Source organism: Pinus tabuliformis, chromosome 3_2, assembly GCF_031772625.1.
Source record: "Pinus tabuliformis cultivar Carrire ecotype Pingquan chromosome 3_2, CPIR1, whole genome shotgun sequence".
In the NCBI taxonomy this organism is placed as follows: Eukaryota; Viridiplantae; Streptophyta; class Pinopsida; order Pinales; family Pinaceae; genus Pinus; species Pinus tabuliformis.
In genome coordinates this window covers 1,031,761,264-1,031,905,442 of record NC_142302.1, presented here as the reverse complement: position 1 = coordinate 1,031,905,442, position 144,179 = coordinate 1,031,761,264, and the positions used below count along the sequence as shown (strand labels likewise).

The 144,179-nt window shown below is 39.7% G+C and overlaps 1 pseudogene; it reads right to left on the bottom strand.

Moving 5' to 3' along the window:
- Positions 1–45,610: 45,610 nt before the first annotated feature.
- Positions 45,611–133,456, bottom strand: LOC149184112 (uncharacterized; annotated as a pseudogene).
- Positions 133,457–144,179: the final 10,723 nt, after the last annotated feature.

Genomic DNA, 144,179 nt, shown 5'->3' with positions numbered 1-144,179 from the left:
CCAATCCCAAATCCGATCCCCAATGCCATTAATGACATCTTTTCATCTAGATGCTCGAGCCATCCCACTTTAATAGGGGCACTACTATTATTATTGTTAACTTCTCCCACTGGGTTTTCTTTTTCATTGCATGAATCTAAAGGACACCCATATAAGCACTTATTCCTTTTAAATGATGTTGCACTATATGTGGAAAATTGTGTTCCTCCTGGGATTGGCCCACAAAGGCTATTAGATGAAACATCAAAAACAACCAAATTGTATAGTTTAGAGAGCTCTTCAGGAATCTATCCATGCAAATTATTCTTGCTCAAGTCTAATTGCTCCAAAGTAGATATGTTACTAAGAGATGTAGGTATTAGCCCTTCAAACTGGTTGCCAGATAAATTTAGGAATCGCATGGCTGTCAAAGTTCCTATGCTTGTAGGTATTTGTCATACAAGATTATTGTTGGACAAATCAAGTATTGTGTTTGTAGGTGAGAGGCATGTCAGAGTATACTCACATCTTTTCATGTGAAGTGTGATTTCTTCTTCAAAGGAAATATAGTTTGAAGACTTTACAAATCCTTGAAGCCTTTCAAAATGTAATGGCATTCTTTCACTAAATTTATTGTTGGATAAATCCAATGCATACAAATAGGTGAAATTTGTTACCCATTCAGAGATGCCACCATGAAAATTATTATAACCAAAGTTTAAAATTTTCAATAATGAAAAAGATTCCAAGTAGTGAGGAAGTTGCCCTCTCAAATTGTTTTTCCTTAAATCTAAATAATGAATACTAGTACAATTAGCCAAAAACATTGGCAAAGTACCATAAATTTTATTAGTGTGAGCAGAGAAAATATTTAAAGAGGCACAACTGCCATTAAGTTTAGGTATTGATCCTTCTAATTTGTTCTTTGATAAATCTAAAATTATAAGGGAATCAGGACTAATAATATTGGGTATAGTGCCAAAAATATTATTATTATATAAATCTAGTAGTTGTAAATCCTTTATGTGGCTTATACTAGGCAAGAGAGATCCAGTCAAATTGTTATTTGATAAAGCAAGAGAGTGAAGATTTCTTAATTGACCTATGTTACGTGGGAGAGATCCAGTCAAATTGTTATTTGATAAAACAAGATCTTGAAGATTGCTTAATTGACCTATGTTACGCGGGAGAGATCCAATTAACTGGTTGTTTGATAAGTCGAGATAGTTCAATTCCATATTGGTAATACTAGGGGGATTAATGCTACCTCTAAGGTTTTTAGTGGCTAGGCTAAAACAATATAGGTGAGTACAATTGAATAGGGTGGGAGGAATGTGGCCACTGAGAGAGTTGTTGGATAAATCAATAAATGATATGCTTTTCATCAAACCCAAAACTGAAGGGATTGGACCACTCAATTTGTTTCCTCTACCCCTCAAGTCATAAAGTGAAGTGCAGTTGCCAATTGAAGCTGGAATTCTTCCACTTATACTATTGTCAGAAAACCAGAGTGTTTCCAACCTGACCAGGTGAAAAATCTTTGATGGTATTGGACCACTCAAATTGTTGGCGTGAATATACAATTCTTTAAGTGAAGTGCAGTTGCCCAAAGAAGTTGGGATGCTTCCACTCAGAGCATTGGAGTACATATCGAGATGTTTTGGTGGCATTGGACCCCTCAAATGGTTGAATCCAATATTCAACGTTTGTAGCAAACACGCTCCACACACTCAAAAAGACTAAAATGCCTGCAGTGAAAACTAACTTAATGCAAACTATAATGATGGTGCAATATTCTATGGATGCTCATGTAAGAAAATGTGTTCCTTCACAAGATCAATAGGCCAACTTGGCTATAAGGAGGGCACAAATTCAATGACAAAAATCCCTTGAAACCAATCGAAAAAGTTCACAATTGCTCAAAAAAAATGAAGAAACCAAAAACAAAAATTGAAAAGAAAAAAAGGCAAGAACAATGTTTTTGTCTTTTTGTTTTTTAAAGAACCCAAATAATTTTTTGAGAACACAAAGACTACTAAAATTCCAAGACAAAAACCAAGCATAAAGAGTCCCAAAATTCACAAGTTATGCACATCATTAATATAATAAAACTTGAAATCACAAAGGACTACATACTTGCATAGATTTATCTGAACAACAGTACAAAGGACTTTAGAAAACCAAAAGAACATCAAGAAATAATTTCAAGATTGCCAAAGAGGCACTCAAAAACCATGAAAAACAAAATGGGTCAACCACAAAAAGGAAAGAAAAGCAAAACAATCCGAAAGTTCGGTTATAAATAAAACTGCAAACAATTGCTTGTTCCGCAAAGTCAGAAAAACCAAGAACTTCTACAAGAAGCCTTGAACCCAAACCCCAAACTGAAACTTTACTAAAAAATAAAGCCCTAGGTTGACTAGGTTTTCAACAGGGAGAAGATTAGAAACTGAAAACTTGCATGAAAGCAGAGCTTTATTGACAGTGAATGACCAGAAAATAGAAAAAAACACCAAGCAACAATCTTAACTGGGTCCAATATTTTGAAAAATTTATTCAAAATAAGGTATACGCAACTGTGCAAAGACAAAGCAGCATGTATATGCAGCTGAAACAAAGGAAAATCGCGTATACGTGAGTTTATTTGAAGAAATTGGTGTGTATACACTATTGTATCCTCTGAAATGCATGAATATAAAGCTCAATAAAGAAAAAAAAAATCCAGGCCTGATCCAAAAGATTAGACTTGATGCCTAGGAATCAAACAGGTCACAGACACTATAAAAGCAAGAAATCAATCAAACAGGCCTTGATCAAGAAGAAACAACCCAATCTAGGAAAAACAAGAATGCTTTCCCCAGCAAAGTCACGAATTATGTTTCGGGTAGAATCACCTTAGGGTCTTGGGTTGAGAACCCCAACGTAGTGGAGGGCATACAACATAAAGAGACACACAAACAAGTAGTCCTAATACTTAAACAATTAAGGTTGGTACAAAAGGTCTTCCCATAAGTCCTATATTTGAGGTCGTTCCCGTAGGGTTCAAACCCTCTGCTTCTTCCTTGTGCTTTAAGATCTGCAATTCATTCAAGGCAAAGCATATACACCAAAAATAAATGAAATCATGTTCATGATATCAAGGTTAGATCATATAAGCATGTAAGAAAATGAGCATTAACGTGAGATTTTATAAGCAAATCATGATATAAATTAATGCATAAAGACCATAATAATCACAAATGGGACAATGCCTCTTTATTATTGTAAGCTAAAGAAAATATGGAAGAACTATAACTTGAGTCGTCCGTTGGCTCCAAGAGAAACTGTCCTCCATATCCGTCCTGCCTAGGCCTCAACAATCCTCCTCAATAAGTATACACAAGGATGTCATGAAGGGATGATGAACATCTCAAGAAGGAAACATGGGTTTCCTATGACTTGGGAGTGCAAAAGGCACAGGGATATCTTCAGACTTGATTAGGGATGTAATAAACTATACTATCAATATCTAATCCTTTCTCCTCCTTTAGGCCTTCCCATGGAAATGTATTTATACTTCTCAAAATTAGTTTTTTCAGTTGGGAAATAGTTTGCCCACGGGCTATAGTAGGTGGGTATCTAATCAAACCCGTAAACCCCACTTGAATTAAGGGAGATTATATATATTTTTAATGTTTTAACACATATACGCAGGTTGGGTATAGGCTGACCCACGTGTACATGTGCTTTCGATAGGGAATAATCGCGTATGGGATTTAAAACATTGTTTTTTAGAAAATGGACCAAGTCTGGTAGTGAAGGGTTGCCCTAGGCCATATCATAGAGCATCAAATCTACCAGGGGTGGTAAATGGTGCTATAAAACTAGTTGGGACTTCTTATCGGGGAGATTCCCTAACATGTTGGTAGGTCCAACACCATTAATATAGTGATAAACCCTGACTCAATAAACCAATCCAACACATACACGAGAAATCTGAAACTTTGGAAACATCTAAACATCGATAGCAATATATGAATATTACATGGATTTATGAAACCATTACGTTTCAACAACACCTCATCCTCTCTCACTCTCAAAAATACATGTCTTTAGAATTATAACAGATACAAGAAATCATGTGCACATGATAATCACATATCCTCACACTCTTGACCCTCGCAACAACCCAACAAGACAATATTATCAAGCTCTCACACCAAGAAACTCACCACACAGAAGCATACTATTCTCATTCAGCAACACATACTCTCCTTATGACAACAACAACATACATACTCTCAATACAAAACTGCCTGCTTTACTTTTCCTATGTAATTTTGATGCCATTATATGAAACCGACTTAATATTCATAGAGGCCATTGCTAGAGATGATGCAAAACCCTAGAAAAATGTTCATGAAAAAACACAAACATGAACCTTCCCTGAGTATGTTGGGACTTCCCGTGTGGAAGCTATGTCAAGTAGACAACATGATTTGCTATTTTACCCTAACAAAACTTCAGAGATTTATTAAAACTCTAATACAATCTCCAGCCCATGCTGATATACGCAGAACCCGAGACTCATTAATTAGAAGGTTTTTCTACTTGTGTATACAGTAAGAGTGTTGGCTTTGACGACGTAGACGTATCGAGTGACTGATCTAGGCCAACACAATTCTTTGTCATGTGTGCTCTAACCTCTACCATACACTCTCCAAACACACTTTACATGTGCATAACCTCTAGCAAAGATCTCACTACCATCACACCATCTTTAGTCACTCATTCTACAACATCAAAAAACACATTCTCTATCCATGTGCATTCTACAGGTAATGTTTTTAATTTCCAACCCTCTAATCAATACATAACACCATTATTTAAAATTGATTTTCCCAAAGGATCAATTTGGACCCCATCAACGACTAATTAACACACCAGATCCACCATTACCAAATAGTTAATGCATTCATGCCATCCATAATGATTTGGTGACCAGATCTAGTCAATGCGTGACTAAATCAACATAACCAAATCGATCCACTATATGAAGGACTAAATCAAACATTGAAAGTGTTTCACTCTTTAACTAGATCCATGCACATCCAACAACCAACACTCTCATGAATAGATCGATATTAAGGAAATCCACTCTCTTTTGGTGACAACTCAACCATAACACCCAGATTAAATCAAATATTCATGGCATAACAACTAGATAATTAACATGTTCACATTCTGATTAGATTAGATAGATAATGTGCTCCACTACATTGTTGCACCAACTTGAAACCATATCTAGTCAAGATAACAAGAACTAATCGCCATTCTGAACAAGATCGAGTGGCGAAAATACCAAATCAAACTTTTATTATTTTCCATCATGCCCTTGAAGATCAGATTGATTCATTGGATGATTTTCACAACATGAAAATAATATATCAAACATGAATCCCTCCCAATTTCCTTTGATCACTCTAGTTCATATAAGAAATGAAAGACATCACAAATTTCAAGTTAAATGCCCATCACATATTCCTCTTTTTTGTATGACCAAATTGTTCCTCAATAGAAATCAACCCACAGGTGAATTCTTTATGCACTGAAAAAATGTTCGTTGGATATGAATAAGACAAACTATGCACATATTTGAACTAATTCAATGCATTCAAGCATCCAACCTGAGTGCCCACTCCCTCCAAACCTTGGCATAGTAAATTTTTAAACCAATTTCTCAACAATAACATTCAAAACCAATCCATGGACTTGTTCAATGCATATACATTCTATGTTTTTTTTGTCTTCAAATCTCTAACCATTCCTTACACTGATTGCATTGCAAGTACAACATACTAGCATGGCAATATACATATCTTTTATCCCACAAGTGCTCAAAATGCATAGACTAAATCAACAACATATTAATCTAGTTTCATTACACCTAGTTGGAGGATTTGGACCATATCCATTTATTGAAACACTTTTAAATTAGATCATGGATTTGCACACTTGCTCACAGGGTCATAAAGGAGCATTCAAATAGAGATTGGGGATTCACTTCAAGTATCAATTTTAGCCACATAAAAAATAATGATTACATCAATAATAGAGCCATCAGAGCACCCTTTGAGGACATGATAAAATGACATATTAAAACCAAGACAAAAAATTTACATTGAGACAATAAAATGATAAGAAAAACTTCCTTTTCTTTGAGGAGCCCCCTGAACTCATGCACTTTATTTTACATGCTCCCCCTAAGACCTAATTTGGTTCAAATATTCATTAAGGTCTCTTGGTGCTCCTTCCTCTCTCAAACCCTAATATGTTGATTTTTGTTCTAAGGATTAGGCTTCTAGACTTTCTTTTTAATCTTCTTTGATTAAGATTCTCTTTTTTACTGGATCACACAACTAAATTAGGCATCTTGCAATATTTGGTTAGATGGCCAATATTATCTCATGTAAAACATTTTATGTGACCAAGGAATGGTGGAAAAGGATCAGGTCTTTTGTTGAGCTGCATTGTATTCTTTTTCTTCTTTGCATTAGTCCTGCATTCAACAGCCTTGTGCCTAAAAACATTTCATAAGTAATAAGTGACCATAAAAGGAATTTTTATACTTGATGGTTGATGATGATCTTCCTTAATTGCTAGGTTGAGAAGGCTTCCTTTTTCTGCTCCAACTTCAATTGCCTATTCGACTGATATAAATTGATCATTCTTTGTTTATGATCAACTACTATATGTCAAAAACTATGGCAAGTGAGGCACTTTATATCCTCCGATGATAAAGTGAAAGATCTTCTAATTGATAATTATTTTCTTAACTCTCTTCTTGGCTATTGATGTAATTGTTGGCCCCCTTTCTTGCTAGAATCATTTTATTTGAAAGTCCTTTTGGATTTCGCCTTAGATCTAGATTCTCCTTCCTCCTGATTGCTCTTCTTCTCTAAATTGTTTCTCATAGCGACAACCTCAACTTCTAATCTTTCACAATCATTTTCCTTTTATTTAAAATACTTTCTCATTCCTTCTTCAATCCTCCTTCCTTGTTCTATTCGAGTTTTCAAACTAATAATTTCTTCTTTAAAATCTTACTCTCTTTCTTCAAGTATTTGAAGAAGCTTTTTTAGATCTCTATTTTTGTAGAGAGCTTTTCTATTTCAGCTAATGCAGAGCTAAGTTGAGTTTGATATCTAGCCTCTCTCTCTTCTTGAAAATATACCACTTTGATGCTGGGAGAGAAAATGTCATTTGGTTGATCACTTTCCTTTTAAGGGGCCTTTTTCTTCTTCTTCCTTTTCTCCACCATTAGTACTGGTTTCTCCTTCATGCAGGGCCTGCAACCTTTCCCAATTCTCCTTTGCAGACTTGAGATCCACGACTTTCTCAAGATCCAGATTATGAAGATTGTCATAAATTGTAAACTTAGCTTGGGCATTTCATTGTTGGACTTGTTTATAGGGGGTTCTTCATCATAACCATTCATCACATCATTCTATACTTTAGATCCAAGTGCAGATAATTGGGATTTCACCTTCTCTCTCCATTATTGAAAATTAGCAGGACTAAGCAACAGGGCACTTTGATAACCCATGATTTTCCCATATCCACCTTCCAGTGATTAAGCCACAATAGAAGGCACCTGCTCTGATATTGATTGTTAGAATCAAATCACCACTGAGAGTGGCGGCGGAGGTCGGGGGATAAATCGGTAGTGATAACAAATATAATAATTTAAAATATTTTTTTCAAATAATTAGTCAAACATTACACAAGATATCATCAATAGTTTTTATCATGTAAACCACACTAAACAATCAACATAAACATCATATCAAACATACACATAGGACACAAAGATATGGAAAGAGAAGAAATTCAAACTTGGAAAAACTTGTCGAAATCTTCCAGTCTGCTATTTTTTCCACAAATCTTTTCTGACCACTTTAAAAAAAGATATACCGCGCACCTCGATAGGATTCCATAAAATAATAATGTAATTGTTCTCCATTATCAATCACCTGCTCCAAATACACGGCAAAAAGGCCCTCTCGACTTATGAGTATTTGGTGCGTGACTTTTGGAGGGATGCAGACGTGACTAGTATTTCAAGATGATCCTTTCTCACGGCGTGATTTGCGCGGAAAACAACTGGACGTTTGTTTCATAGTAATAGCCGTCTTCCTAATAAAGTTCGGCGTATCAACAAAAATGAAGAATATAGAAATCATTTAAATTGGAAAATTGTAATGGAATCAGAAATTTCAGGGAAAGCAAAAATTGCGGTGTATTGACTTCATGCAGTGTGGGCCACTACCTGAGGACATGGCGAAAAATCTTTGTAAAAGTTAATTGAAAATTTCTATAAAAAATGAAAGAAAGTGGTCGAAAATCTTTCAAATTCAAATTCAATATTTTTTCCAATGATAATACCCTACAACTCTAGGAGATAACCTTCATTAATTATTGCATGTATGGTTTGCCCCTTTCTAAGGGGCAAAATCTCCTCCTTTTCTAGTGTTCCTCTAGCCTTTGAGTTTTGGATCTAGAATCCCGTTTTAGCGGCTACAACCACCATCCAAAATTTTGCCTTAGATTCATTTTGGAGCCTCCCTACCAACCATATTTAGTAGCATATATTGCACTATCAAGTACATAGGATTCAACTGAGTTTCAGTGGCCTGTGAGCTTGTGCATGTCAACTTGTTTGTCTCCCACCTGCAAGCTGCCATTCCGGACTTAGGCAGTTTTCTAGATGAGATGCTCCCCATGAAAATTGAAAAATTTTGGAGGGGAACTGTTAGGATATTCCGACACATAGGAAATAGTAAAGTATAACTTGGTCGAGTGTAGAGTTAGGTAAAGTGTGTTTCTTTACTATGTACTTTTGTAACTTACAATCTGACGGTCACGATGTGTAGTGATCTGACAGTTAATTCTCTCCTCGGTATTATCGACACTTGATCCGTGGCTTAACACCCGATTGGTCCATGATCTCTATTTAAAGAGCATGGAGGGTCATTTGTAGGGTGACCGTTCATGAGAGAAGCTTATGTAAATTTTTCATTCTTTTATTAATAAATTGCCTGAAGTGGCCGCGTTGGCTCAGGTCATGGACTGTTTTCCTCTTTGAGGGTTTTAACCACGTGAACAATACTGGTGTATTGATCTGTGATCTATTTGTGAGTGGTGTCCTTTCGTGTTCTGTCTGAAGAACTTACCCTATAAATTCCTACATGGTATCAGAGTTATTTGAGGGCCGCATCCGTTGGTGATCCAAATCTGAAGCCAATGGAACTGCATCTGACTGCCATTTCCTAGATCTACTTTTTCTGACTGCTTTCGGGCTAAGAGGACTGCTCTATTGTGTTAGGAGCATCTGTTCCAGTGAGGAACCCCTTTCATTTCATGCAAAAAGGTTTCTAGTAGTCCTAGCTACACCAATTTTAAGATCTGGAGGTATACAATGTTTATTTCCAGTTTCTAGTTATTTTCTCTCTGTTTATTTCAGTTTATTTAGCTTTTTGTTTTTTTTATTTATTACCGGATCTATACATTTCATTTCTACATATGCTCTTTTCCCTGAAACTCTGTGCAATCTGGGCAAATCAGAAATAGAGAGGGAGGATTTTTCTCATGCATATGCTCTTTTCCGCCACGCCTTAGTGTGATCTCGGAAAATCAGAAACATTGAGGAAAATATTTAGTTTTTGGGTAAAGCTAACTTCAAGCCGTAAGGCTTTTTTTTTGTATGTCTGTGTTGGGTTTTGTGTTTTTTGTTTTGTAGGGAAAAAGAGCTTTCTCAAGTAAGCACGCAACCCAAAGCTTCAGTGACTAAAAAAAAAAAAAAACCTTCCTCTTTTCCAAAAATTACTAACCTTTTAATCTAGCTCACTTGGTCCAAAGCTACTCTATGAGAATAGAGGTCTTGAGTTCAAATCCTTCTTGGTCCAAAACTGCTTTATTAGATTAAGTTTGGAAAGGAGCGATTTTTGTTAATACAACATTATCATTCATTTCAGCACATTCCTGCACTTTGTCGGCATCTTCAACAACTTTTCTTCAAAAAGCCATATCTTCTTCATCTGGAAGCCATTTTCAGAGCTCTTTTTTTTTAATCAGCCTAACTTTTCGAGATATTTCCATTGGAACACTTAGTTTCAGCATCTATAGCTTTAGTTTTTGTTAAAATGGAAAGTCCATGCCAAGTTATTATTGACAGCACAAACTACTTCCAATGGTGGTCCTACATTGTGGATTTACCTAGAAGTAAAGGTCTTTATAGAATAGCCTCAGGCCAAGAAACCAAACTAAAAGATGAAGATAAGGCAGCTAAATGGGAAAATAGGCAATATCAAGCACGTGGGTTAATAGGGATGTCTATTTCTCCAGATCTTAGATTCCATATTGTAGAACTTGATACTCCTAATGAAGCAATGAAACATATCACTAAAGTTTTTGGAATTAAAAATGAACTTAGAGCCCATCAACTCGAAAATGAGTTTCTTACATTGGACCCCAATAATTTTTTTTTCCATTGAAGATTTTTTGTCCAAGTTCAAGACCCTTAGACTTCTCTAGGAAGGTGTTAAGGTTAAGAAAGAAGATAGTAACCTTATCTATTCCATTCTTACTAAGTTGGGACCAGCCTACTCTGTGTTTGTTTCCACCTTCCATTCTACAAGAGAAGCCTTCATTTCTCAAGGACAAGCCTACAAGTCCCCTTCCTTTGATTCCTTTTGTGATTCTTTAATAAGAGAACAATAAAAACTCTTACATCTTGGTCTTCTTAATCTTGGAAACTCTTCTAAGAAAGCCTTAGCCACTCAACAACAACCAAATTCAAAGAATCCTAAGAAGTCGTATCCTAAAAGGAATGGTCCTAAACCAAACAAGGGTCCTAAGCAATTCCAGTCTCAACATGAAAAATCATTTCAACAAAATGATAAGGCAAACAAAAACAAAGGGAAGAAGACTGATAGATATTGCCACTTTTGTAATCGAGATGGCCACTTAGAATCCAAATGCTTTAAGAAGATGGAAGCCTTGGAAGCAGAATGAAGAAGCATAACATCCATTTGGAGCACTCTTCAACTTCAACTTCATCTTCAAGAATAACACTTTTTCCATGTGGTTTTCAAGCATCTTGGTCTGGCTATGCACTAAATGTATCTTTTTCTTCTCATTCTCATGAGTGGCTCATTGATTGTGGAGCTTCTTATCACATGGCCAAAAATAAAGCCATGTTTTCTTCTTTAAATGATTGTAACACCAAAAATATATATGTTGGTGATGATAGATCTCCTAGTGTTGTAGCGACTGGAACTATTCATATAGACAATGGTCAATTTAATGATGTATTATGTGTTCCAACCTTATCCTGCAACCTTCCATCTGTATATCAGATAACTCATTTAGGTGAAGGTAAAATCGTTGAATTTTCACCTCATGATGTTGTAATTAAGGACCTAAGAGATCCTAGACATATTTTAGCTACTGGCACTTCTGAGTATTCTACAAGGTTGTATAAGTTTAACAAATTTGGGTCATCAAATCTTCCCTCGGTATTTGTTGCTCATAACGATGAAGTGAGCAAACTTTTGCATGAGCGATTTGGTCACTTAAACTATTGCTCCCTTCAGAATCTATGTAAAGAAAATATGGTGACAACTCTTCCAATGGTATCTTGCAGAGATGGTGTTTATTCCGGAAGTGTACTCAGAAAACATCATCGGTATGGTTTCGAAAAACATGCCTCTTGGCATGCCTCAACCCCTTTATAGCTTGTGCAAAGTGATTTATGTGGTCCACTTCCAGTTGTTTCATTCTCTGGCTACAAGTACTTCTTAACTTCCATTGATTATTTCTCCAGACGCACTAGGGTATTGTGGAGCACCTGGAAGGTATGCTTTTTGATAAGTAATCTAGTGGTTTTTCAATACTATTTCTAATCTTTTCTTCATATTGAGCCTAAAAACATAAGGGTTTTGGTAAATTGTGTGAAAATGGGCAAACGAAGCTCAATTACTAATAATCGATGTTTTCTATGCAGAAGGACGCGGAAATAGGGGATTATCGAGTAAAAACGAGAAGCGCAAGGAAAGTAACTGCTGCCCCGTCGACAGGGAACCGGATGCGGACAAGATCAAGCAAAATTGGAGCCGAATAATCCAGGAAAAGGATGCAGGATATCGTGACGGAGAACGCAAGAAGGAAAGAGGAGACCCGAACGAATAGCGAATCCCTCAGGATCTTCGATCCTGAGGGATCGCTGCTTTAAGTTTATCTTTTGTATCTAGACATCTCCGTCATTTCTGTTATATAAAGGTACCACGCCACCGAGCGTGGGGGACGACTGTTATTATAATCAAAAAAACTCAGAACGATTTTGATCACTGAGCTTTTGTAAGATCTGATTTTGTACACTTTTGTTAATGCAATCAATATAAAGGATTTGGTGTTCACTTCGTTTCTACATCTGAAGTAACTCTAAGCAGTGTACCATCGTAGCCAAGGGCCCAGCTCCGACGGTCACTCACTGTTGTATCATACGGTGATTTGTGTGGTTTGCATATTTCTTTCATTACAGTAATCCGATATCTCTTTGCTCTGATAGGCTATGTTTCTTAATTAATATTTGAATCTGAATAAGTTCTTTAATTCACGTCTCTGTATTACACAAACTGAATCTATTAGAATTGCATCCATTTCTACCGCAAGTTATTGGTATGAATGTTATCATTATTGGATTCATATGAAATAAGTATTTGTGAGGCTTGAAGATAATATTATCTTGTTCAGAAACACAGTCACATCACACATTACTCTCGGATCGCTGCAGTAGTATAGACCGTGTACATACTTCGGGGTTTGCTGTTCTATTTGGATTTGCTGTTCCATTTGGAGTTGTTGTTCCATTTGGATTTGCTGTTCCTTTTGGGTTTGCTGTTCCATTTGGATTTTCTGTTCCATTTGGGTTGCTGTTCCATTTGGGTTTGTTGTTCCATTTTATATGATTGACGTTTCCTGTTTATGATAGTTTGTTGTTCCATTTCATTACTGCTGTTCCATTTCTTTACTGCTGTTCCATTTTAAGAATTGCTGTTCCAGTTTACTTTTGCCAATCTGCCTTTATTGCTTTTGCGTGATAACAGGCCTAAGGTTGTCGTGAGCCCAGCAAGATGCTGCCTAGCTCCCTGACCTATAAGCCCATGCTTTGGTTTTCTTTCTTTATCAGTTTCTAAAGGGAAGGGTTATTGGTTCCGTACCCTTGACTGATCATTTGCCTTGTGTGATTTCATTTCCTGAATTGGTTTAGTTACAACTTAGTGTTTGTTTCCTTTCAAGTTATTAGAACGTTATACTACCGAGCACTACTTGGACAGAACAACCTTGGATTGAGTTACTCCTTGCAAGAACAAAATGATCCCGGATTGACTTAATAATGTGGAATAATTGGTGGTGTGAGAGACCGTAGTTATAGCTCTACATTTTGGCGCCGTTGCCGGGGAAGGGGTAATAGCCATTTGTCCTTTATAGAGTAGTGCGCAAATCTGCTAGGAGGGAGTTGGATTTTAAAAACGGAAGGTAAGAACCTGCGTACGGAGCATGTAAAAGCCCTGCTCCACCGTCTGCTCTCTTAGTAGAATTTCCAGTTAAATAGGATTTAGCAGTTTAATTGGAGTGCATGACTAAGCAGAAAAAGTTAGAAAAAGATCAAAAGCCTCCATCCAAAGCCAAGGGGCCGGTGACCCTTGGACGAACGACCTTTATAGACGAAATCTACAAGAAAGCCGACTCTCAGCCATCAGTAGGATATAAGAAAGCTAATTCTAAACAGCCTACTACTTCCCTTCAGGCCTCGGGATCACCATCCGAAGCTTTTGCTGAGGTGCATAGTCGAACAGAGGAGCAAGATTTTCAAGAAATTGAAAATTTGACTCTTGGACCATTGCAGAAATGGACCCAAAGTAACCTTTGTGAAGGAGAAGGAGAAACAGGGGAAATTGAGGAACCTAGATCTCCTATTGAATTAAACCAACCTTTGAATAGCCCGGACAAGGGAAGCGCTGCGAAAATCCTTGTTGAAGGAATTCATTCACCGCAGACAGTTGGGGCCATTATCATCCCTGATCAAGGGAGTGGTGTCAAGACAATCCCTGTTAAGACTACCCCTCCTCAACCAAGGAACACTCTCTTGGAAATTCCTGAAGATTACTGGCATATATTTGATCCCATGGCGCAGAATCAGCCAAACACCCAGACCTCCACATTGCAATATCCGATAGTAGATTCTGCAGCAAATGCACCCATGAAAGCCATCCCTCTCCAGCATATTCCCACATTTCATGGCCTCACATCAGAAGATCCGGACGCATTCTTGTTCGAATTTGATGTATTATGTAGAGGATACGACTACACCACCGATCCCCAGAAACTGAAACTGTTCCCCTCTACATTAAAAGGGGCTGCATTGAGATGGTTTATGGGCTTAGGTGGTGGGGTTATTAACAATTGGGACCAAATGAAAGAAGCCTTTTTAAAGAAATACCAAGATTACTGTAGGTCAAGGGAACTAAAAGATGAAATCTTTCAAATGTCAGCCAGACCAAACAAAACCTTAGAGGAATATGTGGAACGTTTCCAATATAACTTGCAAAGATCCCCTTATGCATCACTACCTCTGCCTGACAACGTGTTGAAAACTGCATTAATTAGAGGTATGAGAGAGCAATGGATCGAAACGTTAAACATCATGGGGAAAGGAGACATTTATTAGGAAAATTTTGCTGATATCATTGATCTGTGTATCAGGAGCTCAAGAGGCAGCATGAGGATAAAACGAGCGGAATATGATCGCTTCCCCAGAGATAACAGAACATTAACAGAGGGAGTAACACGGGTGGAACTTGGAAATTTGCTAGAAAATTTTAAAACTGATATCCTGGGAACACTAACTACACAACTTGACATTGTGCAGGCCAAACAGAAGCAAGCCGAGGCAGAGCAGAATCTAGCCATCTTTTGCCCACGATGCAGGAAGAAGCACAGCCACAAAGAATGCCTGCTGGAGACAGTCCAAATATGTGCTCACCAAGGAACACCTGACCGAAAGTTTCCCTTCACTTCCTGGTTTGAAGGCAGTATACAAAGAAGCAGAAGAGGAGTCAGAACTAGCATATTTTGTTAACCAGCGTCGTCAATGGCAGCCTAGGCAACCAGGTATGTTTTCAGACCCCTCCTCTTCTTTTCAATCCCCGCAGTTCAACACTCAGCAACAGAACATGTGGCAAAATCAGTCCCAACCCCCATTTTCAAATTGGTCACCTCAAATGTTTCCTACTCCGAATCCTTGGATGTCCCAATTTGGTTGGCCAAACTGCCCTTATCCTCCACCATATTGGCAGAATAGTTCCTATCCTCCACAGTGGACCCCTTCCACTTCGCAAGGCTCATCCTGGCAGACAAGCTGGCCAAGACCGACATATCAGCCAGCAGGATCAATCCCACTCCCTCAACCAACTCTGCCAGCCTTACCACAAAATTCCCAGTCTAATCTGAGACCGCAACTCCCAGCCCAACCCAACCCCAATCCTAATAATAGGCCAGTCCAATCCATTCAAATCATAGACACATCAGAGATTGAGTCTGACCTAAGGGAGTGCAATGATCTTCAGTTAAGATCGGGACGAATAGTAGAAATAGAGGGAGACAAAATGGTTCATATTGAAAATCAGTTACCTGTAGAACAACCCCCACAACGGGAGGATGAAAACAAAGAGCAAAACAATAAACAAGCAAGCACATCCTCTCCTCTTTCCCAGAACGATTAGTCATATCTCGACCTATACAACCTCCAGACTTTGACATTCTGGGAGAATTACAAAATTTGTATATAAAGATTCCATTCCTCCAAGCTATACAAGATATTCCTATATATGCGAAAACCATAAAGGAATTATGCATCAAAAAATCAAGGAGGAATACAAATACTAACCCTAGAGTCCAAGTAGTTGGTACTTTATCCGACCTATTATCAGGAAAGGAAACACCTATCAAATATGAAGATCCCGGGAACCCAATTGTAACCATTCAAATCTATGGCCAAACCCTGACTAACGGTCTAGTCGACCTGGGAGCTACAATCAACATTTTGACAACCTCCACCTGCCAAAAGCTTGGCATTACGTCAGTAGAACCTACCTCTACTCTGTTAGAATTGGCAGATCGATCTGTGGTTTGAACAGAAGGTACTCTGAATGATGTCATGGTTTCCGTAGATCCATGGGAGTATCCCACAGATTTCCTGGTAATTAATCCTAAAACCCGACTAGATGGACATCCGTTAATCCTAGGCAGACCCTGGCTTGCTACTGCCGATGCCTACATTGGCTGCCGGCAGGGAAACATGACTATAGCTAAAGGACCTGATGTCAAAAATTTAATTCTGTACCCTCCAGCTCAGCCAAGCCTGCCAATGATTAAAACTAACCCTTATCCTGTATCATATCTCGCTAACAACATCAGATCTCCATTAACCATACAGAAGGCGTTAGACTTCAAGGATCAAACAGAAGACGACGCCATTAACAATTTTATTAGTCAAATTGAAGCTAGAAAACATATGCAGTGTCTTATGATAGAGGCAGCATTTGACAACGAGCTAGAAGAAGATCCCTTAAAAGATCCGCATGATCAGACAATACCAGTAACTGCTGTTGCTAATACTAAAGTAGTCGAAATTGAACCTGGTAAAACTCTGAATATTAACGCCAATCTTACACCAGATCAAGAGATAAAACTTGTTAATCTGTTACAAAAATACAAAGATGCATTTGCGTGGGATTACCCCGACATGAAGGGGATTGATCCTCAATTATGCACCCATCACATTTATATAGAGAAAGACACAATACCTGTCCGTCAGCCACAAAGGAGACTCAACCCGCACCTAAAAGAGATAGTGAAAGATGAACTTCAAAAGCTCTTAGACGTTAACTTTATTTACCCTATCTCTGATAGTAAATGGGTCTCTCCCCTTGTGGTGGTACCAAAGAAAAACGGAAAATGGAGGATCTGCGTCGATTACAGGGAGTTAAACAAGGCTACACAAAAGGATCACTTTCCCCTCCCATTTATAGATCAAGTATTGGACACGTTAGCAGGGAAGAAATTTTTCTCCTTTTTGGATGGCTTCAGTGGATATAACCAAATCCAAATTGCCCCTGAAGACCAGGATAAAACTACCTTTACGTGCCCTTGGGAAACGTTTTCCTATCGTGTATTACCCTTCGGCCTATGTAACGCCCCTGCTACATTTCAAAGGGCTATTCTCAGTATTTTTACAGATCTAATAAACGATGGACTTGAGGTGTATATGGACGACTTCACACCGTATGGGGATGAATTTGATCCAGCTCTGGATACCCTGGAAAAAGTTTTACAACGCTGCATTGCTACCAGACTCTGCCTGAGCCACGAGAAGTGCTACATGATGATGACGGAAGGAATCATACTAGGGCACTACATTTCAGCAGTTGGCATTCAGATAGACCCTGCTAAAATTCAGATTCTTTTGCTCATCCCTACCCCCACTACTCAAATAGAGGTACGTAGTTTCCTTGGATTTTCCGGATATTACAGACGTTTTATAGAACATTATTCACGAATTGCAGCACCTCTGTATGCTCTGACAGGTAATGTCGATTTTTTGTGGACAGATAAATGCGACCAGGCTTTTAGAGAATTGAAAAAGTTGCTGTCAATTGCTCCAGTCCTTCGAGGACCAAACTGGAATCTACCATTCCAGATCTCATCGGACGCCTCAGATACAACAATCGGTGCAGTCCTAGGACAAGAAGAGGATAAGAAGCCATACGCTATTTACTATATTAGCAAGAATTTATCCTCTGCCGAACTCAATTATACTGTTACTGAAAAGGAATTTTTGGCCGTAATCCATGCTGTTAATAAATTTAGGCATTATATTACAGGTTACCCTGTTGTGTTATATACAGATCACTCTGCTATTAAATATCTAGCAAACAAACCTGTCACGAATGCTAGAGTAACTCGATGGTTGATCCTGTTGCAGGAGTTTGACATCACAATTAAGGATCGACCCGGCAAGGAGAACCCTGTAGCCGACTTCCTCTCAAGAATACCCAAATCAAGCGAAGCAGCAGCCGTGGAAGATCAATTCCCTGACGAACATCTGTTTGCCATTGCCGTTCGCACACCCTAGTATGCTGATGTCGCCAATTACCTTGCAGTGGGTAAGTTACCCAAACACCTAACCCCTCAGGAAGGAAAACAAATTGTTCAAAAAAGGACACGATTTTCGTGGATTGGAGACCATTTATTCCATACAGGGGCAAACATGCAAATCAGAAGGTGTATTCGAGAGGATGAGATCCTAGACATCTTAAAGGCTTGTCACAATGGACCATGCGGGGGGCACTTTGCCGACAAGAGAACAACACATAAGATACTGCAGGCAGGGTACTATTGGCCCACAATCTTTAAGGATGCGAAAAAATTTGTGCAGGCCTGTGATAGCTGCCAACGAGCAGGAAAACCTGGTCAAGCTGATGAAATGCCTCTGAGACCACAACTGGTTATTGAGCCATTTGAACGATGGGCTCTCGATTTCGTTGGACCCATTAATCCACCCTCAAACCAAAGGACATACATATTGGTAGCAACAGACTATGTTACTAAATGGGTTGAGGCTGAATCATTAGCTAGGGTTACAGAAGATTCGGTAATACAATTTTTGTTCCATTTGTTTGTACGTTATGGACTTCCAAGAGAAGTGATTACAGATGGTGGACCACAATTTGTTGGAAACAAACTAGCTGCAACACTTAACAATTATCATATCCAACATAAGATTACTACCCCCTACCATCCACAGGCAAATGGACAAGTAGAAAACAGTAACAAGATAATTGAGTCAATCTTAACAAAGACCATCGCATCACACAGGCGTGATTGGGCTGCTCGGCTACCTAAAGCTCTGTGGGCTTATAGAACCACATGGAGAAGTATGACAGGATATTCACCTTATCAATTGGTGTTTGGGAAACAACCAATTTTTCCTATCGAATTTGAGATCCAAACACTACGAACTGCACAAGAGGCCGGCCTAGATCTGAATGAGGCACAGATCAATTGACTACGACAAATCAACGAATTGGATGAGGTTAGGCTCTCTGCATTACAAAACACAGCATTAATCCAACAGCAGCGAGCTAAGTGGCACGATGCACTTATAAAGAATAAAGTCTTCTATGAAGGAGACTGGGCTCTGTTATACGATTCTCGGTTCCAGGACTTCCCGGGGAAACTCCAGACTTGCTGGCTAGGACCATATGAGATCCAGAAGGTGCACGACAATGGGACCCTCACTCTGACCATGATTGACGGTTCTGGACATACGTTCAAAGTAAATGGCCACCGAGTTCGTCTCTATCGAAGACCCCTTACTCGGGAATCCTTTTGTCAACAGCTTCAGCAAGATACTGATTTGGAGATCCTAGGAGAGGAAGTGAAATCTTCCTCACCCATAACTTAAGCAATTTGTTTTTCGTAATTTGTACATAACATCCTGTACATATGTTCTTTTCACCTTTTGTTTGTAGTATTTTGGTTACCTTATTTCGCACAACACTGGTTTGATTTTGCTGTTCCTTTTTAAAGGAACAGCACCCGTTTGATTTTTCTGTTCCTTTTTAAAAGGAACAACACTTTTGGTGTTTTGCTGTTTCTTTTTACAAAGGAACAACACTTGTTGTTTTTGCTGTTCCTTTGCGAAAAGGAACAACACTTTTTGCTTTGCTGTTCCTTTGCGAAAAGGAACAACACTTTTTATTTTGCCGTTCCTTTGCGAAAAGGAACAACACGTTTGTCTTTTGGAATTTTTGCTGTTCCTTTGCGAAAAGGAACAACACGTTTGTGTTTTGGGATTTTTGCTGTTCCTTTGCAAAAAGGAACAACACTTTGGCATTTTGGAATTTTTGTTGTTCCTTTGCGAAAAGGAACAACACTTTTGGTTCTGCTGTTCCTTTGCAAAAAGGAACAACACTTTTTGTTCTGCTGTTCCTTTGTGAAAAGGAACATCACTTTTGGTTTTTGATGTTCCTTTGCGAAAAGGAACAACACTTTTTGGGCTTTGCTGTTCCTTTGCAAGAAGGAAAAACCCATGTGGATTTTTGCTGTTCCTTTGCAAAAAGGAACAGCCCGTGTGGATTTTTGCTGTTCCTTTGCGAAAAGGAACAACCCGTGTGGATTTTTGCTGTTCCTTTGCGAAAAGGAACAGCCCGTGTGGATTTTTGCTGTTCCTTTGCAAGAAGGAACAGCCCGTGTGGATTTTTGCTGTTCCTTTGCGAAAAGGAACAACACTCTTTGTGCTTTGCTGTTCCTTTGCAAAAAGGAACAACACTCGCATATTCCTTTTTTTCAAGATGCAGAATGTTGTTAATTCCGCTATTTTCCGCAAGACGAATCATCCACATGCTCAGTATAGAGAAGACACCATCTATTTGGATGTCTTGCGATTATGCTCTCCTAAATCCTTTAGATATAGCAATGACATTATGCAATGAACATAAAAGCATGTTATACCGAAACCTGCATATCATAAATTGCTATTGTTTTAACAGTCAGCAGATATAAGAAGATAAGAGGAGCGACACTAACTTTCGTCTTTACTGTCATTATCTTGTTCCTGAACCATGGTTTGGCAATTTTTATCATGTCGATTTCCCTAAAAACTTCCTTGATCATCATTGGGATTGTAAGACTTCTTCCACCATTCCCCGCTCTTAAGGAGTGCGGAGCCACCCTTATGTGTAATTGAACAAAGAAAAAGAAGTGTGCTGCAAAAGAAGAACAAAAGAAAAAATAAAAAAAAAGATATGAAATCGTCAAATGCAGGATAGGGGGTCTCATTCAGAGCCAGCCTACCATGATCATAAGGATGGAAGCGAAGTGGCATTCCCATTACGGCCACCACACCAGGGATATGGTCCAAAGGAAAAATAACAAGCAAACCTTGGAACAGGAGGTCTCATCACGAGCCGGCCTGACCACGTTTCGTGCCTACCTTGTGAATGGCATTATGGTTATCTGGTCACCAAGCCAGCATAATGGCCTGCATTTTGACGAAGCACTCTTCAGTCCATACACAAAGGATAATGGTTCCGGAGGGTGAGATAAACAACTTTGCCAAGGTTATGAACACCTGTTGGCAGCAGAGCTCTGTTAATGGCATTGGAGTCGTAATATTTACACCAACAGGTATGATATTAAGTCTGTTTGTCTTTTATTTCCTTTGCATGTATCATATGTCACACCCTGATATAATTATCGCATGAGTATTATCACCAATCATGGCAACGGAATTGACAATGACTACTGGAGACTTCGTACGGTTGACAGACGTCCAACCCTCGGTTCCTCATTATATCACACTGGCTTATCTTAAAAGTGATCCATTTTTCTGCCTCGATTTCGGTACTTCACTGTCTTTTTACAACATGGCATAATTTCCACCTGCTGTACTTTATGATTTGACTCCCGACTGGCTGCTGCTCCTCTCTTTGACGGCTGGGGGCAGCCTATCAGATCGCGGGGGGGGGAGGTGACCTCATTACTCCAATGGTTACGTGGCTACACATCATTCGGGAAAAATAACAACACGATTTAACGGTATGATGATCTCATTCTACGGACTGCCACCCACGATCTTTCTCTTTGATACATGCTCTACGAAAATCCTTCCTAAAATAGCATCGAGTATCCTCTCTGTTCGGTAAATACTGTGGACAGTTGTTGTTCCATTCCCGAGTTCATTTCTGAGAGTAAGCTATGGGCGGGAAAACAATCCGAAGTGAACCGCACAAGCTGATCGCGTCTGATGCTGCCCGCGAAATTCTGGAAAATGCAGGATGGTTGAATTACTTCAACCGCCTGCAAGAATCGAACGAGGCTGTAGCGTTGGAATTCCTGCAAAATCTGCAGGAAAACCACTCTATAGTCGGAGGAAAGCGGATAGAAGTCACGGAGGACATCATTGCAGAAACCTCAGGATTACTAGCTGTTGGACCCAGATGGGAGCTGAAGAAGGAAAGACTGCAGAAAGCAATGGAAATTTTCCAAAGCGAAGGCCAAAGTCTGACAGTCAAAGGGAAAGGAGTTCTACCGATGACACTGGGGGAACCCTGGACCGAGCTGGCGAAAATAGTGCAGAGCTATATCACCTGCGAGGGGAAGAAAGATGTGGTAAGGGCTCGTCACTTAAAACTTCTAGCTGTTTTGAAGGGAAAATGCTCTGTAAATATCCCTGCCTTTTTAAATTCATTATTACATGATGCGGCCCGAAGTTTGAAAAAAGCTCAGCACACAGAGACGGTTGTTAGCCACCACGGACTGATTCGGTTAATAATAAGCCACAGTCTTGCCCAACAACAAGACACTTGGGAGGAATTGGTTGAAACATTCAAAATGGGACTAGCTTTACCTCGAACCTCCAGCACACTGGAACGTTCAGAAGAACACAAGGAGCCAGCAGCAGAAAAGCAGGCTGTTTCAAAACGAAAGCAGTCCTCTAGCACGCAGGAACAATCAGAGAAACGTAAGAAGTCGGCAGCAAAAAAACATGCTGTGTCGAAACGGAAGCGATCCTCCGATACGCCGGAACGACCAGAGGAACCTAGAGAACCTGTTGGCACTCCCAACCTGCCTGAAAGACCCAGGAAGTCAGCTCAATTGGTTCGAATAAGGGGAAGATTGGAAAAGATTCAGAAAAATGCGACCCAACCAATCGAAATCGAGGAAGAACCTTCGGAAGAGGAAGGTGAATTACCTGAAGGAAATGCTGAGCAATTAGAGGCTGGAACTAACCAGCCAGGAGAAGGAATTGAGGAAGAAAATGCACAATCTATGGGTAGCCCGTTGCAAGACCATCCAGGAGAAGAGGAATTGGCAGCAGTTCTGGCCAACATGGGAGAATACAGCCAAGCCTCCAATCCAGGAGGCATCCCTGATGGTCCCGCAGAAGAAGAGTTACCTGAAGAAGGGCATGCAGAAGAAGCAGGGGAAGAAAACCTGCCCGGTAATGAAGCAGAAGACATCAATTCGGGACAATCTGTCCCCAGGGCACCGGAAGATGTTCCGGGAGAGGAAGAAGGAGTAAAATTAAAGGCCAAACCCTCTGCCGAGGCTAGGGAAATTGCAAAATTGAAGAAGAAGCACCAGAGGATGTTGGGCACGATAGCCAGACTTCGGCAACAAATCAGAATGTTGAAAGCCAGTCTGAGAATACAAAAAACTGCAAGGCAAAAGAAAAGGACCACGGCAGCAAGAACCCCGAGGGTTAGGGTTCGTTTTGAAGGACGAAACCCCATCAGGAGAGTTACTGTTGAGGAACAGTCCGCTGTTCCGAATGTTAATGAGGAACAGGGTGCTGTTCCAATGGAAACTGCTGTTCCATCTGGCCCGGAGGAACGAATGGACATTCCAATGGAACAGCAAGAGGCCCCGGTGGTAGGAAGACCACACCAACCCTTTGTTCGCATCAAAAAGGAGATGGATAGCAAAGAGGTTCAAACGGAAACACCCCCCTCGGGTGTAATTCGGGTCCTAAATTCGAAACAACGCATTAGGAAGGTCCAGGTTAAACTTCCAGCTTCTACGGCTGCCTGGAAGAAAGACCCGAAAACTAGGACCTTGCATAAAATGATGAAGGAAGCCCAGCAGGAGGCCGAGCAGTTGCGAGAACAGATGGTCCCCAAGGAAAGATATGAGGAGCTCCAACAGCAACTTCGAAACATCAGTCAGTCTGAAAGCCAGGCCTTTGAAGGATGGCAGAAGGAGCAGGAAAAGGTTGCTAAGGTAACTCGTCGACTAGATATTGTTGTTAAGCAGATGGACACCTTGTGTTCCTTGTATACTGATGTTTTGACTTGTAGAGCCCCTGCTAAAAATTATGCTTTGTTTTTGCTTGAACGTTATTTGAGATTAAAAATAAAAGCTGTTAGGGCAGGAGCACCCATCCATATCAACACTGTTAATGATTTTATAGATTGCTGCAAGCACTATGGAGTTAAAGTTCAAAGATTGTTATGTGAATTCTACTTCCACAACCTTGTCTTAGACCAGGAAACTGATTTGAATCCTGGCCCTTTCGTTGCCGATATACAATTTCAAGCCTTTATCTCATTTGGGGTGAATCAGTTAAAATGGTTTAAAGCTTACAACATCTTTCAGAGGCAAGAAAATAGTTTAGACCTTTGGGTACGAGCTGAACCTAGGGACCCAGCAGCATTATGGAGAGAGCATAGGGGTATGATGAGGATCCCAGGTGTCATGAAGATATTAGGTCCCATGCATGAAGACTTGATCCGAAATGGTCTGGAGTATTTCCTGACTATTAAAGACCAGGCCTTCCATGCTGCAAAGTTTCGATACCGAACCTCTAACCCAAACATCCAGCTCAGGGAACCCTTTAACTTTGAGAATTTTGAATTGGCTGCCAGTCGATTGAGTCTCTATGGGGAATGGATTCTGCGAGCAGGCCCATTTTGGTTGGGGTATCGGTTTCGCAGCCCAATTGTTTGGCATCCTGCACCTGGATATCAGGCTCTATATGAGATGCCTGCAGATCAGTTAGACCAGTTCTTTGACCATCTAGTTGCTAATCATGGTTGTCGGCCTCTTCGAGAGATCCCTTCTCTGGCCTACTCTCTCACAGCCCTGCATGTCAATTACAACATTTTCATGAGGACATGAAACAGGGTAAGCAGGGGGGTGTGTGGAGCACCTGGAAGGTATTCTTTTTGATAAGTAATCTAGTGGTTTTTCAATACTATTTCTAATCTTTTCTGCATATTGAGCCTAAAAACATAAGGGTTTTCGTAAATTGTGTGAAAATGGGCAAACGAAGCTCAATTACTAATAATCGATGTTTTCTATGCAGAAGGACGCGGAAATAGGGGATTATCGAGTAAAAACAAGAAGCGCAAGGAAAGTAACTGCTGCCCCGTCGACAGGGAACCGGATGCGGACAAGATCAAACAAAATTGGAGCCGAATAATCCAGGAAAAGGACGCAGGATATCGTGACAGAGAACGCAAGAAGGAAAGAGGAGACCCGAACGAATAGCGAATCCCTCAGGATCTTCGATCCTGAGGGATCGCTGCTTTAAGTTTATATTTTGTATCTAGACATCTCCGTCATTTCTGTTATATAAAGGTACCACGCCACCGAGCGTGGGGGACGACTGTTATTATAATCAAAAAAACTCAGAACGATTTTGATAACTGAGATTTTGTAAGATCTGATTTTGTACACTTTTGTTAATGCAATCAATATAAAGGATTTGGTGTTCACTTCGTTTCTACATCTGAAGTAACTCTAAGCAGTGTACCATCGTAGCCAAGGGCCCAGCTCCGACGGTCACTCGCTGTTGTATCATACGGTGATTTGTGTGGTTTGCATATTTCTTTCATTACAGTAATCCGATATCTCTTTGCTTTGATAGGCTATGTTTCTTAATTAATATTTGAATCTGAATAAGTTCTTTAATTCACGTCTCTGTATTACACAAACTGAATCTATTAGAATTGAATCCATTTCTACCGCAAGTTATTGGTATGAATGTTATCATTATTGGATTCATATGAAATAAGTATTTGTGAGGCTTGAAGATAATATTATCTTGTTCAGAAACACAGTCACATCACACATTACTCTCAGATCGCTGCAGTAGTATAGACCGTGTACATACTTCGGGGTTTGCTGTTCTATTTGGATTTGCTGTTCCATTTGGAGTTGTTGTTCCATTTGGATTTGCTGTTCCTTTTGGGTTTGCTGTTCCATTTGGATTTGCTGTTCCATTTGGGTTGCTGTTCCATTTGGGTTTGCTGTTCCATTTTATATGATTGACGTTTCCTGTTTATGATAGTTTGCTGTTCCATTTCATTACTGCTGTTCCATTTCTTTACTGTTGTTCCATTTTAAGAATTGCTGTTCTAGTTTACTTTCGCGAATCTGCCTTTATTGCTTTTGCGTGATAGCAGGCCTAAGGCTGTCGTGAGCCCAACAAGACGCTACCTAGCTCCCTGACCTATAAGCCCATGCTTTGGTTTTCTTTCTTTATCAGTTTCTAAAGGGAAGGGTTATTGGTTCCGTACCCTTGACTGATCATTTTCCTTGTGTGATTTCATTTCCTGAATTGGTTTAGTTACAACTTAGTGTTTGTTTCCTTTCAAGTTATTAGAATGTTATACTACCGAGCACTACTTAGACAGAACAGCCTCGGATTGAGTTACTCCTTGCAAGAACAAAACGATCCCGGATTGACTTAATAATGTGGAATAATTGGTGGTGTGAGAGACCCTAGTTATAGCTCTACAGGTATACTTCTTAAAGCTCAAGAGTGAAGTATTTAACATGTTCTTGGACTTTAAGGCCTTTGTTGAAAAACAATCTGGACATCAAATTCTTAAGCTAAGATCTGATAATGGTAGAGAATATGTTAACAACAAACTCATCAACTTTTGCACTAATAATGGAATTCAAATGAAACATATTGTTCCATATACTCCACAACAAAATGGTGTGGCTAAAAGGAAGAATCGCACCTTAAAGGAAATGGCTAATTGTATGCTTCAATCTAAAGGACCTAGTCTTAATTTTTGGGTAGAAGCAATTAACTGTGAAAATTACATAATAAATCACACTCCTACTAAGGTTTTAAAGAATATCACTCCAGAAGAAGCATGTAGTTCAATTAAACCAGATGTAAGCCACTTTCATGTTTTTGGGAGTGAAGCATGGGCCCATATTCCAGATGAGAAACATAAAGCTTTAGAACCTAAGAGTGAAAAATGTATTTTTGTTGGATATTCTGAAGATGTCAAAGGATATAGACTTATTCCACTTAAGTCCAAAAATGTTATCATTAGAAGAGATGTAAAGTTTTCTGAAAATATATCGTCCTACGAGCCTAGTTCGGCAGATGTGCCACCTATCTTTATCTCTTCTACTTTTGAAAACATTTCTTTTTCAATTGATGAAAGCGAGGATGAAAATCCTCCCCCACCTTCTCAGGATCATCCTTCAGCTCCTCAGCTTCCAAAATGGGTTCGTGCTACTCGGGATGCAGCAGGTGATCTTGCTTGTCATCCTATAGATCAGTGACATACACATTCTCAGTTCTATAGAGTCTCTTCTTTATTGGCTCAAGCTTTAGCGAATTATGATCCTGACACCTTTGCAGAAGCTTCAGGCCATCCAGATTGGGACACAGCTATGAATGAAGAATATTGTTCATTATTGGCAAATGATACATGGGATCTTGTTCCTCTACCAAAGGGATGAAAACTTGTTAGATGCAAATGGGTTTATAGAACCAATTATGAACCAGATGGGAAAGTTGATAAACATAAAGCTCGTCTTGTTGCTAAGGGTTTTTCACAAGTTGAAGGCATTTACTATACTGAAACCTTCTCCCCTGTTGCCAAAATGAACTCTATCCGCCTTGTTCTTTCCCTTGCTGCCTCTTTCAAATGGGAAGTCCATCAGATGGATGTTAAATCTGCCTTCTTGCATGGGGAATTGCATGAAATAATCTATATGGAACAACCTATTGGATTTATACAAACATACTCTAGCCTTGTATGTCAGCTTAAGAAATCCCTTTATGGTCTCAAGCAAGCTCCTCGGGCTTGGAATGCCAAAATGGATGGCTTTCTTTTAGAATCTGGCTTTTCTAGGTGTCATTCTGACAATACTGTCTACACCAAGAAAGTGGGCAAGTCTCTTATCATTCTTGTTCTTTATGTTGATGATCTTATCCTCACTGGTAGTGATCCCAACCTTATCAACGATGTGAAGTCCATCCTTAAAAAGAAGTTTGAAATGACATACTTAGGACACTTGCATTATTTTCTTGGTCTTCAAGTCTTGCAATCCAAGGAAGGTATTTCCCTTTCCGAGTCCAAGTATGCCTGTGATCTTCTATGCCATTTTCACATGGAAGACTATAAGCCAGCCCCTTCTCCCTTTCAGTCTGGAGCCAAACTTTCAGTCACTTGTACTTCCCTTGAAGTTGATGCTACCTTATACCGTCAACTTGTAGGAAAACTTTTGTATCTGACCCATACTCGTCCTAACCTTTTCTTTGTTGTTGGCCTTATTGCTTGGTTTATGCAAAACCCACATGAAAGTCATTGGAAAGCAGCTAAAAGAATACTTCGTTATGTTCGAGGTATAGTCTAGTTTGGGATTCATTACAGTGCAGAAGCATCTCCTCTATTGGTTGGTTTCACTGATTCTGATTGGGCTGGTGACCCTGATGATCGGAAATCTACTAAAGGTTATGTGTTCACTCTTGGTTTAGGACCTATTACATGGTATTGCAAGAAACAAAGTGCCATTTCTCTTTCTTGAGCAGAAGTAGAGTATCGTGGTGCCGTAGAAGCTACTAAGGAAGCCTTGTGGCTTCGTCAGATCCTGTCAGAGTTTAGCTTTCAGCAGCAGCATCCGACTACACTTTGGTGTGATAATCAAAGTGCCATTCAACTATGCAAATATCCAGTCCAACATCAGCACAACAAACACATTGAACTACACATGCACTTCATCAGAAAGCTCATTCACGACCATGTTCTTGAAGTGCAATATTGTTCAACAGATGATCAAGTTGCAGAGATCTTTACAAAGGCTCTCATAGAGGCGAAGTTTACTAAACTTCAATTTATGGTTGGAGTTCAGGAAGTTGTCACTAAGGGGGGATAGGCTCTAGTGCCTCCTTCCTTCTCCTATTGTGTCATATTTGTACATCCTTCAATCCTATCCCAAGTTGTTCTTAAGGGGGGATGTTAGGATATTCTGACACATAGGAAATAGTTAAGTATAACTTGGTCTAGTGTAGAGTTAGGTAAAGTATGTTTCTTTACTATGTACTTTTGTAACTTACAATTCAATGGTCACGATATGTAGTGATCCAATGGTTAATTCTCTCCTTGATATTACCGAAACTTAATCCATGGTTTAACACCCGATTGGTCCATGATCTCTATTTAAAGAGCATGGAGGGTCATTTGTAGGGTAACCGTTCATGAGAGAAGCTTATGTAAACTTTTCATTCTTTTATTAATAAATTGCCTGAAGTGGCCGCGTTGGCTCAGGCCATGGATTGTTTCCCTCTTTGAGGGTTTTAACCATGTGAACAATACTGGTGTATTGATCTGTGATCAGTTTGTGAGCAGTGTCCTTTGGCATTCTGTCTGAGGAACTTACCCTGTAAATTCCTACAGGAACCAACCTTCCCTCCAGAAATTTTACAATCCTATTGGGCTACCTGCTGGGCTCCATAAATGCGCAATCCAGCTACGCAAGTCCCCCTCCAGAAATTGCGCAATCCATCCCAACACTTGACTTCAGCTTAGAAATTGCGCAATTCTGGGAGGCCACTCCCTGATGACCCTAGAAATTGCACAATGCATGAAGGAACCAGTCTTGCTCAACCCAAAAATTGTGCAAATTTCATCCCCAGGCTTGCAGACTGTTGCATGTGCGGTTAGGTTGACCGGTTCCCTCGAGGGCTGAGAAATACTTATTTGCATGCATGGCCTTTTTTTCCCGAGAAAGAAAAAAATAAAAGCATCCCTAGAATTTAGGGATCTATTTTTAACAACTGGAGGTTACATGCAAAGATCATTTTAGAAACCTCGCACCAAGTGTTGCTTTTTCCTAGATTTGTGGCATGCACATCATAACCTTGATCTTATAAAAACTCATTTTCCGGATGTTGCAGAGCTCATTCCTCATATCAATCTTGCAGCTCTAACATCCCACATCGCATCTAGAAGTCTTCGTCACATTCAGATCAGCTACATTACATGTCTTTTGCTATGTTTCTATCGCTTTTTGCATTTCACTTTGTGTAAGTGTTGTATGTTTGGTTTCACTAAATGCTTGCTATTGTTTTGATGAATGTTAGCTTGTAGAAGCACTATTTCAGTTTTTCATTGCATCTCATTGTTGTCGCATGCATGAGACTATTTCTACACTCATGGTTGTCGTTGCTATGACTCGTTTCACACACATGCTTTTTTTCCCGTTTTTCGAATCCTGCACTCACTATTTGCATGCATGATCATTCGCTCTTGTTTGCATTCAGCTTCGCCATGCATTCAGACTTCTCATGTTTCAGACGCCCATTTGCAGGTCCAGGCTGCCTTGGCCCATACCCTGCCTTGCCCGATGTTATCACCAAAAAATTGATCATCTAGCCTAATTTACTAGATGGATCGAAGTACACCATGTAAATCCAATTTTACCATAGTAAAATTTCTTTCACTGTGAGAAATTACTTAATAAACCACCTTTGTTAAGTAATTTATAGTTAAACCCATGAAGAATAATTAAATAAATCACTATTTATTTTATTTTCTTCTAGGAATAATTAATTAAACCATTGTTCAATTATTATTCCTTGTCATATTTGACCCAATCATGAAAAATAAGCAGATGAATTATTAATTATCTTATTTTTCTCTAAGAATAATTAATAAATCACTAATGGATTATTATTCTTTGTCAAATTTGACTAAATCTCTTAGGAATAATTAAATAAATCCTTATTTATTTATTATTCCTTAACCAATTCCTTCAGATGATAAATAAATAAATCATTTATTTATTATTTCTAGATAAAAGTTTAAACACTTTTTCCTTCCTAACCAAATATAATAAAATATTCCAAGTGGTTATTCCAAGAATGGGTTAATAATATTTTATTAATACTCATTATTCGAGGATAACTCAATATTTTGTTATAAATAGAAGGGTTTTCCATTCATTATTCAGTTTTGATTATTTTCATTGGTGCACTCACTGTTGTAACTCTGATTATTTTCATTTTCGTACACCATTTTTTTCGGGTTTACACATTACGGAGGAGAGAGACTCTACACAAGTTGAAGACATTTGAGGATAGCCAAGAACCCATCCCATAGAGGGGGACTAGTAACATCTATTTGTTCCCTTCAAAGGTGTTATAATAAAATCTATTCTTTGTATATTTGGTTTCCATTGGATGATTGGAGTTATTACACATTCTTTTCGTTGTTTAACTATGACTGTAGCATAGATCAGGATGTTGGCAGGTTTTGTTTCTATCAGTTTCTACATATCTACAATGTTTAGCAGCCATTTATATTGTTCAGACTGTTTGTCATCCATAGCCTTAAGTGGGTTCTTTCCGTACATCTTTGAGAAGAAAACACTACAACAAAATTGGTGACTCCACTGGTTTTATACTTCAGATCCAGAAACCTATGTGACCTTCGGTTTTCAGCTTAGGGTTTCTTCTTTTTTCAGTATCTTAATTTTCCTAGATTTTTAACCCTAGATTTGTTAAATTTCTAATTTTCGTAAGTTTTTTGGTCTTTTCCACAAGTCACAGGAACTAGTTGTGACAGAGACGACAATTTTTTCCGAAATTTTCTGATCCAAAATCAAGGAGTAGAAATCACATATTTTAGCCCAAAAAAGTGCGATCTGGAGTCCAAAGCGCACCTTTTAGCCCAAAAAGTATGTTCTCACCTGAAAAAGGTCAGTACTTGTGATTTTAGGGTTTCCGGGTTTTTATCAGATCTGTTTCTGGGTTTTTCTGAGAGTTTTCTGTTGGGTTGTTTAACCTTTGTCTCATCTCTCTTAGGCCTTGATCTACTCTGATTTACTCGTCGAAGTGAAATTTAGCCCCCTAGGGCTTGTAGTACACTTCCACCTTTATAGAAGGAGTTTAGTTGAGTGAGCAGTCTGAGTTTTTGCAGCACTTTCAGCCATATTTTCCAGATCTGTACCCTTCTGTTTCAGATCTATAAAGGTAAGTTTTCACCATCCATAGTTTCATATAAAACTTGTTTGGTCATTGGCCTTAGGGTCCCATCAATTGTCTTAGGTTTTTCACCCATCTCCCTATCTTTTTGCAGCGATCTTCCTCTCTGGTTTTTTGTTGTTGTTGCACCACGTTCTAGCAGCCTAGTGTCACTTGATCTCAGTCACACCATCCACTAGATCTGTTGACATTTTTAGTGTGTTTTCCATCGATTTAGCCACCAACAAACACAGTGTTTGCAAACCCAGTTTGGGTGGGGTTTAGTTAATTGTTTTGCTGTTCATTTTCTTTTGTTATTTTCAGTTTATTTTCAGCAAATTTTTTTCTTTTTTACAAACACGATCTGGGCTTAATCAATAAATACACTCTCACACACAAGCACACCTTAAGTGAAGGACGCTTGTTTTACACCAGCAAGCTAAGACTTAACATAATAAATTTATCTCGCCTTATCGAGACAAAGGCATATTTTTGATCTCCCGTCACCATTTATGTGTCACGTGTGCCATACCACCATTGCGCCACAAAGGTCTTTGTCACGGAGACTATTAGGCCTTCACCCTCAATTTTTGCTTGGGCATATTTCCCCTCCACGTCGGGGTCGAGTTCATAGACTTCTGAGTCCCCATAACAACTCTTCTCCTTGTTCATCCGATTCCTCATCTGATCCTCAGCCTCCTTCACCGCTTATCGTCACCATGTCTGGACCCACAGCTGGTGCAGGAACCCAACTTGGTGTTGGCTCCGATTCTATCCCAATAGTCACATCAAGTGTAACAGTCTCAGGAACCATTCCGGTAGCCCCCATGCTCCCTTTTATGGCTGGGTTAAGTCTACTAGATTTTAGCTAGTTGATAAACAACCCATACACCACGATGCTAGTTGGCCTTCTATGCCAACTAAGCTTCTCTCAGATTTCCCAAAGTTTGAGGGTAATGATGGAGAGGACCCTACCAATCACATCCACTCCTTCCACATGTGGTGTTTGTCCAACTCCATTACCGATGAATCCATTCGTCTTCAGCTGCTCCAATGCACACTCACTGGAGACGCTACTAAATGGTATGTAGACCAGCCTGCCGCATCTCATTCCATTTTTGGGACGCTTGCTAAGGCGTTCCTCTCATATTTCCAGTTACCTCTCTAGTACGACACTGATATGGAGTTATTGACCTCATTCTGCCAGTCCTCCACCACCCGCCTTTTCGACCATGTTCAAGAGTGGCGTAGAAGGAGGAGCACATGTCATGCCCCACCTTTTGAAGACTGTGTCTATCTAGATTGGTTTCTTAGGAGTCTTTTAGCACCCTTGGAAAAGATGTTGCATCCCATTTTCCTCAGACTAAGGAAGAAGCTCTCCAAACCACTCTAAGATACACTAGTACAAAATGGATAATTAATTACTAAACAAATGACTAAAATTTGCATATAAACAACCATTTTTTAGTCGATGACCAATAGTGGTTAATTTACAGTATCTTATAACGCGACCAAATTTTAGTCATATTTATCTTAGTCATTAATGGATCTTCTAAATTTTATCATCTAGTAGTATATTTAGATATAAATTGCGTCACTAATTTAGTCATTGATTTAGTCATTAATTGTCACAATTAATGATCAAATACATAACAAAATATACTACTAGATGATCACCCAAGAAAACAAATTAATGACCAAAGAAATATGACCAAAATATTGGTCATGTTATAAGATACTGTAAATTAACTACTAATAGTCACATATATGCAAATTTTAGTCATTGTTTGAAACCAATTAATGACCAAAAACATATGACTAAATTTCGGTTGTGTTATAAGACACTGTAAACTAGCTACTAATAGTCGTATGTATGCAAAATTTAGTTGTCATTTGTAATCACAAATTTATCATTTACAATAGACATTTATCTTTTTTCGGTCGTTTCATATTCATTGTATAAACGATTGATTTAGTAATTTATATTTATTTCATTTACTTTCATTAATAATCATTATAAATGACTAATTTAGTCATTGTATATTTATTTTATTTGTGTTCATCATTAATCAATATAAACTACTAATTTAGTAGTTTTAGGTTTATTTTATGTGTTCACTATTAATCAAAATAAATTAATTAGTATAATTTTGCTACTAAATTAAAAAAATGTCATATAATGTGCATGTTCATCTGATATGAAAACACAAAGTTACATATGTTAATTACAATGCTAAACATATACTAAGATGCACATTGATGTCTCGCTTTTACAAGAGGTTGGAGCTTGGCGCCCATGGATGAACAGGGGATTTTTGAACTGAGTTTCTGCGCGGCAGAACTTGGCGCCCATGGATGAGGCTCGGGAGCTGGGTGCTGTGGGTCAGAAGCCTCTGGGGTGTGTAGTTTCTTTTTTCTGTTATCATAACGCCATGAATGGATTTTGGTCGGTGTGAAGAGCGGGAGAGGCTTCACGAAAGCGAGTCGGTGGATATAGAACCAACGTTTGAAGACCTTCTCGCCTGCTGGGGACATGATGTGTATGAGGAAAACCTGCTCTATTTATTTCCAAATAGTGTAGTGAAGTTAGGTTTCCTTGACAAGGCGGTGGAAGAAGGAGTATTGAAAAAAGGCACCCAGGAAAGGATACCTGTAAAAAATCTGATGTTGAAAGGAATGCTTCCCAGCCTGACAAGGGCCATGTCCAATGAAGAGGCAGGAGGGGAGCTAAACGGATCCAGAGAAGAGGGATAAAATCGAAGTCTGGTCTCAGTCTCTGCTGTTGGGGCAAATAGGATGGTAGTGGAGTCGGATGAAGACATCATTTTTCCTGTTGGAAGGCGAACTGAGCTGTTTGAGGCAGCAGAGGGAGAAGCCAAGACAAAGGTAGTGGGTGGGAAGAGGAAGAAGTCCAAACTCTGCAGAAAAAAGGAGGAGAGGCCTAGCTGCGTTTTTGGAGTGGATATTCATATAGACCAGGCATTGGAAGCCTCGGAAACCTTCCTAGTTGGCAGAGTCCGTGGAAGAAAGTTCTCGACTGCCTTCTTTAAGGATTGGACTCAGTCAGAATGGAAAGATGCTCCGGGTCAGCCAGAAGAGATCAAGATTCTTGACAGAGGTTGGTTTTGCATTTGGTTTGGGCAAAAGGAGCATGTCGAATGGGTGTTGGAAAAGCACTGGAGTTTAGGGAAGAGGCCCATCTTATTCAGGAAATGGACGCCCATTTTCGATGCCCAGAAAGAAAAAACGGTGGAGTCTCCAGTCTGGGTCAAATTACCAGGTCTCCCTATTCAATTCTAGACCGACTCGACTTTCTCTTCAATTGGAAACATGCTGGGTAAGTTTCTCGACACAGACAGAACATATTTACACACTCATGAATGGAGCGCTGCCCGTCTTCTGGTAAGTTTAAATCCCAGAGAAAGTTTGGCGGATGTTATGCTCCTGAAGTATCATGGTCAAGAGTTTATTCAGACCTTGGACTATGAAAACCTCCCTTTCAGATGTCATCGCTGCCATAATTATGGACATCTGGCTCGGGAGTGTCCTCTTGGACATTGCCATCGTCGGAGGCAAAGGAAAAATGGGAAAAAACTGGAGGAAAAGAAAAATCAGAAGGTATTCACTCAGAAAGAAGGGGCTCAGATCAATGAGACTGATTTTCAGGCAACCGCTCAGGAGTTGGGTCCGGAGCATGCAGAGGAAGTTGAAAATGAACAGCTTGGGGTTGCAACAAGTGAATCTATATCCCTTGGTATCTCAGCAGTCACTGTAATGGCTAGAATGAACCAGTCTAGTTCACTTCTTCCCCCCTCCTCCTCCTTTCGCTCTTCTAATGATTTTCCTCATTCTTATTGTGATGAGACGGGTCCTGTCACGCATCTATCGAATGATTTGCCGGATCTGAAGAAGGGACTAGCCCCATTAGATAGTGTTATAATCACCATCCCATCTTCTCCTATTCAGTCCTCTGTTCCCATGGCTTCTGCCTCTTCTTTTCCTCCTGGAGTTGGGGGCCCTGAACCCCACTACAATCTTAGACCTTTAGCCATCAGGAAAGGGAAAGGCCTGGTTGTAGGAGGTCTGGAGCTGGATGTGGGGTCAGTAGGTCCGAGAAAGCTAAGAGGAAGGAAAACAAATCTGTCGAAGGCACAGTTGAAGGCTGTCATTGATATTGTTGGAGGGAAACAGATGTCTCTACCAGGGGTGCTTAGAGCAAAGCAGTCACCCCCTGAGAGTTCTAGATGATCATTTTATCCTACAACTGCAGGGGTCTAGCTAGTTTACCCAAAAAACTAGCCCTGAAGGATCTGAGCAGGACCAACAAACCTGATATTATACTTCTCCAAGAAACTCTGGGGAAGGGGGAAGAAATTTCAGGTTGTCTCTTCAAGCTTCTTCCGGGTTGGAGATTCCATGAAATCGATGCGAATGGACATTCGGGAGGGGTGGTTCTGGGTTTTAACGTGAAGGTGTTACGAGAGATCTCCTCTTGGGGATCATAAAATGTTTTGGCTGTGGACCTTTTTTCCAATGAACTATGCATTCCTTTACTCTTTCTCAATGTCTATGGTCCTATCTTGGACCGGGAGAGGTTCTAGAACTCCTTCTTCGCTAAGTATTTCCTGTCGCACCCAAGCCTTATTATCGGCGGACACCTTAATTTTTCTTTGGGGTTGACAGAATCTTGGGGGTTCAGAGCCAGAGCAGATCCCCTTTCTGAGTTCTTTCAAAATAAACTGGCCTCTTCTCTCCTAGTGGATGTATCCCCAATAAAGTTGCACCCAACGTGGAGGAATCAAAGATTAGGAGAAGATTGGATCATGAAGAAACTTGATCGATTCCTGATCTGTGAATCACTGGCAGAAAATTTACAGGTGTTTAGAAATTGGGTTGGGGATGGTGGTCTTTCAGATCATTTCTCTGTCTTCCTGGAAGTGAAGGGAGACTTCACTAAACCAGGTACTCCCTTTAAATTTAATTCTTCTTGGCTTTCGGATGCTTCTTATACTAGCCTCTTCCATAACACTTGGAAGAAAGATGTTCTTAATGAAGGTGAGAGTTGAAGTTAGGTTTTTATGGAAAATTTAATAAGGATGAAGGCTGCCTCAAAACATTGGGCCCTCCAAAAGAAACTGAAGGAAGAAGAAACCCTAAAACTTGTTAACTCTGAACTTGCCCTCCTTGAAGACCCAGATGGAAATGGCTATGGTACAGTAGAGTCTCGGGCTAGAATTCAAGAGTTGGAGATGGAAAAAAGGAGAATTATTCAACTCAGAGAGCAAAGCTAGCGCTTAAAAAGTAGAGCGATCTGGTTGCAGGTAGGAGACGAAAACACCAAGTTTTTTCAGAATTATGCCAAAGGGAGAAAAAACTCTAATACAATCTGGGAAATGAAGAAAGACAACGGTGAAATGGCTTGTTCTTTTGAAGATTTGGCCTCATTGGGGGTCAATTATTTCAAGAATATTTTCAAAGCTCCAGAGGAAGTTTCTATTGCAGAAGTTATTAGAGTTGCCCAGATCTTTCCAAGATTCATAGAGGAGGAAGGTAATGATTCCCTCATGGCACCTATTTCCAAGGAGGAGGTTGAAAGCGTCCTCAAATCTATGCAAAGGGACAAAAGCCCCGGCCCAGATGGCTGGACTGCCGAATTCTTCCAGCATTTCTTTGAATTCATTGGAGATGAGTTAGTGGCTGTTGTGGAAGATTCCAGGCATTCAGGTTCTATCTATCATCCTTTCAATGCCACTTTTCTAGCACTCATACCCAAATCTGATCTTCCAGGTTCTTTCGGCAATTTCAAGCCCATTTCTCTGTGTACTTGTGTTTACAAAATTATTGCTAAAATTATTGTCGTCAGGCTAAAACCCTTCCTCTCTAGAAACATTTCCCCTGAGCAATTTGGCTTTCTAGATGGCAGACAAATTCATGAAGCTATTGGAGTTGCTCAAGAAACGCTTCACAGTCTAAAAATTGGGAGAAAAAAAGGAGTCGTTGTGAAAATTGATTTGTCTAAGGCTTATGACAGAATCAGCTAGTTGTACCTTAGGCTTCTGTTAACTCATCTATGGTTCAGATATGATTTTGTAAGATGGATTATGAGCTGTGTTTCTTATTCATCCATAGCTGTCCTGATCAACAGTGTAGCCTCCAGTTTTTTTAGCCCTGAACGCGGCCTTCGCCAAGGCTGTCCGCTATCTCCCCTTTTGTTTTTGCTGGCAACAGATGGTATCAGTCTCTTGATCCATGAAGCAAAAAGACAGGGGACTCTCAAAGGAATTGAAGTAGCACAAAATTTTTGGGTTACTCACCTCCTCTTCGTGGATGACATAATCCTTTTCAGCAATGGTAGTCTCGAGGATTGTACGATGCTCAAGAGGATCTTGGACCTTTTCTTGAAGGCTACTGGTCTCTGCATAAATTAGAGAAAATCTACACTAACATGCACAGGTCTGGCTAGGGAGCTGATGCGTAGAGTGGAATCGGTCCTGAACTTTGAAGTCAAAATGCTGGAGGATTCTTTTAAATATCTAGGGTTCTTTCTGAAGCCCGACAATTATAGGATAAAGGATTGGAATTGGATCCTTTCAAAACTAGAATCCAAACTTAAACATTGGAGTTACAAGTGGCTTTCCAGGGCTGGTAGGCTCGTTTTAATTAAATTTGTTCTGATGGCAGTCCTAGTATACTGGGCTAGTCTGACATGGGTTCCCAAAGGAATTTTATACTCAATTAATAAATTATGCACCCGATTTCTATGGGCAGGGTCCAAGTCTGAGAAAGTTACCCCATGGATCGCGTGGGGTAAAATTGCTTGTCCTAAAGAGTGGGGAGGCTGGGGTATTAAAAACCTTGCTTACTTCTCCCAATATTTAGCAGTAAAGCTAGCCTGGAGGCTCATTTCCACTGAGAACCTGTGGACCTCTGAAAGGAAATATATTGATCCTCTATCAATGCTTGATTGGATCAGATTGCCACAAAAGTCTTCCAAAAACTCCTCGGTGGTCTGGAAAGCTGTGGTTGCATCTATTAAAGTCATAGAGAAGGGATTGGCTTGGAGTGTGGGGGACAAAACTTAGATCAGGTTGGGTAGAGACCCCTGGATAGGCTGTTTAGACAGATTTTCTCTATCTCAGGGGTTGGTTTCGGCCTTAAAAGATAGGGGTCTATACACATTAAATCAGGTGGCTGATCCTGAGGCTTCCACCATCTGGAGTCAAGGGTGGTTTCAGGGAAGAGATTTAAATTTGAATGATGAATGGTTGGAGGAATGGGACTTGTATAAAAGGGACCTTCTCAATTCCTCAGTCAGACTCTCCGATTCTCCGGATGAGCTTAAATGGGTCTTTGCCCAGAATGGTTTTTATTCTCCAAAGTAAGGGTACAAATGGATGATGTCTCAAAATGGATGGGAGAATCCGACTTGGTGGGCTAAATTGCTATGGAAGTTAAAAGGGCTAGCTAAATCAAGACTGTTCTTCTGGTGTGTCCTGTTTCAGAAAGTTCCTACCTGGGATTTTCTTCAAAGAAGAGGAAGGATTGGTCCTGGCAGGTGCCCCCTTTGTAAAGACAACGTCAAAACAGTTCAACATCTGTTTCTTTTTTGTCCCTTTAATTCCAGCCTATGGGCCGAAATGTTAAGATGATAAAAGTTCCTTTTAGGTGGGAAGGGTAGGGGCTCGTAGATGCTTGGCAGAGGTGGTGGAATGAAAATTCAAATGACAGAGAAAGAACCATTCCGTTACTCATTACCTGGGGGACATGGTTTGCTAGGAATCAAGTTATCTTTAAGGATTCTATCTTCCCTATTGGAAGACTTGCCGCAGAAGGAGTTTCTATTTATGAAATTATTCCTGTTCCTCAAGCTCTTTCTACTTCCAGAGCTGTTCGTCAAGAATCTATCAAATATTCTATGCTGTGGGCTTACTTTGACGGGGCCTCGGACATCAATGGTCAATGCGGGGCAGGCTTGATTATTCACTTATCGAAGGAAAAGGTTGTTAAGGCTTCAATTGGTCTGGGATAGGGCTCCAATAACTTCGAAGAATTGAAAGCCTTACATCTCCTTCTCTGTTGGCTTATACTTAGAAATGTGAGAGAAGTCCAGATATTCAGGGATTCAATGAATGATGTGAATTGGTTTAATGGGACTCAACGCTGCAGCAATCTCATTCTGATTCCCCTGCTTAAAGAAGCTTCTCGCCTCAGAAGTTAGTTCATGGAGATCTCTCTCAGTCATATCTTCCGGGAAAGGAATTTCGATGCGGACTGCCTTTCCAAAGCAGGTGTTGAGCTTGATATGGGGTCGTGGACTGTCTCGGAGGATGAAAATGGGGTGGTTCGATCTGTCGAACAACCCATTTTCGATTAAATTTTGTTACATCAGAAATCTTTTCTTTGTTTTTGTACATAATTTGTTTTGGTTCATCTTGTTTTTCACTTCCATTCCTTTCTGTAGAACTACTTCAGGGTTCCTGGAAAGTTTTCCTTAATTGTGGAGGCCCGGGAAGCTGAGTTTTTCTCTTCGTTTCTTTTCTGACGATCGAGAATCCTTCTAGTGATCACTGTGGATTCTTGAGGTCTCTGTTTAGCCTCTTTTTTATATTGATCTCTCTGCACTTTTTTCCGTGCGTGATTCTGATCAAGGGAGGCGCACGTGTTCTGGAGGAGTCGCCATTCTTGGTTTGGCTTGCTGAGCGTTTTTACACAGCGAGCAGGTTTTGACAGCCGGCTGAGATTTTTTCCCCTTTTATGGTGGATTTGAGTCTCTTTGTAATGCTTGCATTTACTATGTAACCCTATTTTTAATAGATGGTTTGATTTTTTCTGTTGGAAAAAAAAATTTACAATGCTAAATAATATCAAGTACAACAATAAATAATTTCAACCACAATTTATATTATATGAAATGTCAAGTATTACAATATCAATTTCCAACTTAAAACTGGTTGGACTACAATTTACACATGAAATATTGTTTCATCACTTCAAAACATTATCATTGTGTTTCCAAGGCATTGCAGGTGAATTCACCAAATCTAAAGACCTGACCACCAGTTTGTATGTGTGTGTCTCATTAAAGATATTAGCTTCAAGGGTATCACTAGAATAGTTCTCTTCTATCTCTCTCTCTTTCTGCATTTGTCTCTCCAGTGTTATTGTTCTCCTCTTTCTTGACTTCCTGCTTCTTACCATCAATACTGAGTTCTTCTTGTGAAAATGAAAGAAGATACAATGCATAGTATAAGACATGAAAGATGATGAACACTAGAATATAAACTAAAGTAGACATAAAAAATTATGTAACATATACCTCAACATCAGCTATATCAATGTCATTTTTCCCCAGAAAAGCAAGAAACTCGAACAAGTTTTCTTTAGTTGGGCAATAATGGTCATTATGTGGCTAGATGACCTGTATAAACAAAACAATTAAAACATCACCATAAAAATGAACACCTTAAGAACTTAGTATTCAAACTTCAGGAAAAGCTTAGGCACAATCATGCCAACTAAGTTACATACTAAAAAGTTCAAACTATTGATAACTTGTGAAAACAAATGGAAAGAAAAAGACAACATATAATAAACTAGAGCAACGTGGTGGCAATGTCACTACTTTTTTTTTGCACATTTCCACCATTTGGATCTTGTTATAATAGGTTTAATAAAAAGATAAAAACAATTAATATAATATCTTAGAAGAATAGCCCACAGGGCTTTGGATGGACGGTGAATGGGTGTACTTTTAAGGCACTCCTTGCGATAGGTTACCGGTTCAAATCCCCCGTGGGTACTTAGGTAGTATTATATAGAAAAAAAAATATCTTAGAAGAATAAAATATGAAGTAAGCAATTTAATTAATTAAATAAAAAGATAAGTAACTTGAAAATCAATTGGTTCTACAAAAATAATTTTGATAAAAATATTATTTAAAAGTTGTATAACAATATATTTTTATTAATATATTGAAAAATATATATAAATACAAATAGAGATTAAAGTGGAACCTGTTGCAATGATCAAAGTAGTGTATTTGAAAGTTGTAGGTTTTAGTGGAAATTTCGATTTTCACCACCTCAATGCTAAGAATCATCTCTATACCTATAATGTCAAAATCCATAGGCAAACTATGTAGTCAATAATCTATTAATTAGACCAACTACAATGATGACTTAAAATGTACAAATACATTAAATTCATTTGCAAATATAATTGATTATAGGAGGACCCCGAACTACTACAAACTTAAAACATCCAATCCTTTCCATTTTCATAAGGTAAGAATAACATTGAAACTGATATGGCACAAAAATAATAGAAATGGATTGAGATGCACACCTTTCTCATAATACCACTCTAGGAGTTACCTCTCTCCTCCACTCCCAACATAGACATGGAAGCCCGATAGTCGTGCAGCTCCTGAAAGCAACAAATACCAAGGTTCACATCTCCATCTCTCTCTCTCTCTCTCTCTCTCTCTCTCTCTCTCTCATGCAATCAAACGTACATAAGTCTCTCTCTCTCTCTCTCTCTCTCTCTCTCTCTCTCTCTCTCTCTCACATGCAATCAAACGTACATAAGCATGCATGAATGCATCATAAATCCTATAACAAAACTATCATGGAGGAGAAAGTTGATGATCACATGGGATCAATGCTTGTTTGCATCAGGTGAAAATAGAGAGAGTCTCTCTCTCTCTCTCTCTCTCTCATGCAATCAAACGTACATAAGCATGCTCTCTCTCTCATGCAATCAAACGTACATAAGCATGCTCTCTCTCTCATGCAATCAAACGTACATAAGCATGCATGAATGGAAATTTCAATTTTCACCACCTCAATGCTAAGAATCATCTCTATACCTATAATGTCAAAATCCATAGGCAAACTATGTAGTCAATAATCTATTAATTAGACCAACTACAATGATGACTTCAAATGTACAAATACATTAAATTCATTTGCAAATATAATTGATTATAGGAGGACCCCGAACTACTACAAACTTAAAACATCCAATCCTTTCCATTTTCATAAGGTAAGCATAACATTGAAACTGATATGGCACAAAAATAATAGAAATGGATTGAGATGCACACCTTTCTCATAATACCACTCTAGGAGTTACCTCTCTCCTCCACTCCCAACATAGACATGGAAGCCCGATAGTCGTGTAGTTCCTGAAAGCAACAAATACCAAGGTTCACATCTCCATCTCTCTCTCTCTCTCTCTCTCTCTCTCTCATGCAATCAAACGTACATAAGTCTCTCTCTCTCTCTCTCTCTCTCTCTCTCTCTCTCTCTCTCTCTCATGCAATCAAACATACATAAGCATGCATGAATGCATCATAAATCCTATAACAAAACTATCATGGAGGAGAAAGTTGATGATCACATGGGATCAATGCTTGTTTGCATCAGGTGAAAATAGAGAGTCTCTCTCTCTCTCTCTCTCTCTCTCTCTCTCTCTCTCTCTCTCTCTCTCTCTCTCTCTCTCTCTCTCACGCAATCAAACGTACATAAGCATGCTCTCTCTCTCATGAATCCTATAACAAAACTATCATGGAGGAGAAAGTTGATGATCACATGGGATCAATGCTTGTTTGCATCAGGTGAAAATAGAGAGTCTCTCTCTCTCTCTCTCTCTCTCTCTCTCTCTCTCTCTCTCTCTCTCTCTCTCTCTCTCTCATGCAATCAAACGTACATAAGCATGCTCTCTCTCTCATGAATCCTATAACAAAACTATCATGGAGGAGAAAGTTGATGATCACATGGGATCAATGCTTGTTTGCATCAGGTGAAAATAGAGAGTCTCTCTCTCTCTCTCTCTCTCTCTCTCTCTCTCTCTCTCTCTCTCTCTCTCTCTCTCTCTCTCTCTCTCTCTCACTCTCTCTCTCTCTCACTCATGCAATCAAACGTACATAAGCATGCTCTCTCTCTCATGCAATCAAACGTACATCATGCAATCAAACGTACATAAGCATGCTCTCTCTCTCATGCAATCAAACGTACATAAGCATGCTCTCTCTCTCATGCAATCAAACGTACATAAGCATGCATGAATGCATCATAAATCCTATAACAAAACTATCATGGAGGAGAAAGTTGATGATCACATGGGATCAATGCTTGTTTGCATCAAAGGTGAAAATAGAAAAAATCAATATAGGGTTGGAGAATGGAGAATGCCTCATATATTTTACATCTATAAGATACACATATACTGATAAGATGCAAATCATATGAGTCCATAAGGGATAAACATAATTTATACAAAGGAAGGTAATGGAGATATGATGTAGTAGACTCTTAAAAAAGGGTATGTTAGGATCACTTCCAAGCATAGGCACTAGATTCTAAGTAAATTCAACAATGAATGTAACCCTTGAGACATTAGAGTCTACTTGTGACTTCGCATGGTAGTGACAAACCATATACATCTCCTTAGTACAACAAACCATTGTCACGTTGACATAAGAAGAAAATCCAGATAGTGACATCTTTTTGTTATTTGTAATCATTTGTATAGTTAATTTACATCCATCGATCCTAAGAAAATGGGTGACTATCTATCTCTCCATTTTATGGATAGAAAGGAAAGGACTTGTATGAGAAATATGTCACTAACTAGATTTCATATCCACATCTGAAATATTTGCTACAAGAAGTAGAGCATACATTCCCTCTAGTCTTTGTTCAATCTTAGAAGTGCCTATTTTACCAAGTTGTATCAATGGCTCCACCAAAGGTATTATCTGGTTGAAAAATACAATGCAATTAATTCAATTAATACCATCTTCAAAATAAATTTCAAGATGGGCATATTTCATTTAAAACAAAATATTTAAAGCTAACATAAGATCATTTATTACTTTAAACTTTTGAACCATTAGAGCTAGACAACAATATTTACCCATATCAAAATATTTGAGTTCTAGTGTGCTAATTTCAGACTACGAAGGTGTGCTCTTTGTAAATTTTCCTTCTCTTTAAGTCCCATAGCAAATAAAGAAGCAACATCTTATACAAAGGCATCTGCTGAGTTTTCAATCCAGGAACCCAAAGACAACAATATTGCAATATGTGCCTCCTCATCCCTGTGTTTTTTTCCAAGAAAGTTATTAAAAAATAGATCAAATAGTATACTAGAAAAGAACCTATCAAAAAAAAAAAAACCAAACTCGTGCAATGGTTGTAGGACCAGGAGTGATGTTCACATCTTAAGCCCTTCTTGGACCTGTCATTCAAACAGAGAAGTTGTCCATTGTTTAAATATTTTCTTATAAAATTTTCCTATCAACGACCTTCATACACTCAAAGATTAATTTCTCCTTCTGCACCACCAAACATCTATCACCATGTAGAATCGTAAGAGATAATTAAGGTTCCATATCAAGAAAAAGGACTAGGAAACCACATTTGCACTCCTCCAAGGGAATAGTTATGGATTTCAGACATCAACATCATATCTAGTGTACAAAGGCAAAAAATAGAACATAAATGCAAATGATGAAATGTCCATTGGGACTAAAATGTCTCGTATAGACCATTTTTCCATCTCAAATGCCTAGAACTAGGTAGTTAATGCTTCCAAAATTTCCTCCTTGTTAGTATTAATGAATAACAATGTGAGACACTCAAAGAAAATAAATCAACCTTTGATTCCTTTCACAACTTCAATAAGAAGGCATGTGAGTGCCATGTTCAGCATGTTATTTCCACTTTTCTTGGGATTATGACTTTCTATAACAAGTTTCCCAGGGAGCACTTATGTTTTGAAAGTGAACATTGGGCGTTTATCCTTGTCCTCCATTATCTTCACAAGTTTTGATCAACTGGTCTTCCTTCATCACAAATTTATTTATCTAGGTAGTTGTTGGTCTTGCTTCAGCAATGGCCCAAACAACTAGTGAGTATCCACGTCTACAGTCACCAGCAACAAAATCACCATCGACACTCGTTACAAAATCACCAAAGTTGGCTTTGAAATTTGACCTGTTATCCCTTTCCATATCAAGCTTCTCTGCGATAATGTGCCAAACCAAATAAAAAAATGAAATTAGAGTGAGGAGGTAAATGAAGAAATTCTAGAAAATATGGTGTGTACATCGAGTGTATTTTAGACACATAATATAAATGTTAAAAATATGTGTATTGAAGGTTATGGATTTGGAAAGTTGCAATATCACTGAATTACTCAATTTTCCAAAGAAAAAAACATAGTCCAACAATGAATGTTGTCAACTAGATTCAGATTGGACCTGAATCGTTACATTGTGCTTATCATTAAAAAAATCAAATTTTTATATGACCTTAGCAGCAACTTTGATGCTTAAAAAAACATAGCTTACATGTTCTAGTCCAAGAAATCCTATTGCTAAGAAAACAAGTTTTTCTTCTATAATTTCCTTTGTGCCCTCCATCTCTTTCTACTGGAACTTTCCACTCATTTTTTTCCCATTTGACCTTAATCAATTCAAGCCCTTTATCATTTCCATTTTCATTATCTATAAACCTTTTTGTCAACACTTCACATGACATGGGATCTTTACCAAACTTGGGAATAACTTCCTAGTGGACATAATCTACTTGGAAAACCTTATGTCACTACCAAAAAGTGAACAAAGACAGATAATCATGGAATTATTCTAGGATACAACATGTTAGAAAATAATAGATAACTAATTTTTATTTAGATGAAAATGAATAAAGACAAACCTGAGGCCAAAGATTTTGAGGAGCACGAGAATTGGGGTTGTGGAAGGAGCTCCAAATTCACAACATTGCTACATCCATGTCTTATGGTTGTTGCTATACAATCAATTCCAATGTCTCCTCCTCTAATGACAACAAGCCTTTTCCCTTTTGTAGAAATAAAATTTTCATCTCGAAATCCATTGTCCCACAAAATCTTGGTATTTGAATGAAGAAACTCCATAGAAAAATGTATTCTCATTAATTCACGACCAGGCATAGGGAGATCCCTGGAATTTATATATATAAAATAATTTGACACTGTACAGCAAGGGCCTCGACTCCTATGGGAAAAATGTGAATTGAAATCAAATATAGAAAGTGTACCTTGGTTTTGTTGCACCACATGCCAAAAGAAAAACACTATTTTGAGTGTGAATCTTCTCCACAGAGAAAAGAGAGTCAACTCCAACATTTTCATTCATAACAAAATTAACACCTTCCTCTACCATCAGATCAACATGTTGTTGGATAACATCAATTTTTTTGTTCATATTAGGAACTCCATACACCGTCAAACCTCCAAGTTGATTAGCACATTCATAAACAATGACAGAGTGCCCATGAGCTTTATTAAGTTGATTAGCAACAACCAAACTAGCTTGCCCAATGCCCACTATAACAAGTTTCTTCCTACATCTAATGACCCATCCATATCAGGATCTACTTCACCACATCATAGAAAATAGACAGATGATTTTCAAAATGACAAGCATCATAAGAATGACATTAACAATTATAAAGGAAACACACATACCTTGTCCTCTTTTCGGGTGGATGTGGAACCATATAACATTCTTCGAAAGTTTTATCAATGATGGCACATTGAATACTTTTAATAGATACTGTATTTTCAATTATTCCTAGTACACACAAACCTTCACAAGGGGTAGGGCATACACATTCAGTGAATTCTTGAAAATTATTTGTTTCCAGCAGTTGGTCCAATGCTTCTCGCCAATGCCCTTGGTGCACTAATTCATTTCACTGAGGTATTTTGTTCCCAAGAGGACATACACTGTTATCCTGCATGGAGGAAAAGTTTCACACATTTATAATACAATCAAGTGTACAATCTAAAAAAACAAAAAATATACATGAACAAGGAATGTAATTAAGAAGCTTTGCAATATACAAAAAGGAAAACATTCAAACAATGAATATAAGTTATAACATATGAAGTTTGAATTGTATAACTACATTATGTTTCACTTTCTATTTTAGTAAATAATTAGGGGCAAATAAATGATGTATGGACTTTAACTTGATGACAAAAGCGGGTTCCACAATTCATACATCTACCTGATTGTGTCTTCAGTAGTGGCCCTGGCTTGTTTTCCTCAACCAATTCTTTCCAATCATTCATTTGTGTTGCAACATCTGTATATGTAAGACTCTCACTCTCATACATCAAAAAACCATGGTGCTTAACTACATTATCTATTTTTGTAGGTCTTTGTGCCACCACTTTCTGTTCACTTTGTTGCAAACTAGATAGAAACGTTAGCCCCATGACAAAGCCATCACACTCAACATTTATACAACTTAATATTTGATGACATTGTCAAATCATTTGAACGAGTCAAGGATTTTATACTGTGGAGTTAATACTTGATGATGATAATAGATATACATGTTATACAATTGAAATTAAAATAAGCAAAAAATGAGTTGAACTACATGAAAATGTACCTTGTAAGCCCTATGATTTCTTTTATGTTGATTTGAAGCAATTTTTTCCATCCTCTTCAATTCCTTAAAGGAATTTTTCTTCATCTAGTCAGCCTCCTATGCTTCCTTCACAATATTCCTGATCTTAATTTCTTGGAACACTCGATTGCACTATTTTGGGATGACCCATTTTCTGGTTGACAAGTCTGGCTTTGTCACGTAATTTCATCCGCTCACCCTTCACCTTATTGTCTCGTGAATTAGAAATAAAAGAAACATCCCTGTCATGATATAGAACTAATTATATTTCTTCAATTTGGTCTGCGACCCCAAAAACTAATTGAAAACTGTCACTTCTATTATTTTCACTTGCAAGTCCTTAAGCCTTATCTTCAAGAGAAACCAATGTCCCAAACTCATTTATCCTTCTGTCGTCTACATCCAAGTTGCACGTTTTGGGGGCAACTACAGATTTGGTTTTCTTTGTCCTTACGCTCTTTTCTGCTCCTTGTTGTGACTGTAGTGGGTTCTTCACTATAGACTTAAGCACATAACATGGTTACAGTGAGTTTTCTTAACATTCAATGATCTCAACACTCTCAAGTCTACGGATAACTACATAATCACCTAGACTGTTGATAATCCTCCTGCCTACTTGTATGTAAACTATTCCTTCTTTTCATAACTCTAATGGACAAAGAAAAGAATTGAATTGCAACATAAGATAAACAAGTAAAATTATGCTTTGATGAACACACTCAAATAAACTATTGTAATAAATAGTATTACCTGGGCTCTGTATTCTTATCATTTGCACGTGAAGGCCAACCTCTCTTCTGAAAACCAAGACCATTGACCAACAAGGGAAAGATAATCCAAACATAAATACTATAAGATATAATTATTGGAAAATGTCAATTTCAACTCAAGTCAAAGTTCTTGGAATCTAATGTAAAATGTCTAAGAGAATTACCTAAAATGATAAAATCTATTTCAAAGTACAAGGGTTTTCAAAACCAACCATACCAGAACCAACCAATTCAGCCAGTTTAACCCTAAAAGAGGATGGTCTGGCCCTTGAACTGGTTTAGTGACTAGTTCCATATCAAATTGGATGGTTCGGTACATAACCAATTCGACAAGCCAATTCAATTGGTTTATATATATATATAATCAATATTTCATGTAGTTTCTGGTAAACTAGTTCATAAATTGATTCTGAGGCAGATGCTTGCTTGGACTTGAAGTAAGAGGTGGGTTAGTTGCACTATTATCGTTTTCTAACCCTAGTCGAGAAAATTCACTACCTTTTTTCCCTTATGAACAATTGATCTTTGTTCCATCCATGTAGGATTCCTATTGCTTTTTATAGATTCCCTCCCTCTTTGACTTGCTTACCAGCAATTTAACAATTCCCATGTCTTCAACTAGCTTTAGAATGTTCCATAAGTCTTGATTCCTTGTGGGTTTTTTCTCAAACACTTAGATCTGGGTCCGGAATTGGGTGTTCCAACCATGGGAAACCTCAAATTACCCACTGTGTTGTGCATCTATGTTCAGGTCATCCCAACAATTTGGATTTCCATCCTACCCATTTTCTCTACGAAGATCAGGGACTCCATAATAGATTCAGTTTCTAGAGCCATGATTATGTTTGAAAATTTTGGGTTCACTCACACAGGGCATGTTGAAATCTTTGTAAAAGATTTGGCATGGGTGAGCACACCGCAAGGCCCTGATCTGGATCTCTCCATGATGGGTTTTTTCTTATTATCAGATAAGAATTTGGTGTAGGTTCTAGTAGAATTGGAGGATAATCCCAATTATTGTGTCCTTGACAGTCATTACATCACACCACTGTTCAACTTCAAGGAGCTGCATGCAGAAAATACATATAATAACTCATACCCTGTTGTAGATGTCAATGAGTATAGTCTTTTTTTTTTTCAAATTGTCATACTTAGTACAGAGTTTTAATTAATGTCCACACCAAAATGTACAACTTGGAGGGAAATGTGAAGGATTTCCTTCCTGCAGGTCATACCCAATTTCCCTCACTTTAGTTTTGTTTCTTTGTTTTGTATGCAGTTTTCCTTGGGGTTTGGATTTATGTCTGTGGAAAACAGAAGGCCACAGTGCATAGAATACATGTTATTATGTGTACATTGCTCCTATTCAAAGCACTGAATCTGACCTGTGTAGCTGAGGATAAATTGTATGTTAAGAGGACAAGGACTGCCCAGGGATGGGATATTGACTTCTATGTCTTTGGGTTTTTTAAGGGCATCCTGCTCTTCACTGTAATAGTTCTCATAGGTACAGGTTGGTGAAGAAAGAAGAAAATGGGTTGGTGAAGAAAGAAGAAACAAACAACTGAATTTTGAACATTAAGGTTGCAAAGTGGCATTCTATTCTTCCCATGAAACGAAAAGCTAACGATGTTTAAAATGAGAAATCATGTGATCTTCAAAATTAGATCACCAGCTAATTCCCATTTGTGTACCAATAAGATTGCTTTAAAAATAAAACAACAGTAAAAAAGCTAAAGGCACATGCACAATAGTAAAAAGATGTTGCAAATATTGTTTGGGGCATATATCACCAAAGGTTTGGAAAGATACCTTTTATAAACAAAATAAAAACAAAATAAAAAAAGATCAAGAAAAAAGAAAGAAATTATCACCAAACTTAAAAAGACAAAGATATTCCATTTTTTCCTTTTTTTAATCTAAATCACCAACAATATAAAAAAGTCACATTACTAGATAAATATGAAAAGAAAACCCATATTGGCCAAAAACCAAATTGTAGTAAAAAAAATAAGCAAAAGAATTAAAATTTTCACACTTTAACAGTATATTGTCTCACCCTCGGCAATATTTTCAGTCAAGTCACGATATATTACAGATATATCACAATCTTTTCAAAATATCACAATATATTCAAATACCTCAAAAATCATGTATCTTTAGGCAGAGCATATCAGCAATGTGAAAAAATCATGAAAAATAACCAATTTCAGCAATTTTTTCAACACTGGAGGAAAAAGAAAAAACAAAAAGGAACATGAAAAGCAATAGAAATTCCATGCCACATATAGATTGCTTAGTTTGTAGAGGCCTATATATTATAAGAGGATACTTTAAATTTTATCTGGAAGACTTCAAAGCAAATGTAAACTTTGAGTGTTCTTCTCTGATGCTGATTTTTATATACATCCTATTAAGCACAAGAGACCATTGTTAAAGGAGACAATACCATGAAACTAACATTTCAAGATTTTGCATTATTTACCTTTAATATGTTATCTTAACTGAAAAGACAATGCATTTGCCAAGAAAATTGGAACATTTTGAGGAGGAACATCAACAAAAGTGGTGTTGGTTGTAACTTGTGATATTTATACCCATGACAGGGGATGCATTCATGTTCTATCAGAGCATATATAGTCTCAAATTAGAATTTATTTGCAACATGACAAAAGGGAAAAGCATTTGGTTCATATGGTCATGTACATGATTTTAATTACATTATGTGCAATAATCATAAGGGATAAGAACCCATGATAGTTGTTGCACTCTTTGAACACCAGTTGATTTGGGACATGAGAATGTATTGTTGGAATTCCTTTTCATTCGAATTGAAGAAAACCATTGCCCAAAAGTCTTTGATTGAATCTATGCTTGATGTAATGTCAGAGAAATTGTCAAAGTTAAAACCTGTTAAAATGATAAATCGTGGACAAGATGGTAATGTTTCTTGGCAAAGACAAATATTACTACAACATAATTCTTTCAGTTGGTTAGGAGCTAAATGACTCTATTGAGGGGTTGTAGAGACTCCTAGACTTTCCAACACAAAAATTTTAAACATTAAATAGAATAATCTGACCCATAAAAAGGCTCTCTTACATGATCTGGCCAAAAATAAGATAAAGCAAGTCTTTGGTTGTATCAAAGTTGTTAGACTCAGACTTGAACTTGGCAAAGACTTGGCTCACCTGGAACTTGGGAAGAATCAGTGACCTAGAAAAACTCTGGTCAAGAATGGGCAAGCCTCGGCAACTACCAAAAAACTCACATATTGGGAACAATACATAGTAATTGTGCACAAAAAATATGACATTCCTAATCCATATAAAGTTATAAAAGAACATCTTGTGCACAAATTCATAAGATCATCTCATATTATATGATAATACAACATTTGATACTTGATATTTATCTGCAAAGTGTGATTGACCCTCCAAAATGTGTTTAACCCTTCATACTTCCATAGAGGATCTTCATTTGCACACTTAGTTGGATCACAATTCTAGCCTCTAGACTCTCAAGTCTTGAGCCGGATCACAAGTCTAGCCTCTAAACTCTGAAGTCTTGAAAAGTGTTAGGGTCCCACCCTAACCCCCTTATTTATGTCATGGGATCACGTCATAGTCAAGAGTCAATAAAGCCCATATTAATATTTGTAAGTGGTTAACCCGCAATTAACGACGGGACCATAGTTAGTTGCAAATGGGCGGTAGTATTAGATAGATGGTAAATGGGCGGTAGTATTAGATAGATGGTATTAATAAAACCCACGATATTGGCCCGTGGTATTGCATGTATGAGTCATATATAAAGGATAGAGACTCCTTGCGAGGAGTATCGTGTCTTGTTTTGTAATCGAGCTCTGCTCTATTGGAGGTTGCCCCCTCGAAGAGGCCTGTGAACATTTCTCTCTGAGTAATAAAATCATTGCTATTCTGTGTTCTGGGTATATTTTCTTCGCATATTCTGTGTTCTGGGTATCTTTTCTTTGCATATTCTATGTTCTGTATTACTTTGCAGGTTAAGAGCATAACAAGTGGTATCAGAGCACTTTCCAGGGCTCGGTGGGATCTCCAAATTTTAGCAATTTTTCTTTTGGCTAGAGACGTGTTCCGGCGTCTTTAAACCACGGGATCTGTCGTTAAGCGCATAAACCTGCGGATTTGGGGAGGCATGCATGCAGGAAATAGAAGAGGTGGTCACGTCTGTTGGACTCCCTTGTAACCCCTGTGGGTACCGCTTCGAGTAGTAGCGCATTATACAGAACCGCGCACGGACTGTCTTCCACGTACCCTCTGGGTATATAGGAAGCCCCCTAGCTCCCTTGAAACCTCGCCATAGATAAACCTTCGGCCGTCTTGTGGCTACAATACACCAAGAACAACACTTGGAGAGATTACTCGCCCGTACGATAGGGTAGTCGGGTTGTACGGCTAAGGGTACGGTCGATCCTCCTTAGTTAGAGCCCTGAAACATTGGGTCGAGTACTACTGTCAGACCCTTATGTATATTGCGATCTGTAGCACCTGACACTCCTCAAGACTATAGTTCCCTTTCTATCGGGGGATCACACATCACCTATTCCAGATCAGCAAGTGCAACAACAGTTGTTCCACCATTCAGATCTCTCAGATCCACCAAATCAGAGTAGTTGTGAAGGGTTCCTGTCCCTGGATATAATTTTCGCAGGACTTTTGGCGGCATTGACATTCTGAGGATTTGGCGACTGAAGTATTGATCAGGAAGGAGTAAAACTCCGTTAGGAGTTTTCCAAAAAAAAAAAAAAAAAACGAGTCTGAGATCTTCCGGGGCGCTTATTGGTGACCTAGCCCATCAGAATCAAGACGACGAGCTGAGCAAGGTGGTACCATTCAATTTCTTAGTAAAATTTTTTTTAGGCGGTCCCAATTTGTCATCAGGTTGGTGTATGGTAGAAACTCGCGCTCAAGCGATGGCCAATGAAAGGATCGACAAAATTGAAGACCTTGTGAACTCCCTCCAAACAGCGGTGAAGAATATCGAACTTGAGCTTAAAGGAATAAGTCACTAGATACATGATGCACTCCCAAAGGGCAAGGAGCCAGCCCACGAGGAGGCGTATAATGGCCATGAATACCATGAGGGTGAGTCTAGCCACTCTCATCACGTCTGGCACACCCATCCACCACCCAGTCAGCGACCTCCCAAGTTGGATATGCATAAATTTGACGGTTCTCACACGTCCGCATGGCTAGCACAAATGGAGCAGTATTTCCAATTGAATCATATCATAGATGAGGGGACTAAGCTTATGGTGGGCACCATGTACTTGGACAATGAACGATGGCAATGGAAGGAATGGCATCAGCGTTGCAATGGACATTTTCAGAATTGGGCCCAATTTTCCAAAACTCTTCGCAATCGCTTTGAACAGGAAGACTCTTTTTTGGGGCGTCTCACTAAGCTCCGACAGACGGGGACAATGGAGGAATATATTACTGCCTTTGAAGCCTTAGCCTTCCACACTAGGGGTCTCACAGATGAGTTCTACATGGAATGCTTTATCAGCGGTCTTAAAGAAGCCATCAAAGCTCAGGTTCTACTCCACCACCCTCCCACATGGACAGAGGCTTGCCAGGTAGCCCGTAAGGTGGAGTGTGCATTAACAGCCCAATCCAGCCGCCCCAACTTCCCCGCTAAAGGTCGTCCCTCACAGGCTCCCAATACGACTCAGACACTTAAGATTCAAAAGGTGTCACCTGTGGAAATGGCCGAAAGAAGGAAGCAAGGACTATGTTACTACTGTGATGAAAAATATTCCCCCGGTCATAAATGCAAAGAGCACAAGTTTTTTCAAATAGATGCCACTAACTACAGCTCCACTGAGGAAGATACACCACTTGAGGAACCAGAGGCGATCGAAGAAGATAACCAAAAGGAGATTATATCTGATGAACCAATTATTTCACTAAATGCATTGGCAGGAATTTCTTCCCCTCAAACTCTCAAAATCAGGGGTTTTCTTAAACATCGCCCAGTAGTAGTCTTGATTGATAGTGGAAGTACCCATAATTTCATCCATCAAAAGATCGCTAAAGCAGCACATTGTTTCGTCCGAGCAGTTTCTAACTTCCAAGTCCATATTGCAGATGGGGGCACAATGGAATGTGAAGGTCGCTATGAAAATGTCAAAATTCAAATGGGGGATTATCAATTGAAAACCCACATGTTTGCAATACACATGGGGGGTTGCGACATTGTCCTAGGAAGGGAATGGCTCCGCAGTCTTGGGCCAATCACAATGGATTTCCAGGAGTTATATATGAGTTTTAAGCAGAACAAATCCACACATACCCTCCGTGGACTAAAGGCGGGAGCCCCCTCTATCATCAGCTCGCATAGGATGGAAAAATTGTTAAAAAAGGGCCATCATGGAGTGGTAGCTCAATTTAATGCCATCCAGGTATTAGACACCATGTCTCCACCAATTCATCCTGAGATGCAACAGATTTTAAATAAACATCGGACGGTCTTTGACAAGCCTCATGAGCTTCCACCCTCGCGAGGGGAACATGATCATAGCATCACATTGGTTCCAGGGGCCCAACCCCCAAATGTGCGGCCATACAGATATCCGTTCACCCAAAAGAATGAAATAGAAAAAATCATCAAGGAATTGTTGGAAGCAGGTTTCATTCGTCCCAACATTAGTCCTTATTCATCCCCATTAGTCATGGTCCTCAAGAAAGATGGGGAGTGGCAGATGTGTCCCGACTTCAGGGCCCTCAATAAGTTAACAGTCAAAGATAAATTCCCCATCCCAGTGGTTGACGATTTGCTGGACGAACTCAATGGGGCTCAATTCTTCACTAAGTTGGATCTTCGCTCAGGCTACCACCAAATTCGCATGAAGGAAGTCGACATTCCCAAGACAGCTTTCAGAACTCATGAAGGCCATTATGAGTTCCTGGTCATGCCATTTGGTCTCTGTAATGCCCCCTCTACTTTTCAGAGCCTTATGAATCACCTCCTCAAACCATATCTCAGAAAATTTGTCCTTGTATTCTTCGATGACATCCTCATCTATAGTGGCACTTGGGCGACACATCTTCAGCATGTAGATCTACTCTTGCAACTGCTCCGCACGCATAAATTATTTGTCAAGATGTCTAAGTGTTCGTTTGGCATGGAAGAAGTTGAGTATTTGGGCCACATTGTGGGGCGTGAAGGTGTCAAGGTGGACCCCAAAAAGATCCAGGCAATGCAAGAATGGCCTCAACCTAAGACCTTGAAAAGCTTGAGAGGATTTTTGGGTCTCACAGGCTATTATCGTAAATTTGTCCGCAACTATGGCCGCATAGCGAAGCCCCTAACGCAACTCCTAAAGAAAAATTCCTTCTTCTGGAACGAGGAAGCACAACAGGCATTTACCGCTCTCAAAACCGCCATGTGTTCCACTCCTGTCTTAGCACTACCAGACTTCACCAAATCATTTTTCATTGAATGTGATGCTTCGGGAACAGGTATTGGAGCGGTCTTAATGCAAGAAGGGTGACCATTGGCCTTCACCAGCCAACAACTAAGTCAGAAGAATCTGGGCCAATCTACCTACGAGAAGGAAATGATGGCCATCTTACATGCAGTCGAGACCTGGCAACCTTACTTGTTGGGGCAACATTTCCAAATCCGCACAGATCATCACAGTCTTAAATATTTTTTGGAGCAACGGCTATCTTCCCCACAACAAAATAAATGGTTAGCCAAAATGCTGGGATATGATTATGAGATCATTTACAAGAAAGGGAAAGACAACAGGGTAGCCGATGCGTTGTCGCGCCAATTTGAGGAGGAAAGTACTCTGCTTGCAATTTCCCTCCCCATTCCAGACTGGATTGAAGAGGCTCACAGGGAATGGTTTTCACGTCCCGGGCTCTCCCAACTCATTTCTCAATTGCAGGTAGATCCTAATTCCAGCAAGGGCTACTCGTGGCAGAATGATATTCTTCGCTACAAGGACAGAGTCGTAATATCACCAACATCCACCCTCAAAAGTCGCATTTTGGCAGAATTGCACTCATCTCCCATTGCAGGACATTCGGGCTTTCAGAAGACGTATGCTCGCACTAGAAGATCATTTTTTTGGGCCGACATGAAACAGGACATCCTTACTTTTGTAGCAGAATGTGATGTCTGTCAATGCCACAAAGGGGAAACTGTCAACACAACAGGCACATTACAACCATTGCCCATTCTGGCGTCAATTTGGACGGAGGTCTCCATGGATTTCATTACAGGTCTTCCAAAGTCTGGGAACAAGTCAGTCATCATGGTGGTTGTAGACCGACTGTCGAAGTATGCTCATTTCTACGCCCTACCCCAACCATTTACACCAACTTTGGTTGCTCAAACTTTCATGGATCAGATCTTCAAATTGCATGGCATGCCCACTTCTATTGTGTCCGACCGCGACCCAATCTTCACCATTAATTTTTGGCAGGAGCTCTTCAGAATAAAAGGCACTCAACTCAAACTCAGTACTTCATATCATCCACAAACAGATGGTCAAACCGAAGCCGTCAACAAATGTCTAGAAACCTACCTTAGGTGTTTCACTTCAGAAAAGCAACACCTTTGGGTACAGTGGTTACCTCTGGCGAAGTGGTGGTATAACACCAACTATCATGCCACCACCAAAATGACTCCCTATGAAGCAGTCTATGGACAACTTCCGCCTTCCCCTACTTCTTATCTCACGGGGTGCTCCAAAGTACAAGCCGTGGATCAACTCCTACAACACCGCGCAACCATGCTTGCCCATCTGCGCGAGAATCTTCATCAAGCTCAGAACCGTATGAAGCAACAGGCTGACCAACATCGCTCAGAGCGCCAATTTCAAGAAGGGGATCAGGTCTTTTTGAGGCTGCAACCATATAAGCAAACATCACTCAAAGACAAGGGTTTTCAAAAGCTCTCTCCAAAATTCTACGGACCATACCAAGTACTTCAGCGCATTGGAGAAGTGGCTTACAAGTTGGCTTTGCCACCTACAGCAAAAATCCACCCAGTTTTCCATGTATCGTGCCTCAAGAAAGTGATTGGGAACAATTGCCGAGTTCAAACTAGTCTACCTGAATTGGACGAAGAAGGGTCAATCTGGCTTCAACCTGAACAGGTTCTAGACACACGAGAGAAGCACCTGCGCGCCCGCATGATTAAGGAGGTCCTCGTCAAATGGAAAGACACCTCTCCGGAAGATGCAACTTGGGAACCAGCCACTATTCTTCAGCAGTTTCCGCAGCTTCAGCCTTGAGGACAAGGCTAGTTTTAAGGGGGAGGGCATGTTAGGGTCCCACCCTAACCCCCTTATTTATGTCATGGGATCACATCATAGTCAAGAGTCAATAAAGCCCATATTAATATTTGTAAGTGGTTAACCCGCAATTAATGACGGGACCACAGTTAGTTGCAAATGGGCGTTAGTATTAGATAGATGGTAAATGGGCGGTAGTTTTAGATAGATGGTATTAATAAAACCCACGATATTGGCCCGTGGTATTGCATGTATGAGTCATATATAAAGGATAGAGACTCCCTGCGAGGAGTATCGTGTCTTGTTTTGTAATCGAGCTCTGCTCTATTGGAGGTTGCCCCCTCGAAGAGGCCTGTGAACATTTCTCTCCGAGTAATAAAATCATTGCTATTCTGTGTTCTGGGTATATTTTCTTCGCATATTCTGTGTTCTGGGTATATTTTCTTCGCATATTCTATGTTCTGTATTACTTTGCAGGTTAAGAGAATAAAAAAAAGTGAGCCAAACTTTAACAAGTTCAGACAAGTCTCAAGCTAAGTATGATCCAAGTAACATGGCTAAAATAAGACTAGGGAAGACCCATGGGGACTCATGGGTTTCCCATGAGTCAAACCTATATAGATTTATTTGTACTCAATGTAATATCAGAGAACTTGTCAAGGATAAAAGTTGAAACCTGTGAAAATGATGCAATAGGAAGAAATAATGGAGGTAGAGTTTCTCGGAGAAACCAAAGAACTCTTCCAATTGGATGCGAGACAAATCATTATGTTATAGGGGTTGCAAATATTCTAAGGTTTGTGAGCTTCAAGCAATTAATCATTAAATAGAAAAAGGTTACACAATGCAAAGGCACTATTGCAAGATCGGGCAAGAAACAAAATAAAATAAAATTATACTAATGTCCACAAATGAGCTAAATAAGTCAATTGAAATGAAGAATAGCAATTAACAACAAAATGGAATACCTAGAGCACCTACAAAAACAAGAAACCAAGAACCGTCCATGTTCTCTGTCCCCCCATTGTGTATGAAGGGTTAAACACATTTTGAAGGGACCTGAGAACCTTTAATGGTCTGATAGAGTTTGATAGAGGTTCCCTTCATGCTCCGCCTCTTATGGTCTTTGGATTCCAACCCTCCAGTCCTCTCACTACTGTATAGCCGTCCCGACACATCCAGAGTACTCACTAACCTGCTGCAACAATCACCCTCTTCGACCTGTCAATTAACCCCCGCTCATTCCTTTGCGCAGCCTTCACCGGTTGTCACTACCCATTACCCTTGCAATCAACTTGAACCTCTCTACCAACCATCAGAGCATCACTCTACCTCAGAAGTTGACTGCTTGAACCGCGACTCAGTCTCTAGCGTATCTAGCATCAACTGGTCAAACCTCATCTCTGCCTTATCAATTGAATCCCCCCCAAAGATCTCCATCTTACCCTCTTGATTTAGATCTGTTATTTATTACTTCACCTCCATTTCGAATTCTCATGACTCTCCCTCACCCATTTCAGCAGTCAGCCCTGTCACCTCATGAAATGCCACTCTCCCTAATTATGTTCCTAATCCATTCAATTTTCATAAATAAAAAAATTATGCATCTTTCTCCACTTCCTATTCTCCCTTCATTCCTGCGATCAGCGTGGTAGCTATCCCTAACCCTCGATCTCTATCAATCGATTCCCCCTAAGCTCTCCATTTGATCCTCTCGATTCATATTTTTTTATTTATTACTCCCGCCTCCATTTCAACTTCTCACGACTCTCCCTCGACCAACTCAGTAGTCTAACCTCTCACCTTGTGAAATGCCACTCTCCCTAATTATGTTCCTGATCCGTTCGATTCTAATAAAAGAAAAATTATGCATCTTCCTCCAGTTCGTATTCTCCCTTGATTCCTGCGATCTGCACAAAAGCCAACCCTAACTCTCCATATCCTACCCTAAACCCTCTCCCTCTTACTTCGATCTAGCGCTGCCCAATTTGATTCACTCTCAGGTCTCTAAACACCCCCACACTTTTATCTATTTTTTTTCCCCTTCCCCCACTATCCCTCTCTCTTTATTACTAACTCAAACTACAATTTGCATCACACTAATTCATCCTTCTCTATAAGGTCTGATTTCCCCCATGGTCCTGCTATCAACATCTCAAGTTCGAACTCTAATTCTAATTCGAATCATATTAATGCGGATCGATCTAATATCACCCATAATCCCTCTCTAAATCAATTAAATTTTAATTTGGATCATGCTAACTCAAATCATTCCAATTCTAAGTCGGTTAATAATTTAACCAATCTGATTTCTAAAAATTCATCTCCTCTTAATGTAGATATTTCTAGTTCAATCAATAATAATCTTAATAATTCTTTATTAATGGCTAATTCTTCTTCTACTCCCTTAGTCTCCTCTTCCCCCAATTCTAGACCTTCGTATGTGGTGAACCTCTCCTCACTCGTCATCGATCCCCATACCATCCACCCCTAGAAAAAGGCTTCAAATTTTCTCTTGATCCTCACAAGATTCTCATTGAAGAGATCCTTTGTTCCATAGAGCTTATTGCCCAACACCTCCCTCCTCACATTGTGGAAGAAATCGCCTAGCCCTAACTTATATAAAGAAGAGTTCCAGGCCATTAAGTGCCTCAATGATAACCCTCATGTCCTTGTCCTCAAGGCAGACAAAGGTAAGGCAGATAGATCAGTGGAACCTTTATCTTTGAAAAATAAATTTCAAGAGTATTGGAGAGATTAGAAGCAGTTTCCAACCTGCAATATTGAATTTCCAGTAATTCAATAGGAGGAATAGAAAAATATGTCTAGATCTGAAAAAATTTCAGATCCCTTTTAACAATAGCATTTAAAGTATCATCCCCCTTCTAAGAGGACATTTGTTCACCTTTGAGAACCCAACAAAACTCACCATTTCATGAGTTTGAAGATCTTGCTCCTGACCAAGAAAGATGACTTTGAGTCACATATATTGGCATTTAAGTTAAGGGTGTTGTAAGACTATTACTTGTCTTAAAGGAGTTGTTGGAGATGAAATCAAGATATGATGCAAATCCCTTTGAAGACAAGAATTGGCAGAATTATCCCCATTCTAACAGGCGATTATTTCACCAGTTTGAGACCTTCAATATTTAACGTGTGATCATGATGAGTTAAAATATTTTTCCTGACAAGAAATTTATGCTTCCAGTAACATGGATTGACATTGAAGTGTGTCATAAGACTGTTATTGTCTCAACCTTGTTCATTTAGAGGTGTTGTTGGAGACAAGAAAAATAAATAATTAGAAACTACAAGACAATGGATGCTAGAAAGCTTAACTATGTGTTTTTGTGCCTTTAACTAGCCTACATTTGCATCAATTGACATTAAAAAACCAGAAATCTTGGGAGTTTAGAAATTTTTGTATCATTGCACATATTTCATGAAATGTTGAAGTATGTTTAAGAATGAATAATGCCAGGTAAGTAAGTAAGTAAGTAAGTAAGTAAATTTATTAATATCTAGCTGATGACCAGAGAAGTCAATGGGACTAAAGAAAGGTAGAGTCATTATGACTATAATGTGGGAGTGCAAGTGCATCTCCAAAAAAATGCTAAAAAATAACATATAGAGAGAAAGAAACTAGTGGTAGTGTTGTTGCGACACATATATAAGAGACCATGGTATAATACAAAATACTCAATAGTCTATGGCAAGATACAAAATAATAATATCCTGCTAGAAAATAATGAGTGAGTGAGATGGTAAGGTCTAGAAATGGAGCTAAAGATGTCAAGGGAAACTTCAAAATATATATACTAAAGGTAGCACAAATTTTGGAATATACGTTTGATCACTAAAAAAGGTATATAGAAAACCTATGTTAAATGTATTGAAAAACATATTTGAGAGCTTTATTAAGGATGAGAAATGTCAAAAAGTGCAACTTCAAAACATCCATCTTAAGCCAGGTCAAATTTTTAAATAATCATTTAATCATTAAAAAAGGTATACAAAAAAGTTAAAAACTATCTAGTTTACTAAAAACAGATTTTTAATTTCATATTTTAAATTTCAAAGTCAAATACCTCTCCTTCATTAGTTCTTCCTTTTAGACTATCTATATTGGTAGATATACTACACACACCCCACCCATGAGTTGGATGGTGGTATATCTATGAGACAAAATGAACAAATTTCCTCTCACATGGCTAGCAAACATGTGACTTATACAAAACCTCAAAAAATTTATGCTCACTACATCATATGACCACCTGATTCATCTCAAGCAACAAATCACCATCTTGAGTTTCTTCACCTCAACCTAATGTTAGGAGAGACAAGTCTTCTCGCTCTTCTCCCTTCTCTTCTTGCTCCACAAATCCTCCGAGGATTGTACAGCCAGACCCCCTCAACCATAGGTACTCTCCAAATGGCATCATTAAGATTTACATCAAGCCCTTCACAATGATTGATGAAGACAATTAGGAGGCCTATTCTCCCTCCTCTTCCTCTACTTTTATTTCCACTAATGGTGTAAAAATGGAGCTAGGGCCTTGCACCTCATATTTTTTTAATAGCTCCAATGGTTTGTCACGTGGTTTGACAACTCATGATTTGTATATATTATTCATTATGAAAATACAACACTTCAAGAGTAGGCTGGACGCATTGACATAAAATCTCACTAATTAGGAATAGGCTTGAGTTATGAAAAAAAATTAAAGAAAGTGAGAAGAGTAATGAACTGAACACCCATTAGGTGGTTGTTAGAAAACTAGAAAGAAATTAGTTTAGTCAGGACTATTGAATATTAATGGGGGAATGGTAATCCCCACTTGCAATGGCTCATTTGCTATGTTTTTATTCTAGCTAATATCTTATTTAGGACTCGGTATAGGCATTTAGTTCAAATTCGCAACACTAGAAACGAAGTATTTTTTAGCAGATCTAGATGACTAAGTGTTTACCATGTTTCCTCTAGTAGACTATGGTAGATATACTACACACACCCCACCCATGAGTTTGATGGTGGTATATCTATGAGACAAAATGAACAAATTTCCTCTCACATGGCTAGCAGACATGTGACTTCTACAAAACCTCAAAACATTTCTGCTCACTACATCATATGACCACCTGATTCATCTCAAGCAACAAATCACCATCTTGAGTTTCTTCACCTCAACCTAATGTTAGGAGAGACAAGTCTTCTCGCTTTTCTCCCTTCTCTTCTTGCTCCACAAATCCTCCAAGGATTGTACAACCAGACCCCCTCAACCATAGGTACTCTCCAAATGGCATCATTAAGATTTACATCAAGCCCTTCACAATGATTGATGAAGACAATTAGGAGGCATATTCTCCCTCCTCTTCCTCTACTTTTATTTCCACTAATGGTGTGAAATGGGAGCTGGGGCCTTGCACCTCATATTTTTTTAATAGCTCCAATGGTTTGTCACGTGGTTTGACAACTCATGATTTGTATATATTATTCATTATGAAAATACAACACTTCAAGAGTAGGCTGGATGCATTGACATAAAATCTCACTAATCAGGAATAGGATTGAGTTATGAAAAAAAATTAAAGAAAGTGAGAAGAGTAATGAACTGAACACCCATTAGGTGGTTGTTAGAAAACTAGAAAGAAATTAGTTTAGTCAGGACTATTGAATATTAATGGGGGAATGGTAATCCCCATTTGCAATAGCTCATTTGCTATGTTTTTATTCTAGCTAATATCTTATTTAGGACTAGGTATAGGCATTTAGTTCAAATTCGCAACACTAGAAATGAAGTATTTTTTAGCAGATCTAGATGACTAAGTGTTTACCATGTTTCCTCTAGTAGCCTCCATCTACTTTGTATCTTCATTGCTTGTGCTCAATTCTGTCAAGATCCATGTTGTTATGCTAAGCTAATTTTTTTCTAGTCTACTCATTCCATTAAGTTATTAAACTATGTCATACTTCGTTAAGTGACTACTCCATCTCTTTATTGACCACCAATTACATAATGTACATAGCATTGTGCTAGAAATGAAAAAGTAATACCTAGTACTTACTGGAAATTGTAGGAAACAAATGTTAAAATTTTGAAATCATACAAGTCCATGACTAATGCTCATATAGATAGCCATTACTAGTAGTCGGCACAAGAACACAATCCATCCTTAGAATGATGAAACTGGTTTGCATCCCTTACAATAATTTATCGCTTCAAAATCTCAGAGATGAACTTCGTTGCATTGTGATAGTCATCACAAACAAAAAGGTTTTTTGTTATTTGTATAGTGCTTCCAAGGATTATATTGATAAGAGAAAAATCTATGGCTAACTTTTCATTGTGACTGCACAAAAGGTGTTCCTTCACTTCGTCCTCAACATTGTGCAGTGTAAAGGTTGTTTTAGGGACATATCCTGACTCCTTCATCTTCCCAGCCAAAGTCTCCAACATTTCATAGATTTCATTTGTTTAAGCATGTGATCTGTCTCCTGTAAGGAAACAATGTACCTTTTTATTTAATTCAACATAACTGCATCCTGGTATCTTTTTCAATCCTCGGTCTTTCATTATTTTTCTCACTTTTTCTACACCATACCAATTGCCAGCCATGGCATAGATGTTTGACATCAATGCATAACATCCAAAATTTTCAGGCTCTAATTCAAGGAGGCATTCGGCTACATGTTCTCCTAATTGAATATTGCAGTGAATTTTAAAAGCACCAAGCAAGGCTCCCCACACACTAGCACTAGGTTCTAATGGCATGTTTTTTATGAAGTTCTCTACCTCGTACAAACATCTAGAACGACCAAGAAGGTCAACCATGCATGTATAATGCTCTACTCTAGGCATGATAGAGTAATCTAGATCCATACAATGAAAGTATTGCCAACCCTTATCTATAAGGCCTGCATGACTACATGCAGATAAAATACCAATAGACAACTATTGAATTCCATGAAACTATGTCTCATTTAGACATCTCATCAAAAAATTGGCGTACTAGTTCTATTTTTCCACATTTGGCATACATATCTATGAGAGTAGTCCCCACTATAATATCAGGCACAAATAATGTTCTAATATTATAACCGTTGGTCCACTTGGCCCATTGCACGTTAACTGGGCACAAGTTGAGAGCACATTCACCATGGTGACAGAATCAAGTTTAATGTGACTTGCCTGTTTCATTTGTCTAAGAAAAATCAGAGCTTCATTTGCATTCTCATTGAACACATATCCAATAATCATGGCAATCCAAGAGACGACATCCCTTTCAAGAATTTTGTCAAGCACAACAAACACAATATCTATACTCCTACACTTTGCATACATATCGATGAGTGAAGTTCCAACAAAAACATGTAATTCAATTCCACTTCTAGTTATGTAATCATGGATCCACATGCCCTGTTGCAGAGCTCCTAAATGGGTGCAAGTCTGGATGACACTCACCATCGTAAACCAATCGTGCACCACATATTCCTTTCGCATTTCATCAAACAATCCTCTTTGACTCCCTCTTCCAGAAGTTGGGCCAAACCCTTCAAACCCTCTTGCACCAGAGCTTCATGAATTCATAGGGACAGATCCTCCAATCCATCGTTTTTCTGCAAAATCTCCACCAAATTGTTGATGTCATGGCTACTGGACTCCGATACTAAACTCACAGGACAACCCTGAAACAAAACCCCAACAAATTCAATGGCATTTTAGTTTAGAAACCAAATACTGAGAGAAAATGGCTCCAAACCCCCCCAAACACTTGTGAATCCACGTGGAATTTTGATGGCATATATTTACATTAACATGTAAAATGTCCCCCTCTCTCTCTCTTTGGTTTCTTTCCCACTCGGTGTTGGTTTCCAATAATTTAATTGTATGGGGTGATAGCAAAAAACATTTGAAAATGTTGTATGACAAGATACTTCGCCCTCTCTTTTTTTTTTAAGTTTTTCTTTGATTTTTCCCTCCACCACTTTGTTTTGTGTTAAGATATTGAAGAGCCTTTATCTTTTTAAACAATTATGAAGTTGTGAATTTGAAGAGATTTTTTTCATTTTTCTTGGAAAATAAGAAAAAAAATATTCTTTTGTAAAATAAGAAAATGGAAAAATAGATTAATTCATCTTTTAAGATATTTTTAAGATTTATAATGCTTGTATGTTTTCTAGAAGTTTTTCAACTTTCTTATAAGTGAATAATATAATTTACATAATTCCTTTATGATTACATTTTCAAACATTCATTTCATTGAAGAGATTTTTAAACATGCACTTTTATATCAAAGCAGAGTCAAATGTAACAATAAATTTATAATTAATTTGTGATTAAGTTAGGTATAATTCTTTTTAACATGTATTTACAAATGTGGAAAGGTAACTCTTTAGTATTTTCACAGGGAAAATAAGGGTTAGCTAAACAATTTGTTATCAGTGTTGATGGGTATTTGGCTAGTTTTACACTATCAATTAATGCCTAGATCAAATCTCTTGAGTAAGGTGTGTCAGTCCACACTAACAAGTTTATTGTGGATGTCATCCATGAATGTGGGGAAGAAACCCCTTTATCTCTAAATTTTAACACTGCATATGGATTCAGACACCCAATTTATCTCTGAATCCATTTCTGGAGTGACACAATTAAAAAATAATGGCATAAATGACTAAATCATATACTTGTTGTACTTGTTAGTTGGTCATATTTTTATTCTTGGACTATAGCAGTCATTTATGTTAACCATTTTTAATTTTGTCACTTATTATCTAGTCATATATTTTAGTCCTGGACTAAATTAGTCATTTAAGTTAGTCATTTTTAGTTGGGTCACTTATTATCTAGTCATTTATTTTATCCCTAGACTAAATTAGTCATTTTTAGCTGGGTCACTTAAAATTGTTTAATTTTAGTAGTAATTCACTTGAAATAGTTGTGGTGACTAGCTTTTTTAGTCGTTTAGTCACTAATCTCTCATTTTGTACTAGTGATGTGACCTGATTTATGCGCAATACGGTTATGTCTATACCGTCATTCCAGATCTCCCCCGTCCTGGAGGTGCCAATGCACAAGGTGCATCTCATGCTGCTGATGGTATCATGGGAAACCTTTCACATCCCTCACCATAAACTCAACAAATTTATGGCTATCTGTAGGGGGTCACCATTTCCTCTAACACTTATGCCCCTCCTGCTAGCAACATGTTTTCAGGGCCCCAACCTGCCTACCAAACCGTTGCTCCTCCTTATGCACAACCGAGCGCTCCAACCCCTTAAACATTAGCGCTACAACCTCCCATGCATCCTCATCCCTAGCAGCCACCACCCCCTCAGGGTCAAGTGTTTGTGCAGCAGAGTGCGACCAATCCCAAAAATTCAAAGAAAAAGAATAAGGGGAAAGGTAACAAGGGTAACTAGGGTAATCAAGGTAATCAACCTAGTGAACTCCAAGGGAACCATCCTAACACTAACAACCAGCAACAGGGCAGCCAACCCAAGAAGAACAAGGTTATTCATATGAAAAATCCTTGTGCATGTTGTGGTGTACATGGCCATTATACACATGAGTGTCCTCTCTTACCCCAGATGCGCCAAATGTGGGAAGCTCAAACAACTTCTAGAGGTCAACAATCATCTTAGAATCCTGCGCCATCTCAACTGATAATGCTTACAAATCCTTTGCCTCAGCAAGGATTTGTTGCTGCTCAACCTCATCCAGGTCAATTAGCCCATCCCCCCCAACGTTCTGGTCCTAGTGACTACCAGATCCTTATGATGAATTCTGATGAGGTTAATCCCTCTAATATCAACCTGCAAACTCGGTCACGTCAATATGACAAGACATCGACTTCGTCTGCCACTGAGTCCGAAACCAAAGCATCTGTTGAGCCTCTTATGACACCAAATGGTCCATTACAGATCCTTCAACCTAAAGTTGAGGTCATTCCCAAGATCCCAAATGGACCATTACATCGTAACACGACTTCTAACCGAGTTTCCCATACATACAATATAGTAAATGATTTGGCACAATCACCTGCTACCATGTCGATGCTGGAAGTCCTCCAGTCATGCCCATCTCAAAAGAAAGCTCTACTAACTTCTTTGGATGCAGTAGATCCTTCTGACGATCGTTTGTTTGTCTTCCCAATTGATACATCAGAACATCCCCCATTGCCTTCATCCGTTGCTTTCCAGATACCAGTCCGAGTCCGTAATGCCATTATCTCCCAATGCATTATTGAGGAAGGTGCATCCACCTGTGCGATGTCTGCTGCCATTTGGAAACAACTTAAGTCACCTAAGTTGTCCCCCTCCACCATCACTTTGCGTGCTTGGGACGGACACTCCTCCCAACCTCTCGGCATGTACCACAACTGTCTAGTGACCCTTGCGGGCAAGATTGTCCATGTAGACATTGAGGTTATTGATGCCCCTTTAGATTACAACATTCTCTTAGGTCATAGTTACACATATTCCATTTCAGTCGTTTCATTTTTGGTTTTCCGCAGGATGTGCTCCCCCCATGAAGGGAAGATCATTACCATCGATCATTTGACTTACTATGAGCCAGCATCCGTGACCTCCCCTGAGTCAATTATCTCGTTGGTGTCAGATAATCAGCCTCCAACTCCCCTCACTGGTGTTTCACCCGAAGTCTATAAAGTTTCCTCATTGTTGGGTGATTTCCCTGGCCCTCCCCCTCTCATCTTAGAGCCTAACTCTTTGAGCATTTGCTTGTTTCAAGCGTCATGAGTTGCTCTCAAGCAGTTAGGTACATTCGATCAATAGTCGGCTCCTCAACACACTGATGTTTCCATCCCAGCCAAGCCATCCAGATCCACCCCCCCAGGACCTCCTCCATTTGTGGGTGCCTCTCCTATGTTTCCACCAGGAACTGTTCCTCCAGGTTTCAACCATCCAAGAGCTATTCCGCCAGGAAATTATCATACAGGCTAGATACCTTTATTATTTCCACCTCTAGAAGCATTTTATGTCCATGTCATAGCTTCTCTAGTCCTTCCTAACATGACTCTAGGGAACCCAGTATGGTACATCGATCCCCCTACAAGCATTCTGCTTGGTAAGCTAAGACCTTGTCATGCTTTGATCCCAGTTCAACCGGTCCCTACAGCCCCTGTTGCTGCTTCAGTTCCATCACAACCTCAATAGGAACCCACTCATGTTGGAAAAGCATCTGGATAGGGGGGCAAAGCTAAAAGGAAAGAACCTAAAGACAAGGCTCCCCAAGCTCCTCCAACCCCTAAGGCCCCAAAGTTGTCACCTCCGTGCACTTTGTGTAAAGTTGTTGGGAACGCCACCAATAATTGTCCCAAGATTCCTCATCTCAAACCTTTGTTTCATGAAATGTTCCCTGAGTCAAATATCCCTAAAGTCCATGTTAACTTACCGGTTCCACCCAAAAAACTTAGAACCTTACGCAAAAATCACCCTTGTTCCTTGTGCGATCATCATGGTCACTACTCCCATTGTTTCCCTCATCTCGAAGAATTTCGTGATTGCCTTGAGGTGCTTCATGAATACAAGACCACTCCTAGTGGAACACCTACTCCTTTACCCATGGATTCTGGTACCACTAGTAAACCATAACAGGGGGACTCTGGTCCCACCATTGTGATCCCTCCCCTCGATGTCAAGATGACGGAAACCACGGGCCACATCCTTTACCTGTTGTCAACCTTGAGTTCCTTGCAGGCAAACCTTTCTGATGTTTCTGCACGTGCTTCTATCGAACCTCTTTCAACAGAATCCCAAGTCTCAACATCCGTAGATACTCCATCTACTAGCTCATCGTCTATCATTCCAGATGATGCATATGTGAACCTTCTTTCTCAGGTTGATGCACTAGGTACTGCCGCCGCATCATGTAGTCAATCTTCCTCTCATTCATCCATCTTCCATTCTAAGGAGGACATCATGGAAGCTATGTCTACCCCTTATTACCCTTGCACTTATGCAAGGGGGAATATCATTTGGAGGATTTCGAAGGCCATTTCCTTCCTAATTCTCCCAATGCACTCTACCTCAAGAAATTTCGCTCATAGCATATCCCTTTGATTTGTGTGTCTTTATTTCTTCCATGAAGTTCAGTAGGTTACATCATCTCATCAGTTGTCTTTTGTACCTTTCAAATGGATTCATCATCCACACTGTACGTCAGTCATGCCAATAGTGTGAGTCGCTTCTCCGGGAATCTAGCCTCAGCAGCTTGGGCCATTTTTACCCCCTTGCATAAATTAGTCCTTTCAAATGACATGTGCATTGGATATGCCACCAATAACTAGGCCGAATATGATGCAGTGATAGGTTTGTTAGTCGATGCCCTCACTCATCGCATCCTTCATCTTCATGTTCGTTTATATTCCTTACTACTTGTCATGCAATTGAATGATGTGTATAATGTGCATAACCAAGTCCTATTTAGAAAATATCTACGAGTTAAGTTTTTGGTATGTGAATTTGAAACCATCAATTTCAGTCATGTTCCTAGAGGCCAAAATAACTATGTAGATACCATTGAAAATAACATTCTATATTGGCATTTATTACATGTATACCACAAAAGACAACCATAAACAAACACATGGTGAACCATCATCATCATATAAAAATACATACTCATATTATGTATCACATAAAACATATAAATATTTGGAGTCCACCACTCTAAATACATCCAGTACGCCCATAGCATACTGGGTGGCACATAGGCCACTACATCTCATTATCATCCTTTGGAGGATCTCATGCCAAGTTGGGTCGAGATGCTTGAATCCCTTTTTCGAGAACTTAGAACACAATGGAGCTCCACAAACTCCTCCTGTTAGGGGGCATCATTCCAACCCTTGCATATCAGATCAGTCCCCTCCATCACATATGTTTGCAGGAAGTATCCCATGCTTGGGGGCATGATGGATTTCCCTTGGCCATCCTCTGAATTGATTAACATAAGTATTGGCCTAGATCCCACTGAATCTAGGTATGTTTGATTATCCTCCCATTCCTTGGATATTTTGTCCTATCGGCCTCTCCGGCGAGCCATTTGCACATCGCATATTGTAGACATTTGATACCATATCTTCAAATATTCTACTTTATGTCCACATAGTCCCCATGTTTGACTTCGTGGGTGAGGATGATTCTAGACCTCCTCTAGTAGTTCATTCTCATTTTCCTCTTCCCTTCATTCTTCACCAGGAACCATCATTCTAAGAAGCACTAAGGCCATCTTTAGACAAGTAAGGCCACTTGCCTGAAATCCGTAGATCCTGATTCCATTGGTCGGTTTGTATGCTACGATCTCCATAAGATTTAGGGCCTTCTCCTCCTCTCAAGTTAGAGGGGCCACACCCTTTTATAAGAAAACCCATAGTCTTTATGTCAAACATTACGATTGGACCGTAGCTCTATTTTATGAACCATTAGCACCATTGGAAACCTATCATTGATTATTATAACGGGTCCTTCTTTGTTTTTTACGATTTGACACTTCACCCAGAAGCCATTCTTCCAAGAAGGGTCACTTTGTCGCCTCTCAAAATCAAATTTCTTCATATACGACACTTGCACCTTAAGTACCACATTCCCTTAATTCTTGTCATCTCACATGTCAATTTTCATCATGAGTAACCATCATGTGCTCATGTCTTCATGATCCCCATCGGGCCTATTCTGTGTGGAAACATCATCGAGTCACCCTCATTTAGAGCATCTGCGATGAGTCACCTTTGCATCCATGGAGTCTGTTACACATCCCATTATATCATGTCACAGTATTCCATCCAATTTTTGCATATCGTTCGTCCTATGTTGCCCATTTTGGCCTCCAGTCATGTTGTCCCCCATTCCCTCTATAGTTGAGTCAGTCACTGCCAGGTCAACCATGCACTTTATGCTCTGACAAGGGAAGCCGTCTATTTGTCCCTCAGTCCCACATTTTCCATTGTCCCCAGTGTTAGTCCATCAATCACATTACTATTTTCGCTCGTGCCTTAGTTGATGATCCTCATTGCCTCACCTATCGTGGGCCCTATTCTGTCAACATCAACTCTTTTATTCCAAAAGAATAGCCTAGAGGATGGTGCATCTTGATTCTAGCTTCCATTCTTGTTCGGCGCCTCAAATCAAGCAAAAAGACTCATTATTTCCCTTTGATTTGGTTGTTTCATGTTCATGATTCATACACTTGATGGTCCAGTGACGCATCAGATTGTACGAGTGATACGCGGGTGTGTGTGAAATGTTTCAAACCTCATGAGGGGGTGGCACTTCAGGTATCTCCCCACATGCCCAGATGTATTCCTATTATTCTAGAGCCTCAGATGCAGTTCTGCAGAGTTGATGGGTTCGGTTCCTACCAATCGCAGTGTTCATAGCTTGCACGTCTCCTTCAGATGATCCATTTAGTTTTGCAGAGCCCTTCCCTGTTCAGCAGGGCTTCTCCAGTTGTTCTACCCTCCCTCCCACCCATTTTTTGAGGGAAGGGCCATTATATCTCATGTATTTAGATATTATTATATTCAGTCCTGGCTCATGTTTTTCCAGGTGCATTATGTATATGGGATATATTGGATTATTTTCTAGCTCTATTATGCCAACATGTCAGGTACCATTCAGTATGTACTTCATTGCTCAGTTTTATGTTTCTAGGCGCACCATTTTTTTTGTACTAAGTTATCTCGGTGGGTATGGGTATGCCTCCCCTACCTCATTGAGGTCCGATACCACAACATAAAAGGAGACTTGCATTAGTCTCGCCCCCTCTATCCCTATCCTCTTTCACTTCAGCTTTATTGGTCTCTCTCTCTCTCTCTCTCTCTCTGACTCCCATGTGTTGTCTAGTGATTGTGTCTTTACAATGTACTTCGGTCATACGTTTTGCTCCTAACACTCGTACGTTGGGGGGCAATCTGTTATCACCAAAAAATTGATCATCTAGCCTAATTTACTAGATGGATTGAAGTACACCATGTAAAGCCAATTTTACCATAGTAAAATTGCTTTCACTGTGAGAAATTACTTAATAAACCACCTTTGTTAAGTAATTTATAGTTAAACCCATGAAGAATAATTAAATAAATCACTATTTATTTGATTTTCTTCTAGGAATAATTAATTAAACCATTGTTAAGTTATTATTCATTGTCATATTTGACCCCATCATGAAAAATAAATAGATAAATCATTAATTATCTTATTTTTCTCTAAGAATAATTAATTAATCGCTAATTAATTATTATTCTTTGTCAAATTTAACTAAATACCTTAAGAATAATTAAATTAATCCTTATTTATTTATTATTCCTTAACCAATTCCTTGAGATGATAAATAAATCATTTATTTATTATTATTTCTAAATAAAAGTTTAAATACTTTTTCCCTCCTAACCAAATATAATAAAATATTCCAAGTGGTTATTCCAAGATTGGGTTAATAATATTTTATTATTACTCATTATTCGAGGATAACTCAATATTTTGCTATAAATAGAAGGGTTTTCCATTCATTATTCACTTTTGATTATTTTCATTGTTGCACTCACTGTTGTAACTCTGATTATTTTCATTGTCGCACACCATTTTTTCCCAGGTTACACATTATAGAGGAGAGAGACTCTACACAAGTTGAAGATGTTTGAGGATAGCCAAGAAGCCATCCCATAGAGGGGGACTGGTAACATCTATTTGTTCCCTTCGCATGTGTTATAATAAAATCTATTCTTTGTATATCTGGTTTCCATTGGATGATTGGAGGTATTATTGTTTCCTTTTGTTGTTTAACTATGCCTGTAGCATAGATTAGGACTTTGGCCGGTTTTGCTTCTATCAATTTCTGCAGATCTACAATGTTTAAAAAGCATTTATATTGTTGAGGCTGTTTGTCATCCACAGTCTGAAGTGGATTATTTTCATACATCTTTGAGAAGAAAAACTGCAACACTCGACTAGCAAATTGATCCGGATTTAAACATGAACGCAACAAATTATAGATATAACCATAAATATAGAGATGTAATAGAAATAATACTTCATTTCATTAATCTAAAATACTGAAATATGCTTACAAACAGAAATGGAAATAAACCAGTGAGGGCGATGGGAGCTTATCTTTAAGAAGAGATGTGGTGGCTACATGCCTTTGAACTACGTTACAATGAGGCTCAAGGGCCTTTTTATTATTGAACAATAAGAGCAAACCCTAAACAACCAAAACCCTAACCTGAGGAGATGTAATACCAAGAGTTTATGGGCCCCGTTGGGGTTAGTTGGACAACCAACTTCCCAGGGTCGTGACTTGGTCATATTATCTCCATTTGACATGCATGATACCCCATTGGAAAGATCTCTCAGAGGAATATGACAAAAAAAACAAATTTATGATAAAATCATTGGCGATAGATTGCTAAAAAAACTTCGTTTATGGCCTTAAAACAACTTCAGAAGTTTAGGACCCAAAAAACTGCTAAAAATAGTAAATTGTGCTATAATTAATGAAACTGAAAAAATGAAAGAGACAGTTGTGGGGGTCCAAGTGGGATAGGTGGGTGGCCACCAACATCCACTTGGATCATTCCTCCCCCCTTAGGAAGCAATGGTCCCCATTGTGTTGAGTTCCTCCATGAGATGAGAAAAATTTTGCTGAACTTGGTCCCTGGTGAGCTGTTCTGCAATCTCTGATGTGTCCAGTAATGGTGGGAATCATGGTCAAGGGCGGTCCACATTGAAAAATCAGTGCAATCCAAGGAATGGGGGAATGTTGTGCTCCAAATAATTGTTTCTCACATCTTTGCTAATGGTGTAAGGACCATATCGGAGTGGTTTGAGCTTTCTATGGGCTCTAGTAAGGCATTCTTTCTGCAAATGCAACCAAACTTTGTCACCCACCTGAAACTTGTGTGACACCTGATGTTGATCATGTCGCTACTGTTATCGGGAATAGTGTCCACTTGGAGCTGCTAATCCCACTAAGACTGGTAGCTATCTTAGAAACAAACAAGTTAAAACTACTTTCGCTTTCCTTTATGATAAGTAGATAAGAGGGGAACAAAGAACACCAACCTCAGTCTTGCGCTTGGTTCCTTGCCTGGTTCCTCTCCTTTCTGATAGATCTTCGCCGCTTCTTCTTCATCTACCCAGCTTCAAAGAGCACCTGTGGAATCAAAGCAGCATAATACTATCGAAGAACAAAGATCTACAAACATAAGCAATACAGGACCAGATATGTATTGGCCACACAAATGCATATATCATCAAACATACAAGAATGTGGAGGAAAACTTGAATAGCTTTATTAATATCAAGAATAGAAAAGAGGATTACAACCAATTGTTCTGACCCAGCATCATCCTCCAACAAGAAAGCCCTTCTTCACCTCATGTAAAGCTTAGATCACCCAACACTATGATGTTGCACCAGGAAACCAACAACACTTCCTTACAAGATACAAGATTCCAGCCCCCTGGATCTCTATGATGAGGGATCCATATATAGATGATTGTAGGGGGGTGAGTCAGCTTCTGGTTTTTTGAATAGTGTCCTCTCTCTTATAGTTCTTGATTCCACTTGGAGATTGATGATCTCTTACTCATCCCTGGGCAAATTCAGGGAGGCAAGTGTCAGAGGAGAAGCTTCTGGAAGATTCTATGATCCTCCACCTCGCAAACTATCTCTGCCATTTGTCCATTCTCGCCCATCGTACCCTACAGAAGGGCTTTCCAGTATGCATCGCACCCTTTACACTGAGTAGGTGATATGCATCACACCCTCTGCACTGGGCATTCTGTATGGTCCAGTTTTGAGCAGTTCTGAGCAGTTTTCAGTGGAGAACTTCTGGGAGATGATGTAATCAGCTGACCTTGTTCCTTTAAGGAGTGAAGCAACACTTTTAGGGACTTAGGAGCCTTTAGTTTATGGAAATTTATGATTGGGGTTGCGATGTCTAAAAATGTCTATAACATTTTCCCCCTAAAGCATGAGGTCGTTAATCTTTTGATGTCGGGTGAAATGCTTTATCATGAGGATCTGAAGTGTTTTTGAGCTGGGAGACGACCTATAATAAGATATAATACAACACATTATCTTCATAATACTTTTCATGATCTAGCTGAGGCGGGCATTCCCATGCTCAGCTTTATAAATTCATTTTCATGTACATAAGACAGACAACCATCTATGTAGCAGACTGATGATTCGGACAGAGTCATCATCCTTTGATTTGGATGATCATCTGTTTGGGAATAATGTACATTTTATGTCTTTATATTCCTGAATATATTGCAGCCCGGATGGATGAAACTAGATCTGGGGTCTTCAAAACTCGTTCAATCTTCACTCGGAGTAAAAGTCGATCCATGTGAAAGATGTTCTGAAGTCAAATATGGAAAGACATCGCCTGATTACCAGCCAATGATGTAAGCTGTTAACAGGCGTGAGAAGAATCACCAATAATGAAAATGATCCTCAAGGTACTACAGTACAATTCGTGTGGTGTGAAAAAGGGACTTAGCGTCGAACACCACCCAAAATCTCTCGGTCGAAGGCCATTGATGTAAACCTGTCGCGGAAAGTGAGAAACTTGCCATTGAGGCATGCAAGCTTCAAAGTACTGAAAGGGGTTGTTCCTAGGTCGACTTCTTGGATAATGAGCTGATGTTGACAAGAAGTGTCCCGTCGTAGGAGGGCCTTAATGAATCCCACATCTATGACACGGAACAGAGCAAATGATTTTGGAGGTGAAAATGATCTGATGATACAGGGTTCAGGGTAGTGGTCATGAAAGGATGGAGCGTGAATGTATTGCAGCGGATGAGACACAGGTGAATTCTCTGAGTGACTTCTCTTGAACATACCGGTGACACTGACAATGGATTGGTAGCGTTAACCCCAAAGATGGATGTTGTGATGGACCAATGGTGATATGACCGATGAACGAAATAACCCAACCCAACTCGGATGTGGAGTGAAAGTGTCATGTTCAAGAGCGACTTGCTCCCAATAAAGTTTCTTCAAGTTTTCTTCCCAATTTTCCCCAGTCATTGCTGACCAATACCTCTTTATTTTTGTCAATCTTGAGGAGGATAACATATGCTTGTTCTATAATCCACCCTTCGGGTGAACCCATCGCTATGTTTTAACGAGCCTAGCGACAGTGAAACTCGTTCTCGTCCATTTGGACAAGTTTGTCGCTATTGGTTTTAACGAGTTTAACGAAAATGATAACTCGATCCTTTTTCATTTTTAGAGAGTCTGAAAAGGGACGGAAAGGAAACTCCAATGATTCTTTTTCGTCATATAATCCCTTAAGTCTGAAAAAGCGTAAAATAATACGAAAGGGATGAATTTTCGATAGTTTTAACGAGCCGAACAAGACAAGCGCTGTATCTTTTGTGTAATAATCCCTCTGGTCCAAAAAGATTAAAATCTAGAGGAGGGATAACACTTCCAATGAATTTAACGAGCCGGAGAGGCCAATCGCTCAACAATCTTTTCATATTTTATGAGTCAGGTGAAAAGAGCTTAAAGGAGACTCGTTTTTTAGGAACGAGTGATAATTTCAGGTAGCAGCTGATTCCAGGTAAGGTTTGGAATTTTCCAATCACAGCAGTGTCACAAGGATGGCTAGCAAGATCACTCATCACAACTGTTCCTAAAAAGGGCAAACAATCAATGGAGCTGTATGATCAGCTAAATAGTGGAGGTGATGATGAGAACACGACCAAGGCTTAAAAGCTGATGATAATGCATTCACAGGTCATTTACCAGAAATTGGTTCATTTTTTAATGAGCTTAAACTCTGGGGGAAACATTTTCTCATTGCTTATGTTTAATTTTTAACAAGCTTGAACTCCGCGTAAAAACTGCTCGTGATAATGGTCATTGATTATTTGATTTCACCGTTAGCACTTTGTTCTTTCAATGATCATACTATCTGTTCAAATTTCTTCATCAAACCAATTAGAAATGAAAACATATGTTTGATAAATGAGTTAAAAACACTAATACCTTACTCGAAATATGTGAATAGTATTTTAAAAGTGACTTTTACCTCTCATTTTACCATTTCATTTGAATTTGGTTTGTTGGAGCTCTGGAGGTGCTTTCCCCCTTGATTTTCACTAGCTGATTCCGAGAGATTCTGTGGACGATTCTTGGCACCGTCTGGACCAGGTAGGAGCTAAACTCGTTCTCTTCAGTTGCATTCTTTCCTTTTCGAATTCTGAGCATGTTTCCCTGCCTTGTTGAGCCTTTGGGGTTTGAACAATTCACCCTGGCACCATCGCACCCTTCCTATATCGAAAGGTGCGATGCATACTGGCCTTGTCACTGGCCAACCAGTATGTATCGCTCCCAATACACTACTTGGGTGTGATGGACGCAAGGAGGAAACGTTTTGCACTATTTTCTCATGGAATTTTTTGCCTGATTTTGCCAAATCAGGACCCTGACTCTTCTCTTGTTTGTTTTTCAGAGATTCATCGGAGAAAAATGGTCATTACATGGTGAGAACGCGAACATGAAGAAGAGGACACGGTTGCTTTACATGATCCGGGTATGGTAACTTCACTGCGGAACTGTGGCCTGCTGATGTTTTTCCGCATCTCTAGCATGAGGCAACAAATCGAATTGTTGCAATATTTCCTCGACACCTGGGATCCTACCAACCAGGTGTTCCAGATAAGGGGAAAATCTATCCCCTTGACTGTCGTGGACATCTATTTTTTGACCGGTTTATCGAGGCATGGCGCCCCTTTCTCATTATCAGGTTTTGCCCGTCGGGGTGAATCTGTGAGAGAGTACATTAACCGGCACTGCAGAGAGGGATCTTAGCCGAGTACAGTCGGAAAGATCAACATCCGAGATGTCACTGACCGGCCCTTGAGGACCATTCTGTTCACTTTTGCTAGACTGGCTGGTAGTGCGGCTCTTCACATAGCTAACAGGTCTTATATGCAGTACGCCTTGGAATGCCTTGAACCGAAGGTGTTCAACTGGTGTGATGCAGTACTCTCTGTGATGAAAGAACAATTGACCAAGGTGAAAAGCAGAAGATCCAAGAATTTCAGCTATGGTTCTATTTTGACCGCTTTCGCTTTGGAGAAGATCCCCCTGATGCAGCCGCAGTACATCTCACTTGGCTTACCTCCACCGACTGAGCCACGGATGCAGAGATGGGTTGACCTCATGTCTCGACATGCTGGCCAGCCTCAGATTTCTTTCTATGATACCTTCTTTGAGTGGTTCGACCGTCAGGAGATGGTTTATGCCAAGTTTCCATATGCTGGCATGGATTTTCGGGGGGACCCGGATTTGGTGCTGCCGGCTGGTGAGCAGTGGGGCGCTATGGGTAAATTCTCTGACCATATCTCTGTTTATTGTTTTTATAATGTTCTTATGTTTTCTTTGATCAAGACTAATCAAAAATCATGTGCTCATATAGATATTGGACCAGTTCAACCAGCAGTACACGGAAAGAACCAGCTACCACTCCGGCAGGAGAGGCGGTGGGGAGGGCCATCCTCCGCGACCTTGATGTGGCCGAGAATCTTTCAGCATTACAGGATCAGGTCGAGGGTCTCACCTTTGGTATTCCAGACATGAGGACCGACGAACTGCCTCTGCGGTTGCAGCGACATACTACTGGCGTGTCGAGTCGATGGACTAGGCTTTTACGCATGATAGCACAAGCGGTGACTTGTTATCAGCAGCACCATTAGACTAGGGTGCCCCCTAGCATTTTGAGTTTTTGGGTTATTTGATTGATTTTGTCTTGGTTACAGAAAATTATGTGTAAACCAGAAACAATTATATATATATATATATATATATATATATATATATATATATATATATATATATATATATATAGATATATATATTTGATTTTTGGAGCTTTATTTCAGTTAAGTTACATGATCCTGTTGCAAATATTGATGAAATGCTTCTTTTATAAATGTCGCAAATGTCTATCTAACACATAATTTGCTAATGAGTGTTTAAATTTATGGAAATATGTTAATATTGAATGAAATTGAACTGTCTTTCCAAAATTATGACCCATAGGAACATGCGATAGATAGTTGGATTCCGTACAGAGTAGATACCAGTGAGTTGTAGAATGACGAGTTGTGAGTCTAGCATGATGACAAGTCAGCGTATGCCATGTGCGATGGCATCAGAGAGGAGTTCTATTAATGCGCTGTATTCAACGATATTTTTCATCGATTGACCAATACATACCCCTCTGAAATTCACTAACTCATCGCCGGGGTTGAAGATGGCCCAAGCCGCAGAAGATAGGTTCCGCGAACTACGACTCGCTCTGTCGGCATATCCAAAAAATGATTCCAATAGGTTCGACATCTGCAACAGATGCAAAAAAATGGATTACCTAACCAAAACAATTACCCTTAGCGAAAACAAAAATGTAACAAAAGCATAGGGATTACTATGCTGAACTAAGCATAGTAACGCTTGAGGTACAACCCGTTGCGGGGTTGTGCCAGTGGAATCCCATCATAATCCACCAACTCGTAGGCCCCTTTTGCTAATACACATTTAACAATATAGGGACCCATCCATAAAGACTTGAACTTACCTGCTCCTAACTTGTCGGACTCCTAGTCGTAAAGCAAGACCAGGTCACCTTCTGAGAAGACACGAGGTTTGACATTTTTGTCGAACTGCGCTTGGAATCATTTCTTATGGGCTTCATTAGCCAAAGCGGCATTACTATGAGTTTCATCCAATTGGATTAATTCCAAGAAACGATCCTCTTCTTTTGAAGTTCCGGGGAGAAGGTCGACCGCGAGCTTGAGGGACGAGATTTCGCACTGAACTGGCAAGATTGCTTCTAGGCCATACACCAGTTGAAAAGGTGTAAACCCGGTCGCATTCCTCACTGATTTCTGGTATTCCCACAAGGCCGAGTACAGGATCAGGTGCCAATTCCATTTATGGACTCCGATCATCCTCTGCAGCATGCGCTTCAGGACCTTGTTGATTGCCTCAACTTGTCCGTTAGCTTGCGGATAATACGGAGTAGAGCTGTCATGGGACAGTCCTAATTTGGCAACCAACTCAACCATCATGTGATTGCGAAAATGCAATCCATGATCTGTGACTATGGCCTGTGGAACGCCGAATCTGGAGACTATGTGATTGAAAAAGAAAAGGGCAGCCGTTTCGCCACTGTTGTTTAATGTAAGCATCGCCTCGGCCCATTTGGTAAAATAGTCTACTGCGACTATGATATACCCATGCCCCCCAGCCGAGGTGGGGTTACATGTCATGAAATCTATGCCCCATTTGGTGAATGGCCCAACAACAACTACTGGTTGCAGAGGTGCGGGTGGTATTTTGGTTTTGCTATCGAAGATTTGACAAGCATGGCAACTTCTGACTGTGGTTATGCAATCTTTGAACATTGTTGGCCAGAAGTATCCTGCTCGTAAAATATTTTGCGCTGTAGCATAACTAGATTGATGCCCCCCACACGCGCCTGAATGGCAATCATTCAGGACTTTTTCGGCCTCCTCATGGGTGAGGCACCTCCGCAGAACTGTATCGATACCACGATGGTAAAGCGTATCACCAACGATCACGTAGTCTTTTGCTTGGTATCGAATCCGTCGTTGTTCCGAGCATGAGGTATTAGACCTATATGTTTGGGTTTAGAGATAGATTATTATATCTCCATACCACGTATCGCTTGAAGATATCAGAAACAAATTTTCGTCCACGATTGCTTCTTCAGATGTTGCATCATTGGACGACGATGGGAGATCACATAGTAACTCCGCGAAAACTAGGGGTTTCTTTGATTTGGATTTTTTGAATTCCAAATCAAAGTCTTGTAAAATTGCTATCCATTTTGAATATTTTCCCCCCAGCAACGGTCGTGAGTATATTAGTCATGGGGTTGCAGTCTGATAAAATGGTAGTTTTTCTGAAGAGGACATAGTGTCGAAATCTCTGTATCGCTTGAACAGCTGCGAGAGCCATCTTTTCAACGCAGGAGTACTTAATTTTTGTATCATTAAGTTTCAGCTTAAATAATATATAGGATGTTCAATTCCATTATCTTCTTGAACTAAAACCATTGCTATGGTCGTATCTGCTGCAGCCAGATACAAGTTAAAGTCTTTTTGATAATCAGGAGCATACATTATTGATGCTATTATCAGGGATTCCTTTAGAGCATCAAAGGAAGCTTACGTGACCTGGTCCCATATGAAGGGCACCTCCTTTTTCAATAGACGAGTATAACCTTTAGCAAGTTCGGCACAATTTGGAATGAACCTCCTCAGAAAGTTTTCTTTCCCTTGGAGTTTCTGTATCTGAAGCAAATTTGAAGGTGGAGGCAAATCAATGATTTCCTAGACCTTACATAGGTCGAGACGAATCCTGTCCTTTGAGACCACAAAGCCAAGTAAATGACCAGAACTGACACAAAAGACACATTTGTGCGGATTGAGTCGAATCTTGTAGTGTTGGCAACGTAGAAATATCGCTCTCAAATGCTGCGGATGATCGGTCCGCTTTCGTGAATGAGCTGGAAGATCGTCGAGATATGGTTGAATGATGTTCTTGATGTCATGGAAGGCATAATTCATTGCCCTCTGAAATGTTTCCCCTGCGTTCTTTAAACCAAAGGGTAGCTTGCGATATGCGAATGTGCCCCACAGAAAAATAAATGCAGTCTTTGACTGGTCCTATGGGCGGATATTTATTTGATTATACCCGGAAAATCCATCCATAAATGAAAAGATTTCACATCTGGCGCATTCATAAATTATCTGGTCAATGAAGGGTGTAGGGTAGTTGTCTTTTGGACAAGCTTGGTTTACATCCCTATAATCGACACACACTCTAATCGTTCCTTGCTTTTTCATTACAGGAACAATATTCGATACCCAATCGGTTAGAGGAACCGGGTAAATAAAACCAGCATGGAGGAGTTTTTCAACTTCCGCCTTGATGGCAGTGGCTTTCTTGGGGTGCACCTGCCGAAGCCGTTGTCGTACCGGTTTGACATCTGGATACATCTTAATTTCATGTTCAACTATGCTCGAGTCAATGCCTGGCATTTCATCATATGACCAAGCAAAGACATCTCTAAATTCGCGAAAAAGAGTGCAATATACTTCCAGTTCTGAAGGAGAACAAGATTTTCCGACATGAATATTCTCTACAACATCTATTTTGGTCGAGATATTTATGGCGATTGTCTCTTCAATATTGGACAGGTTTCGCTCGGAATCCACCGTATTTACAGTATTTGACAGAAATTCAAAAACTGAGGGATGATCAAGGTCACTGGAACTATCTTCCTTACAATTCGGAAGATGGGAACGATGGTGGTAATCTTCCCATGGTGCCCTGTCAATCATCTTTGACTGAACAATTCCTTCGTCTGTAAAATGTACTTGCGACCAAGGATTTGAAGGGGTGCCATATTACTTAGACCTGTCTTTCCAAACGATTGACGAGCGTTGTTTCGGGTTTGCCTCCCATGCTGAAAACATTGATTGTTATAATATTTCCATTGGACATAGAGGCAATCCCTGCAGATGATCCATGTTAATATCGTTTTCAGTCATCTTTTGAATGGAAGATATCATATTGCAGGTTCCCACGTTGGCCACTTCCGCCAAATTGATTGGAGGCGGTAGGGCAAAATTCCCCATTAATGTAGGGTCTTTTAGTAGGCCTACTCCGATATTTTGAAGCGAATGAGGGCTTCCATGAATCATAGGATGTTGTAATCGAGGTTTCCGTCGACAACTTCAACATCAATTTCTATTGTTTTTCCCTCTAGTTCAACTTGCAAGTTACTCAATATCCCATATGGGGTGTATGTTCATCCATCAAATGCTTTTAATGTCATCGATGATCACAACAAGGGTGGAGATCCTAAAGTTTTCTAGCAGCTCATCGAAATAATACATGTAGATGCCCCCTCATTAATAATTGTGCGATGAACAGTTTTGTTGAGGGCTTTCACTTGAACAAGGAAAGCTAGTTGAGCTGGTAACTGAGGGTCATATCCTTTTTGATTAAAGGCCACCAGATTGGAATCCGTTGGGTCAATCCCACCTATCGCTGATAATAAAGCCTGTTTTTGGGAGGGGCAATTTTGCAGTACTGTTACAGGGAAAAGTGTCTATTTAGAACTGCTCTATCCCACTAAGGTGTGACAGCTGTCTTAGAAAAAAAAATAGAAAAACTACTTTTGTATTTCCTTTATGAATTATAGACAGAGGGGAATAGAAAGAACCAACCTGTGTCTTGCGCTAATCCTTTGATTCAATCCCTCTCTTCTTTGATAGTCTCCAGCTACCTGCTCCCTTGCATGCCCAGCTTCACAAAGTACCTATAAGATCACAGAAGAAGAGCACTATACAAAGACAAAGATCTATATTCATAAACAACTTAAGATCAGATTTAAGTTAAGCACACAAAATGTAACAAGCATTAATGATAGAAAAAGCATGGAGGAAAACTCAAATAGTTTTTATTGATAAGCAAGAAAAGATCCAGGAGGAGTTACAACCAGTGATTCCGACCCAGCATCAACCTCCCAGAAAAGAAGCCCCTCTTCACCTCAAACAAAGCATAAGTCACCCAACAATCTGATGTATGTCTCTAGAAACCAACAACAATTCCTTACAATATGCACAATTCCAGCCTCTGGATCTCTGGGATGAGGGATCCATATATAGATATGTGTAAGGAGGATGAGTCAACTTCTGATTTGATTAGTGTCTTCTCTCTGTCAGTTCTTGCTTCCACTTGGAGACTGAGGGCCTCTTACTCATCTTTGGTCGAACTCAGTGAGGCAAGTGTCACAGGAGAAGATTCTGGAAGCTTCCATTGCCTCTCCACCTTGCGGAATGACACTGCCATTTGTCATTTCTCGCCCATCGCACCCTACAGAAGGGAGTTTTGAAATGCAACGCACCCTCACAGTGTATTTAGGTGCAATGCAACACACTTAGCCAGTGGAGCAGCTGAAATGATCCTGCTTTGACCAATTCTGATCAGTTTCTGGTGGAGAACTTCTGGGAGAAGCTGTAATCTGTTGACCTTGTTCCTTTAGGGGTTAGAACAACACTTTTAGGGACTTAGGAGCCCTTGGTTTATGGACATTTCATGCTTGGAGTTGTAAGGAAAAAAAATGTCTATAACAAGTACCTCAAGTGTCGACATCGCAGACGGCGATTGGGCTAGATCCTCCACTATATTATAGTGTTGTGCTACTCTTGCACGAGGATTAAATGTCGATTTGTGTACTACTCCCTTTGGCGGTTTTATCATTAATTCAGGAGTGATGGGTGGCACAACTTCGGTTGAAGTTGTTCTCGAACTACTAGGTTGATCATTATCCTTGTTGTTCGACATCTGTGGATTCCCGTAATCTTTATTCCTTGTAGATATCAAAGCGTCATTCAGCTGCTTTGAAACAGACAACATTAGCACTTGGGACGGGGAAGCATTGCCGCTAGCAACCAGATTTGTTCCTGGATTCCGAAACGGATCAGTCAATACTGCCGAGGTTTTCGAACTCTTGAAGAATTTTCTAAGATCAGCTTTATATGGACACTCTCTCATCCAATGATCCTCATCACATATTAGGCATGGACAATTTGGTTTCCTATCTCCAGAAGGGTTTGTAGAAGATTTTTCAGGAGATGACTCCTCCTATTTCTTCTTCTTCCCTTTCTTTTTCTTCTTGCCTCCTGGTTGCTTGGGTTCTTTGCTTTTGTCTATTGACATGGCATTTACTTCCGAGGCTAGAAGTTCTTCATTTGCATTTTGATCAGAAATATTACAGGATTTCTTAGATGTATCCTTTGTCGATTTCGTGCTTGTTGTACCTATCACACCATCGCCGGCATGAGAGTCTTTGTTTGATTTAGGAGGGGGAGGAACGAAAAATTCTGGTCTAGGAGCATCAGGGATTTTATCGTAGAGCGTGCCAGACTGAGTATAGATCAAGTCTAGATATTGTGCACGAGCAATAACTTACTCTTCAGTGATGACTCCTCCCTTTGCCACATCTTCCGTAATAGAAGGTAAAAATGACTTAATAAACCATTCAGCCAACAGCTAATCAGGAACATATGTTTTTACCATTCTACGACGACGCCGCCACTCATGAATATGATCAGATATGTGAGTGGCCATCGTTTGCTTGAAATTGGTAAGCAGCTCTGTTCCCGTTTCGTACCTTATGGGTAACTGAAAATGGGTTAAAAAGGTTGTGGCTAGGGTACTGAAGTTATCAAACGAAGCTCTCAGCAATTCGATATACCATTTTTCTGTTGGACCAGTCAACATTCGCTGAAAGAGGCGAAGCCTGATCGAATCATCGTTTAGAGTGTTGGACGAACACCACAGATGAAAAGTCATCACATGATTCAATGGGTCTTCACCCGGATTTCCATTAAATTTAGGAATATCTGACGGAAGTTTATGCGGAATCGCTGGCCACCAAGGGGCGTAAGCAAATGGATCATTTGTTAGTCGATTTAGATTTGGTAACTCTAAAGTCACCACGAAAGGCAACTGTTGATTTAGGTTTGGCGAAGCATACCTAGGATAAGATGGGATTGCCTGAGCAGTTGGTCTTTGCATACCAACATAATGCATTTGATGTTGGTAACTTTAGTAAGGTAGATAGGCATGACCACTATGATATGGTTGATGTTGACCATTTTGAATGTACGGCTGCCCATTACTTGCAAAGACTTGTTGTTCAGATCCTTGGTAAGCCTGTTGGAATTGTGGTTGTTGGTATTGCACCAGCCATGGTTGTGAAGCCATGAGCTGTTGCCCAGTACTGACTGTTTGACCAAGATGGGGGGTAATGGTCCCTGTTTGAACTTGGGTCATTCCACTAGTTGGTGATTGTGGTTGCGTCGTAGGGACAAGAGGTTGTTGCATTACTACCTGAGAAACCTGAGGTTGGAATACAACAGGCAACACTTGTGATTGCGATACTGCCATAATAGCCGGCGTAGTGGGGATATTTGACATAGGTAAACTTTGTTGCATTGAGTATACAACTCTTGGTTGTTGAGGCAGGATTGGCACCTAACCGCTAGACGTAATTCCAGCATAACCTGAGTTTTGTTGTGAACTCCCACATGGTTGTTCTCCCGAAGAAGACAATGAAAGGGTATATGGCCCTCCATACGGCGGTAATCCAGTGCTCAAAGGAATGACTTGCCTTTGGGGACCGGATTGCCCAAATTGATACAGGGAAGGATCAATTTTTTGAGACTCAACATAAGAGATTCCAGATACTATTCCGGATGAACAAACGGGAATAGTCCAAACTGTCGAAACAGCCCCTGGATGGACTCCATCTAGTGATTGAGAACTAGTTGGGATAGATGGTATGCCGGCAAACATTGTTGGAGTAGTAGTAGGAAGTTTTGCTGCTGCTGTGTTGGATGACACAGTCCTAGATGTCAACAGTTGTTAAGACATTTTTAGTCTATCCAAAATATTCCTTAGTGATTCTTCAGGAACTTCCGATGGCGGGAGACTAACTTCTGATGAAGAAGGATATAGGGTGAGCCCAGCTCCAAATTACGATGGAGCGTTAGATGGAGGATCCTACACAATCTATTCTATGGCAATCAATCCAGGTGGAAGAGGTAGACCGTCAGGTCTGTAAAATATTTCTGGCACCGGAGAAGGTATAGGTTCTGCAGCGACAGATGTTTGGGGAATAACACCTTCCGAATCAGCTGTAGATGGAGCTGGTTCAGGATTAGAAGTGTTTACCGTCACACTAGGATCAGTTGTAATGTCCTTTTGTGGCTGCGGAATTTCTTCTATAGAGGCAGGGATACCAGAAATGTTCGGAGTAACCGGAGTCTCCGAGGATGTCGGAGTATTTGCTCCAACCAAACTAGGGGATTTCGATCTGGTTATACGAGTTCGCTTTGTCCGGAATAGTTTTGTTTCCGGAGTCAATGTCGGTTGACTTGTAAGCCTCCACAAACGACAGGGTTTTGATTGAATTTCTTCCATGATTTTGGATTACTTGATCAACTCAAAATAAAAAGGGGAAAATGATTCTGAATTAAATGAATTTTAGACGCTTTGGCACAACTTGTTTTTTCACTTTTTAAGAGTCGAGAAAAAACAAAAGATGACTCTAGTCGCCTTCGATTTTTAATGAGCCTGAAGTGACAAGTGCTCAGATGGACCTTTTCCTTTAATGAGTCTGAAAAGGAATGAAAGAGACTACTTTGGAAATCTAGACAGAGGGATTACCAAACCAATCGCAAAACTGCAGAATACTTTTTACGGTACGACAATCAATCTTCCCGAATGTTGTGTTCAGTGCATTGCGATCAATAGGGCGGCAGACACGGCTTCCTAAGGATAAAGGATATAGCCTATTGTGGTCTCCCAATATATACTCGACGGTATGTGGGAGCACAAATCTGTACTAGCACTTGTCATCTCAAAGAGGAGGAATCACCCAACCAACAATGAAAGCGATAGTTACCAAGCTTTACGACACCGGAATACGTCTCTAGCCTAGACTTCTAGATGTTGTGCGTTAGGTTCCAAAGCGTTTTTAGGTTCATTAAATTTATTTTATAGTTGATCTTGCTTAAGAAATTTTCCTTTCAGGTTCACCGCGTGATGTATATATACAATTCCTAAAATGCAGTCTAAGATGATAAACAATCGTTTAATCTTCTTTTGCAATGAAAATCCTAGCTACTAAGGAAAGAGAACTGAGGGTCTTTCAACAAAGAGCACAGAGCACACACTAAATGCACTGTCCTAAATCAAACCAACAAGCAGTCTAAATGCAAATGCACATGCATGTATTTGTTTTCAGCCTTCTTAATGTGTGAATGACAAGAAGAACGCTAAGTGCAAATCTGAATTATCTTTCCAAAGCGACAATACTAACAAATTTCTTTTCAAAACGAAGTGAAGATAACGACGACACTTTGCAATTTCGAATTGAAAACTGTTTTCGACACTTGAAAAAACTACTAATTCAAATCACATACAAGAGTAACAGTATAATCGACTATCAAGAACAATGGGATTCTCTTCTATGACTGAAAACGACACTTGTGACACTTTCAGATCAAGAAACGACAGTCTGATTACGCTACTTCTTTGTAAAAGAGAACTGAAAATGGCACACAATACATAAAAACATTTACAGTTCTTTGCACAATGGAGGTGGAATGATGGAAAGGAAGGGGGTTTCCACAGAGATATACTGACCACGGATAGAAAAACCCCTGAATAGATCTGAAAAGAGTAAAGAAAAACCAAAGCCTGAATGCAAAATTAACCTTTTCTGACCATCGCACCTGTTACATAGGGAATCCAGTATGCATCTCACCTGCTGCACACGGGAGGTGCGATGCATATAGACTGCCTTGAAGATAGGGTGCGATGGTACCAGTGCAAGACTTCTACTTGGTCTTTGGTCACAATTTGCAGTTCAGTTCAGGGATTTAGCCCGAGCAAGTGATGTTCAGTAAATATAAATCACAGGGATTGATCTAAGGAGGTTACTAGAGCCACCACTAGGGAAATTAAAGTGTTTGCAGATCGATTGTTCAATTTATAAACAAAACCTGGAGATAGGCTGAAGCAACATTGATCTACTTTGCACTTGCATAGCAATTGCAGTTTGAAGGCTAGTTGGCTCGACTTCAGGCTCCGTCTGTAAGTTTATAAAACAAACAGATATAGATTAGAAAACAATCTATTCACTCCCCAGTGGAGTCGCCATTTTGTTATCGAGAATAGTGTCCAATTGGAGCTGCTAATCCCACTAAGACTGGTAGCTATCTTAGAAACAAACAAGTTAAAACTACTTTCAATTTCCTTTATGATGAGTAGATAAGAGGGGAACAAAGAACACCAACCTCAGTCTTGCGCTTAGTTCCTTGCCTCGTTCCTCTCCTTTCTGATAGATCTTCGCCACTTCTTCTTCGTCTACCCAGCTTCAAAGATCACCTGTAGAATCAAAGAAACATAATACTATCGAAGAACAAAGATCTACAAACATAAGCAATACAGGACCATATATGTATTGGCCACACAAATGCATATATCATCAAACATACAAGAATGTGGAGGAAAACTTGAATAGCTTTATTAATATCAAGAATAGCAAAGAGGATTACAACCAATTGTTCTGACCCAGCATCATCCTCTAGCAAGAAAGCCCTTCTTCACCTCATGTAAAACTTAGATCACCCAACACTATGATGTTGCACCAGGAAACCAACAACACTTCCTTACAAGATACAAGATTCCAGCCCCCTGGATCTCTGTGATGAGGGATCCATATATAGATGATTATAGGGGGGTGAGTCAGCTTCTGGTTTTTTGATTAGTGTCCTCTCACTGATAGTTCTTGATTCCACTTGGACATGGATGATCTCTTACTCATCCCTGGGCAAATTCAGGGGGGCAAGTGTCAGAGGAGAAGCTTCTGGAAGATTCAATGATCCTACACCTCGCAAACTGTCTCTGCAATTTGTCCATTCTCACCCATCACACCCTACAAAAGGGCTTTCCAGTATGCATTGCACCCTTTACACTGAGTAGGTGATATGCATCGCACCCTCTGCACTGGGCATTCTGTATGGTCCAGTTTTGAGCAGTTCTGAGCAGAACTTCTGGGAGATGATGTAATCAGCTGACCTTGTTCCTTTAGGGAGTGAAGCAACACTTTTAGGGACTTAGGAGCCTTTATTTGATGGACATTTATGATTGGGGTTGCGGTGCCCAAAAATGTCTATAACAGCTACTTGTACTTGGCATTTCTAGAATGGAGCGATGATATATCAGCCCGTTCGGTAGAGGTGCTCCAGGAGTCAGATCAAACAAATGCTTGATTGGACAGTGTAACGTTACCCCTGTAAGTGAGGAGAAGATGTCCCTGTATCCTTTCATGACCGTTCTTCAGCGTGGAGGAACCCTTCCTGGGGCCCATGGATGTGGCTAAAATCTTTCCCTTACTTTGAGAGGGAACTAGAAAGAAAATAAATTTCCTAGTCTGGGAGATGATCTTACTGCCTTTCTTAGTAGAGATCAAAGAAGCTGTGGTAGGTGGGGCTATCTCCAGTATCCTGTATAATATATTACACAAAGAAATAATAACAGCGCGAGGCCTTGACTCATGCACAACATGTCACTTCCACAAGTATGGTTGGCCTAATAATACATCACAAACATCCAGGGGTGCAACATCACACAATGCCTCATCTATGAAGGGCAGCTTGATGCTATAGGAAAGGCGGCACTGCTGGCGGACTTGGAGATCTCATCCTTGGTGAATCCACCCAATGATGTACAGTTGTAGGTGTGGTATGGTCGGTAGTCCCAGCCGCTTCACGAACTCTTTTGAAATGAGGTTCTTTTGGCTCCCACTGTCAACAATGAATTGATGCAGCGAACCCTTCACCCACATCTATGAGTGGAAAAGATGCTCCCCCTCCTTTGGATCTTCGGGCTCATTCTTTTGGATCTTGTCGGTGGTGAAAATGGCACCGGGCTCCACAAAAATGATCTGCTTCCCTTTTTCATTCCTCTTGTTCAGTTCTGACCCAGGGTCGGAACATGCATCTAATTCTGAAACCTTCAACTCGGCCACTAGAGACTGCTTGGTTCGAAACTCACTTGTGTTGTGAGTGGGGCTCTTATGGAACTCACACCACTTTCTTATTTCCTCCTTTGACTTCGTGGTGTTTTTATTTTCTTGTGGCTTCAACGGGTTGCCTTGGGTCACACTGTCTTGGCTTTGTCCTTGGTTCTGCGGTTTGGGGAAGCCTTTCCCTCGCTTCAGATTTGACGATCCAACGTGTCGCTTCTTCTGTTTAAACTTCTACTTGATCTTGACTGCGTATCAGTATGTCGTGCCAAGCGAGGAGATCTCCAGGAACTACATCTCATCCTGGATGTACCTATGTAGGAAGCTACTGTATTTGAGTACCAAATGCCGCTCATAATCCTTAATACCCAACTTTGTGTGAAGGGTATGAAAAAAATTGGTAAACTCCGGCACATCTTGGTCCCTTCCCTACCATAGCGTGGTCCACTTTATGTATTTGTCCTCATTGCTCCCGACATGGTAGTACTTATCCTTGATGGTGTCCCATAATGAATTCCAAGTGGGAGCAGCTAAAAATAGTGAGTTCATATTTTCATCCTTCTGCTCACAGTAGGTTTCCCACCAATCCTTTATGTGGGGCACTGCTTTGAGAAGAGTGATAGTAATCTTTTCCTGGTTGAAAAAATTATGAGCAGAAAAATACCCTTCTAGTAGATTTAACCATTTATCTACAAAATCTTCATCTATATGACCCTCGAATATGGGGGTTTCAAAGTTAACTTATACCTTAAAGGGTGTGGGGTTTCCAGAGTAGCTATTAGATGCGTCGCCCCTAGGTAGTCATTGAAGGATCTGGGCTAAGTTGCCCATCGTCGTCTTCCTTTGTCACTTGAGGGATTCTTCGAGCAAGATTTTGATAGGATATCCTACCCCCTAGTCTTTCTTTTCATCCACCATGGGAGGCTGTCGAGATTTGCAAGGTTGGTCTTGCAAAGGTTCGACCAGTTCAAGCCCTAACTCCTTATATCCCGACCTTGTTGGGGACATGCAGAGAAAAACAAAGAAGGAGTAGACTGCTATGACACCACTGATCCAAATTTAAACAAGAATGAAACAAATTACAGATATAACCATAAATACAAAGATGCAGCAAAAATAATACTTCATTTCATTAATGTAAAATACTGAAATAAGCGTACAAATAGAAATGGGAAATAAGCTAGCTAAGGCGATGGTAGCTTATCTCTTAGAAGATATGTGGTGGCGACATGTCTCTGAATTGCGTTACAATGAGGCTCAAAGGCCTTTTTATTATTGAATAATAAGAGCAAACTCGAAACAACCAAAAACCTAACCCAAGGAGATGTAACACCAAGAGTTTATGGGTCCCATTGGGGTTAGTTGGACAACCAACTTCCCGGGGTCGTGACTTGGTCATATTATCTCCATTTGACGAGCATGATACCTCATTGGAAAGATCTCTCCAAGGAATACGACGAAAAAGATGAAATTAACAGAAAATCGTTGGTGGTAGATTGCCAAAAAAACATCGTTTACGGCCTCAAAACAGCATTGGGAGTTTAGGACCCGAAAAACTGCTAAAAATAGTTAATTGTGCTACAATTAAGGAAACTGAAAAAATGAAAGAGACAGTTGTGGGGGTTGAAGTGGGATAGGCAGGTGGCCACCAACATCCACTTGGATCACAAATGCACATTTCAGGAGGTGAAGGCTTTGCCTTCCCTCTAGAAATTGTGCAAATTTGGCCTGATGGCCCTAGAAATTGCACAATACAGTTTGTTGGTTTTCATGTCACTGCTGACTAAAATTGTGCATTGCACAGTTTCAATCCTTAGCAAGACAAGATGCACTATGCATTTCCAATTTCTAGTGGTTAGTCAGCCTCCTAACAACCCGGATTGTTCCTTGTGTAGTTTTGGCAGTTAGTCTCCCAGCTTCCCGGTGAAAATTGTGCAATCTTCACAGTCAGTCACACAGGTATGTTGCATGTCGGTCCAACATTTTTTTTTGGTTTTCAACTAACAGATTGCTTGCCATGAGTATTTCTATGTCTCCAGGTATCACAGGTGTTTGTCTACCTCTCAGTAGTACAAGTACAATGGCCTCCCATAGAGCAGGGTCGAAGGACACAGTTGAGAGCGTAAATGGAGATGTAGTTGAGCGAGTGTCTATGAGCTTTCCTATTTATTAAGACACCAAGTTGTTCATAGACAAGGACATGAAGATGAAATGGCAGTGGCATCGTAGAGAGAAGCACCATCCGAAGAAGCAAAAGGTAGTAGACCTGTGCATGACCAAGGTAAGAGGAAGGTTGTTGACAGTGCAGAGGTGGAGAAAAGTTGTAAGTTCAAAGTAGATCCACTCATGATGAAAGCATCTTTAGATATTGAGGCTAAGAGGTGACAACACGACAAGAGGATCACACAAAGGAAAGAAGACAAATATAGGATGAAGGAAACAGAGAAGGAGTTGCAAGAGTTGAAGCGGCAACTCAAGGAAGAACATGATCTGCGCAGAGGAGAGAAAGGAAGCACAACAGGAACAGGTGCAACATACAGAGGTTGATGAAACTACGCCTATACAGGTTATAGACCCATCCCAACAGCTGGCACGGAGCATACAGGGTGATCAGTGCTGTCGATGACATGCACAGGTTTTCAGGTGCATGGATGTCATTGTGCGCATGCATGCGATCCCATCCATCGACACACTCACTGAGACGAAGACAACGAACCAAGTCCAACTCGATCTGGGCATGTAATTCGACAAGGTGAGGTGCATAGCCACTAGCACAGACTTGAAGATCAGCACAGACACTATGTGTTAGTATGTTGTTGGTCCGGCTGCACTCAAGACTATGATGTGTATGTTATCAGACACGTTGGACAGAGGAGCCAAATTAGTGTACCGAGATGCAATGGAGGTAAGAGTTCACTTTCGAAAGGATGTCACCACAAAGTACACAGATACCATCACGGGCTACTAAGCTTGGCATCGGTTTGCCACCATCGATCATCGGAAGGATGTTGAAGAGTTGGTCTTCCCACAACTATCTTAGTCTTTGTTATGTCTTGCATGGCTTACTCAAGCCTATTTTGTACATGTGCAGATTCTAATGTAACATCTTGTAAAAGTGAAGGAATAAGTTTCGATAATAGAATGTAACACTCATCTAGTAGTTGAAGATTATTGAAGGTAGGTGAATAATTTTTAAATAAATAAATAAACATTATTAAAAAAACATTCAAAAACCCTAAAACACACATGCACACACACACACACACACACATATCAAAACATATCAAATGCATTTGACTTAAAATTTTTGAAAATTAAAATTCTTTTTTATATAAATAATATAACTTCCCCCAAGTAAAATATCACCTTCGTCCATAATATTTCACATATTATATAAACCATAACTCGATAAATGTAAAATGAATAAGAAATTTGGGTAAACAAAATCTTTCACATGTTATATAAGCCATAACTCGATAAATATAAAATGAATAAGAAATTTGGGTAAACAAATATAAGTATCACATTTACATGTTTATGTTGTGAACTAGGTCAGTGCGACACCTCTTATGGTCTTTGATATATTATTTTTATTTGTGATTAGTTAATATACATTAAATAAATACTATTAAATGTGTTACATATTTTTTGTTTTAATTATTTCATTTAAAATATTGTGGATTTTTTTAATATTTTCATTTAATTGTATTTATAATAAAAGTAATGCAATGATTTTAATAATAAAAGATGGAATTGATGTTAAGTTAATTAAAAAAATTCTTTCAATATCAATTCTATTAATTAGAATAGGCATAGTCTAATTTATAGATGAAAGAGCCTTTTCTACTATAACATTTTTTAATGGTTAATTTTAATAAAAAAAACGTGAGTTTAATTTGTTTAATTTGTATAATTAAAGTGCCTAAGTTGTGTAATCTGTAGAATTTAAGTGTCCAGGGGTGTTGAATCTATGCATTCAAAAATGTATTTTAAACAACAAAAAAATCACATTTTAGCTTGAAATTGCATTGTTGGATTCCTGTGAAATTAACTATTTAGTCTATAAGTTAAACTACACCATTAATATGTATTAACGTCTATCAAAGATTCCTATTTTTAGTTTTCATTATTATTTGTAGGAATTTACAGGGTAAGTTCCTCAGATAGAACACCAAAGGACACCGCTCACAAACAGATCACAGATCAATACACTAGTATTGTTGACGTGGTTAAAACCCTCAAAGAGGGAAACAGTCCACTGCCTGAGCCAACACGGCCACTTCAGGCAATTTATTAATAAAAGAATGAAAATTTACATAAGCTTCTCTCATGAACAGTTACCCTACAAATGACCCTCCATGCTCTTTAAATAGAGATCATGGACCAATCGGGTGTTAAGTCACGGATCAAGTGTCGGTAATACCGAGGAGAGAATGAACCGTCAGATCACTACATATCATGACCATCGGATTGTAAGTTACAAAAGTACATAGTAAAGAAACACACTTTACCTAAATCTACACTAGACCAAGTTATACTTAACTATTTCCTACGTGTTGGAATATCCTAACATCCCCCCTTAAGAGCAGTTTGGGATAGGATTGAAGGATGTACAAATATGACACAATAGGAGAAGGAAGGAGGCATTAGAGCCTATCCCCCCTTAGTGACAACTTCCTTAACTCCAACCATAAATCGAAGTTTAGTAAACTTCGCCTCTGTGAGAGCCTTTGTAAAGATGTCTGCAACCTGATCATCTATTGAACAATATTGTACTTCAAGAACACGGTCGTGAATGAGCTTTCTGATGAAGTGCATGTGTAGTTCAATGTGTTTGCTATGCTGATGTTGGACTGGATCTTTGCATAGTTGAATGGCACTTTGATTATGACACCAAAGTGTAGTCGGATGTTGCTGCTGAAAGCCAAACTCTGACAGGATCTGATGAAGCCACATGGCTTCCTTACTAGCTTCTATGGCCCCACAATACTCTGCTTCTTCTAAAGAAAGAGAAATGGCAATTTGTTTCTCACAAGCCCATGTAATAGGTCTTGAACCAAGAGTGAACACATAACCTGCAGTTGACTTCCGATCATCAGGGTCACCAGCCCAATCAGAATCAATGAAACCAACCAATAGAGGAGATGCTTCTGCACTGTAATGAATCCCTAACTGGATTGTACCTCAAACATAATGAAGTATTCTTTTAGCTACTTTCCAATGACTTTCATGTGGGTTTTGCATAAACCGAGCAATAAGGCCAACAACAAAGGAAAGGTCAGGACGAGTATGGGTCAGATACAAAAATTTTCCTACAAGTTGACGATATAAGGTAGCATCAACTTCAGGGGAAGTACAAGTGACAGAAAGTTTGGCTCTAGACTGAAAGGGAGAAGGGGCTAGCTTACAATCTTCCATGTGAAAATGGTGTAGAAGATCACAGGTGTACTTGGACTAGGAAAGGGAAATACCTTCCTTGGATTGCATGACTTGAAGACCAAGAAAATAATGCAAGTGTCCTAAATCTATCATTTCAAACTTCTTTTTAAGGTTGGACTTCACATGGTTTATAAAGTTAGGATCACTACCAATGAGGATAAGATCATCAACATAAAGAACAAGAATGATAAGATACTTGCCCATTTTCTTGGTGTAGACAATATTGTCAGAATGACACTTAGAAAAGCCAGTTTCTAAAAGAAAGCTATCCATTTTAGCATACCAAGCTCGAGGAGCTTGCTTGAGACCATAAAGGGTTTTCTTAAGCTGACATACAAGCCTAGAGTTTGTTTGTATAAAGCCAATAGGTTGTTACATATATATTTATTCATGCAAGTCCCCATGCAAGGAGGCAGATTTAACATCCATCTGATGGACTTCCCATTTGAAAGAGGTAGCAAGGGAAAGAACAAGGTGGATAGAGTTCATTTTGGCAACAAGGGAGAAGGTTTCAGTATAGTAAATGCCTTCAACTTGTGAAAAACCCTTAGCAACAAGATGAGCTTTATGTTTATCAACTTTCCCATCTGGTCCATACTTGGTTTTGTAAACCCATTTGCATCTAACAAGTTTTCATCCCTTTGGTAGAGGAACAAGATCCCATGTATCATTTTCCAATAATGAACGATATTCTTCAATCATAGCTGCATCCTAATCTGAATGGCCTGAAGCTTCTGCAAAGGTGTCAGGATCATAATTCGCTGAAACTTGAGTGAGTAAAGAAGAGGCTCTATCGAACTGAGAACGTGTACATTGCTAATTTGTAGGATCACTAGCAAGAGCGCCTGCTGCATCCTGAGTAGCACGAACCCATTTTGTAAGCTGAGGAGCTGAAGAAGGATCCTGAGAAGGTGGGGGGGGATTGTCATCCTCGGTTTCATCATCTGAAGAAGAAAAATTTTCAAAAGTAGAAGAGATAGAGAGAGGTGGTACATCTGCCGAACTAGGCTCGTAGGCCGATATATTTTCAGAAAACTTTACATCTCTTCTAATGATAACATTTTTGGACTTAAGTGGAATAAGTCTATCTCCTTTGACATCTTCAAAATATCCAACAAAAATATATTTTTCACTCTTAGGTTCTAAATCTTTATGTTTCTCATCTGGAATATAGGCCCATGCTTCACTTCCAAAAACACGAAAGTGACTTACATCTAGTTTAATTGAGATCCATGCTTCTTCTGGAGTGATATTCTTTAAAACCTTAGTAGGAGTGCGATTTATTATGTAATTTTCACAGTTAATTGTTTCTGCCCAAAAATTAAGACTAAGTCCTTTAGATTGAAGCATATAATTAGCCATTTCCTTTAAGGTGTGATTCTTCCTTTCAGCTACACCATTTTGTTGTGGAGTATATGGAACAATATGTTGCATTTGAATTCCATTCTCAGTGCAAAAGTTGATGAATTTGTTGTTAACATATTCTTCGCCATTTTCAGATCTTAGCTTAAGAATTTGATGTCCAAATTGTTTTTAAACAAAGGCCTTAAAGGCCAAAAACATGTTAAATACTTCACTCTTGAGTTTTAAGAAGTATACCCAAGTGCGTCTGGAGAAATCATCAATGAAAGTTAAGAAATACTTGTACCCAGATGATGAAACAATTGGAAGTGGACCACATAAATCACTATGTACAAGCTGTAAAGGGACCAAGGCATGCCAAGAGGGGTGTTTTTCAAAACTATCTTGATGATGTTTTCCGAGTACACATCTGGAACAAACACCATCTCTGCAAGATACCATTGGAAGACCTGTCACCATATTTTCTTTACATAAATTCTGAAGGGAGCGATAGTTTAAGTGACCAAATTTCTCATGCTAAAGTTTGCTCACTTCATCATTATGAGCAACAAATACCGAGGGAAGATTTGATGACCAAAAGTTGTTAAACTTATACAACCTTGTAGAATCATCAGCATTGCCAGTAACTAAAATTTGTCTAGGATCTCTTAGGTCCTTAATTACAATATCGTGAGGTGAAAATTCAACGATTTTACCTTCACCTGAATGAGTTATCTGATATACAGATAGAAGGTTGCAGGATAAAGTTGGAACACATAATACATCATTAAATTGACCATTGTCTATATGAACAATTCTAGTTCCTACAACACTAAGAGATCTATCATCACCAACATATATATTTTGGGTGTTACAATAATTTAAAGAAGAAAACATGGCTTTGTTTTTGGCCATGTGATAAGAAGCTCCAGAATCAATGATCCACTCATGAGATTTAGAAGAAGAAGATACATTTAGTGCATATCCAGACCGAGATGTTTGACAACCACATGCAAAAAGTGTTATTCCTGAAGATGAAGTTGAAGTTGAAGAGTGCTCCAAATGGATGTTATGTTTCTTCATTGCTACTTCCAAGGCTTCCATCTTATTAATGCATTTGGATTCTAAGTGGCCATCTCGATTACAAAAGTGGCAATGTCTATCAGTCTTCTTCCCTTTGTTTTTATTTTCCTTATCATTTTGTTGAAATGACTTCTCATTTTGAGGCTGAAACTGCTTAGGACCCTTGTTTGGTTTAGGACCATTCTTTTTAGTATACGACTTCTTAGGATTCTTTGAATTTGGTTGTTGTTGGGCGGCTAAGGCTTTCTTAGAAGAGTTTCTAAGATTAAGAATACCAAGGTGTAAGAGTTTTTCTTGTTCTCTTATTAAAGAATCACAAAAGGAATCAAAGGAACGTGACTTGTAGGCTTGTCCTTGAGAAATGAAGGCTTCTCTTGTAGAATGGAAGGTGGAAACAAACACAGAGTAGGCTGGTCCCAACTTAGTAAGAATGGAATAGATAAGGTTACCATCTTATTTGTTAACCTTAACACCCTCCAAGAGAAGTCTAAGGGTCTTGAACTTGGACAGAAAATCTTCAATGGAAGAAAAATTATTGGGGTCCAATGTAAGAAACTCATTTTCGAGTTGATGGGCTCTAAGTTCATTTTTAATTCCAAAAACTTTAGTGATTTGTTTCATTGCTTCATTAGGAGTATCAAGTTCTGCGATATGGAATCTAAGGTCTGGAGAAATAGACATCCCTATCAACCCACGTGCTTGATCTTGCCTATTTTCCCATTTGGCTGCCTTATCTTCATCTTTCGGTTTGGTTTCTTGGCTTGAGGCTATTCTGTAAAGACCTTTACTTCTTAGTAAATCCAAAATGTAAGACCACCATTGGAAGTAGTTGGTTCTGTCAAGAATAACTTGGCATGGAATTTCCATTTTTAATAGAAACTGAAGCTATATATGCTGAAAATAAGTGTTCCAATGGAAAGATCTCGAAATAATAGGCTGATTAAAAAAAACCAGCTCTGAAAACGACTTCCGGATGAAGAAGTTATGGCTTTTTGAAGAAAAGTTGTTGAAGATGCTGACGAAGTGCAAGAATGTGTCGAAATGAATGATAATGTAGCTTAATCTAATAAAGTAGCTTTGGACCAAGAAAGAATTGAACTCAAGATATCTATTCCCATAAAGTAGCTTCGGACCAAGTGAGCTAGATTAAAAGGTTAGTAATTTTTGGAAAAGAAGAAGGTTTTTTTTTTTAGTCACTAAAGATTTGGGCTGCGTACTTACTTGAGAAAGCTCTTTTTCTCCCTAAAAAAAAAACACAAAACCCAACACGAACATACAAAAAAAAAAACAAACCTTATGGCTTGAAGTTAGCTTTTCCCATATCTCACAGAGTCGCAGGGAAAAGAGCATACGCAAGAATGAAAGGTATAGATCCGGTAATGAAAAAAAGGAGCTAAATAAACCGAAATAAACAGAGAGAAAATAACTAGAAACTGCAAATATACACTGTATACCTCCAGATCTTAAAAATGACGTAGCTAGGGCTACCAGAAACCCTTTCGCATGAAACGAAAAAGATTCCTCATTGGAACAGATGCTCCTAACACAATAGAGTAGTCCTCTCGGCCTTAAAGTAGTCAGAAATAGTAGATCTAGGAAACAGAAGTCGGATGCAGTTCTACCAGCTTCAGATTTGGATCACCAATGGATGCGGCCCTCAAATAGCTCTGATACCATGTAGGAACTTATAGGGTAAGTTCCTCAGATAGAACACCAAAGGACACTGCTCACAAACAGATCATAGATCAATACACCAGTATTGTTGACATGGTCAAAACCCTCAAAGAGGGAAACAATCCATGGCCTGAGCTAACGCGGCCACTTCAGGAAATTTATTAATAAAAGAATGAAAATTTACATAAGCTTCTCTCATGAATCGTTACCCTATAAATGACCCTCCATGCTCTTTAAAATAGAGATCATGGACCAATCGGGTGTTAAGCCACAGATTAAGTGTCAGTAATACCAAGGAGAGAATGAATCGTCCGATCACTACATATTGTGACCGTCAGATTGTAAGTTACAAAAGTACATAGTAAAGAAACACACTTTACCTAACTCTACACTAGACCAAGTTATACTTAACTATTTCCTATGTGTCGGAATATCATAACATTATTTTTATTAAATATGAGATATATAGCAATTTTTTATATCAAAATAAATATATAATAATAAAAAAAGTAATGAAGTTTTGAATACATTTATCATTGTAATTTTTTTCCCAATTTATATCATTTTATATAATGTAATATTTATGTTATTTAATTGGAAATTAATTGAGATTTTGTATAAAAATATGAATGAGAAAATTTAGGAAAAGTGAGAATGGTGGTGTGTTGACTGGGAGCAACCGCTTAAAGAAAGTGGCCGAAAATCTTTCCAAAAGTTAATTGGAATTTTGTGACATTCATACATTAAAAAAATTCTGTAAATTTTAGGGATTTGGAAAAAGGAAGGAAGAGGAGGAGGGACCTCACGACTTGACCTGAGAAAAGCGGAAACGTTGAACTAGAAAATATTTCGGAACAAAATTTATTTCAAAACTTCACCGAAATTTTGTTAGATTTAGAAACAAAAAAGGTGAGCCAAGTATAAATTCAATCCCCACTCTTACGGAAAAACCAGTGACTACAGTAAAAACTGGCAATTGATTTCAATTGTACTATTTTCTTTGTTACTGGATAAAATGTTATCAAATTTTTGGGTTTTATATCTTTTCCAAAGTTACAGTATGTAATTCTTTTTTTAATTCGGAAATCCAGGTATTATTGAAATCCGGATATTATTACAAGGAAATCTGGATATTATTGAAATTTTGTTTAGTTCTTAGAAATTCAATCCCCATTCTTACGGCAAAAACAGTGAAGGCAGTGGGAATATTCCTAATAAATCTGCCATTCAATTTCAATTGTATTGTTTTCTTGATTACTCCATAAAATGTTCTCAAATTTTAGGGTTTGATATTTTTTAAAGTTTTGGTACGTATTTTTGTTTCTAATAAATAAAGAGTATTCGTATTGTATATGGTTTGTAACAAATATTTGATATTATGAAGTTAATTTATTAAAAAAATTTAAGTGTTTTTTTTTTTAATAAAAATATATGATTTTTTTTTAGGAAAATATAATTGAGCAACAAAAAGAGAGGGGTTTTGTATGTGAATATTTCACAAAATTGTCTCATCAGAACACAAATTTTACAACACTTTATCTTACTAATTGATTCTGAAAGCTTTAATGACACCTTGATTGCATGCATGTGTTTCCTCAATGTTTCCATGAAGTCACTCACGCCCCCCAATTTTCCTTTTTTATATTTTCTCATATCAACCAATTTAACTAACAAAAATTTTAATAGACTTCATCCACCATTAGTAGATTATAACTTGCCCGATTTAGCCATTGGCCTTTAATTCACTTATCTTCAATTTACACCCCTCATTAACATATTGCGGATGCCTCATTAAATCAGTTATAGTTTTTTTTTTATGGTTCTCTGGTTGATCCTGCCATTAGTCATATGCTTGTCTCAAATATTAAGCCATGCATGTCTAAGCATGAACTTGTTTGCTTCTTTGTTGAAGTCTTTTATGACATGGAACTGTTGTTGAAGTCTCTTAGCACATGGAAATATGCTTTGGATGGGATATTTTTGCAATTTTCCCATTCTTTTCATGATGTTTTCCATATAGTTCTCTTTTCGAAGGAATCCTTATGACCAAATGATGCAAGATTTGGAGAGAATATCCCATAACCATAAGTGTGTCCACCTATTGCTCTTTAGATAACAACAGTCCCTGGTAAAGACCATATATTCTTGATTGATTATTTTTCTATGACTAAGAACCCATGAGTACCTAAACACTTAGTCGCCCTTGGGGTCATAGAGCACCCATCCCCCCCGGAAACCCTTGGGTTTTGTTTGGATGCCACATAAAAATAGAGAACCCATCCTTGTTGCAAGCTCTTCTATTCTCTTAATTCTACCTCTTTCAGTCTTAACTTCTAGCTTTTATCTATTTCACGCTAGCTACATCCTATGTTTTGGGAAAAGTTGTCCAAAACTATAAAATTTCTAAGCCAATCCTATTCCATTTGATCTAAGGTTTGTTGAGAAGAGTTCTAGCTTATATTTTGAGCTCCAAACTTAACACACAATGTGATTTATTTCATCAATGTGCTATGGGGAGTAGTATCCATGTTATTAAAGATTGAATTATTCCTTGTTAACCATACTTTCCAACATATAAATTCTGAGAGTGCTTCCCAATAATTTTTGAAGCTATGTTTCTTCAAAAAGCTTCTAGAATAAGTTTTGGTCTAGGAAGAGAAGAATTCTTGAAAATTAGAGTGTCATTCCACTCTACTGAAGAGTGGGGAAATTGTTTCCATCCAAAGTGCTCTAGTATAATCACAATTTGGAAAGGTACAAGAGTTGTTTTCTGCTTGATGCAAGCAAAGAAGACATCCATAGGGGCCACAAATGCCTCTCTTTCTTGAGTTATTAGCTATCAAAAATTTTCTATTGAAAGAATATAGAAAAAAAAGTTTACCTTTGTATTGGCATTAGCTTTCCATATTTTTTTCCAAGTGTTAAACTTTCAGGGAACTCGAGATTGGAAGAGCACAACGACATATCCCTCTTTCATTGAACTAACTAAGGAATTCCACCCTGCCTGATCCATTTCCTCTAATTTCTATGGCATGCATTCCACCAGTTGATCATGAAGCTTGAAGGCCAAGTGCCGAAGATTATGTGGAATATTTCTAAATTTCCATCCAGCCCAATTAACTTCCTCATCCCAACTGGAAATATCAGCTATTTTCAATTTTCTTTGAGCACATAAGAATTCTCTTGGTGGAAGAAACTCATAGAAACATTCATGTGGGTTGTTGATACATTATTTTATCAATCCACGGATTTATATTTCCCCATTTATTGGTTTCTAATATAGACTTGAACAAATCATAGGGACTGCTAATACAATTTTTTTCGAGATTGGGGAGCACCCGCTTGAGGCTTAAATTGAATCTAGACTTCTTATTCTTTCTCGAAGGTATTTTTCCTTGACAAATAACTTCCACCAGTCTTCTTCTTAGGTGATGAATATACAAACTAGTTTTTCCCCTATTGCTTTATTCATTAGCATAGGGTCCTTATTGTCAAGCCCTTCATGATTTTTAGGATGCTTCACAATACCCCCATTTAATCAGATGGAATTTAATTATACTTATTTTGCCTCCTTCCCATAGAAACCTACGAATTTATTTTGTAAAAACAAAGAGAATACTTTGTGTAGAAAGAACCATTGAGAATCAATAAAGTGGTAAAGCAGAGAGGGTTGCTTTGATCATAACAAAAAGACTTGCAAAATTGAGCCATCTATCCCCGCAAGCAGCCAATTTTCCTTTGAATTTTGAAATAACACCTTCCCAAGATTGGGATCAATGTGACTTTAGGCAAATAGGAATTCCTAAATACTTAATTCTTCCAATGTTTCCTCCAACTGAAAGCCCATTATTCTTTCAATTAGTCTTTGCTTTCTAAATGAAATATTCCATATATAAATATGATATTTCCTATAATTTGTTTGACCTCCTGAAGCTTCAAGAAAAATATCTAGAACCCTTTTAAATCGTCTTCTTGTTATTGAGGAAGCTCCAACCATTAAAATTCTATAATCAACAAATTCAGAGTGATTGATGCTCTTGCTAGCTATTGTTGGGTTATGTTATATTCTTTCCATGACTAGCACACGTAGTTAACTGGGGGGTTAGAGGGGGGGGGGGGGGCGGAGCCCCCTTTCGTTGTGTAACGGGGGAGGGGGGATGGGGTCACAGGGGGTTTGAGGTGTACCCGTAACCCCACTTTATGGGGTCCGGGGTAGCGCCCCGGAAAATTTTGGTTTTGGACCCTATGTTAGGTTGGGAAGACCCACCTATGTTTTTGTGCATGATTTTCGCACACGTTTTTGGACGCGATGGTTTTTCGATCTATGGTATTGGATGCTTCGGCATGTATAAATATGTATTGTAACATTGAAAGGAACATAATGAAAAATCAAGAAGGTAGTCCCGGTTTTGTGATCCAGGGGAAAATCTCTGTGTATATGTGTTTATGTGTTATGCTCTCACATTGTTTATTTTTTGTGTTTTAGAATTTGTATGCAGGTAATTTCTGTATGGGGTTAAAACCTATATTTGGTTTCAGAGCTGTTTTGGCTTCAAGGGGATGCCGTTGTTGTTGAGGGGTTTCGCTCGGGCTATCTGATAGACCCTGTTCAGTGGGAGATCTACGAGATCGATTCTGGTGGTTAAAGAAGATGGTGAGCAGTGGAAAGATGGAGATCGAGAAATTTAATGGTTAGAGTTTTGAGTTGTGGAAACTCAAGATGGAGGATCTGTTGGTGGATAAAGACCAGTGGATCACGAAAAATCTGGGTACTAAACCAACGGGAGTGTTCGATGAAGAATGGAAGAAGTTAGATCGAAAGGAAAAGAGAACAATACGATTGTGTGTCTTAGATTCAATATTGCTAAATGTATCAGGGGAAGCTACGGCAAGGGCTTTATGGGACAAGTTAGGGACTTTGTACCAATCTAAGTCTCTGGTGAATAAACTGTTCCTGAGGAAAAAGCTGTATAGCCTACGAATGAAAGATGGAGACTCAGTGACATAGCATCTTAATGCATTTAATACTATTGTAAGTCAATTAGCATCTGTTGATATTGAAATTAGAGAAATATTTCGGCGAAAATCACATGGAATGTCATTTGTCGACGCGTTTCGAACCAACCAGTGTGGTTCATCGTCAGGACAAGTTGAAGAAACAGATCCAGCTTAGCATGTTATATAGACCGAGCAGAGCCTCCAACGGCTAGTTTGACCATCCGCTAAAATTGACCAAAGGACCAGGATCAAAATAATAGATTATCAGTAAATAACCAAAAAATATAAAGGCCAAATTATTATTAAAAGAAAAATTAGTTGTAACGGACCACTTCTAAGAGTAAAAATTAAGTGAGAATGAAAAAATAATAAAAATCACAAATTAAATAGATATAAAAACCCTCAAATAAATACACAAACAAATAAATTAAATAAAAATAAAATTGAAATCAGATGATAATAATTAAAATAATAAAATAAATAACTCGATATGAATAAGGGTTAAAACGTGACTCAAAAAAAAAAAAAAGTAAAATAAAATAAGTAATAATAAATTAATTAATTAATTAATTACTAAAAACTAAAAATGAATAATAATAATAATAAAGATAAAACAATAAAAAACACGAAAAATAATAAAAATGAAAATGAAATAAAATAATTAAATAATAAAATTGAATGACAAAAAGGGGGAATAAAATCTAACTGAATGAATAAAAAATAAAAATAATAGTAAAAATAAATAAATGAATAAAATAAATGATACTGCTCATACGGAGCAGTATCTTCATGCCAGTTCCCACCATTTCCCAGCTCAAAAGATGGGGGTTCTTAGTACCCTTGCTACTCGGGCCCTAAGGATCTCGGACAAGAAGAGCTTTGAGAAGGAAAAATCCCATCTGCTTGATGTCTTTGTGGAGAATGGTTACAGTAGATACATGGGTCATAGGGCTTTCCTTAAAGCTTCCAAGAATTCTCTGGTGAAAAAAGAGCCAAGAGGTCGTGTTCCTGGTGTCCTTCTTCCTTATGTTCAAGGGACCACTGATAGAATTGGTAGGATTCTCAGGAGACATAGTATCCCGGTGTCCTTCAGGCCCCTGAACACCATTCGTTCGTCTCTCAGATCGGTGAAGGATCCCATCGACCCTAAAGATATGAAAGGTGTTTATTTGATCCCTTGTTCTTGTGGGACCCCCTATATTGGGGAGACTGGTCGTTCCATTAAACAGAGGATTAGTGAACACACAGCGGATCTGAAGCATAGGAGGTTTAAGTCTTCCGCTTTGGCTGAACATGCGGAGAAAACCAATCATCATGTTTGTATCGAAGAAGCCAGTGTTATTGCTAAGATTCCACATTTCCATCATAGAAAATTCAGGGAAGCATTGGAAATTGAAAAGAGACCCAGCAATCTCAATAGAGATGATGGTTGGAAAGTCAGTAGATGTTGGGTCCCAGCCCTCTCCTCCTAGTCGTGGTATCCGTCCTCTTTGGTTTTTGTTTCCCTTATTTATTTATGTCATTATCATTAGTTTTATCACCTTTCCTATGTTTATTTAGGGCCTCGGTATTTCTTATTTCCTTTCTTCTTATATTTTTTTTCTTTAAGACGCATTTTTTATTTTATTTAACTGTATTAGTTACTCTATACACCTAAGTTTTTCTTATTTTGTTTATTATTATTACTATTGTTGTTATTATTATTATTATTATTATTATTATTATTATTATTATTATTATTATTATTATTAATTTATTTAGTTATTTTATTTATTTTTATTATTTTATTTATTTATTTTATTATTATTGTTATTTCATTCAGTTATATCCCCCTTTTGGTTATTCAATTTTGTTCCATTTTTATTTTTTTCGTGTTTTGTTGTTATAGTTATTATTTCTATTCACAATTATTATTATTATTATCTATTTTTAATTTTTAATTATTTTTATTTATTATTATTATTACTTTTATTATTAATAATAATATTATTATTAATTTAGTTTAATTTATTAATTTATTTTATTTATTATTTTATTCATTTATTTATTTTTACTATTATTTTTATTTTTTATTCATTCAGTTAGATTTTATTCCCCCTTTTTGTCATTCAATTTTATTATTTAATTATTTTATTTCATTTTCATTTTTATTATTTTTCGTGTTTTTTATTGTTTTATCTTTATTATTATTATTATTCATTTTTAGTTTTTAGTAATTAATTAATTAATTAATTAATTAATTTATTATTACTTATTTTATTTTACTTTATTTATTTATTTTTTGAGTCACGTTTTAACCCTTATTCATATCGAGTTATTTATTTTATTATTTTAATTATTATCATCTGATTTCAATTTTATTTTTATTTAATTTATTTGTTTGTGTATTTATTTGAGGGTTTTTATATCTATTTAATTTGTGATTTTTATTATTTTTTCATTCTCACTTAATTTTTACTCTTAGAAGCGGTCCGTTACAACTAATTTTTCTTTTAATAATAATTTGGCCTTTATATTTTTTGGTTATTTACTGATAATCTATTATTTTGATCCTGGTCCTTTGGTCAATTTTAGCGGATGGTCAAACTAGCTGTTGGAGGCTCTGCTCGGTCTATATAACATGCTAAGCTGGATCTGTTTCTTCAACTTGTCCTGACGATGAACCACACTGGTTGGTTCGAAACGCGTCGACAAATGACATTCCATGTGATTTTCGCCGAAATCTTTCTCTAACTTATTATGGATCACAGAAGCCTAAAATCTGATATTGAAATTTCAGATGAAGATAAGTGCATCAGTTTGTTGTGTTCTCTACCAGATTTGTAGCATAGTCTAGTTATTGCAATAGGTAGCAATGCAACTGCCTTGCATTTGATGAAATAGTCTCATCCTTGCTGACGGAGGAGATGAGACAGAAAAATATGGAGAGCTAGAATGGTGATGCCTTGTCTGTACGAGGATGGTCCTAGAACAGAAACAAAAACAAGTCATTGAGTGGGAGATCTAAATCTCCAGGAAAACCTATAAAGGTGGTGTGCTGAAAATATGGAAAGGAAGGGAACTACAAAAGGGACTGTAAATCTAAAGCTCCTAACACAGGAAAGGGATCTGATGAGGCTCCTTCTGCAGAGGCAAAAACCACCTCAGATGAAGGTGGGGATGTGTACTTGGCTTCTTCATGTACACATGTAGATCATGAGGCATGGTTGATTGACTCAGGCGCATCCTTTCACTTCACTCCCCATAGAGAGTGGTTCTGCGAGTATGAGAAATATGATGGTGATGTCTTCTTGGGGAATGATAGGAAGGCTAGAATCGTTGGTCACGGAAAAGTAAAGTTGAAGTTGCAAGGTGGAAGGGTTAGAACGCTTCCAGGTGTTCTACATATTCCTACATTAGCTAGAAATCTGATTTCTGTTAGCAAGCTGGATGATGCAGGTGTAAAAATAGTGTTCGAGAAGGATACATGCAAGATTGTTCAGGGAGCACTAGTATTGATGTGGGGAGTTCAGATTGGAACTCTGTACAAGCTGCAAGGTATCACTGTTATTGATGGGTGCAATATTTCTGTGGTTCTTGAAAGTGGATCAGAAAATCTAGTGGTCTCTGGAGAGAAGACCATGTTGTGGCATCAAAGGCTTGGTCATATTGGGGAAAAGGGCCTTCAGATACTTCATGGTAAAGGTATGGTATAAGGTATGAGTAATAGCTCTCTGGATTTTGATTTCTGTGAAAATTTTGTATATGTGGAGCAAAATCAGGTGAATTTCCCTTCTGGTAGTAAGAGGGCGAAACAGATATTAGAACTTGTGCACAGTGATGTGTTTGGACCTGTGAAGGTTCCATCACTAGGTAAGTCTGTGTACTATGTATCAGTTATAAATGACTTCTCAAGGAATACATGGATATATTTCCTTAAGAAGAAATCTGAAGTCTTTGATAGGTTTAAAGAATTTAAGGCTCTGGTGGAAAACTGGACAGAGAAGAAGATAAAGGTGCTGAGGACAGATAATGGTGGAGAGTTTTGCAATAAGGAATTTGAAGAATTCTGTAAGAAGTGTGGTAAAGCACAGCAGAAGACTACTCCATATACACCTAAGTAAAATGGAGTTGCAGAAAGAATGAATAAGACATTGATGGAAAGGGCTAGAAGCATGCTCAGTGGTGCTGGGTTAGGACTGGAATTCTGGGCAGAGGTGGTGGATACTGCATGTTACCTGGTCAACAGGTCACCTTCATCAACGTTGGAGGATAAGACTCCGCAAGAGGTATGGACTGGTAAGAAACCCTCTCTTTCACATTTGAGGGTATTTGGATGTGATGCATATGTACATGTTCCAAAGGAGAAACAAACCAAGTTGGATAGCAAATCTGAAAAATGCATCTTTATTGGGTATAAGGATGGTTTAAAGGGTTATAAGCTTTGGAATCCAATAACAAGGAAGGTTGTGTACAGTCGAGATGTCATGTTCAGAGAGGTGAAAGATGTTATTAAACATGAAGTCCAACCAAAGGAACCTAAGAATATAGAGTTTGAGCTAAAGGAGGAAGAACCAAACTCTACAGCAGAGGAGGAATCAGAAGATGAAGAGCCACAAACTCCGGCTGTGAGAAGATCAGTTCAAGAAAGAAGCAACCAGAAAGGTATAGTCCATCTACTTTCTGTTCAAATTTTGATTTGTCTATTACTGATGATGATCCCAGAACTATGAAGGAAGTAGTAGATTCAGAGGATGGAAAACTCTGGAAAGAGACCATGGTTGATGAAATGGCATCTTTGCACAAAAATGAGGCTTGGGATCTGGTGGAGTTGCCAGCTGGAAGGAAACCCATTGGTAGCAAATGGGCGTTCAAGAAGAAGACAAATGCAGAAGGAAAGGTGGAGAAATACAAAGCTCGGTTGGTAGCAAAAGGTTATTCCCAGGTGCCGAGAATTGATTTTGGTGATATTGTTTCTCGTGTTGCCAAGGTAACTTCTATTATATTACTTTTATCTGTTGTTGCTGCTTTTGATTTTGAGGTAGAACAGATGGATGTGAAGACAACATTTCTTCATAGGGATCTAGAAGAGGAAATCTACATGAAGCAACCTGAAGGCTTTCTGGTGAAGGTTAAGAAAGAACCAGTATGCAAGTTAAAGAAGTCTTTGTATGGGTTAAAACAGTCACCAAGGATGTGGTATCAGAAATTTGATACATTTATATGGAGACTTGGCTTCACCAGAAGCAAAGAAGATCACAGTGTATATTTTAAATTAAATGGTGACCGTGTTATTTATCTGGTCTTATATGTGGATGATATGTTGTTGGTTGGAAATGACAAAGAAATTATCCAGGATTTGAAGACACAATTGTCCTCCAAATTCGAAATGAAAGATCTTGGTGCTGCAAACTATATTTTGGGCATGGAAATTAAAAGAGATCGAACAAAGAGGAAGCTCTGGTTAAACCAGAGGAAGTATTTTGAGACAATATTGCAGAGGTTTAATATGCAGCATAGTAAACCAGTGAAGGTTCCTATTCCTATAGGTGTGAGGTTTTTTGCTGAACAGTGTCCCAAGACACAAGATGAGGAATAGGACATGTCCTGTGTTCCATATGCAAGTGCAGTCAATAGCCTAATGTATGCAATGGTCTGTACTAGACCAGACATTGCACATGCAGTGGGAGTATTGAGCAGGTTTATGTCAAAACCAGGGAAGGAGCACTGGACAGTAGTAAAGCGGGTTTTCAGGTATTTGCGTGGCACTAGTGATTATGGTTTGTGCTACCAAGGAAGACCAGGATTGGTCAGAATGTTGGATATTCGTGGCTTTGTTGATGCAGACTGGGTAGGAGATCTGGATCAGAGAATATCTACAAGTGGGTATGTGTTTAACCTATTTGGAGGTGTAGTTAGTTGGATGAGTAAGAAACAATCTGTAGTGGCACTATCAACTACAGAGGCAGAATACATGGTAGCCACTCATGCAAGCATGGAAGCAGTTTGGTTGCAGAGATTGTGTTCAAGTATGGGGTTAGTACAGGAAGCTATAAGGATAGACTGTGACAGCCAAAGTGCAATTTTCTTGGCAAAGAACTCTGCATATCATTCAAAGACAAAGCACATTGATGTTCAGTATCATTTTGTGAGGGATATGATAGAAGACAAAAAGGTATTGTTGGTAAAGGTGGAAACTTTGAAGAATACTGCAAATGCATTGACAAAATCTATGAGCTCTGAGAAGTTCTCTTGGTGTAGAGAGACAATGGGCATTTCAAGGCTGGAAAAATGACTAAGCTCTCTTGTGGTCCCCTGTGGAAAGAAAATGACAAGTGGGAGAATGTTGGGTTGTGTTATATTCTTTCCACGACTAGCCCATGTAGTTAATCGGGGGGTTAGAGTGGGGGGGGGGGAAGCCCCCTTCTGTTGTGTAGTGGGGGGGGGCTCATAGGGGGTTTGAGGTGTACTCGTAACCCCACTTTATGGGGTGTTACACAGTAATTTGTCACTGTCTTCCTACCAGTCTTCCTACTGTGTCATGAGTCCAAATCATCCATGCTCATGCTCTCTAATGTTGCCAAATGACCCACTTTGCCAAAGGTTTTGCTATCATCGCGACTGTTGTAAAAATAAACGTGCTGATGAGCGCTCCAAAACAGACCGAACGTGTTGCCAGCGCGGAAGTACACGTGATTCCCGCGCTGGTCGAATTTCATGAGACAGCACGTCTGTTACTTATATTTAATCGCGCTGACATGACTTTCTTGGTTATTCAGTAGTGGTGTTAGCGCTCCAGTGCAGTTATGCACCCACGATGATCCAGTCTGGGCGAGTTTGTTCTAACAACTGCCCTTCCAGATGACTCCAGACCTGGTTGTTGGCCTTGTAAATGTCGCCCTCCCTTCTCTGGCATGTCTTTTTTGTCATTTGAGCCACCTTCCTTGGAGATAAGCTCATCCTCCCACCATTCATGGAGACTCCTTCTCCTTTATCAATAATAGACGACTATCATTATGGTTCCACTCTTATTGTCTTTATGATGGTGTTTGAGTTATATCCTTTATGACTGATATATAGTTGCATTTATTGGATTTTATGCTCGTGTTTGTATCGTTCTTTGCATGTGCAGGTGTCCGTGCATGAGGATCGTGAGGATTGTGACCAGACGGGGCAAAGGAATGGGAGCATCAACTCTTCTACAAGTACTAGCGTTGGAATCCAGGTAGGCCTTCATCATTGGTCTTTCATTTGCAATTAGGAACCTGCGTGTTAGCGTTGTTTGATTGTTGCTAGACCCTATTTGGACTAGTAGGGATCGCCTCTATCCGCAGAGGGGATTTACCTCCACAACAATTTGGTGACTCCGCTGGGGAGTTTACCTTGTTGTTTGATTTGTAAACTTTAGACGGAGCCTGAAGCACGGCCAGATAGCCTTCGAAACGCTATTGCTCTGCATTAGCGAAGTAGATCAATGCCACTTCAGTCAATCTCCGATTTGGTTTACGAACTGAACGACTTGGAGCTGGCTTTTGTCCTTTTTGTTCATTTTTTCCTTGAGTTTGATTTTTTCTCTCTTTTCAAAGTTTGGGGATTAGTTCTCTGGTTTTTTGGTTTCCTGGTTCGGTCTGGGAGGTGCCTTGTTTGTTTAAAGATTGATTGTCCTGGTTTGGGAGTTTTTGGCTTGATTGTGTCCGTTTTTGAGAATCATTGCGGTTTATAATAAAACAGTCGCGTTGTCATCGCGCAGCCCTTTCTGTGACTTCCTGATCATCGCATTAATACACCAAACAGTCACGATGGTTCTGAAAATCAGACCATCGCAGGTAAGGCGTGTACTTTCGCGCTGAATCGCATTGTTGCTACGCGTAGATTCTTATCAGTGCATTGTTGCTGTGTACCACCCACGCTGATTCCTGTAGAATTGAATTTCTTCAATTCTGCCTCCTGAGCCTGTTGGTCTTGCTATCCCCTGTTGTCTTCACTTGGTTTATGACTTGATTTTCATTGTCTAGAGATTGAAGCACTTTCTTGTGAGTCTTGTTGAGCGAATCTCGCTTTTTTTCTTGTGACCTAGTTTTATCATTCCAAGTTTGTTGGATCAGCTTTGCTTGGTTACTCGTTTGCAAAGGTTCATTTGCTGCTTGCTTTTGGTTTGGTGAAACCTTCCTCTTTTCTTGCTTTTGCTTGGTTGTTTAAGTGATTGTTGTTGAACCAGTATTGACATTGTTTCGATCTCTTTTCACTACCCGGACACGGATCACAGTTGTTTGGGGTCAACTGGTTCTTTTCACATTTGTTTGTTATTATTTCTCAAAGCTTGTTTAATACACTTTGCCATCGAAAAAAAAGAAAAATCTCTTTTGCTTTGTATTAGTTAATGAGAACTAGAAGCTTTTCATTTTGATTAACGATTAGTGATCTGGAAGAAAAGTTTGTGAATTTCCATTAGCTGCATTAGGGAAGCTATTTGTTGTTTTGTGATCATTTGGTTTGAGTGAAAGCCTTCAAACCCTCTCATAACTAGCATTCATCGAATGGAATGACATATTTTGGCATATAGTTTGCATTTAGGCAATTTTGAGAGTTTCATATGGTAAGGCCTGAAAACCGAAACCTAATACAAGATCAACCTTAAAATGAACTGAATGAACTTAAAAACGCATTGGAACATAATGCTCACTGTTTAGAGGTCTAGGCTAGAGACGTGCTCCGACGTCGTTAAACCTAGTCACTTTTGTTTCACTTAAGTTTGGGTGATTCCTCCTTCCGTGACGCAACAAGTGGTCTAGCATGGATTTGAGCTCCCACGTACTGTCGAGTATATGGGGAGACCCCACTAGGTTATCATCCTTTATCCATAGGAAGCCGTGTCTACCGCCTTACAAGCCGTAATGCACCGAACACAACATTTGGGAAGATTGCCTGTCGTACGGGAAGTCCTTGGTTTTCATATGACTGCCAAGGTGTATATGCATTTTTACGGATTTGTTTGGTAAACCTTTTTGCCTAGCTCTCCAGAGTAGTCACTTTTGATCCTTTTTAGACTCCTTAAAAGAAAAGGCTCATCTGAGTATTTGTCACTTCGGGCTCATTAAACATTCGAAGGCAACTGGAGTCATCTTTTTTCCCTTTTCTCGACTCTTAAAAAATGAAAAGGTCAAGTTAAGTCCTTGCGTCTTAAAATTTATTCGGCCGCGATTAACATTTACCTGGTTAAGATCTTATTTGCGTTAGTTTGAGTAGGGTCCTTTCTCGTTAGTTTCCCTAGGTTTTGTTTTGAGGTTTGTCATCTTGGCTGAATCATCGATCCCGTCTCCCGTTCCAAGTGATCAAGGGTCTCCGTCTTCTGTTGCTCCTGAGGGACCGGTTGTGAGTGATACTCTCCTTGTTATCCCGAGTATCCAACTGATTAACTCTCGTGCTCCAGAGGACGAGGATTACAAAATTCATTGGAACCCCATTTGGGAGCCTTACGAAGACGATATTCCTTTTACCCCTCCTGGTGTTTCGACCCCAAACCTCTGACATGGATGACACATCGCCTAGAGTGAGTGAGACACCTGTTTTGTCGAGTATCGAAACTCCTATCCGGCCACATCTCTGGTACCCTCACGCTATAAGTCATTGAGGGATAATGTGGGTATTAGGATCCCCTCTTCAAGTACCATGTGGGATCTCTGCGTTACTCCCACTACGGGATCTTTTGTTTCACAAGTTCACAGTACACCCGTCACTTCAGTTCCAACTGTTCCGACTGTTTGTGTAGCACATTCAACACCGGTTGTTAGTGCTGTTACGACATCTTCAACTGTGACTACTGGTGCTGGTCCGTCTCACAGCCAAGTCAGTAGTGGCCAGCTGGCACATACACTCAGAGTTGTTCATCCTGCACAAAGTGCACGACCCTCTTCTAGTCCCGTTCCAGGAGGGGGGCCATATGATCAATATATGCAAGCTATCCAGGATCTGAGCGTGCAAGGTCCGTTTTATTACTACGATTCCACTGGTCAATTCCTTTATCTTTCTAGGCCCTTGCCTACTCAGCCTGTTGTTGAGGTCTCGGTACCATTATCCGTTGCTTGGGGCGCCACCACTTACCATGGTGGCCAAGCAATGCCTGCACAGCTTCAGGGACCGCCTAACCAAGGCCAGCCATCTCACGTGCAAACACCCCAAGGGCAACAATGTTACAGCCAGTCTTACCCAGGGCAACCTGGGGACCCACAAGGACAACCCTATCAGGGACAACCTTCGGCCGCTGGTGGTCCGTCTTTCACTTATCTTACTCAACCTTCTGGTAATCCGGGGCAACCTGGTATTCAGCAAGGTTACCCGTCTGGGCAACCGGGACAACCTTATATCCAACAAGGTCAACCTAGTGTCCAGCAAGGTTATCCATCTGGACAAGCAGGAAAACCTTATATGCAACAAGGACAACCTGGAATCGAGCAAGGGTACCCTTCTGGGCAGGGCGGTCAGCCTTATGTGCAGCAAGGCCAACCCACTGCCCAGCCTAGTCATCCATCTGGACAAGTTGGTCAACCTCAGGGTCAACTGGCCGTCCAGCCCGCTCAACCATCTGTTCTGCAAGGACAACCCTCGGTTGTACAAGGACAATCTAATACCCAGCAAGCTCATCCTTCTGGGCAAACGGGTCCGTCCCAAACTCAACCAGGACAACCTTCCAGCTAGATGGTCCAAGCTCAACCTTTGCAAGGACATCCTTCTGGGCCCCAAACTCAAACTGGTCTTCAGATGCAAGGTGGGTTGCAATCCCAACCTTCTTACCAAGCCCAACCTGGTGACCAGGCTCAGTATGGAGCTCAACAATCGTATAGTTACCAGTAACCTCAAGGGAAAACTCAGTTGGCCCCGTATCAAAATTATCAACAAATGCAGGTCACCCCTTATCAGAATTATCAGCAACAGTATGTTGCTCCTGTAGGTCAAGTTTCTAATCCATGGGGTGCCGGGGGGCAGATCCAGAGTCAACCGTCTGGTTATGGACAGAACCCCTATGGTCAGAATCCCTATGGGCAGAACCCTTATGGGCCAAGCCCGTCCGGACAAAGTCCATGGGGGCAACCGCCACCTGGTTGGAACTCTGGTATTACCTCTTATCCACGGCAACAGATGTCCTTCAATCCTCAGTTACCTTTCTTAGCGACATTGGAACTACTAGATGTGTCCAAATTGACTAATGATCCTATTCTTCATAATCCATATTGGCCACCAGTTCCAACCAAAATACCCAGTGATTTCCCCAAATTCGATGGCAAAGCTGGAGAGGACCCTCAAGCCCATGTCATGACCTATCACCTTTGGTGCTCGTCAAACTCGTGGTTTGATGATTCCATCCGGCTCCGCCTTTTCCAAAGAACTCTCACCGGCTCGGCTGCTAAGTGGTACATTGAGTTGAATCGTGGATCCTTTCAAGATTTCAACTCGTTGGCAATGACATTTCTAACTCTCTTTCAGTTGCCCATTCGGTATGAGACAGGGACGCATCTCCTTACGTCTCTTAAACAGGACACGACCGCGCATATATCCAATCATATACATGAATGGAGACGGCGTCGTCATTTGATCAAGTTCTGGATTCCTGATCAGCTCCTAACCGATTGGTTTACAACCTCCTTTGTCCCTGCAATCGCGCGAGACATTGCTATGGGAGCTTGTGTAATTGAAGAGCAAGCTATCGTGCGTGCTCAGTACCTCGACTTAGTTTATTCTCAGTCGGGTACCTTATATGATTATTTGCCAGATGCCTTGAGACCCGAAACATCCAAAGCTCCGCCAAAGCCATCTGTTGACGGTGTTATTGGCTCTGTAAATGCATCTTCAAAGAAATCATTCGCGAACCCTAGGAAGAAAAAATCGAATGCTCCTAACGAAAACACTTCTCAGGGTCAATCTAATTCTGGAAACACTTTCAAGGTTAACGCCATCTAGTCCACCACGGTGGATAAATCCTCGAAAGGAAAGAAGAAAGGGAAAGCTAAGAATAAATCGGAGCAACCCAGACAGGACTCCCCTAAACCTCCACCCGAGGAAGGAGCCAAATGTAAACCTAAGTATCCTTGTCTTATCTGTGATGAGGATCACTATACTAAAGACTGCCCCAGGCGGTCCGAAGTTAGTCGATTGTTGAAAGGTGCTCCCGGGACTCCTTCTGTGCTTAAAGAACCTTTCCCCTCATAGCAAACTCAAATGGTGGCTGATCCATCACAACCCTCTTCTTCATTTGGCTCTCAAGTATTTATGGCTGGGACGATTCCCGTCCACATCACTACTCGGGAAAAATAATATCCGTCGCATGCCGGGAAAGAGCCTGAGGTCCCCTCCAGTGCTCCTCCATCCAGTTCTGGTCCACTCCATATCGAGAGACCTAGAAATGAGACGCCCATCCGAACCCCTCCAAAGGGTGTACTCTGGAAGTCTTCTTACAACCCTAATGCTCGTGCTGCAAAGCACTACAACATCGTTGAGGACTTAGCTCAGGCTCCGTCTGCTATGTCTGCCTTAGAAGTGCTCCAGAGCTGCCCCTCCCAGAGGAAGTCCTTGCTATCGGCCATTGGTGGCATAGACCTGGCTGACTCGGATCTGATTTCTTTTGACCTCGAAGGCCATACGCCGAGACTACCTCACCAAATCGCTTTCCTCATACAGGCCATCATCAACACTAAAAAGATTCATCGTATAGTCATTGATGAAGGTGCTTCGACTTGCATCATGTCTGTTGCCTATTGGAAAGATATTGGTTCTCCGACGCTGAGCCAGTCTCCTACAACATTGGAAGCCTTTGACGGAAGAGAGTCTCGTCCTTATGGTATCCTCCAACGGTTGCCCATCTCTTTGGAAGGGAAGATGGTCGAAGTGGAGGTCAAAGTTGTCGATGCTAATCTTACTTACAACCTTCTCCTCGGACGTAGCTGGACATACGTTATGCAAGTCGTGGCTTCGTCTCTTTTCCGTGTCATTCGTTTCCCTCATCAGGGGAAGATTGTCACCGTGGACCAACTCTCCTTCTTTGCCTCCTCTTCCGAAGGCAACGTGCGTTTCGTGGAGCATACCTCCAAATCATGTGAGAGTGTGAGAGCCGGACTCTTTATAGATCCCGCGCTGATGGGTGTCTTTTCCCTCCCACCTCCTAATATCGCTCCTATTAATATGATTTCCGTGCGCTCTGATCCCTGGGTCCTTCCTCCTACTAATCAGATAGAATCTTGGGGAGATATGATGCCGTTGAGTCCTACTGAGCTCAACTACGTTGAAATCGTGGCTGCATCGACTCCCCCTCCCAATCCTGCTCCTCCGAGCAAGGTTCCCGACTCATATGTTCATTCCCATTGGCTTGGAGATGACGCTACTTCAGATCCGTTAAAGGAAATATTTCCTTCCGATGAAGCCATTATCGAGACCATGTCTCTCGAGGAACCTCCTTGGTCTGATCATCACCACCGTTCCTCGTTTCTCCCTGCCCATCAGGAAATGATCACCTGTCTCGAATGGTTTGCTTCTTGTCTCCCATTTCAGCCCCTTCAAACACCTATTCAATTTTATCAAGTGTCCTCTGAAGGCAATATGGGAAAAATTACGTAGACCCAACCCATCGACATCTCTGCGAAACCAGGGATTGTCGAGCATATTCACATTGGAGTCACTTGTACTCTAGAGGAAATTAAGCTCTACACCGATCTTTTTCGCGAATTTCGTGATGTCTTCGCTTGGTCCTACGAAGAAATGCCCGGAATTGACCCTAGCATAGTGGTGCATGAGATACCTACATATCTGGGTGCTAAGCCTGTTCGTCAACATCTACACCCCATGCACCCCCGAAAGGCTACAACCATTAAAGCGGAAGTTGAAAATCTTCTCAAGGCTGGTTTCATTTGCCCCATTCCACTTACGGATTGAGTTTCTAATATTGTCCTTGTGAACAAAAAGCAGGGTACCATTCGAGTCTGTGTTGATTACCGTGACATCAACCGGGCCTGTCCTAAGGATAACTTCCCCACACCCTTCATTGATCAGCTCATTGATGAGTGTGTAGGGAGCGAAATCTATTTATTTATGGACAGTTTTTCTGGGTATAACCAGATCAATATTGCGCCCGCTGATTAGCATAAGACTGCCTTTATCTATCCTTGGGGCACTTTTGCTTACAAAAAGCTCCCTTTCGGTTTGAAGAACGCCGGTACTACCTTCCAATGTGCAATTTCCTATGATTTTCATGACATCCGTCACATTGTACAACCGCACCTGGATGATCTGCCAACTCATTCAGTCAAACGCCAGGACCACCCTTCTCATCTTCGTGAAATCTTTCTCCGTTGTCGACACTACCGCATTAGGCTTAATCCTCATAAATGTGTCTTCTGTGTTGAATCAAGCAGACTACTCGGGTTTATCGTCACCCGAGAGGGCATCCGTCTGGATCCCCTTAAAGTCGAAGCTATTGTGAATCTTCCTCCCCCTGCTTCTTTGCAACAATTGCAGAGCTTGCAGGGCAAAGCAAATTTCCTAAGATGATTCGTTCCGAACTATGCCGAAGTGGCTAAAGGCTTTACACGGTTATTGAAGCGAGATACCCCTTTTCATTTGGATGCTATCACTCAAGAGTCTTTCGAGCATCTCAAGGGTCTCCTTGTTTCTGCTCCATTATTGCGTCCTCTAAATTACCATCGCGATTATACTCTGTATTTGGCCGCCGCCGATACCACTATCAGCATGGTTCTCATGCAAGACGATGATGATGACACTAAGCACGTCATATATTACCTCAGCCGCAACCTTTTAGACATGGAAACTCGATATGCTTACATCGAGAAGTTGGCATTGGCCGCCGTTTGTGCCGTCCAACATTTCCGACATTATATCTTGTTGTGCACCACGACCTTGATTTCTGATTGCAACCCGATGACGTACATTTTGTCACGTCAGTTTCTGGGGGGAAAATACTCAAAGTGGATCGTCATCCTCCAAGAGTTTGACTTGGAATTCACTGCTGCCAAGTCTAAGAAGTCCCTGGTCTTTGCTGAGTTACTTTGCTCTTTGCCATCTCCTTCTGCACCCTCTCACTCAGAGGACCATATCCCGGACGAAACTCTATTTCTGATCAGCACCCTCGATCCCTGGTACGGGGATATTATTGTATATTTGCAGACATCCTCTTTCCGTCCCACTGTATCCAAGGATGCTCGGCGATGGATCCTTCATCAGTCTCAACCCTACCGTATCATCGGGGACAAGCTGTACCGTCTCGGTGTTGACTCCATCCTCCGCCAATGTCTAACTCTCGAGGAAGCTGAGCGAGTCCTGAATGGCTGCTACTCTGGCGCCTGTGGTGGTCACATGTCTGGATATGCCACAACTCAAAAAATCCTCCGCTTCGGTTATTTCTGGCCCTCCATTTTTAAGGATTGCATTCTTGCCATCCGTTCATGTCATGCATGCCAGATATACCAGCGGAAGATGCGTGTGCCACCAGCTCCGCTACACCCTGTTGTCACCGTTGGCCCTTTTGCAAAATGGGGCATTGATTATACGACCTGTAACCCTCGCTCGGCCGGGGGGCATGGGTTTATTATCGTTGCCATCGATTACTTTACAAAATGGGCCGAGGCGATGCCCACATTAACTGAAGACGGTCACACAGTGGCGCAGTTTTTGTTCAACCATGTTATTTCACGGTTCGGAGTTCCTCAGGCCATCATCACGGATCACGGGAAGCATTTCCGTAATCACATGATGACCAAACTGACAACCCAACTAGGCTTACGACATGATAGTTCAACCCCATACTATCCTCAGTCCAATGGCCAGGTTGAAGCCGTTAACAAGATTTTGGTTATGATGCTTCAACGTACCATTGGCATGCATAAGTCTAATTGGAATTTGATGATGTTTCCCGCCTTGTGGGCCTACCGAACCTCTGTGAAGGATGCCACCGGTTTCACTCCATTTCAACTAGTTTACAGACTAGAGGGTACCCTTCCTATCGAATGCGAAATCCCTTCGTTAAAATTGGCCGTCAAGTTGCTTCCCAACACTACTCCGGTAGAGGAACGTCTTCTTTACCTAGAACGGTTGGACGAGACCCGTCGCCTAGCCTCTCTAGCTATCGAAGCACAAAAGAAGAGAATTAAAATTCACTTCGACCATACCATCCATCCTCGTTTCTTTGTTGAGGGAGATTTAGTCTTGCTATACGATCAAGCAAATGACAAGCTGGGGGTAGGCAAACTCGAGCCCATGTGGCTAGGCCCTTATATTGTAAAGAGAGTTTTGCAGAAGGGGGCATATGATCTAGTTGACTACGAAGGTAATCCTCTCGATAAGCCCCGCAATGGGCTGTACTTGAAAAAGTACTATGCATGATTCCATGCACTTCGGTTTGTACATGTGTGTGTTTTAGCAAGTGCCTTGTGTGTGTGTTATCATGTTTTTGGCTTGGTGTGAATGCATGATTGCCGCTCATTGCGTCTTTAGCTTCCTGTGCAGATGTCTGGTGCACCTTATGTTGGTTTCGCTGACGGTGCCTGTCGCAGCACTCGCAATTTGTCTTCTGCGGCGTGGGTGATCTACGATCCTCACGGTGAGTTGATAGATCTTCAAGGTGTGTGTTTAGGCTGTATTACAAACAATGTCGTTGAATATAGTGCTGTGATTGAATTATTAGCCGAGGCAATTAATCTCAATATTCATACATTGGTTGTTAACCTAGACTCTCAACTTGTCATCCATTAGCTCAATGGGCGATATTCCGTCAGAGACCGTCACATTTTAAGGTTGTATTTACGTGTTAAATTGTTAGAGAGGAATTTTGATTTCATTACATATCAGCATATTCCACGAAGATTAAACACATTATCTTATGCATTGGCTAATCATGTATTAGATAGACATTTGCGTAACATATAATCAAAACATCATACAAGCAAGCACATAAAAGCACAATAATAAACCATAGGAATATGTATATATATATATATCGTGTGGCGCACCAAGGCGCTCAAAAATAAGTGTACATGTCTAGATAGGGCTTGTGTTCTCTATACATCTGAGACACACGTCTCTCAAAAAATCACCAGTAGGAAATAAAGACCTAGATATCTACTGTGGCGGGTTGTGCTCCCTATAATCCACCGCCGCTCGTGCCACCTGCCTCAAAAGGCAGTGCATCATAGGTTCTATTCCCACTGTATGGATTTGAGATGCTATGGGGACCTCCTCTATCCCTTGGTAATCTGGAATCCCTGACAGCAAGCCCTCGAGGTTCCGTATCATGGTCTCCATCGTATAATCTCCCGTAGGAGCTAGGTCTAGAGCTCCAATGCCCTGCGCATCCCTCTGCGCCTCTGGGGCCAGGCCAAGGGGTTTCGTCGGTCCTACATCTGCATACCATAGCGTTCGTCATTAGGACATGTACATGAAAAAATAAAAAACATCACAAAAATAAAAAATCAAAAAATGAGATCAAGTGTCTTACCACCGTCATCCCACTGCTCTCCGGCAGGCAGCGGCATGTCTGGATCTCCGCGGAAGTCTAGGCCAGCATACGGCCAGTCCTCCACAAAAATAGTCTGCCGCTCCAACCACTCTCGGAAGTATACCCCCCATGCCACTGGTCGACCGCCACCTCCTCGTGGCATGACATGGCCCCATCGTGTGGCCCTCGTCTCACGAGGGCCTCTAGGTGGGTCCACGACCATATCCTGCAGTTGCAATGCTGGCACCCACTCCAGCATGAGCGGGAGTAAGATCGATCCATAGCCAAACTACTTCGACTCACCACGACGACAGTTGGTCAGTTGTCTCTTCATGTTTGCCGCTACTGCCCCTGCCCAGTTAAATATGGTAGGATTCAAGCATTCGAGAGCCAGTCAAAGATGGGTCTTCGAGGCCTCATGTTGGGCTTGGGAGCCCGCTGCCCGAGTCACCATGAAGAGCATAGTTCGAAGGATGATGTCCTCCACTGTAGGAATTGTTATCTTCCCGCTCCGCGACTTGCGTGCCTGTGGGCACACCTGAGCCATCAGCATGTCTAGGGTATCACCACCAGGTCGCTGCCCCTCCAGAATAGGCATCTCACCTCGACGTGACAACCCGGTCAAAAAACAGATGTCTGTGTAATCAAACTCGATGTCTCGGCCTCGGATAACGAACTTCCCATCAGTGGGATTCCATGCTCTGATCAAGAGTTCCAGAAGGTCAGGCTGTGCTCGTAGGCGTGGAGTTAAGAAAAATTTAAGCAACTCGCACCCCCGCAATGCATTTCAGCACCCAGCATCGGCAAAAGCCGCTATGTCCTCGTTATCATGAGCGCGTTCCTGCCAAATGAACGCCATTATACCCTGCATGATCAAAAAATTTCATTAGGGCCCTGCTCATAAAGTTTCACACATTAATTTTATTAAAAAACTTGTTGCTCGGCGTCAGCATGACTGTTTTTAAAACAATCGCGCTGATAATGGGTGCCTTTGATATTTTTTCCAGGTCAGCGCGGAAGTACATCACTCTTCCGCGCTGATCCAGGAGTGGCCTGTGGAAGTTTTTTTTCGATCAGCGCAGACCCGATAGGGAAATCCGCGCTGACCGAGAGCGGAATGCGTTTCAAAAAATCCACTCAAGTAGCCACTTCCCACTGTTAAAATGCAGGAAAAAGACTTCAAAATGGGGCGTAAGGCAAGATGTACCTACCTGGAATTGACTTCAGGATGGATGATGCACGTACGAGGTGGAATTTCGCCCGTCAACCTCACAGCTCCAAGTCGCTCTCCAAAGCTCCAAATGGTAACAATGGTAAAAATTTTGTTTACCCTCCTATTTATGGTAAATTTTGAAAACTTAAATATTATTTTTCATAAATATGGGTTTTTTATGATGGTTTTTACCATATGCTTGGTTCCGATATAGTTTTACTATGTTTTTATGGATATTGTCTATATTATTTCGAACAGGTTTACGCGTGCGGTGTTCCTTGTGCAGGATTTCAGCTGGTGGAATTACGACAGTTCTATACGCACTTGATCTCGAAACGTCGTCTTTAAGCTCTTTTTCGACGTGAAAAGATAGCCGAGTCTCCCTCTCGACTCGTTAAAAGAAGTGAGAGGCGGTCGCCTTTAAGCTCTTTTTTCGACCGTTTAAACTTAAAAAGATCGCTGGGTTTTTGTCGTTTCAAACTCGTTATTGGCTACAAAATGGCGTGCTTCTGACTGCTTTTCTACTTTTTCGGGTCAAAGTCACTACTTACGAAAAGTACTCCTCGATCATACTGGTCGGGCGGTTCTTTCGAGCATCGTTTTATACTTTTTCGAGCTCGAGAGACACAACTTTACGAAAAAGGACCCCCCTGGAGTTCACTTTTCTGCTGTCTTTTCAGACTCTCTAAATAGGAAAAGACGCCGAGTTCTTCCTTTTTCAGACTCGTTAAAACTTAATGACATCGGATTCTGTCGAAATGACGCCTTTCAAGCATATGCTATCCCCGTCAAGCTTGTCATCAAAAAATAATCGGGGTACTCGCCAGCAATGGTGGGGAAATGGAACCACAATCATTGTCGTGTCGGCAATATGTTGCTCTTGAACATGGCACTTGTCCGCATTCGTGTCTGGGTGGGAACCTCTCATCTTGTTTTTACACTGGCCTCCGTATGTTTGGGTTATCCTGTTTGACCTCTCATCTGCTCATTGCCTTGTCGCCATGACCCCTGATCATTTAATGTCAAATACTGCCAAGTCCATTGTTGTGTCGCCGATATGTTCAAGAGAAGTTGACCTCTGCAAGAATACTCAACCTCCCTCTGATACCTCACACGAAATATCTTATCCTTCTCTGTCTCATTTCGATGATGTGGGAAACATTATGGCCCACCTTCGATCAAGGTCACTTCCTGTCGACTTCGGCTCATTATCCAGGAGGTTGACCTCGAGACTCCCTTCAGGTGCCTTGGAGCCTGCATGCCTCAATGGCAGGTTCTTCGTGTTTGACGCGAGTTTTTCATCATTGGCCTCCGATCGAATGATTCTGCGGGTGCTCGATGCCAGCTCACTGATTCGCAAGCTGTAGATTGTACCTATAGTACCTTGAGGACCATTGTCATTATTGGTGGTACCTCTCGTGTCTGTTAACAGTTTTCATCATTGACTGGTAATCAGACGATGTTCTGGCATGTTCGACTTCAACTCCTATATTCGCATGCTTGAACTTGTACTTTGTTCGGGTTGAGATGGAGCACAAGACCCTGGATTTTGTCTATTGAGATCTAGGTTGCGATTTTGTGGATTATTATGATCATTACATGACTCATTGATGGATGGTTGCACCCATACCTGAGTCTTCATGGATGGCTGCCCCCATACCTTTACTATCATCACGGTCTCATTAGCTGGGTGGCTGCGTCCATACCACAAACCTCTTTCGTATGTCTTTTGGATGGTTGCGCCCATGCCTAGACTACATGTAATTGATTATCAGAGATATCAGTTGTACTTGCGTTCAGGTTCTTCCTGGTGGTGTTCTAGTTTAGTTGGTTTCATAAAGCATTTCACCCCTCCCACTCTCTCGGGCTTCATGCTTTAGGGGGCATCTGTTACACAGTAATTTGTCAATGTCTTCCTACCAGTCTTCCTACTCTGTCATGAGTCCAAATCATCCATGCTCATGCTCTCTAACGTTGCCAAATGACCCACTTTGCCAAAGTTTTTGCTATCATTGCGACTGTTGTAAAAATAAACGCGCTGATGAGCACTCCAAAATAGACCGAACGTGCTACCAGCGCGGAAGTACACGTGATTCCCGCGATGGTCGAATTTCATGAGACAATGTGTCTGTTACTTATATTTAATCGCGCTGACATGACTTTCTTGGTTATTCAGTAGCGATTTCAGCGCTCTAGTGCAGTTATGCACCCGCGATGATCCAGTTTGGGCGAGTTTGTTCTAACAGCCGGCCTTCCAGATGACTCCAGACCTGGTTGTTGGCCTTGTAAATGTCGCCCTCCCTTCTCTGGCATGTCTGTTTCGTCATTTGAGCCACCTTCCTTGGAGATAAGCTCATCCTCCCACCATTCATGGAGACTCCTTCTCCTATTTAAGTCTCCACCATTGCCATGAGCTGCTAGTTTGGAATTCATAGTGTTTGGAGTGTTGCTGATAGTGTGTGAGCTTGATAGGTAGCTGGTGTGACAAGTGTGGGATTGTTAGAGAGCTTAAGGAAGGTTGTGAAGTGTTTTGATCTTGTGTAAACTTGTGTGAGAGAGAGTTTTGTCTTGGGAGATCTACCTTCAAGGGTGAATGCTTGAGGGGCTTGCTGGCTGGACCCTCTTGAGAAGGATTTGACGTCAGAACTATGGTTGTATTCTTCTTTGTTTATCAATAATAGACGACTATCATTATGGTTCCACTCTTATTGTCTTTATTATGGTGTTTGAGTCATATCCTTTCTGACTGATATGTAGTTGCATTTATTGGATTTTATGCTCTTGTTTGTATCGTTCTTTGCATGTGCAGGTGTCCGTGCACGAGGATCGTGAGGATTGTGACCAGCCAGGGCAAAGGAACGAGAGCATCAACTCTTCTACAAGTACTAGCGTTGGAATCCAGGTAGGCCTTCATCATTGGTCTTTCATTTGCAATTAGGAACCTGCGTGTTAGCGTTGTTTGATTGTTGCTAGACCCTATTTGGACTAGTAGGGATCGCCTCTGTCCGCAGAGGGGATTTACCTCCACAACATGGGGTTTGGGGCAGTGCCCCAGAAAATTTTGGTTTTGGACCCTATGTTAGGTTGACTGGACCCACCTATGTTTTTGTGCATTATTTTCACACATGTTTTTGGATGTGATGGTTTTTCGGTCTGTGCTATTGGATGCGTCAGCTTGTATAAATATGTATTGTAACATTGAAAGGAACATAATGAAAAATCAAGCTGGTAGTCCCGGTTTTTGGATCCAGGGGAAAATCTTTGTGTATATGAGTTTATGTGTTATGCTCTCGCATTGTTTATTTTCTATGTTTTAGAATTCGTATGCAGGTAATTTCTGTACGGGGTTAAAATCTATATCTATGACAGACTTGATTCCTGGGAGGTGCTCACATCTTCTTTTAAATTCCAATATGTGACTGAGGGAATCTTCCATAATGATATGCAAGGATGGAGATTAGGGGAAACCTTGGTGAAGGCCTTGCAAGGCATGAAAAAACCCAACCACTCTCCGACTAACAAGGGGGAAATTTTGGTGCAATTTTATGCAAAGAGAAACCAAATGAATCAATTTAGCATCAAGACAAATTTTGTCATCACCTTAAATAGGAATTCATGACTCACTCTATTAAAGTCATTTTCCATGTCAAGTTTGACAATCATGCCTTCGTATCCCTGATTTTAACTAGAATTGACAGTCTTTTGAATAAGAATGATTTATCATTTTCCTCTCATGCACAAAATATCCTTGATTTTTCGATATTATTTTTGGAAGAAAGGGCTTAAGTCTTCTGGAAAAAATCTTAGAAATCACTTTATATGAAACATTACAAAGCAAAAATGGGTCTGAATATTGAAAAAAAAGTAGGGCTTGATTATTTGGGAATCAACAAAGAAAGATTTAATTTCAGCCCCTATGCAATTATTCTTAAAAGTGTAACCCACCATTATGAAAACATCAAGTCTTATTATCTCCCAAAACTAATGTTTGTAGTGGGTAAAAAAACTCTTTGGTCTTGAAGCTTTATCTGAGTTGAAAGGAGAATACTTCTTGATATATTTCCTTGTCCGTGGGCTCTTTTACCAAAGCAAGGTTATTCTCCTAAGATACAGATTCCAGAATATGTTCCAACATTGATAATCCAGCTCCAGAGTTGCCCGCGGATTTGGTGTTGTACAAATCACTAAAGCGATGGACCACCTCCTCCTTGATTTAAGCAAAACCTAATGTTTTAGTATCTATTTTTGTTATCTCTTTGATGTTATTTTTCTAGATTAGGTTCTTTGCTTGTTAATGAAAATATTTTGTATTTATATCTCCTTACTTTAAGTAAATACTTTGGGACTTTAAACACCGAATTTCCTCTACCACTTGTATTGCTTTATGATAATTTGGAAATTCTTCCCTTTATTCCTTAGGTAGGTCATTTTTCATAGGGCCATCCTCTATATTAGATTGTATAATTTCCATTCTCTTTTCATGTGCCAGTATCTCTGATTGTCTCTCTATCTATTTTTCTTGATCCTGCTTTTTTAATGTGATTTTTAATCACTTGATGTTTTGTTCCCGAGTCATCACTCGGTTTCACATTATCCATTCAATTCGGATTTTCTTTACCAGATCACTGAAGCCCATTGTTCATCCCCATATTGGATAATAACATAAGGGAAGGGGCTTAAAATCAATATTTTCACTAATTTCAAGAAAAATGGTATGTGATTTGAAATATTTCAAGGAAGGATTCAAAAACAGAGCAATATATTTTAAGACAAGAGTGAGTGTGCTATTAAGAATCTGTATAAATGAGTAGCAATATAATACAATCCATAATTTTTTTTCTCTAAGTAAATTTTTTGGAGGAATTTTTTATATCCAAAAAATTTAATTTTTTCATGACATCTTCCAAATTTTTTGAAACTAATCTCTAACTTAAGATCCCCTTTTCTTTTCCCACGAATGTTATTTGATATAGATATGAATAAATATGGTAGAAAACTAGTGGGTGGACAACCAATGATCAAGCAACCTGAGGAATGATTTATCCCATAGGGTGGACACACCACCCAAAGCTTACTCTTTAACTAATAGAAAGAATCCCACTGTCATTCCAAATCTTATGTTGTTTTTGAAGGATATCTTGATCCCCCATTTTTGTCTCCTAGAGTAGAAGAACTAAGGGTTATTCTTTATTTATTGATGAAGTCATATTCTTCAATATTTTTTCCAATGATAATACCCTACAACTCTAGGAGATAACCTTCATTAATTATTGCATGTATGGTTTGCCCCTTGCTAAGGGGCAGAGTCTCCTCCTTTTCTGGTGTTCCTCTAGCCTTTGAGTTTTGGATATAGAATCCATTGAGTGCCCATTTGTTTATATTTCTCTATTTTCTCCAATCTCACCTCTCTATTTGTCTTTCGACCTACTTTTATTGGGGCCTCTCTAGATATTTTTCCTTCTCGTCCTCTGATTTTTTGCTTTCCGAACTTAGAAAATACAACCCCATCATGGTGTTTTTAGCAAAGAAGAATTCTTCCTCCTTTGTAGAAGACTCCACGATCCATTGTGTTGGAATCATATATTCTTCTAACGATGGAATATTTTCATTAATTTTATTTGGATCTAGATCTGATACCAACTTTTGATCATTCTCTTATGAGGAGGGGTTATTTTGTGGAATTTCCCCTTCTTCATACACCATATTTAATGCCTCGTAATTTTTAGTATTCTTTTTCTTCCCTTTTTTGGTTTGTTTCCTTTTGTTCCCCTTATCTTCACCCTTTGCGAGGAACATAATCCTTGCAACTGGTTTAGGATTGCATTTTGATTTGTACATTGCAAAATTCTTTACAAGGAACAAATTGTGATTTTTCACTATAGGTAAGGGTAATGTTGTGACGAGATGTAGAGTTCGAGTTTGATCCAAAATATAATGGGGGTCAACTACTAAGTTGTGTTAAAGGGGGGACACAATGCAACAAAGGAAAATATCAAGCATACCTACATGAAATTGGGTATGGAATGGCATCCTGACAAGAATCCCTTTAAATTCCTTGACTATGGAGAAGTTGGACATTTTTTGTCCATGTTCCCTTACAAAGAAAGGACAAAAAATGAATATGATTAGAAATCTAGAGGAAAATCTCAAAAACATGAGAAGAAGAATCTCTCTCAGTAAAAGGGACTCTACTCCAAAGAGGATAGATCAACACCAGAATCAAACAATGAAAACTCCTCTCAGGATGATTCAAATGAATATCTACTCATCGCATTTGGAGCAGACTCCAAGAAACAAAATATTACAAACTATGAAGAGGAAGAAGTAGGAATAATGGAATTTGAAGGTGTTGATGGTGCTGAACCCGCCAACATGTCAGGGGATTTCCCTGGTAAGAAGTCCCAACTATACCTCAGACCATTTGGAGTAGGATTCCTAATAGTGGTTAGTAAAGTTATTCCTTGACTATGATAGCGCGCAAAGGTAAGAAAGATATCCTTGTCGGAAGCAAGTGTGTGACCTTGCAGCGAGTCAAGAGAGATGCATGGGGAGGTTCTATCACATGGAAGGGGAAACGAAGTGTGTCCCTTAGAAGCCTGCAATAGTATGCAACTTGAAAGGAACACAAGAGTTGGATGACATCACAAAATGGAAAGCAGAATAGTCGACAATCCAAATTCATGAGTTAAACCAACAACAAGCTTCAATAAGATTCATACAATCACATACATAATATTCCATACATCAATTCAAAAGTAAAACTACATACATTGCTAAAAGTAACCAGAATAGTCGAACTACAATAACAAGATATGCATGAAACATGTTGGCTCTATTATATTATATAAAGTGAAAGTTTGATCCATACATACAACAATGACAACCACTAGCCCCAATGGTGGAACATTACGGTCAACACCGCCTGCTCCTCCAAAGAGACATAATTTCTCTACATAGTGGAGAAGCCAAGGCTCATCACAATACTCTCCAAGCCCTCTCTAAGCAATGCCTAGCAAAATCTTGGTTTCTAAAATCCTGTTCTATGAGTTATGAGGTTCTATTTATAACAAAGGGTGGGGTGACCCTTGACATTCCATTTTGTGACTCTTGGACTACCCTCATGGCTCTTCAACTTCATTACATAACTCTTTACATTACATATGACGATTTGTATTCCATTAATGACACTTGGAATTTCACTTTACATCATGCTTACAAAAATGATACATTTTCCACATATATCCATGTGGGACAAAATTGGCTTGAGTCAGCCAGCTAAGAAAACACTAAGACTCAGATGGCTTTGGAATAACCAACTCATCAACCTCCTCTCTATGATCCTCGACGTAGAATTGATGCCATTCTTGGTAGTGCACAATAGTGTCCTCGTACTCTTCGGTGATTTCCTTCTAGAAACAAACTCTTGCCTCCATAGCTACCAGGTATACTGATTTGGAACCTTGGTCCAACTCGTCTTATAACGTGCACAGCTTAGTCCTGAGCAAGGCTGGACTGGCGATGTACATTTGCATGTTATCTGCACTAGTGGTTGTGAGAATCCACTGATCAAAGTATGCATTGAGCTCCAATATGACTTGGTTCTTATCTTTAGCCTTGGTGAGCGTACCAATCGACAGGGTGTCATACTTTATCACCACGACATCCAAACTCTTGTACAACCATGTATATGAAGCCTCAACACTAGTGATGAGTAGCGAGAGTTCCTCATAGTTCTGGATTAGACTCCAGATGCATGCTTTATCCAACTCTACCTACATCTTCATTATCTTTTGCAAGTGAAGTGGGGCTCCCTTGTACCTCATTGTCCATGTTTGTATATGATCAACTATGACATGTATACCTGTGAGCGTTCATGTTATCTTGGTGCAGCGCTGCTGATGACCATGTAGATGGAAAAATACTTTGTGCATCATGACAAACCTGTCATACAATCTCCGCGTGACTATCTCAAGAATCGATACTTCAGCAAGTATGGCCATCTTCATCTCTGCTCTGGCATATCCTATTGATTGTTCCTCTCTCTGCTTGGCTGCTTGCAACTCATTAACCATGCACTCATTTTCTTCTATCAAGAACTTAACACTCGAGCTCATGGCTTTGGCATAGTCCTTTGTAGCACCGACCAAGGCAGCATCAACCATCTCTGTGCTTTCAACAATCTTCCTTTTGCCTTTGTCCTGCACGGGTTTATTGCTGTTGTTGTTGTTTCTCCCTATGGTGTTGTTGCCTGGAGCACTGCTAGCCACTCTACTACAATGCTAATGGTTCATTGAGCCTAGAGGAGTTATAACAATATATCCATGGGTCTTCCTCAATCCAATTACATGCCCTCTAGATACAAGAATAGTACACTCTCACATAGTGGTCCTTGCATAAACCATGTGGGTCGTAAGGGTTGAAACTATTGGTGCTGAACTTAAACTTCTTGAAGTCTACCACCTCGACATCTGCTTGCTTCAAACTCTTAATCATGTACAACCTAATTAACACAAGAAGCATAGCCCATGGTGCCTTCCTCTTACTGTGCTGTCCAGTTGATAACCTTGTGGAGATGTGGTACACAACCTCCTGCATGACCAAATTGTCCATGGAAAACCTCAGATACACATGCAAGGCTTTCTCCACACTCTAAATCCTGATGAAGGTGCCTTCAGGTGAGGTGTACCAATCTGTAATGTTAAAAAATACCTTCATTGTTGCCTGGTACATGCAGGGCAGATCTTGTTCAAATATCATCATGTACAGAGGGGCGATGAAATTTTCAGATATTCTAGCCATGACTCCTTGGTAGTTACAATCTGAGAGCAACCTGCAATATACATTCACAACACTCTCTAAAGGTGTCCATGCCAAACCCATGCCAGGAAACTATTGACAAGCACAGATTGCATTAAGTAAGTAGGAAAACATGAAGAATCTTGCTTGTTGATCCTTGGGTGGACTTTGAGCATTTCATAGATGCACTTTCAACTTGAGAGCCTACATGTTGGACTAGTTTAATGGTTTTCCTTCACTTTCCAACGGATCCAACATAGCAGCCCAACTTTGCGGGAAGGTATCTGTACTCCCTTGGCCATATAAGCGACATACGAAGATGACCAAGAATTAGTATGCCTTCCTGAGTGTCTTCGTCCTGTATATCTAGTTAGGCATCATCCTGAAATTTGTGGGCTCCTTTACTCAATTCTTCAAGATATCTCTTGTGTTCGTGCTGCTATTAGGAGTGTATAATAGTGCAACCATCTTGCTCACTAAAAATGGAAAATGATATATCTTCTAATAATCCTCCATCCTAAAGGAAGCGAGCCTTGCTCCACTAACACTTCTCAGTATCATTGTGTTAGGATCAATGTGTGAGACAATCCAATGGATCACATTTGCGCAAGGGAACACAGGAAGCCTACATGAAACCTTATATAATCCTGACTTTTGGATGTTCATATAGACCTGTTGATCCTCCAGATTCTCCTCAAAGCTACTTGAGAAAATGGTGTTGATGTCTTTCCATGTGATCTTGATGTCTTTCTCGATGAACAGGTGTGTGTATATGTACATGGGAAAGCACATAGACCTCTGTTCAATCACGTCCCCAATACTACTTTTAATTGTCTTTCGATCCAAATCTCTTGGAGGCCATGATACCTGTACTACTAAGAAGTTGCTCAAAAAAATATGGTACCTAGAGATAACAAAGAAACTCATGGCAAGAAAATGTCAAATAAAAACATCAAACAACTTCAAGAAACATTCAGGCAACAAACTAGTGACTATTGGGAAATATTGCACAACACTAAATTTTGGAAGCGGGGAGATTGTCAGCTGGATCTGCGCATTGCACAGTCCCACTTGCCAGTGAGGCTGACTACTGGTTGGATCTGTGCAATGCGAAGTCCAATGAGTCTGACTGCTCACTGAAACTGCGCAATGCATAAAACAATTAGGCTGGGTTGTTGGCTAGAGCTGCGCATTGTGCAATTCCAGTGGAAAGGACTAGGCTCTTCCTCCCAGGATTTCATAGAGCATAATTGAGAGATAGTGTGGGAAACCTCTGTGAAATTCCTGGAGGCATGGTGGAGCCTTAACTGCCAGGAATGCACAGAGCATGTTGGGAAAGACAAGATTCAAACCAAGCCAGCCTGGATCTGCCCAATGGAAACCTGAAAACACAAAGGAGTGAATGTGTGTGTGAAGCTAGTGCAGATTTGAGTGAAATAAACATGCATGTTGTTATCTCAAAATCAGGCCCTAGAAGGCTGCAGACCAGGAAGACTTCAAGTAACTATTTCAGACCAACCTTTTAGCTAAGGCTTAGCCTCCTTAGCATGAGAGGGCTCTCTCAAAGGATTTAAGGCTTGTGATTATAATTGAGATGGCTAACTCTTTATGAAACAAATAGGAAATGAGGCTGGCAAAATCTAAATTAACAAGCATCCATTGGGCTCATGGAGTCTTATGTCATTTAGCATTAACAGTGAATTGGCTTTGCAATAAAATCAAGGCATTCAGACTTCAATATATATAAGGTACAACAGACACAAAAGGGACAATATATGAGCATATGAAAGAAATTAGAACACTGCAAGTGATTTCTAACTAATCAAGTACTCATAATACTGTAGACAACATGAAAGATAACAAGAGGAAATCATACATTTGAAGTCACTATGATTCTTGAGCAGCAGAAGCCATTGACTGTATTACCAAAAGAAACAGAGTCTTTACATAAGCTTGACAACAGAGCTTTTTTACATAAACTTCCAACCCCTATTACATTTCCCTTTCTCCTATATATAAACTTGACTGAGATTCCTCCTTAAACATTAGGGGAACTCGAAATCTACTTCTAATGACACCTGTTTAACTTTTAATTGCCTATTTAATGTAACAAACTTCAACTAGACTTTCTAAAGATCTAAATCAAGTAGGACTCTAATTCCATATTATGCTAATAACAACTTTGGTTACAAACATTCTCGTCCTTTGACATCTGGTCCCTTTTTAGTTTGGTTGTGATGAATGTTCAAACTCCATGCTGGTCTTCTATGTGACATCTTCTCCATTTCCCTGAAACATAGGAAACTACCCTTGCTCATCGGTCTTTAGTTTGCCTCAAAATTTTTGAATCCAAAGAAGCATGTCCTTTATCTTTGATTATCCAAAATGTAACAGATGGCCACATCCTTGATGTGCTGTCCACCTCTTTTATGTGTAAAGGAAAAAACTCTTTCAAGTCATTTTGACATATCTTGAACTATGGTAAATGTGCTTACTTTATGGCAAAAATTTTAAAGTTGGATTCGAATCCATATTTTCTCCACCTGTCTTGACCTGGTTGTCTGTTGATAGCTTCAGATGATGTCTTGTATATATTCTCCTTTCAAAATTACCGCTTATGTTTCAAAACCGGTGAATGAGATTAGATTGTGTAGCTTCAGCAGTTTCGTAGCGCGCTACGAAACTGCTGAGCGTTAGTCTTCATTTTCAGCAGTTTTGTAGCGTGCTACGAAACTGCTGAGTTGTTTCAAAAATCACAGTTTCAACCCAAACCTTTGCTATTTGAGAACTTTGCTATTTAAACATTCTTTCAACGGTTCCAAGACCTTAGAAAACAGAATGGAAATGCATGATTCTTCAAGAAATATTACACCAAGAAAAATCATCAAAACTTTGAAACATAATCTTACTTGTAGTGAGATTTCTTTAAGGAGATTTCTTCAGCTGGCTTAACTGTATTTTTAAGTCTTCAATTTGTTTCTTCATGACCTTGATTCCAGATCTGAGGTTTGTATTGACCTTTCTTATAAATTGAGATTTTTTTATTGCAGGAGTAGTCCAACTACGGAATTGAACACTAAAATCAACCACTTCAGGAATTTGAAACGTTTGGTCTTCCCACCGAGCTTGCATTTGGTTGAAATAAGCCTCCTTAGCTAGAAATTTCCTAGAAGCTTTCTTCAATCTAGCAATTTCAAAGTTGGGAGATTCCAATCTCCTTTTCAAGTCTTTCACGTTACCTTCTTCTTGAGTGGCAACTGTTTTTCCTTTATCCTTTCTTTCATGAGGCCATGTCACCTCCCCTGTTTCATCAGCTCTTGGTGGTACCTCCTGTACTTGTTTGAACTTCCTTGTTATGGGTCTCCTGGGCTTAAAAACAAATTGATCAACTTGATCATCAAACTTGAGTTTCTTTGAGGCTTTGACCCTCTTAGCCTTCTCTTTTCCTGACTGCATCAAATCAGCTTGAACTAGTGGGGATTCTTCAATGTCAATTGCTTGCAATAAATCATTTAAGTCTCCCTTTGAAACAGAGCTTTCTTCAAAAGCCAATGACTTACCTTTTTCTTTTGCCACCTGGCTCCTAGTCCTTCTTCTTTGAATTCCTTCACCTGTGCTTGATTCATGTGCAGTTTCTTTGACTTGAGTTTTCTCCTTAATGGACTGCTGGGGTGTGTCCTGAATAGTCAATGGCCTGGTAGATTCTCTCACTTTTTTCCTTGCCTTTAACTTTGAAAACCTCTTAGATTTTGTTTCTGCCTAAGGACTAGTTGTTGTTGGAAGACCTTTTGGAGCTTGAGGGCTGAGGTCGGTCTTGCTCTTGAAACTGGACATGAATATGAATGCGTCCCAGTCTCTGCCTACCCTTTGGAGTTCATGCAGAACCAACAACTTCACCAAGCCATGGTGGAACAATGAAGTCTCACAGGCTTCTTTTCTTAGTTGCACCTTGTCACACATCTTACTTAAGTTGCTGAATAAGTAAAAAGGTAGATCAATAGATGTCTTGCCTGTGAAATGCAACAGAAGTTTAAAATGGTATGAATACACTTTGTTATATCTCCCTTCACATGTCAGGTACTTCTGTATACAGGTGAGAAAATGGGCATAAGATTCTTTGACATAACTTCTAGGAATAGATTTGCTTAAATCTGAATTAATGAATTCCTGCTTTAGAAATTCTTTGCATGGGTTCATGTCAAATTTGAAATTCTTGAACCAATTTTCTTGCCCTCTTGGAATCTCCGTAACTGTGGATATCATGTCTGGTGAGACCTGCAATTCCAACATACCCACCTTTGAGTTTAGTCCTGTAAAATTCAGTGCAAATTCCTTAATCACTTGTGCATGACCTCCCTAGAGCTTCTTGCAAAAATTCCAACATCCAGCTTGTTTAAATGCCTGTTCGACCTCTCTGTTCTTCAAGGTTACACCCAAACCTTCAGGCTCGTTTCTCAGAAATTTGCTCGATCTTTGGTCTTTCCTTTCTACCGATCCCTCCATGAAGATTCAGTGAAATGGAGGCTGGAAATGCTGGAGCTGCTCAAACTCCAAACTCTGCCTTGCTTGAATGTCTGCCTCACTTGATAGCAACCTCGCTTGATGACGATGTTTTCAAATTTCAATCTAGTAGATTTGTTTCTCATGCAAGGCCTACAATCATCATTAAAACTGAGCATACATGGCCTTTCTTGGAACTTGTATTTCGTGTGTACCAACGTACCTAGTGATTGCAATAATGGAGATAAGCGGTTGGAGATGATATATGGAGTGCATAAACTAACAATGAATGACGTAGCCATAGATTAACTTGACAGATTTGACAGTTGGGAAAGATTCGTTTCAGAATGCACGAATCTCCGATTTCGCAATGCGGTCAGTGTAAATTTTGAATGATGTGCTGCGAAATCACCTAAAACCTATCGTGCTGCAAAAACACCTAAAGGACTTTTGCGCTGTGAAACTGCTAGACAGGATTAATGTGCTGCGAAAACACTTCAAAATGGTTACATGCACTACGCAATCACCTAAAAAAGATTTGTGGTACATAATGATTTTTAAACCAAACTAACACATGGCTATGAGATCGGTGATGAATGAGAGTGACCAATGATGGATGAGAATGCATACTTGACTCAAGACCTCCTAAGACTCAGACTCTAAGGAAAAACGAAATCAAACTTAGACTCACACTGACCTTTGTCATCAAGCTAGTATGAGAAATTTTGGTATTAGAATTCTTAAGTGATAACACATGTGATTGAAGCAAGTGCATAAATTAGTCAAACAACAAAACTAAGAAGCTCATGAAGCGAGTCGCCGAAACGACAATTGTGAGTGCAGAAGCAGTGTTATGCGTGCGACACTAAGGAAAGGTAATGAAGAACTTGAAACAACACTTCTAAAAACTAAAATACATTGAAACATTAGCATTCGTTCAACAAAAACAAGGAAAAAACACTCATAGAAGCTGAAAACTAAAAAGTGATAGAAAATCAGCAAAAGGCGTGGAAAGAAAAGTTGCACCGATTGTGCCGAAGGTTCCTAGATGCCTCAAAAATCCTAGAGATCTAAGATTGAATGTGAAGAATGAGCTCTGAGGTGTTGTTTAAATAGATTTGTTGAAATTAGGGTTTGTAACATGCATGCCACAAATATAGGAAAAAACGACACTTGGCGGGGAGTTTTTAAAAATAGTTTTGTCTGTAACTCATGCTGTTAAAAATAGATCCCTAAAATCTAGGGATTTTTTTTCAGTTTTTTCTTTTTTTCCTTTTCGAGAAAACCTGTGCGGCATGCAAAGAAGGATTGTGCAATTTAGGAGGGAATTGGGCAAACTTTTGGCACATGCAATGGACAACAACTGAGGGAAAACTTTTGCGTTGTTTCTACACTAAGAGGCCTTATATGAATAGCTAACTCTGAGCAATTTTCTAGAGCATTGATGTTGGGCTTCTCTGTGCATTTCTGGAGAGTAGTGTAGCTGGCCAGTTCTACGTAATTTCAGAGAAAAGTGCAACTAGCCTAGGTTGCTCTGCGTATTTATGAAGAGTAGTGTAGCTGGGCCAGTTCTACGCATTTCTGGAGGGCAATGAAGTTAGCCTAGCTTGCTCTATGATATTTCCGAAGCAAGGTTGGTTCGCTTGCTCTGCTCAATTTCTGAGTGAAGGGACACTGTTGGGCTACTCTATGCAATTCATGAGGGAAAGACAAGTTGTGCTCCAGGTTTGTGCAATTTTTCCCAACAGTTGATTGAATGGGTGTTAACCAAGTACTAGGTGTGCTTGTGGTTGACTGACAGGACAAGTAAGTTGAACACAAGTTGTTAAACGACAAATGAAATCAAATAAGCACAATTACCTGATCAATGTAGGATAGATACAATGATTTAGAGGAGGGAGGCTCCAAAACAAAGCGAAGGTAAAATTTTGGAGGTTGGTTGTAGCCGCTACAACATTGGCGACACACTGGTAGAACTCGAGCTCTCTGTATGGACCTTGTTCGTGAAAAGCGAGTCTAACTCCTCTGAAAGTATTATTCTATTCTTCGATCGTCATGGCTTTAGCAATAAACCTAAGTTAAAGATATAGTCCCTTACCATTCTCTTGATCAGTCGGCACACATTCCAAGACAATTCAAGTCAGTTGTTTTGATTGGGGATGAGGGGCTTATTGGTACACAAGAAATATAGATGTCAGAGTCTTATTTTCATCTCTAGTGTTGCTACACTGCTAGCTAGCATGGACAATACCCTAGCGGAGTTATGCAGGGACACAAGCATCTCTCTGCTACCAGTGACCATGGTCAGTACCCCGACGGAGTTACTTGCATCACCTCTCTGTGCACTAATCCTTTCTCTTCTTTCGCCTTATTCATTTTTTCATTTTTCATTTTTCATTTCTCAAAGAACTGTGCATAGGAACTTTTTTTTTTTAGAGGTGGAAGAGGGATCCTGACTTATTGAGAGTAGAAGAGGTTGTCCCTTTAGAGAAGTATTTTATATATACCTTTGACAATACCTGTTAAGGTTTTCCCCCACCTTACCCTACTTGACTGAGATGACAAGGGTTAACCCAAAAGAACTAATTAGAGTAGGTGTTACTAGTTAAAGTGCAAGCGTTGTGCTTTCACCAAGACTCACTCCGAACAGAACATATTTTCCATTAGGGTATCATCAGCTAAAGACAACAAGTTCTTTCATAAAGATAGAGGAAAACAAATAACCAAGTGTTAATAGCAGTACAAGTCCTCTTGTATTTTACCTTGCTTGCCTCGAGATCCACACGGTGTTGGGTGTGGTTTTCTACTTATTTTTAGCACATTATTTCCCCAGTTTTGACCTTTTTATGCTCTAGGACTATGACTTTACATGATCAATTTCCCTGTTTTCTCACCTTTTTAACCTATTCTATTGTCATGTTACTTTGTCGTATTTTACCAAATAATACAATGCTTTATTCCTTTTTGTGGCTAACTTGGAGAGTATTGAAGAAGTATTTTGGGAATCTCTTCTTCTTTTTAGGTGATGGCTCGCGAGAACAAAGCTATGAAGCAGACATGTAACGTGGATTAACTAAAAAGAAGGGTAGAACGGTTCACTGTTACACCCTGGATGCTGTTACAGGTTGCTGTTACATATTGGATGTGGTTACAACTTGCTATTATACATTGGATGTCGTTACACTACACGCTGATACAAGAGTCCGTTGTTACACCAAAAGTACTATTGTGAGTGATGTCATGATATCGCGAACTTCTATTCACTCGATGCTATTCTGCCAGAGCTGGAAAATGTGGGTACTATTCCACTTAACAATTGTCGTCAGTAGGGATTGTTTATTTTGGAAGAAACAGACCCAAGTGGTTGCAATCCTAACTACTATATATTTGTATTTGGAAATAGGTTGTAGCTACTTTTATTTTTTATCAACATGAGAATCGTGAGATTCTCATGACTGATCTGTTTCTAATTTCGGGTTGTAATAACTATAAAGGAACTCGATTTTTCATGTACAAGAACATGGAATATAGAAAAGTACTATTACTATGCTTCTGTAATTATGAGTTTATTTTTAATATTAATCAACACGGTGATGTTGTTACTGCTCTTCAGTTGATTCATTAATTACTTTTGTGTTATTCCTACGCCCTGCTGAGGAGGAAAGGCCCTCCTTTTTGGTAGGGATTGCAGTGATATAGGTAGTGTACATTCTAGTTTAGCTAATTTATTTATGGTTTCTCATTGTTGTTGTTCAAATCGTGGATTACATTTGTTGTTGTTTCCATTTATATTATGTTGTTACACTGAGTTAATCAACAGAATGGTAGTAACCAGCTGGAGTAGATATTAGTTGTTGTGTGGTGCGCCTTTAATTTGATAGTTGTGAAGCATGATTTAATTTTGTGGAGTGTTTTTTATGTCTACATGAATGGTTTGATTCAACAATTTGGCTCAATGACATCTTTTATTGTTTTTTGCATTTTCTTATTCTTAGTTGTAGTGTATCGACACAGACAGTGTGAACTCCATTGAAATAGCAAGACCTACCCTGGGTTGACAATTAAATGTTGCAGTCTCAGTCAATTAGGATTGATTAAAACAACACTACATTTTGGCATCGTTGTCGGGGATGGCAGTTGACGATACAATCAACCAAGTTGTTTGTTTGATATAGAGTGTTCCTAGTCCACAATTGTTGGGTGGTAAGACGAGAGGTAAGAACCTCTGCATCACTCTAACATACCTGGGCGGGCTCACCATTGTGATCACTAGGGCACTTAGGGCATTTTGGTGTTTTGTTTAGCGTGTCTCCAGCTCTTCAGTTGCTGGGTGGTAAGACGAGAGGTAAGAACCTGCGCATCGCTCTAACATACCTGGGCAGGCTCACCACTATCGAAGATTGAGACACTAAGGGTGTGAGTTAATACACATAGGGTCCATGTGTGCAATTGTAGGAATTACAAAGATACTAAAATTACTCCCCACTCTAATCAACCACAGAAAAAATGGGTCGTAAAAAGGAAAGGAATAGTGTATATTTGGGAAGGAAGACATTTATCCAGGAACTAATCTCTAAGGAAGAAAAAGAGTCCAGCTCTCAAAGGTTTGCAAGGAAAACAGGGCCACAAAAAGCTATTACTCCCATAGAAAAGGCAGAAACCTACGATTTCTCTATCTCGGGACCATATCATTCTAAAGCTAGCACCCATACCTCCAAGACCAAGAATCCAATTCAGGGGTTGGAGGGGGAAGCTAGTAGCCAGAACTTGAGGACTGAGGGGCAAGGGGAAATTGAGGAGGAACATTGAACATTTGAGATGGAAAAGCACCTGTTGGTTTATCAATATCTAGATACAGGTAGTGTGGTGAAACAACCAGCCCCAAGGGTATCTGAGGCATTAATTACATCTACGAGGCGATTACAAGAATAGTTTGAAGGGCATCTGCTACAACAAGGGTTAGAAGGATTAGTCATGGGGGACAACAATGACAACAATGCTAAAATGGATGATACTATCACCACCTTTGAGTTCCCAATCGGGGATATGAGAGGTGAAGCTCCTATGAAAAATATTCCTCTATCATCCTTACCATCCTTTCAGGGGATAATTGTGGAAGATCCAAACACCTTTCTATTTGATTTTGATATCTTATGAAGAAGTTATAATTATATCGTAGATGCTAAGAAATTAAAATTATTTCCTTCTACTTTAAAATGGGAAGCCTTGAGATGGTTCATGGGATTGGGCTCTACTTCTATTCGAACATGGAATGATATGAAGGAGACGTTCTTATCAAAATACCAGGACTATTGCAGAACCAAGGACTTAAGGGAGGAGATATTTAGAATGACACAGAAGGAGGATGAAAGCCTAGAAGATTATGTGGAATGGTTCCACTATAATCTGTAGAGGTCTAAACACAATGATTTAGACCAAGAAATCTTGAAGACTATATTTATCAGAGGAATGAGGGACGACTGCCTTGACACCCTGAACCTATTAGGAAAAGGGGATATATCACAAGAGCCATTCACTGAAATTGTAAAGCTCTACCTAAGATGCTCTAGAGGATCATCCAAAGGGAGG